The sequence below is a fragment of the Triplophysa dalaica genome, chromosome 10 (genome assembly GCF_015846415.1).
Source record: "Triplophysa dalaica isolate WHDGS20190420 chromosome 10, ASM1584641v1, whole genome shotgun sequence".
Classification (NCBI taxonomy): Eukaryota; Metazoa; Chordata; class Actinopteri; order Cypriniformes; family Nemacheilidae; genus Triplophysa; species Triplophysa dalaica.
Genome location: NC_079551.1, coordinates 16,597,794 through 16,738,350, shown reverse-complemented (window position 1 = coordinate 16,738,350; position 140,557 = coordinate 16,597,794). Strand labels below are relative to the sequence as shown.

At 38.1% G+C, this 140,557-nt stretch overlaps 14 protein-coding genes across 28 annotated transcripts; 12 read left to right on the top strand and 2 right to left on the bottom strand.

The window, feature by feature from the left end:
• The first annotated feature begins 1,424 nt into the window (after positions 1-1,424).
• On the top strand, positions 1,425-4,256 carry LOC130430667 (chloride channel CLIC-like protein 1). The gene is given in 10 exon segments (XM_056759816.1): positions 1,425-1,592; positions 1,685-1,804; positions 2,101-2,211; positions 2,299-2,523; positions 2,641-2,781; positions 2,947-3,010; positions 3,013-3,045; positions 3,292-3,389; positions 3,735-3,881; positions 3,975-4,256. Coding segments are annotated over 10 exon segments (1,389 nt in total).
• A 3,528-nt stretch (positions 4,257-7,784) lies between these two features.
• LOC130430666 (chloride channel CLIC-like protein 1) lies at positions 7,785-12,068 on the top strand. Its single transcript, XM_056759815.1, is given in 10 exon segments — positions 7,785-7,841; positions 9,322-9,402; positions 9,495-9,614; positions 9,912-10,022; positions 10,110-10,334; positions 10,452-10,592; positions 10,758-10,857; positions 11,104-11,201; positions 11,546-11,692; positions 11,787-12,068. Coding segments are annotated over 10 exon segments (1,362 nt in total).
• An 11,394-nt stretch (positions 12,069-23,462) lies between these two features.
• Positions 23,463-33,849, bottom strand: wdr47b (WD repeat domain 47b). The gene is given in 15 exon segments (XM_056759759.1): positions 23,463-24,262; positions 24,545-24,763; positions 24,894-25,025; positions 25,128-25,298; positions 25,896-26,065; positions 26,333-26,500; positions 26,726-26,947; positions 27,376-27,545; positions 29,176-29,287; positions 29,902-30,001; positions 30,004-30,688; positions 31,106-31,190; positions 31,274-31,357; positions 32,135-32,303; positions 33,653-33,849. Coding segments are annotated over 14 exon segments (2,619 nt in total). The 5' UTR covers positions 32,293-32,303; positions 33,653-33,849; the 3' UTR covers positions 23,463-24,119.
• LOC130430611 (embryonic polyadenylate-binding protein-like) lies at positions 32,871-38,626 on the top strand. 4 transcript variants are annotated; one of them, XM_056759761.1, is made up of 13 exons: positions 32,871-33,616; positions 35,609-35,827; positions 36,026-36,219; positions 36,306-36,421; positions 36,497-36,578; positions 36,668-36,763; positions 36,842-37,081; positions 37,171-37,252; positions 37,339-37,538; positions 37,640-37,721; positions 37,859-37,929; positions 38,017-38,396; positions 38,486-38,626. In XM_056759761.1, the coding sequence occupies exons 2-12, from the start codon at positions 35,638-35,640 to the stop codon at positions 38,233-38,235; spliced, it is 1,572 nt and encodes a 523-aa protein (XP_056615739.1). In that variant the 5' UTR covers positions 32,871-33,616; positions 35,609-35,637; the 3' UTR covers positions 38,236-38,396; positions 38,486-38,626. The 4 variants fall into 4 exon arrangements, with proteins under 4 accessions (XP_056615739.1, XP_056615738.1, XP_056615740.1 ...); XM_056759760.1 differs by having other exon boundaries at positions 35,591-35,827; XM_056759762.1 differs by lacking the exon at positions 32,871-33,616 and adding an exon at positions 33,986-34,687.
• Positions 38,627-40,213: 1,587 nt separating this feature from the next.
• Positions 40,214-43,541, top strand: LOC130430225 (embryonic polyadenylate-binding protein-like). 2 transcript variants are annotated; one of them, XM_056759256.1, is made up of 12 exons: positions 40,214-40,726; positions 40,924-41,117; positions 41,204-41,319; positions 41,395-41,476; positions 41,566-41,661; positions 41,740-41,979; positions 42,086-42,167; positions 42,254-42,453; positions 42,556-42,637; positions 42,775-42,845; positions 42,933-43,312; positions 43,402-43,541. In XM_056759256.1, exons 1-11 carry the CDS (start codon positions 40,537-40,539, stop codon positions 43,149-43,151), a joined length of 1,572 nt encoding a protein of 523 aa, XP_056615234.1. In that variant the 5' UTR covers positions 40,214-40,536; the 3' UTR covers positions 43,152-43,312; positions 43,402-43,541. The 2 variants fall into 2 exon arrangements, with proteins under 2 accessions (XP_056615234.1, XP_056615235.1); XM_056759257.1 differs by lacking the exons at positions 42,775-42,845; positions 43,402-43,541 and having other exon boundaries at positions 40,274-40,726; positions 42,933-43,073.
• A 1,151-nt stretch (positions 43,542-44,692) lies between these two features.
• LOC130430665 (uncharacterized) lies at positions 44,693-47,051 on the top strand. Its single transcript, XM_056759814.1, has 7 exons — positions 44,693-44,826; positions 45,391-45,483; positions 45,591-45,689; positions 45,787-45,986; positions 46,358-46,469; positions 46,626-46,808; positions 46,978-47,051. The coding sequence occupies exons 1-7, from the start codon at positions 44,733-44,735 to the stop codon at positions 47,049-47,051; spliced, it is 855 nt and encodes a 284-aa protein (XP_056615792.1). The 5' UTR covers positions 44,693-44,732.
• Positions 47,052-48,962: 1,911 nt separating this feature from the next.
• On the top strand, positions 48,963-52,476 carry LOC130430202 (embryonic polyadenylate-binding protein-like). 2 transcript variants are annotated; one of them, XM_056759221.1, is made up of 13 exons: positions 48,963-49,228; positions 49,427-49,663; positions 49,861-50,054; positions 50,141-50,256; positions 50,332-50,413; positions 50,503-50,598; positions 50,677-50,916; positions 51,023-51,104; positions 51,191-51,390; positions 51,492-51,573; positions 51,711-51,781; positions 51,868-52,247; positions 52,337-52,476. In XM_056759221.1, exons 2-12 carry the CDS (start codon positions 49,474-49,476, stop codon positions 52,084-52,086), a joined length of 1,572 nt encoding a protein of 523 aa, XP_056615199.1. In that variant the 5' UTR covers positions 48,963-49,228; positions 49,427-49,473; the 3' UTR covers positions 52,087-52,247; positions 52,337-52,476. The 2 variants fall into 2 exon arrangements, with proteins under 2 accessions (XP_056615199.1, XP_056615200.1); XM_056759222.1 differs by lacking the exons at positions 48,963-49,228; positions 51,711-51,781; positions 52,337-52,476 and having other exon boundaries at positions 49,263-49,663; positions 51,868-52,071.
• Positions 52,477-59,006: 6,530 nt separating this feature from the next.
• On the top strand, positions 59,007-62,221 carry LOC130429347 (embryonic polyadenylate-binding protein-like). Of its 2 annotated transcripts, XM_056757845.1 has the most exons (12): positions 59,007-59,409; positions 59,607-59,800; positions 59,887-60,002; positions 60,078-60,159; positions 60,249-60,344; positions 60,423-60,662; positions 60,769-60,850; positions 60,937-61,136; positions 61,238-61,319; positions 61,457-61,527; positions 61,614-61,993; positions 62,082-62,221. In XM_056757845.1, exons 1-11 carry the CDS (start codon positions 59,220-59,222, stop codon positions 61,830-61,832), a joined length of 1,572 nt encoding a protein of 523 aa, XP_056613823.1. In that variant the 5' UTR covers positions 59,007-59,219; the 3' UTR covers positions 61,833-61,993; positions 62,082-62,221. The 2 variants fall into 2 exon arrangements, with proteins under 2 accessions (XP_056613823.1, XP_056613824.1); XM_056757846.1 differs by lacking the exons at positions 61,457-61,527; positions 62,082-62,221 and having other exon boundaries at positions 61,614-61,753.
• A 1,696-nt stretch (positions 62,222-63,917) lies between these two features.
• LOC130429346 (embryonic polyadenylate-binding protein-like) lies at positions 63,918-67,132 on the top strand. 2 transcript variants are annotated; one of them, XM_056757843.1, is made up of 12 exons: positions 63,918-64,319; positions 64,517-64,710; positions 64,797-64,912; positions 64,988-65,069; positions 65,159-65,254; positions 65,333-65,572; positions 65,679-65,760; positions 65,847-66,046; positions 66,148-66,229; positions 66,367-66,437; positions 66,524-66,903; positions 66,993-67,132. In XM_056757843.1, the coding sequence occupies exons 1-11, from the start codon at positions 64,130-64,132 to the stop codon at positions 66,740-66,742; spliced, it is 1,572 nt and encodes a 523-aa protein (XP_056613821.1). In that variant the 5' UTR covers positions 63,918-64,129; the 3' UTR covers positions 66,743-66,903; positions 66,993-67,132. The 2 variants fall into 2 exon arrangements, with proteins under 2 accessions (XP_056613821.1, XP_056613822.1); XM_056757844.1 differs by lacking the exons at positions 66,367-66,437; positions 66,993-67,132 and having other exon boundaries at positions 66,524-66,663.
• A 1,083-nt stretch (positions 67,133-68,215) lies between these two features.
• Positions 68,216-72,345, top strand: LOC130430154 (embryonic polyadenylate-binding protein-like). 2 transcript variants are annotated; one of them, XM_056759137.1, is made up of 12 exons: positions 68,216-69,537; positions 69,735-69,928; positions 70,015-70,130; positions 70,206-70,287; positions 70,377-70,472; positions 70,551-70,790; positions 70,897-70,978; positions 71,065-71,264; positions 71,366-71,447; positions 71,585-71,655; positions 71,737-72,116; positions 72,206-72,345. In XM_056759137.1, exons 1-11 carry the CDS (start codon positions 69,348-69,350, stop codon positions 71,953-71,955), a joined length of 1,572 nt encoding a protein of 523 aa, XP_056615115.1. In that variant the 5' UTR covers positions 68,216-69,347; the 3' UTR covers positions 71,956-72,116; positions 72,206-72,345. The 2 variants fall into 2 exon arrangements, with proteins under 2 accessions (XP_056615115.1, XP_056615116.1); XM_056759138.1 differs by lacking the exons at positions 71,585-71,655; positions 72,206-72,345 and having other exon boundaries at positions 68,295-69,537; positions 71,737-71,879.
• A 1,686-nt stretch (positions 72,346-74,031) lies between these two features.
• On the top strand, positions 74,032-77,241 carry LOC130429398 (embryonic polyadenylate-binding protein-like). 2 transcript variants are annotated; one of them, XM_056757935.1, is made up of 12 exons: positions 74,032-74,446; positions 74,643-74,836; positions 74,923-75,038; positions 75,114-75,195; positions 75,285-75,380; positions 75,459-75,698; positions 75,788-75,869; positions 75,956-76,155; positions 76,257-76,338; positions 76,476-76,546; positions 76,633-77,012; positions 77,102-77,241. In XM_056757935.1, the coding sequence occupies exons 1-11, from the start codon at positions 74,257-74,259 to the stop codon at positions 76,852-76,854; spliced, it is 1,575 nt and encodes a 524-aa protein (XP_056613913.1). In that variant the 5' UTR covers positions 74,032-74,256; the 3' UTR covers positions 76,855-77,012; positions 77,102-77,241. The 2 variants fall into 2 exon arrangements, with proteins under 2 accessions (XP_056613913.1, XP_056613914.1); XM_056757936.1 differs by lacking the exons at positions 76,476-76,546; positions 77,102-77,241 and having other exon boundaries at positions 76,633-76,773.
• A 5,887-nt stretch (positions 77,242-83,128) lies between these two features.
• On the bottom strand, positions 83,129-119,178 carry camsap2a (calmodulin regulated spectrin-associated protein family, member 2a). Of its 6 annotated transcripts, none has more exons than XM_056758975.1 (18): positions 118,622-119,178; positions 114,249-114,508; positions 103,579-103,740; positions 100,639-100,722; positions 99,052-99,084; positions 98,327-98,468; positions 96,561-96,700; positions 93,442-93,532; positions 93,118-93,214; positions 92,515-92,552; positions 92,350-92,419; positions 90,266-92,252; positions 89,057-89,193; positions 88,745-88,965; positions 88,004-88,100; positions 86,848-86,966; positions 86,551-86,669; positions 83,129-85,810 (listed from the first exon to the last, which is right to left on the bottom strand). In XM_056758975.1, the coding sequence occupies exons 1-18, from the start codon at positions 118,758-118,760 to the stop codon at positions 85,505-85,507; spliced, it is 4,242 nt and encodes a 1,413-aa protein (XP_056614953.1). In that variant the 5' UTR covers positions 118,761-119,178; the 3' UTR covers positions 83,129-85,504. The 6 variants fall into 6 exon arrangements, with proteins under 6 accessions (XP_056614953.1, XP_056614955.1, XP_056614956.1 ...); XM_056758977.1 differs by having other exon boundaries at positions 86,848-86,963; XM_056758978.1 differs by having other exon boundaries at positions 88,004-88,076.
• A 599-nt stretch (positions 119,179-119,777) lies between these two features.
• Positions 119,778-123,611, top strand: ddx59 (DEAD (Asp-Glu-Ala-Asp) box polypeptide 59). Its single transcript, XM_056759031.1, has 7 exons — positions 119,778-120,717; positions 121,646-121,828; positions 121,937-122,026; positions 122,119-122,370; positions 122,596-122,748; positions 122,904-123,032; positions 123,108-123,611. The coding sequence occupies exons 1-7, from the start codon at positions 119,893-119,895 to the stop codon at positions 123,369-123,371; spliced, it is 1,896 nt and encodes a 631-aa protein (XP_056615009.1). The 5' UTR covers positions 119,778-119,892; the 3' UTR covers positions 123,372-123,611.
• A 575-nt stretch (positions 123,612-124,186) lies between these two features.
• On the top strand, positions 124,187-139,580 carry kif14 (kinesin family member 14). Its single transcript, XM_056758953.1, is given in 30 exon segments — positions 124,187-125,304; positions 125,402-125,656; positions 125,765-125,852; positions 125,952-126,050; positions 126,142-126,194; positions 126,500-126,530; positions 126,629-126,736; positions 127,066-127,182; positions 127,385-127,503; positions 127,781-127,953; positions 128,200-128,347; positions 129,120-129,183; positions 129,300-129,484; positions 130,686-130,788; positions 131,005-131,159; positions 131,253-131,400; positions 131,498-131,650; positions 131,834-131,966; positions 132,060-132,162; positions 133,052-133,193; positions 133,548-133,651; positions 134,864-134,964; positions 135,161-135,199; positions 135,202-135,390; positions 135,512-135,699; positions 135,931-136,083; positions 136,200-136,322; positions 136,579-136,653; positions 138,491-138,632; positions 138,724-139,580. Coding segments are annotated over 30 exon segments (4,671 nt in total). The 5' UTR covers positions 124,187-124,489; the 3' UTR covers positions 139,089-139,580.
• Positions 139,581-140,557: the final 977 nt, after the last annotated feature.

Below are 140,557 nucleotides of genomic sequence, written 5' to 3'. Positions count from 1 at the left end.
ATGACCATTCGTGCTGCTTAAAAAGTATTCTGCAAGTGCAAAATGAGAGACATCAGGTTTCTTTAAATATCATTTAGATGTTCATAGTGCAATGTCCTGTACAGCTGCAACTGTATATTATACTGTAATTATTATTTACGTCAATACCAAAAATGCTTTTATTCACAAGACATTCAACTACAGACAAAAGTACACCAAGGCACAGTTTAAATCACATTTCAGGACTGTTTCGTTTACCTAAAATCGCAAATCACAAATAGACGAATGTGTGGCATTTTGTGTTGTGAAAAGCCCTACCTTTTCTGCATTGTGACATATTTGAATAAGAAGCAATTTTTCAGTAGACATGCAATTCCAAGAATGAGAAGTGAACAGTCCATTTCTTTTTACAGTAATGCGAGTACAATAGAGCAAGTTACAAAAAAATACAAACAAACACACCCCGACATATTCATAATATTTCTGTGCTATTTCTTAAAGCTTCTTTCAGCAGAATGGTGTAGATTATGGCTGATACGCCCATAATGTGACCATCTTATCAGCTGAAGATGAGAGGAAGGAGAGATCTCGACATTGACATTGGATCACTATATCAGCATGTTACAGGAAGGATATTGGTAAGATCCCATAAAGGAAAGCAGACAACGTTTTTTTTTAGGCTCATTGAGGCTCACAACCCATTTCAATTTTAAAGATCTTAAATTTATACATAAGACAGGATTTATTATGAGGACTGATGTATCATTAAAGGTTTTATGTTTGTGAGATGGGGGTGCACTTTCCCAGGACATATTTGAGCTAGAGTCTGGGTTTGAATCTGAGCCGGGTCTTGAACTTTATTTAATAAAATATGTAAAATCAAAATATGACCTCTTCAAAAAAATAGACAAACATTTCTCTGGCACAACATACCTCGATGATCAGTGATCATGACTTTGTTATCATAAGACATATGAACATTGAATCGTGTACACAGAGTTGCAAACATCACTTCAAATTGCGATGACCCTCTATTGCAGTTTTCGTTAGATTCAATGTTAAACGTGAGATCAAAATGATAGGTCTCGAAATTTATCAGACCAAGGATGCCCATTATGAATTGTAACCAAAATTTGAGGTGCATTTGCTACCATCAAGCTGTTCTTGGTGGCGCAAACGGAGAAATCACAAATTAAACAAGGAACTATCTTAATAAATCAACTGCAGATTATCGGTTTTCTATTTAAAAAAACACCACAGTGAAAAAGTAGCTTTAGACGAAGGCCAATAGCGTTAAAGATGATGAGCTTTCGTGTCCAATTGAAAAGACCTTTCGGCACTCCCCCTACTTTCGTTACGCACAGTTTCCTATTGACTTTTTGCTTATTATAATCGAATCGATGAAGACTAGTCTTTGATATGTCTGCTAAGTAAACGTATTAATCATGAAGGCACCTGGATGTTCGTCGATTTGGCTTTGGACTCTATTTGTTATTTGTGGACTTTTTATTATTTCCCATGCAAATATTAATAACGACGGCGATGAATGGATCGATCCATATGACATGCTGAATTATGAGCCAACAACCAAACGCATGAGAAAACCCGCAGAGGTAAAGTTAAGTTTTTTTGGCAAGTTTATTTTGTAAACGAAATCAAACTTCTTACAAGACTCATCGTCAAACCTTGTTTTTATGTTTCACAGTCAGCAAGTTACACAAATTTGCCAACCAAAGGAAGAGAGTTTAGCTCAGACTCCTGTGAACTGCCAAAGTGTCCTGATGTCTCTGAGTGCACGGATACACTCAGTATTTTGCAAAAACAGGTGAAAAGAATTATTAATATTAATATTATACAGTGATATTTCTTGAAGTACTAACCTTTTTTAAACAGGGCTGTGCCCTTGCACTTTTGGTTTATGTAGACCTGTGTGAATAGAGACGGGAAATACTTTAGCCGTGATTTAAATAATGTTTGAACAAAAAAATAAGCATTTTTTGTTTCACAGTTGCAGTCATTATAATTTCGATCCATTTAGCAGTAAGACAGTTAATATAAAGATGGTTTGGTGATTAAGAGGAGCACATGTATGTTATATTAATATTTCTCATTCTTCTGTAGGTTGATGAACACAAAAAGAAGGAGGTCACCAACTTCCCACAGCCAAGATGTGTTCCAGTATTCAGACGTTTCCTTGCAAAGCTTCTTAAAGAAACTGCTAAACTTGGTCTGGTATGTTTATCCATCATCTTTGAGGAATTGATATTATGTTCCTCAGCACAATATTGAAATGTATAACATTTACTGTTTCCTCTTTAGCCTGATGATGCAAACAAACATATGCATTATGACGCTGAGGTGAAACTGTCCAAGCTGACGGTGTCAGAGTTCAGTAAGCTTTTAAGAGAAGACACTGACTGGACCACTGGAGCCATGGATGAGGCTCTCAGTCAAATTCTGGTGAAATTTAAACACCATGACCCTGAAGCCTGGAAGTGGCGATTTGAAGACACTTTTTATGTGGAGTTAGATACTGTCTTGAAGGTCTTTATCAAGTCTTGTGGAAGTTTGAAGATTTTCTTAGATTTTCTCATCTAAAGAGTTGGACCAAAATATTACATTTAACTTGGTAATATATCTTTACTCTTCTTATTTCTACAGGTTTTATTGTGCGTTCTTATAATCACCGCTGTTATCTGCACTGAAGTATGGTGTTTGGTGTCATGGTTCATCCAGTTCAGAAGAATGTTTGCCGTATCCTTTTTTATAAGTGTGATATGGAACTGGTTCCATCTTTATATGGTAAAAATGTATATGTTTTTTACATTAGATGTGAAAAGCGATCCACTACTATAAATGTTGACGTGTTATAATTATGCCATTTTTAATGAACAGATGACCATTAGGTGGAGAAACCTATGTATGTGTGTTTGAGTTGAATCATTTTGTAAATCTTTTTTTTGCTAGCTTGCATTTGCTGAGCACCAGAAGAATGTTGTACAGATGGAAAGCTTCAATGCAAAATGTACTGGGTTAAACAGATGAACTGGATGGATAGTTTGTCAGGTGAGATGCTTTGTTTATGACATTTCTATGAGGCCCTTTAGGGGACAGGTAGCAATATTTTCGCCCTGCTTGACAGCATTCCTTTGTAAACGTTTGCATTCTGTCACAATAACTTTTGCTTATAGTAATACACAAGAGAAACTATTCTGAGGGATGCCCATTTATTATTATGTATGAAGTAATCTGAATTGAACTACTAAAACAGGTCACGATGTTCAATCTTTGAATTGTTTTATTTTGATTCAGAGTGGTATAGACATACATGGACACTTCAAGATGATCCGTGTAAAAAGTACTATGAACTCCTGGTGGTGAACCCAATTTTACTTGTACCTCCAATTAAGGTTTGTATGTCTGTTTTCAAAACTTAATAATAGATAAGACACATGAAAACTGTGATAAAAAATCGAGGTTATCATAAAACTTTAACTTTTCGTTAATACATGTAGAAATATAACTGTTGTGTTGCTTAACAGTGCATATAAAGTGTTTCTTTGCAGTATTTGAGGTCTGCAAAAATACAGACAATTTCTCCAGTTTTCATTTTCTGCAAAGAAATGCAGATAGAAACAATATTTATGTTTGAAATTTGGGAGAAATATTGTCAGTAGTGAAAATGGTCTTTGAGATGGTCTCTTTATTTTTGTCAGCGGGGATGTATGTTATATCCAATTTTTGTTTGTTTTTAGGCTATCACAGTCACAATAACAAACTTTATCACCGATCCACTGAAGCACATCGGGCAGGGTATCAGTGAATTTCTGAGAGCTTTGCTGAAAGACCTGCCAATCACTCTCCAGATACCTGTGCTTCTTGTTATTGCAGGAGCCATCTTTGTAAGAGTGGATGGAAATTAATTTAATATATTTATTTCAGGATATTTTAGAATAAACAGCATACTTAAGCAATCACACCATTGCTTTCTTCAGGTCTTCATGTATGGAGGTGCTCATGCAGTTATACAACATGCAATCCATTGGTCCCGGCTTGGTGGACGACAAGACCCGCCCCCACCTGCTGTAGAGCAACGTCAAGCTCCCAGACTAAGAGAGAATGAATATTGGGCTGGAGGCGATGCCCCACAGCCATTACAAGATCCCCACCACAACAATAACAATCATGTCAGGAACCGGATTAACCATGGCTTTGAGGCAGGAGAGCCTAATGCTAATGCCCCACAGCCTAACCAGGAGGGCATCAGGACCCCTTAGACAAGAGATGGAGAAAGCAGCATGGACCACCTTCCACAAGAATTTGTTGGGGCGGCCTGGAGATGTTCCAACTCATGGCTGCTTAGGGCCCCCGTGGCCACCACGGGGTCCCCAAAATTTTGTATCATGACCCATATCCGTTGAAATATTAAATAAAAAAACGATGTCATTTCATGTACTCTGGGGCCATTTCATGACATCGTTTTTTTATATAATATTTCGATGGATATGGGTAATGATACAAAATGCTTAAAATGTTAACCTGCTGCTGCAGCAGCATACATGCACAGCTAGAGTATTTCTGATTTACATAATTAAATTTGAATGAAGAATTTTAACTCAATAATATCACAAGAGAGGACATATCTTTCTTGTTGTTAAAATCGATTTTTTAATGTTAATTCTTTCCCCACCATTGACGAGTTATAACGCAATCAGTGTTTGTACTGTTATACAGCAGGTGGCGCTGTTACACACCTTTGGAAAAATTCTCTGAACCTAGAAAGTTTATATTTGATCTGTTTTAATGATTGTTTTAAGTGTAATCTGGGTGGAGTATTTGACGAAAATATTTTAATTATCTCAGCTGTTTAATCAAAGTGATGCATTTTTGAAGAAACCAACCCATATCTATGGGGTCATAATAAAAAAGGACAAATAAGATACAATTTAGTTTATTTTGTTTGAAAGCAGAGACTCCGTTCTTTCATTTGATATATTGTTTGTCCATAAATTAATTACAGAAAAAGTACTGTGAGCTATAAAAATTTAGGGAAAATGTAAAAAAAACGCTGGCGCTGGCTGGCAACTGTTTTTTTTAAAGGCCGGCGGGGAAAGACTTAAAATAACATTCTTTCCAGCTTTTCAAAACTCAAACCGATCAAAAACTCTTCCATGGCTCAAGAAAGACAGACTGGACTTGCACTAATTAGTATTAATAACAAAATTGCCTGTCAGATATCTTTTAGTGATATCATAAACAACTTTTCCTGCAGAGAAGCCAGGAAACACAAATTCCAAGGAGTAAATTGGAATATTGAGGTGATATGAAAAGTTGAGTTAGTTTGTCAAAAATTAATGTTTATTTTGTAAACCTATTTTAAATTTTCCATTAAAATTTTATTTATTTTTCAAATAAGAAAATCTTGTTTTTATTTTATTTGTAATTGATTGGTATTCAGCTTTATATTTTATACTTGAACCACCTTGTTAAAGATCTCTCTGATCTGTTCCTTTTGTTATTATTTAGTTTAATATTGTCCATTTAATTTTTTTAGTAAGATACTGTTTCTCTTAAGTCATTTTATTTGTAGTTGATTGTATAGCACTATTTGTACGTTGTGTCAGGTAACATGTCTAGCCAGGATAACATTGATTGTCAGCAGAGGACACAGGAGCACGACCCAGGCATAGAGAGAGGTGAAGAACCTGAAGCAGAGGACATTCAAAAAGAAAAGAAAAAGAGAGGGAGAAGGATGTGTCAACAATGAGTTACATACTTATAATACTAGGCAGAGTCTGATGGATATTACATTAAGTTGTTTTAAAATGTTTAAAATATTCAGGTGCTAAAGAGTTGAATAAGTTGCCTGTTAACATCAAAAGTATTTTAAATGCAGTTGATTTTAGCACAAAAGTTAAAAGCTTGTTAATAGAATGATGTAGTAATGTATGTTGGGTTAAATTGTATTATTGTATTTTACCAAAGTAACCTGTCACCATAGTTAGTGAAGTTGTGCATTACATCAAGGACCACAATGGAAATATGTTTATTTAAACTTTTTGTGTTTATCCTTGACAAATGAGTGTATTTTACTACTTTTTGTCTAATAAATCCAATGCAATCCAGACAAGAAGGAAAAGAAAGATGCTCAGAGAGACGGAGCCTAACGCGCTTTCCCAACAAATAGATGTGACAACACTTGGTGCTGACTAAGGGAGTGATGTAAGTATTGTTTGTGTTTCCTTGGATGTCTTTAAGGGCTAGTTCACTCAGAACTGAAAATGATCTTCATTTATTTACCCTTCTGTCCTTTCAAATCTATATTTTGATCACATATTCACTTTTATTGTATAGAATGGAGCTCCATGAACAATTTCATACAGGTTTGGTATGACATGAAGGTGAGTAAGTGATCACAATTTCATTTTGGTTAAACAGGCCCTTTGGAACATCCGTCTTACCTTAAGATTTCCTAAAGAGAAAAAAATGTTTTCCCTTTGATTCAAACATGGCAGCAGATCATGTTCATAAATAGGAGGTGGAATGCTTGAATAACATCAAACAGTAGGTTTTTACTGTAAGCATTGCACAGAATATCTGTCTTCACTATATTTGTGGTTCTTTTATTTTATGTCATTGTCAATGTGATATTCAATGGTCTGTGACTGTATTTTGATGTCAGTGTAAACGTGACTAAATGGACGTGTTGTATGTAAAAATGTAACAAATATTTCTGCATTTGCAATATTCATTATTGTGACTAGTCCAGTTTGCATGAACACATTATAGAGGACATTATATTGTATTCCATTACTCGCTTAAACATTTATAATGAAATATATAATGTTTATGTTAATTCTGCATTCTTTTTTTATTAAAAATATTATATAAATTTGTATCATATATTTTGCTTTGTGCAGGTGGCATCAGCAGGCCCAACCGTGGTCCTTGAGGACGGAACATGTTTCAGGATTCCAGTTCAAGAAACACTGCAATAAAATGATACCGCCACTGTATTTATACCTTAAAAATTAAAAATAAACTTAAAAAGTGCTTTCAGGTACTTTCCTGTATTTTTTTCATAAACGCCATTTGTTGACTAGCAACTTGAGTCTCACCTGATAAGACGAAAAAAGGAAATTTCCTGTCAGAGAAACTTTGTTCCAGTCAGTAAAGAAGCACCTCAAAAAAACTTTGCTACTCTTTTCAGACGGCGTTCTGTCAGTCTATGAGTAAATATTTTATTTATAATCCGATTTATACAACTCTTTAATACACTGTTGTGAAATTAGAACTAACAAATAAAAAGTATTAAAAAGTGCTGCTCTTAGAGTTATTAAAAGTTATTACATTTAAATTCGTAGAGACTGCAAAATTGTATGGACTGTCGAACACGTTTTTGATGTCAATCCTTATGGGATGTCTTTTAATACATAACCTCACAAATGTGTTGTGTATATACTGTGCCCTCAATAAAAACTCTTAACTTGACTCAATAATCATCATAACTTATAAAATAGAAAAACTGTTTTGCTCTTCACAAAGTTTTATTTAGTTTTCTGTAAAACTTTCATCGGTTATTCCTTAAGTGTGGTGCAACAAAGTTTTAAAGCTGTCTATTTCCATGTTAAAGTAACTAATAACCAGGTGACTGAGTGTCATAGCTTTTCTCTGCATCAATCTAAAAATCAAACCATTCTTAAACAGGTTTGACCTCTATTTAAATGATTTAATTCATGTGTTTGACTTGACAAAACATCTGCTGTTAGTATTTACATCATGGTGGTTTATTTACATTCATATTAATGGAAAAATGACCATTCGTGCTGCTTAAAAAGTATTCTGCAAGTGCAAAATGTGAGACATCAGGTTTCTTTAAATATAATTTAGATGTTCATAGTGCAATGTCATGTACAGCTGTAATTGTATTTTATACTGTAATTATAATTTACGTCAATACAAAAAATGTTTTTTATTCACAACACATTCAACTACAGACAAAAGGACATCAAGGCATAGTTTAAATCACATTTCAGGACTGTTTCGTTTACCTAAAATCGCAAATCACAAATAGACGAATGTGTGGCATTTTGTGTTGTGAAAGCCCTACCTTTTCTGCATTGTGACATATTGAATAAGAAGCAATTTTCCAGTAGACATGCAATTCCAAGAATGAGAAGTGAACAGTCCATTTCTTTTTACAGTAATGCGAGTACAATAGAGCAAGTTACAAAAAAATACAAACAAACACACCCCGACATATTTATAATATTTCTGTGCTATTTCTTAAAGCTTCTTTCAGCAGAATGGTGTAGATTAAGGCTGATACGCCCATAATGTGACCATCTTATCAGCTGAAGATGAGAGGAAGGAGAGATCTCGACATTGACATTGGATCACTTTATCAGCATGTTACAGGAAGGATATTGGTAAGATCCCATAAAGGAAAGCAGACAACGTTTTTTTTTAGGCTCATTGAGGCTCACAACCCATTTCAATTTTAAAGATCTTAAATTTATACATAAGACAGGATTTATTATAAGGACTGATGTATCATTAAAGGTTTTATGCTGGTCAGACGGGGGTGAACTTTCCCAGGACATATTTGAGCTAGAGTCTGGGTTTGAATCTGAGCCGGGTCTTGAACTTTATTCAATAAAATATGTAAAATCAAAATATGACCTCTTCAAAAAAATAAAAAAAAACATTTCTCTGGCACAACATACCTCGATGATCAGTGATCATGACTTTGTTATCATAAGACATATGAACATTGAATCGTGTACACAGAGTTGCAAACATCACTTCAAATTGCGATGACCCTCTATTGCAGTTTTCGTTAAATTCAATATTAAACGTGAGATCAAAATGATAGGTCTCGAAATTTATCAGACCAAGGATGCCCATTATGAATTGTAACCAAAATTTGAGGTGCATTTGCTACCATCAAGCTGTTCTTGGTGGCGCAAACGGAGAAATCACAAATTAAACAAGGAACTATCTTAATAAATCAACTGCAGATTATCGGTTTTCTATTTAAAATCTTCGATTAAAAAAAACACCACAGTGAAAAAGTAGCTTTAGACGAAGGCCAATAGCGTTAAAGATGATGAGCTTTCGTGTCCAATTGAAAAGACCTTTCGGCACTCCCCCTACTTTCGTTACGCACAGTTTCCTATTGACTTTTTGCTTATTATAATCGAAGCGATGAGGACTAGTCTTTGATATGTCTGCTAAGTAAACATATTAATCATGAAGGCACCTGGATGTTCGTCGATTTGGCTTTGGACTCTATTTGTTATTTGTGGACTTTTTGTTATTTCCCATGCAAATATTAATAACGACGACGATGATGAATGGATCGATCCATATGACATGCTGAATTATGAGCCAACAACCAAACGCATGAGAAAACCCGCAGAGGTAAATTTAAGTTTTTTTGGCAAGTTTATTTTGTAAACGAAATCAAGCTTCTTACAAGAGTCATCGTCAAACCTTGTTTTTATGTTTCACAGTCAGCAAGTTACACAAATGTGCCAACCAAGGGAAGAGAGTTTAGCTCAGACTCCTGTGAACTGCCAAAGTGCCCTGATGTCTCTGAGTGCACGGATACACTCAGTATTTTGCAAAAACAGGTGAAAATAATTATTAATATTAATATTATACAGTGATATTTCTTGAAGTACTAACCTTTTTTAAACAGGGCTGTGCCCTTGCACTTTTGGTTTATGTAGACCTGTGTGAATAGAGACGGGAAATAGTTTAGCAGTGATTTAAATAATGTTTGAACAAAAAAATAAGCATTTTTTGTTTCACAGTTGCAGTCATTATAATTTCGATCCATTTAGCAGTAAGACAGTTAATAAGAAAGATGGTTTGGTGATTAAGATGAGCACATGTATGTTATATTAATATTTCTCATTCTTCTGTAGGTTGATGAACACAAAAAGAAGGAGGTCACCAACTTTCCACAGCGAACATGTGTTCCAGTATTCAGACGTTTCCTTGCCAAGCTTCTTAAAGAAACTGCTAAACTGGGTCTGGTATGTTTATCCATCATCTTTGAGGAATTGATATTATGTTCCTCAGCACAATATTGAAATGTATAACATTTACTGTTTCCTCTTTAGCCTGATGATGCAAACAAACATATGCATTATGACGCCGAGGTGAAACTGTCCAAGCTGACGGTGTCAGAGTTCAGTAAGCTTTTAAGAGAAGACACTGACTGGACCACTGGAGCCATGGATGAGGCTCTCAGTCAAATTCTGGTGAAATTTAAACACCATGACCCTGAAGCCTGGAAGTGGCGATTTGAAGACACTTTTTATGTGGAGTTAGATACTGTCTTGAAGGTCTTTATCAAGTCTTGTGGAAGTTTGAAGATTTTCTTAGATTTTCTCATCTAAAGAGTTGGACCAAAATATTACATATAACTTGGTAATATATCTTTACTCTTCTTATTTCTACAGGTTTTATTGTGCGTTCTTATAATCACCGCTGTTATCTGCACTGAAGTATGGTGTTTGGTGTCATGGATCATCCAGTTCAGAAGAATGTTTGCCGTATCCTTTTTTATAAGTGTGATTTGGAACTGGTTCCATCTTTATATGGTAAAAATGTATATGTTTTTTACATTAGAGGTGAAAAGCAATCCACCACTATAAATCTTGACGTGTTATAATTATGCCATTTTTAATGAACAGATGACCATTAGGTGGAGAAACCTATGTATGTGTGTTTGAGTTGAATCATTTTGTAAATCTTTTTTTTGCTAGCTTGCATTTGCTGAGCACCAGAAGAATGTTGTGCAGATGGAAAGCTTCAATGCAAAATGTACTGGGTTGAAACAGATGAACTGGATGGATAGTTTGTCAGGTGAGATGCTTTGTTTATGACATTTCTATGAGGCCCTTTAGGGGACAGGTAGCAATATTTTCGCCCTGCTTGACAGCATTCCTTTGTAAACGTTTGCATTCTGTCACAATAACTTTTGCCTATAGTAATACACAAGAGAAACTATTCTGAGGGATGCCCATTTATTATTATGTATGAAGTAATCTGAATTGAACTACTAAAACAGGTCACGATGTTCAATCTTTGAATTGTTTTATTTTGATTCAGAGTGGTATAGACATACATGGACACTTCAAGATGATCCGTGTAAAAAGTACTATGAAGTCCTGCTGGTGGACCCAATTATACGTGTACCTCTAATTAAGGTTTGTATGTCTGTTTTCAAAACTTAATAATAGATAAGACACATGAAAACTGTGATAAAAAATCGAGGTTATCATAAAACTTCAACTTTTTGTTAATACATGTAGAAACATAACTGTTGTGTTGCTTAACAGTGCATATAAAGTGTTTCTTTGCAGTATTTGAGGTCTGCAAAAATACAGACAATTTCTCCAGTTTTCATTTTCTGCAAAGAAATGCAGATATAAACAATATTTATGTTTGAAATTTGGGAGAAATATTGTCAGTAGTGAAAATGGTCTTTGAGATGGTCTCTTTATTTTTGTCAGCGGCTATGTATGTTATATCCAATTTTTTTTGTTTTTAGGCTATCACAGTCACAATAACAAACTTTTTCACCGATCCACTGAAGCACATCGGGCAGGGTATCAGTGAATTTCTGAGAGCTTTGCTGAAAGACCTGCCAATCACTCTCCAGATACCTGTGCTTCTTGTTATTGCAGGAGGCATCTTTGTAAGAGTGGATGGAATTTAATTATATATATGTATTTCAGGATATTTTAGAATAAACAGATACTTAAGCAAAATCGCACCCTTGCTTTCTTCAGGTCTTCATGTATGGAAGTGCTCATGCAGCTATACAACATGCAATCCATTGGTCCTGGCTTGGTGGACGACAAGACCCGCCCCCACCTGCTGTAGAGCAACGTCAAGCTCCCAGACTAAGAGAGAATGAATATTGGGCTGGAGGCGATGCCCCACAGCCATTACAAGATCCCCACCACAACAATAACAATCATGTCAGGAATCGGGTTAACCATGGCTTTGAGGCAGGAGAGCCTAATGCTAATGCCCCACAGCCTAACCAGGAGGGCATCAGGAACCCTTAGACAAGAGATGGAGAAAGCAGCATGGACCATGGAATTTGTTGGGGCGGCCTGGAGATGTTCAAACTCATGGCTGCTTAGGGCCCCCGTGGCCACAAAGGGGTCCCCAAAATTTTGCATCAAGACCCATATCCGTTGAAATATTAAATAAAAAAACGATGTCATTTCATGTACTCTTGGGCCATTTCATGACATCGTTTTTTTATATAATATTTCGATGGATATGGGTAATGATACAAAATGCTTAAAATGTTAACCTGCTGCTGCAGCAGCATACATGCACAGCTAGAGTATTTCTGATTTACATAATTAAATTTGAATGAAGAATTTTAACTCAATATCACAAGAGAGGACATATCTTTCTTGTTGTTAAAATCGATTTTTTTATGTTAATTCTTTCCCCGCCATTGACGAGTTATAACGCAATCAGTGTTTGTACTGTTATACAGCAGGTGGCGCTGTTACACACCTTTGGAAAAATTAGTGAATCTCTGAACCTAGAAAGTTTATATTTTATCTGTTTTAATGATTGTTTTAAGTGTAATCTGGGTGGAGTATTTGACGAAAATATTTTAATTATCTCAGCTGTTTAATCAAAGTGATGCATTTTTGAAGAAACCAACCCATATCTATGGGGTCATAATAAAAAAGGACAAATAAGATACAATATAGTTTATTTTGTTTGAAAGCAGAGACTCCGTTCTTTCATTTGATATATTGTTTGTCCATAAATTAATTACAGAAAAAGTACTGTGAGCTATAAAAATTTAGGGAAAATGTTAAAAAAAATCGCTGGCGCTGGCTGGCAACTGTTTTTTTTAAAGGCCGGCGGGGAAAGACTTAAAATAACATTCTTTCCAGCTTTTCAAAACTCAAACGGATCAAAAACTCTTCCATGGCTCAAGAAAGACAGACTGGACTTGCACTAATTAGTATTAATAACAAAATTGCCTGTCAGATATCTTCAAGTGATATCATAAACAACTTTTCCTGCAGAGAAGCCAGGAAACACAAATTCCAAGGAGTAAATTGGAATATTGAGGTGATATGAAAAGTTGAGTTAGTTTGTCAAAAATTAATGTTTATTTTGTAAACCTATTTTAAATTTTCCATTAAAATTTTATTTATTTTTCAAATAAAAATAAAATAAAATAAGGACAAAACCAAAAAACCCACGAGGGGGTAACATGACAAAACAGGGGACTATAACATTATAACAGGAGAAACTCAAAAAAAAACCTAAAACGGGAATAAAGTAAAACATGACATAACCAGAATAACTAAACAAGACGAGACGAGACAACAATAAACAGTGACTAGCCAATATGAGACAAACGACGAGTGACGATGAACCAGCACAAGAGGAGAGACAGGAGGTCAATATAAAGGGAACTAAATTAAGAGGGGACAGGTGCAGGGGATAAACTGATTAATTAACACTAACTAGGAAACAGAGAAGGCGAACAATGACCTGGAGAGAGCATAAGGCAAGCCAAAAGGTTCAAAATGTCTCTCCCCACAAAAAACAAGGGATCCTGTCTGATTTTGCCCCGAGACCAAGAAATATCTGACAGTTAAAGTGCAAATTAACACCCGACCACTCCTGTGGGTTTACTACTGTTACAATTAAAATCTGTTGAAGGGAAAAAACATTGGTATGATGTAAGCAAATAATACACCTACAGCAAATTAAATTGATAATGGGGGTTTTAGATTTATAATGTATGAATTATTAAGGATTGACAATAATTGGACATAATGGTGGCACGGAGGGGCCCCCAAATAAAATTCTGCTTAGGGCCCCCTGAAGGGTTGGGCCGGCCCTGTGTCAGGTAACATGTCTAGCCAGGATAACACTGATTGTCAGCAGAGGACACAGGAGCACGACCCTGGCATAGAGAGAGGTGAAGAACCTGAAGCAGAGGACATTCAAAAAGAAATGAAAAAGAGAAGGAGAAGGATGTGTCAACAATGAGTTACATATAATACTAGGCAGAGTCTGATGGATATTACGTTATGTTGTTTTAAAATGTTTAGAATATTCAGGTGATAAAGAGTTGAATAAGTTGCCTGTTAACATCAAAAGTATTTTAAATGCAGTTGATTTTAGCACAAAAGTTAAAAGCTGGTTAATAGAATGATGTAGTAATGTATAGTTGGTTTAAATTGTATTATTGTATTTTACCAAAGTAACCTGTCACCATAGTTAGTGAAGTTGTGCATTACATCAAGGACCACAATGGAAATAAGTTTATTTAAACTTTTTGTGTTTATCCTTGACAAATTAGTGTATTTTACTACTTATTGTCTAATAAATCCAATGCAATCCAGACAAGAAGGAAAAGAAAGATGCTCAGAGAGACGGAGCCTAACGCGCTTTCCCAACAAATAGATGTGACAACACTTGGTGCTGACTAAGGGAGTGATGTAAGTATTGTTTGTGTTTCCTTGGATGTCTTTAAGGGCTAGTTCACTCAGAACTGAAAATGATCTTCATTTATTTACCCTTCTGTCGTTTCAAATCTATATTTTGATCACATATTCACTTTTATTGTATAGAATGGAGCTCCATGAACAATTTCATACAGGTTTGGTATGACATGAAGGTGAATAAGTGATGACAATTTCATTTTGGATAAACAGGCCCTTTGGAACATCAGACCTTAAGATTTCCTAAAGAGAAAAAAATGTTTTCCCTTTGATTCAAACATGGCAGCACATTATGTTCATAAATAGGAGGTGGAATGCTCGAATAACATCAAACAGTAGGTTTTTACTGTAAGCATTGCACAGAATATCTGTCTTCACTATATTTGTGGTTCTTTTATTTTATGTCATTGTCAATGTGATATTCAATGGTCTGTGACTGTATTTTGATGTCAATGTAAACGTGACAAAATGGACGTGTTGTATGTAAAAATGTAACAAATATTTCTGCATTTGCAATATTCATTATTTTGAACAGTCCAGTTTGCATGAACACATTATAGAGGACATTATATTGTATTCCATTACTCGCTTAAACATTTATAATGAAATATATAATGTTTATGTTAATTCTGCATTCTTTTTTTATTAAAAATATTATATAAATTTGTATCATTTTGCTTTGTGCAGGTGGCATCAGCAGGCCCAACCGTGGTCCTTGAGGACGGAACATGTTTCAGGATTCCAGTTCAAGAAACACTGCAATAAAATGATACCGCCACTGTATTTATACCTTAAAAATTAAAAATAAACCTAAACTTTGCTTTCAGGTGCTTTCCTGTATTTTTTTCATAACGCCATTTGTTGAATAGCAACTTGAGTCTCACCTGATAAAATGAAAAAAGGAAATTTCCTGTCAGAGAAACTTTGTTCCAGTCAGTAAAGAAGCACCTCAAAAAAACTTTGTTACTCTTTTCAGACGGCGTTCTGTCAATCTATAAGTAAATATTTTATTTAAAATCCGATTTATACAACTCTTTAATCCACTGTTGTGAAATTAGAACTAAGAAATAAAAAGAATTAAAAAGTGCTTGTCAACTTTGACAAAACGGTATGAAATCATTTAATAAGCACTGTTTTAAAATTTCCTGAAAAACAGCGAATATGGACATAAGAGGATTCAAAAGAACAGCTACGATTTATTTTGTTTCTTTCTTTTCCCAGTATATATGTACAACTTCATTGTTTTCCTAAGTCTTTGGACTCAAGCGTCTACTAAATGCGAATGTAATGTAAATGTTTCTGAGCATCCCTAACACATTATACAAAAGAAGATTTAAAGAGATATTTGCTCCTACAATAAATGTAATATCTTGAAGTACTATTTCATCTTGATGTTTTAAATTTAATGATCTTTTTACTATTTTATTTAATACCAACATATTTTAAAGCAAAGAACAAGATGTCATGGCCACTTCTTGTCAGGTTTTTCCAGTCTTGGGGCAGGATCATGACAGTATCACATGTTTTGTGTGGAGAGAAAAGATGGCCAAAGTCTGCGAACCGGTGATCAGCGCGAGATGCATGCCGGTAAGAAGTGTTTCCGAGTTACATCCGCCTTGCTTTGATGTCATTCTGACGTGTTTCAAAAAACTCTTTTGAAGGCCAGGCGGCTGTATCGGATTCTTCAGTCGGGCGCAGTTGCTCTCCATCGACTGTGCTGATCAAAAGCATTATGCAAAACGAATTGCTGACGACACAGCTTAATGCTCATTCGCTAAGAATGTCTGCTGGTTCTTAAAAAGTTTATTTATACAATATATAATAGTTTATATATTTTTATGTGATAATGATAACACCTAGGTAAAATCGTATACTATAGACTGATGTTTTAAATAATGAGCCTAATTAGGGCATGTGCTTAATTTTTTTTGTTTCGTTTTAATTATTACTTTTTTCAGTCCTATTTGTTGTCATTTTTACTTTATTGTATTTTATGTTGTTGTAAATTTTTATTCAACAACATTATTCCATGAAATATATAAACTAATCCATCAAAACAAATGCTACATGCACACATATAATTATATTACATTAGACATTACAGCCTCTTAACATGATATTTTGCTTGCTTATTACACCATGTGGGCTACATACCTCCACATGCCTTTAGAAAGTCTGAAATGACTTTGAAAGTCGGAAGGACTGTACAAATTGACCACTTTTTTTTACGAATTCTTTGGACGTTCCTAGCAAACATTTGTGATTTAACTGTGTCTTAAAAGCAATTTTAAATCATTTTAATAATAGATAAAAAGATTGTCCTCATCTTCATGTAAAAATCGTTTTTTTATTCCATCTGCTTCGTCCGGAATAAAAACGCGAATGGGATGTGTTCCACTCCTCACGTTTGGGGATTGGGGGAGTGTCCGACTTACAAGCTGTTTTTTGACTCCTACCCTTACTGCAGCCATCTACTCTCATCAATGTATAAGGAGCCATTCTGCATATGTTCCTCTCCATTCCATTTGTATAAACCAATTTTAATCTTCTTCCTCTTCCTGCTGTCAAAAATTAGTTGGTTTGATGCTAGAAATGCCGGCAGAGTTCAATGTCTCCAATGGCACTGATTGGGCATACACAAAAATGATGTTGAGTCATAATTGATCGTTTCATCTAGATCTATACATGCATCATCTTGATTGATGTTTGCATCGCAAAAACATAAAGTTCACAAAAAACAAACAGACTCCAAAATCCAAAAGATGAACAGCTTAGCACCCTCATTATCATCCAATAAATGTACAACAATTTAAAGTGTTGAAAGTTACATGTGGTTTTTCAGATTCAAGTTGAAGTCCACAGGACCAAAAGTGTTTCTTCTGTTTTCATTTCCCTCAAGGAAGAAACACCCATTCTCTATTCTACATAGTAGAGATGAAATAACCTGATGGTTTGGTTCAGGCATCCACGTGTAGCTTTCATAGCAGTCAAGTACACATAACAGCAATCTGCAGAATGGGGCGGGCTATACATGCTGCAAATAACTCATAGTGTTGCTCTTTAGTACACTGCTGCTCTTAGATTTATTAAAAGTTATTACATTTAAATTCGTACAGACGGCAAAATTGCATGGACTGTCAAACACGTTTTTGATGTCAATCCTTATGGGATGTCTTTGAATACATACCTCACAAATGTGTTGTGCATATACAGTGCCCTCAAAAAAAACTCTTAACTTGACTCAATAATCATCATAACTTATAAAATAAAAAATACTGTTTTGCTTTTCACAAAGTTTCATTTGATTTTCCGTTAAAACTTGAATCGGTTATTCCTTAATTTTGGTGCCACAAAGTTTTAAAGCTGTTTATTTCCATGTTAAAGTAACTAATAACCAGGTGACTGAGTGTCATAGCTGTTCTTTGCATCAATCTAAAAATAAAACCATTCTTAAACAGGTTTGACATCTATTTAAATGTACAGCTGTAACTGCAGCTTATACTGTAGTTAAGATTTAAATTAGTACAAAAAAAGCTTTTATTTACAAGACTTTCAAATACAGACAAAAGTACCTCAAGGCACAGTTTAGCTCACATTTCAGGACTGTTTCGTTTACCTAAAATCACAAATAGAAGAATGTGTGGCATTTTGTGTTGTGAAAAGCCCTACCTTTTTCTGCATTGTGACATATTTGAATAGGAAGCAATTTTCCAGTAGACAAGCAATTCCAATGAGAAGTGAACAGTCCATTTCTTTTTACAGTAATGAGAGTACAAAAAAATACAAACACACCCCAACATATTTGCATCATTGAATATTTCTGTGCTATTTCTTAAAGCTTCTTTCAGCAGAATGTTGTAGATTAAAGCTGATACACCCATAATGTGACGGTCTTATCAGCTGAAGAGGAGAGGAAGGAAAGATCTCGACATTGGATTACTTTATCAGCATGTTACAGGAAGCAGACAACGCTTTTTTAATAAATATTAATTAATTTATATTTTAAATGTCCTAAATTAATACATAGGACAGGGCTTATTATAAGGACATGTCTTCACTCTGTGATAAGACTTCTGCAGAATTTTTTTCCTTAAGATAAGTTTCTTTTATCAATGGCTTCTACTTATCTTCCGATCGCTTTTAAAACGACTTCTGCGCCCTGGCAGCTCATATCATTTAACTCCATGCAATCTGTCATCCGAGCGCACTCATCAAATCTAATGTAGTTCTTATATTCTCTTTCATTAAATAAGACTAAATATCTTGGGTTACTTAACTTGTTATGTAGGCCTAAATGTATATTTTATGACATTTTAAATATTTTTTGTGCTCACGCTCAGGAAGAATGTGATTTTTTGCAGTGAAATGACAGTAATGAGACCAGTCTCTTCTTGCTCATTTTGAATATCAAAAGTCAAAGGTTATAATTCTGATTGAAGTAAACTTTAACTCAAATTCAAACCAGTACAAAAACAAAAATATTAAGTAGTAATCAAATCTACAGTAAGTAACTGGCAAACCTGCTGTGAAAATACAGCAAAGTTTTACAGTGTAGTCTATTGTCTGCACTGGAGATGTTACCTGATCTTGGCACACCCGCACAGAAATATATTTAAAGCAGGGGTTATGAAACCTGCCCTGGAGAAGTCCAATACTCCACATGTTGTAGGTCACTCCCATTCGACACACCAAATTTAGGTCTCCTGGGCTGGGCTGCTAGGGGCTGGCCCTGAGCTGGACGTGGCGGGTCCTGATGCCCTCCAAGCATAAGGGGTAATACATATCTAAAAGCTGAATACAGAGTGACCTGTGAAGAGCAAAGGTATTATCACCTGACTAAGCTTTTTCCTGAGACATATTAATATACGGTGAGATTACTTTCATCTGCTCTTACACAAAGGACTACTGAACTCATAACAAGCATCGGTAGCTGGAGAGTGACAGGCATGTTGTTCATCGAAGCTCTAAAGAACTTATTGTAGCCCTGCCCAATTGGCTCCAATGGATCTGTGAAAAGGCTGATTATAGTCACTGTGAGAACCTGCTAACACATGAAACTTAGTTTTTATTACTTTCTTCCTATCTTTTATTTTTTTTATTTAATTTTAGGCACAAACCTTTATTGGAGACACACGGTAAAAGGGGTTCAACAGCATGAGTTCATAGACTTTTTTGCAAGGATCATCTTGAAATGTCCATGTCTGTCTAAACCACTCTAAATCAGAAATGATCATATTTAGGAATCTGTGGTCACTATGAAACATGTGGATAAGATTCAATTCAATTCAAGTTTATTTATATAGCGCTTTTCACAATTTGTATTGTTCCAAAGCAGCTTTATAGGAGCAAATAAGAAAAACAGAATAACACAGAAAGGTAAAACACACCACACTGCATGGTGTTTATAGAAAAAGCAAGATTATTCTAATAAGTAATATCTAATAAATAAATTATTGAATAAATGCAGTCTCCCGGTGAGCAAGCCAAACACTGCCCTGCTGATCTATGATCTATGTGAAGATTCTTCAAAAAATTCCAAAGGAAAAACAAACTGGTTCATAATGGCATAGTGCCGAATAAATCACACACAAATATTATATTTATTCATTATACTGTACTGTAAAACACATCACCTGAAAAACTGTCCATCCAGCTCATTTCTTTTAAGCCAGTACATTTCGCAGTGTAACTCTCCATCTGCACGATGCTCTTCTGGTGCTCAGCAAACTCAATCTGGCAAAAGAGATGAACATTTTTGGATAAACCATCTATATCAATCTTTATATTTATATGAAAACACCTAAATAGGTGTTGCACATTCATTGTCATTTGCTAAACAGTTGTTTAAATATGAATAATGCAATGGCAATGACAAGTCAACAGAATATTATTGTTTTTACCGTTTTTTCACATATAATGTAATTGTAATTTTAAGGAAGGTAAAAAAAATGTTATTGCGAAAAAAACTGCAAATTTTCTGGAAAACAGGGGAAACATGTAATTTAACAGGGAAAAACTGTTGTTACGCTTCATTTCTGACGCAACAGCTGCATTTGACAGGATTTTTTGTAACAGTTTATTTTTTAAATACGGTAAAAACTGTAAAATTAGAGAAATATACTGCAAAATTAGAAGAAAATCAGGGAAAACATGTAAAAATGACAGGTTTTTTTATTACATTGTATAGTATATCTACGTCTGGTTAAGAAAACAATTGTTACCATATAAAGAAAGAACCAGTTCCAGATGAAGCTGGCAAAAAAGCAGATAATAAACATCCTTTTGAACTGCATTAGCCACGACACTGCAGTCCACAGTTCAGTGCAGATAATAACGGAGACAACAAGAACAGATAATAAAACCTGTAAAAAAAAGAGTGGAAATGTGTCATGGAAATGTATTATTTACAATAAAAGAATCAATTTTAAAGGTGTATTTTCTTATTATTGATTATATTGGTCTATATAAATTATTAAAAGTTATAAACAGTATTAGAAAGGGCCAGCATATACCAAAAAAATAGATTTAAGTAAAACATAAACAAACATGTTAAACCTTAATGACAGTATTTAGCTCCACAAGAAATATGTCTATAATTCCCCATTCCCACTTCCAGGATTCTGGGTCATGAAGTTTGAAGCTGAGCAGGATTTGACTGAGAGCTTCATCCATGGCTCCATTGCTCGAGTCACTGTCATGTGAAAAAAGTTTCTGAAACTCTGACACCATCTGCTTAGACAGTTTGATCTCAACATCATAATGGATGTCTGTTTCTGCATCATCAGGCTTAACAGGAAAAACAGGAAACAATGTTATAAATCCTAACGTAGTGCCGAGCAATTTTAGCTCATATCTCAGAAAAAGGCATGAATTTACCAGGCCAAGTTTTGCAGTTTCCCTAGGGGCTTGGAAATGAAACGCTTGATTACTGGAAGATATGTAGGCTGTTGAAAAGAGCTGCACTCCGTCTTTTTGTGTCCCTAATAGAATAGAATCAAACAAATGAATGAATTAGACCTCAAAAAAATATGTTTTTATTTAAGTGTAATTTAAGCTTAAGAAACAAGTGTATGGTACAATTGATGTCAGGTTTAAATGTTGGTTGGAAATGTCTGTTTCATTAAAGGGATACTTTACCTAAAATTGAAAATTCTTTCATCATTACTCACCTTCGAGTTGTTCCAAATCTGTATAAATGTCTCTGATCTGATGAACAAAGAGAAAGATAGAAGATTTTGGAAGAGTGCTTATAACCAGATTGTGCCCCCCATTGTAGGAAAAATTGCTTAATCATTTTGAAGAATGTAGTTCTGTGGCACTTTTGACCATTGTATTTTTTCCTACTATGCTAGTCAATGGGGGGGGGGGGGGTATTGTCTGGTTATAAGCATTCTTCCAAATATCCTTCTCTGTGTTCATGAGAACATATACATTTATACAGATTTGGAACAACTCGAAGGTGAGTAAATAATGACAGAATATTTTTTTATCCATTTAAAGATATCTGTCTTCCATCATTCATGTATGACTTTGTATGACTAAAATATGTCAAAACAGTTGAAAAATACACTGTAAATGTGTCCCTATGGTGTGACAGCAAAAACCTAGAAAACAAACTGTTAATACTGTATTGTAATATTTATAAAATAAAACATCATAAGAGAGATTTATCTTTATTTTTCTAAACTTTTGCTGTCACACCATAGGACACATTTACGGTATATATGTTAATTACTCACATATTATCATAGTGTGAGTAAACTCTTCTTGGATTGTGTTTCTTTTGGGTTGTGAAATCACCTGTCATAATTAAATAAAGTTAAAGATTTGAAAAATAATCCTCTCACCTGTGCTGGATTTCTCATTTGCTTTGTTGTTGGATCATATTCGATCATGTCATTAGGATCAATCCATTCATTATCATGATTGCTGTTTCCATAGGCAAAAGGTTCACAAAAAACAATTAGACTCCAAAATCCAAACAATAAACAGCTCAGCACTTTCATTATTAAACATATATGATAATTAAGTGGTCAAGATACATCTAATTTGCAGATCGACGAATAAGTTCACAAGTGTCTAAAACTGAAAAATCCCTCTTTGAAAGACAATATAAATAACCTGTTAGTTTGGTCTACCCATCCACGTGTCATTACCATTGTAACCCAAATATACCCGAAATACCTGCGGGTGTAACGTGTCTCCTTTATGAATGTCATAGTGATCAGGTTCAACACTTAGTCTATTTTCAAAATCATTTTCGTATAACCTCATCTGAAAATATGTGCCTTTAATAAAGACCTTTTGCTAATCATTGATTTTATAACCGGTTGAATCCATACGGAATTATATATTAAACATCTTGGACTTCAGCAGCTGATACACGTGTCTATGGTGCAGTTTAACAGCAAAAGCACAACATTTTTGTGAAAGTTTACCCAAAATAAAAATCATTAAGTCATAAGTCATCATTTACTCCCCCTCTTGTCATTTCAAACCTGTGTGACTTTCTCCCGTAGAACACAAATTAGACAAATATTTTGAATAAAGTTGGTAACCAGTACCTATTGACATCTAAACAAAACCAATGCAAGTGAATGGGTGCCAGTTACCAACATTCTTCAAAATATATTCTTTTGTGTTCTGTAGAAGGAAAAAAAAGTCACACACGTTTTAAAAGACAAGAAGGTGAGTAAAAGATTACAGCATTTTTAATTTTGGGTGAATCATAACTACCATACTATTCAGTATCTCAGTATACATGAAGTGCATTTGTAATGTTTACTTAAAAAATGTTTTAAAAGATTTTATGCATTTCACAATGTTTTATTAAGTTTAAACACAACTTTTAATAGTTGTATTAAAGCTGTTTATTTCCACATTGAAATAAAGAAATGATAAACAGATGACTGAGTGACTATCATAACTCCATGTCAATCGAAAAAAGTGTTAAATTTGTGTGCAAATGTGATGCATATAATGCATATAAATGTAGGCTTTTTGAAAACGACAATCAGAAATAAAACCATTCATAAAAAAAACTTTTAGCTGTTTAAATTCATGACTTGACAATACCTGTTAGTATTTACATCATGGTGCTTTATTTACATTTACATGTATATTAATGAAAAAGTGACCATTCATGCTGCTTAAAAAGTATTCTGCAAGTGCGAAATTAGAGACATCAGGTTTTTTTTATATAACTTAGATGTTCATAGTGCAATGTGCTATACACCTGTAACTGTAACTTATACTGTAATTATAATTTAGGTAAATACAAAAAATCTCTTATTTACAAGACATTCAACTACAGACAACAATACCTCAAGGCACAGTTTAGCTCACATTTCCGGACTCTTATGTTTACCTAAAATCGCAAACCACAAATAGAAGCATGTGTGGCATTTTGTGTTGTGAAAAGCTTAATGCGACATATTTGACTAAAAAGCAGTTTTTCCAGTAGACATGCAATACTAAGAATGAGAAGTGAACAGTCCATTTCATTTTACAGGAATGTGAGTACACTAGAGGAAGTTACAAAAAAATATAAACATACTCCGACTTATTTATAATCATTCATAATTCAATGTTTCTGTGCTATTTCTTTCAGCAGAAGGTTGTAGATTAAGGTTGATATGCCCATAATGTGACCGTCTTATCAGCTGAAGAGGAGAGGAAGGAGAGATCCCTGGTGTGCCATCGACATTGGATCACTTTATCGGCATGTTCAGCAACAACCGTTACAGGAAGGGTTTTGGTAAGATCCCCTAAAGGAAAGCAGGCAACATTTTTTATTATTATAAAAATTATAGGCTCACAACCCATTTCAATTTAAAAGGTCTTAAATAAATACATAGGACAGGGCTTATTATAGCGACTGATCTATCATGACGGGTTTTGTACAGAAGGGGGCGCACTTTCACAGGACATATTTGAGGTAGAGCCTGTGTTTGAATCTGCCCAGGGTCTTGAGGATAAGGCAATAAATTCTCTAATATCAAAATGTGACTTCTTCAACAACACAGTAAAAATGTATCTGGCAAACATACCTTGAAGATCAGTGATCATGACTTTGTTATCATAAGAACCCGTGAGCAAATAGTGTGCACCGGGACTAAAGCGAACAGAACGGACGTCACTGGTGTGCGGACGGTATGCTTGAACCGTTCGGCCACCTCTGATGTCATAGAGCATGCAACGACAGTCCTCCAATCCGGTGGCCATTAGCCGACCGCTAGGATCCACTGCAACCGAGGCCACTGCACTTCCTGTGATTCAAAGCACACAAGCATGTTAGAATGTTATGAATACTGAACTCTTAAATAATAATAAAAAATCGTAATCTTATTTAAACCTTTTGGTTATTATAAAGCGCTGTAAAGAAGTTTCAAGCCATACCTGTTCCATGCAGAGCCGTCCCCACAACTTTCACACAGCTGGGCACACGCAGATCCCAGAACCTCACTGTCTTATCCTGAGAGCCGGAGGCGATCATCCATCCCCCCCACGTGTACAGGGACAGTATGTGGCCTGTAGACATACACACAAGAACATATTGACAATGTGATGTTGTTAAGCACATAATTCATGTTTATATGAACTCTATGTTCTCGATGTTCATCGTGTATGGACCTGTGTGTCCGCTGAGAGCATGTAGGCCTTGTCCTCTATGGCAGTCAGTGGTGTAGATGTTGCAGTCTCCAGCTCCTGCACTGATGAGGATGGCTCCACCGCTTTCAGGGCCCTCCATAAACGCCAGGTCTCTGATGGTACCATCATGCATGCTAAACTCTAGATCCGGCCCTGAGGTGCAAAGGTTAACCATACACAAATAAATACTTGGAAAAGTATAATAATTTGAATGATAATAATATATATTTTCAATTCATTTTATAATTATTCTGAATACATATATATGTATATTTTTTGTATGCATGTAATCATTATATTTATTTTCTGCTGTTTAGAATTTTTCCGTTATTTTGTTTTCAATGTTTAATGATGCAATGAATTGTTTATATAGCTATTTTTTTATTATTTCTTTCAACCTCCGACATAATTTATATTTATTCAAAATAAACTCATTTTGATCAGATTATTTTATTAAATTAAAAACACCATGTTATAAAATTTGATTTAAAATCTATCCGACTTGAAAAGCCGATGTTTTGACTAAATTGCAATATTGAATTAGTCTGTGATAGCTTTAATAGAGTTAAATTCCTGTACAATTCCATTAAATAAATATCTAAATATTGTAATAAACATAAATAATAATAAATATCTGAACATGAAAATGTACATATATATTCAAAATGAGGTTTTAATGTAATAATTTAGTTACACGCACAAAATATATGTTTAGTCTGACATTATTTTATACACTCTTTTTCACATTACCTGTGGCATTGCAGGTTTCTGGGTTAAAGGGCAGCACTTTGACGTACTTGTCATTGGACCCTGTAGCAAGCAGCTGTCCGCAGGGACTCCAGGCAACGCAGTAGATGGAGCCTTTATGGTGTTTAATACGTTTGAAACAGATGTCCGGTTGATTTGCTGGACCTTGAGCACTGCGGAGTAAGAACAGAGAGTGAAAACTGTACAACTGTAATAAAACACAGCCAAATTGGGTAAAGTATGTTCCTGTATCTCCTATAACTGGTAGAACAAGATTATGGGACTACATGCCGAGACACATATCAAATATACACTGTAGGACCCTACAAACACTGCCACTTGCTTTGAATAAAAATGGACAATACAAAAATGATGAATAAACAATGACAAATACACAGGCTAAAGAATCCAGTTTGGAAAAATGTAGTAGTAAAATGTACCTAGCTTTGAGGGACTGTGGGTAGGTGCAGACACATAGGGTTTTCGAGTTCGAGCCCACAGCATAAAGGGTCCCGGAGGGGTGGAAAGCAACAGCCCGTACAGCTTGTGTGTCCTCCAGCGTCTGCACTGCGACGAATGGGGGTTTGGGTTTCTCATCCTGAAACATGCTGTCATGATATATCACAAACTTATCAAACCTATTCAAGACTTCAAGTTCAACCATTATTTCGTTTCATTTCTTGAAATAAATAGGAAAGTAGTACACCTCCTCATGGAAGATTCAGCATTTAAAACATTGTGTTAACCATATGATCCTTGGATCAGTAAAAACACATAAAGATCTAACAAACATAAAAGCATACTGACTGCATTAGTAGGGAAATATATCTCACCTCTGGTTGACCAGTACAGGAGACTCGTCCAGCGATGGCACCCCCCGACCTCCTCCCTTATGAGGGGTGCTGCTGGCCACCGAAGCTTTGATCCCACCTAAACCAGTTTCAGGGGTCTGTTTCCCACCCGCCGTCTCACCATTACATTCCTGAGCCAAAGCCTGGACGTCTTCTCCCAAATCTTCCATGCCCACATTGAGTTCCTCCAGTTTCTGAATGGACCTACACAAATGACCATCAACACATGGGTATAAACTTACTTAATGGCTGCTGCCAATGGTGAATTTAATGCCGATATCTTTTTATAAACACAATTGTTAAGTACATTTCCTGTGAAATTAAAGTATATACGTACTTCTCAAAAAATTATCAGATTTCGAAACCTAGTGTAGTTATTATTACAACTGGGTTTTATTACAAAATAAAGGTTTTATTCCAACGTAAAAACAGGCAGCACTGGTGCAATGCAGTTGATGTGTCTTGCAAACCAGAGAAATATTTTTCTGTGGCAAGCAATACTACACATGTAGACATTTCAGTCAAGGGGACACCTGCAAGATCAGCATCTTGGCTATTATTAGCAACAAATTATTGCACACATTAGCAACCAGCAACATCATGGTTCCTACACATTTAAATGCTTATGGGACCTGTTTAGGAACTTCTGGGTGAGGTTGTGGCGGGCCGCATCTGTGGGTTGATCTGGAGGATGAACTCCACCCTCCAGCAGCATCTGATGATACAGCTCCCTCTGCTGTTGTTTCTGCTCCAGATGCTGCTGCACACGTAACCGCTGACGCTGGAACTCCTGGAGCTGCTCCTGCGCACAGACGACACACACGACGGTAGACAAGAGGGTTGATGCTTCTAATAGAAAATGTGCTGATTCAAAAGCAGGCCATTCATTTACCGTAGAATAACTGGGATGTTCTTACTGTATGTAGCTTAAGGAGGACTGTACATGTAATAAATGCATGGATTAATAATTTAAGGCTAAAATACACTTTAAGAGTTTTGCTCAGATTTTGCCCAGATTTTCAGTCTGGACTTGTTGCGGAAAGTCTGTACCAGTCTGCAGATTTAATCAGTTAGTGTGTTTCTATCTGAAACTTTCCGATATTCAAAAACTTAGTGTATTCCAGTATTCCAAGTTAGTTTTTTAATGAATTTTGTAAGTGTAAAGTGTATCTCACAGAACATTCAAAGTTTATTTTTGAGCATACATAAAAAAGAAAAGTAAGATTTAAATAATGATTTATAATCCGAGCTGTCAAATCCGGTTTAATAGGAAATTTTGACATAATTTTTATAATCACACATTTTCATTTTAAAATGTCTTATTTTGAAAGATTTAATGTAAATCTATACAAGTGTTGTTGTACATGTGTGCAATGACAATACAAGTATTCTATTCTATTCATGTAAAAAAAAGCAAAGTACGTAAAGTAACCTGCAATTTTATGGCAACAGAGAGGCAAAGGGTAAGATTGCAGCTGTATCCTGAACTGCATTTGTGCAATTCCTTGAAAATGTCAACCTTACCACGAAGAAATTAAGTTTTTACCAGCGGTTTTTACTATCATAAGAGCAAAGATTTTAACATTTGGTCGCTTAAATACACATGTGAGATCATTCTACAAATTTGTAAAGCATTTGTTTTATTTTTAGTGCACGATTTTTCATAGTCAGGTTAGTGCCATTTTCCAGATCGTCACATCCATAACGCTACATATTCCTCATAAATGGACAGATGAAAATGAATACAAAGTAACTATTTAATGTTCTATAAAGAGGCATCCCTTCTTTATTCATTGGGTATTATTGCTTCAGGATTGTGCAGTTCATTTTACAGAAATCCTATAAAGTTTATCGTCTCCCAAAACCGCGTCCTTTTGTTCTCACATCCACATCGCATGTTTATTTCCCTTTTTAAAATATATTTTTTTCATAGACTGTCATGTTTTATGTTTAGATTCTATCAACAAGGGTTCAGTAAAATATAAACAGATGGTTCAATATAATCATAACAAATTCATTCTCTGAGCATTTTTATGTCACATCCATAACGCAAAATGTCACATCCATAATGCTGGAATTGTCTATTTACAAGTCAATTTAATTTAACTCTTTTCACAATTTTATTGTTGCAAAACGGCTTTACAAACATTATAATTAAGAATTAATAATATTAATAGATAATTAAATAATATAAAGAGAGTACATGGTATTACAAACCAGGTATTATTACAATATTTTCTCTATGCATGCAGCATTAATGAAAAACTATGCTGGATTGTTGGAAACTTTACACAATCGAAAGCCGCATCACAAGTACCTCTGATCTTAAATTATATTATGAGTAATACTTATATCATTCATTATACATTGCTTATGGATAAGCACTTATTTCCACGTAGACCCATTTAAACATTTGAAACAAAGTAGCTTACATCAGAATTTTCACCTGACCCGGTGGAGCCACCATCTCTCCCGGGTGTCAGTGGAGGACGCTGCGAGTTAGTTTCTTCTGATCCTTTTATCCTCTCAGCTTGAGCTGGTGCTCTGAAAGAACAACACAACATTAGTCAGCAGGCCATATAACCTCACCGACAACGAATGATTTTATGTGAAATACATGGACCCTTTCACAAATTGATAAAATGCCTCAAATACAAATGTCTTTAAGTATCTGTTTGTATCAATAAGCTTGTTTTGTGCTTCACCAGAATAGCAGTAGGGGTTAAATTAATCAGAGTTTAAGGATTATGAGTGTTATGCTCGACCATATGTTGAATTTCAGTGCTCACAGTAAGACTGTCATTGACTGTTCAAGAACTGAGCTTCCTTTAGAAAATGAATGCAATACTAAATTTCATGTATACTTTTTTCAACAGTAAATATATCCTCCCAGCCCAGTTTACTGTGTAACTGGGACAGCTATAAATAAACAAACGGTAGGATGACGTTCCGAGTTTAAACACAATTTGACGCTATCAAAACTTTGCTTTCTTTGCTTTAGTGCTCTGACATATCAACATCTGGCTCATCCAATTGCGTCACTGAGGCGGGACTAACTGTTTGTCCAAATAATGGAAAATGGGAAGCAGGTCAGTAGATAACCAACCAGAACACCCTTTTGGTGTTTATGAGACATATCAAATAAAAAAACTCATCACCTGTCTGGGGATTCACTAAAGACGCTGGTCTCCAGCGCACTCTTGCTCGCGTTCCCTCCAGATGGATATCCAAAGTTAGCAAAAGACTGCGACATCTGCCCTTTCTTCCGTCACCATCTGTGTTTTTCTTTTCCCTTCCTGCCAGGCCGTGCGACAGGCCGTCCAAAGCAGGAATGAGAGAACGGGACATATACGTATCTGCCGACTGGGGTCGCCGCAGGGGCGAAGCTGGGCAAGGTGAGAGTTTTGTAAGGAGAGGTGTGAGAAGGTCCGGGTGACCCGTCCGGGCTGGTTTGACGAGACGGTCCACGTGGATGTTCAGTGTCTTCTGTTCGAAAGCACAAGCGAAGGCGGACGACGAGAGGTTCTGCAGCCACGAGAGCAAACTGAGGTCTAGTTCTTCACAACCGTTACCGCACAGAACATCGACAGCTAGGAGGACTTCCTCTTCGCTGATCTCTTCTCCGGTCGCTTTGCTTTGACAATACTCAACGCAGCACTCGTACAGTATTCCTTTAATGAGGAGTTGGAAAAGACGATCCCCGCTGGCTTTGAAACCGGCTTCGCTTAGTTTGCGGTCTGCAGGGATAAACTCGGCCACCATGGAGCAGGCTTCCTCGAAGCAGTGGACGCGGGCCGTGCTGGGGTTCCAGTCTTTGAATTCGGCATGGTTGTTGAGGCGAGGGAGGGTGAGCAGCAGGCAAAGTTTGCTGTAGTCTTCTTTGGTTGAGCAGAACTCTTCTAAGGCATGGAGGGACTTTACCGCATCCTGCATGGTAAGCTCCAGCTGAAGGAAAGACAGAGCAAAGAATTATGGGATTTATTCTAAAGAAACAAGCAGAGAGATAGAAGGTTCACGCAAATGGAAAATTCTTTCATCATTTATTCACCCTTATGTTATTCCAAACATGTATGTCTTTCTCTCTTCTGCAGAACACAATAGAAGATATTTTGAAGAATGTTGGTAGCCACATAACATGGACCCCCCATTGATTTCCATTGTATGAACACATTTCTCAAAATATCTTCTTTTGTGTTCCACAGAAGAAAAAAGTCAAATACAGGTTTTAAAGGACATGATGGAGAATAAATAATGACAGAATTTTCATTTTGAGGATTAAATAGTCTAATGCAAGATACCCAAAGTACAATCATCCAAAAACAAAACTATGACATTTTGCATGTATAGTAAAGTACCACTCACATTCTCAGGGTGATCTGATGCCGATATGGCATTGTTTACACAAAGAGCTTCCAGAAACTTCTGTTTTAAGATGATATATCGAAATCTGAAAGAACCAGAACATATCATAGCAAAATATACAGAATCCTGTTTATGCAGCAGATGCAAAAGGAAATCGACATCATTCACCTTTTCCGGTCAAATTTATCCAGGCATTCTAAAGGCTGTATGAACTGCAGAACTTCTTCCCATTGGCCATCTAATATAAGTTGCCTAGGATAGAAAAGAAATTAACCAAAAATGATTTACTCTAAATCACAAACCAAACAATATATTGACGGTGCATGTACATGGAGGCTTAAATGGTAGTCAATGGAGTCCAAGAACTGTTTGGTTACAATCATCCGTCCAAATATCTTTCTCGGTGTTCATCCAAACATAAAATTGATGCAGGTTTGGAACAAGCAGAGATTGAGTAAGTCATGACAGAATTATTATTTTTAGGTGAACTGTCACTTAAAATTTAAAAGTTCCCCTAAATCTGAAATATCACATTCACAGTTTGTGATGTTATGCTCATATTGAACTAAAATGAAAATCGTAATGCCATTGTATGCTTCTGCATAAAACTAAATGAAAAGATGTTATTGTTAAAAAACATGAAATAATAGACAAATGTAAACTAAGCAGAGAGAGATATATGAAGGAAGATAACATTAGAAAGAAATGTCAATTTACCCAAATACTCCCCTGAGGTATGTTAAGATGAAAAAGCTGTTCAGTAAATATAAACAGTATAGTATAAAATTCAAAGTAAAAGACAAAACTATAGATTGAATGAGAATAAGTGACTTATTTCTACAATTTGCAAAAAAAAGCATGTATGAACAAAAGTACCTTAGTGACCAATATATCAGGATTGATAACCTGAGGCCTTGTGCCTACTGTCCAAACCCAGCCGTCCCGATAGAGCACCAAAACAATTCTTTCTCTCTTGTCATATTCTTTTAATATAACAACATGCGTACAAAACATTGCAACATCACCCACCTCAGAAAGAGCATATCATCTGAATAAAGCCCATTGATTATCCCACTCTCCTTTTCTAAAGCCAGCATGCTTATGTGAAGCTTCCTGGAGTTGAGAAAGTCCAAAATCAGCTTTATTATCTCCACTTCTTTGATGTTTATAATCTCCTCCGCAGTCATGGTGTTGATTTCTAAAGACGAGAGAGGGAAGGTTGACTGTGAGCAAGGACAGCAAGTGTGTGCTACAAATCTGCCTGTGACACAATGGGGTGCACTATAGCATCCTGGTTGCAAAGCCAAGCTGTGCTTTATATCAGTACTTGTAAATTGAATCTCTATATCCCTACACACCATCACAAAAAGCACATCCTATGCATATTGCAAAACACCATCAATCACAGCCACCAATCGTAATTTCATCTCAAACGGGCAAATATTAGCACGAAACGTGTGAAAACTAAACCCTTAAGTCTTAATGTGTTATGCATGCACGTAGTTGCATGCAAGTACTGCGACAACTTGTGCCATGCAGTACCGACAGCAAGAGCGCCTTACATGCCAACGTGCATAATGCAAGTATTCTGCTAACGATAGCAATCTGATCATTTAATTCCCTCACCCATTTAAATGCATGCAAAGCCACATCTATATTCTGACTGATATTCACACATGCATGTAAACATGTATGTCGGATGCAACGCTGTGAGGTTTCTCCGCGTGTCTGCAACCGTGCAGCGTTTCCATAATCTTACCTTAAATCAATCTTTGGCGAAACGCGTCTTGTTTATTCCTTAGAGACGTGGATAAATTCTCAGCTCAGCGTTCCGTCACTGTCGCCCGAGCGTGCGTTGCGCTTATCCCGAGTCGACAATACCTTGGATGTCCCCACCCACTTTTCTCGTGTCTCACCAAACATCACCATCAGCATCAGCGGGCGGAGAGACGCGGTCCGCCGGTCACACCCACGAGAAGAGCTGCTTTTTGCATTAAACTGACAGCATCTAAATTATTGTGCGTGCGTGCGTCTATACATATTTGTAATGCATTTAAGTGTAGTAATATACAGCATGGTTAAGTTTAAAATAACACACCACCCTAACTATTTCTGTACAACAGTTTAACTCTATTTATTCGATATTCTAACACCGTACGGATTTTTACATGCATGATAAAATAAGTATAATAATTAGTAACGCCAATAATGTTTTGTACATAACACATAAAACATATTACATAGGGTTTTATTTTGGTTATACTTATAATAAAAGTTTGATTTGCGCATGCGTGTTGCGTGATTATCGGTTGCGTTCGTGGACACAGCACAGATGTCTACAAGATAGAAAAAAAACTACAAGCCTGTAAAAAATGCGTTCGTATTTAAAATACATTTTCAGCTGTTAAAGTTTTAAACGTGATCAACGTATTCCCAATCAAAACTGAGTGAGTTCACCGTAACATAACAAGTCGCATTAAAAAGACGCACCTCGCCTCTCCCGCGGAAATGGTGAGTTATCATTAATTCAAACGAGGCTGCACTCACTGGACCCTTTAATTTTGTATTTCCTTTTGGGGGGCTGCAGCGGTGAGTTGATGGTCGCAGGAATGTCTGGTTTTATCAGAGATGGTGGGCTGAGAGGCACCAGGGATTTTTGAAGTTTGACTCCCACTCTGCGACAAACTGCTAACCTTCTGCATTTGTTTCAGTAAAGATTTGAAACGCTGCCACCTAGCGGTCTTATCTCGCGAGCGCCGACTGACATGCGACTTAAGCGACGGATCGTGCACGAGCACGCTGTTTTCCTCGCGCATTTTAACGAACACGTCTGTAAAAGTAAATAAGACATTTTGAAAACAGATTATAATATACTTGAGTTTATTGTAATTACAGACATATAAATTATTAGTAAATCAAATGTAAAGTTTTTAATTTTGAAAGATGAAAAGTTATAACGTATGGATGAGAGACAGGTACAGCATAGAGAGAAACATATCACGATAGATGGGTCACAATACAATATATTGCTATGTACTTCGATACACATTTGCGATATATTGCGATACTTTAAATAGAAAATGTAAAAAGTAGAGCTAGAAATACAACATGCTGTGCACCACCTGGGGTTTTCTGTAAGGATAAGTCTAAAAACATCCCTTACCTACGCAGAGTGGCCATTATGTGCTATGTATGTGTGACGGATGGGGAAGGACACACTCACAAATGGGGTTCAGCTTCAATTTATCTTTTTTTTGTAAACAACAAGAAGAAAGAGTTTACATATTGGCTGATGAAATACTGCAGATATTGATATGGACTACAGCATCGCCACTTAAGTCTGCTGCGGTACGGCAAGAGAAGAGCGACAAAATAAAATATCTGCAGTACCTTTAAAAGCCACCGGAGGGAAGCCTTCTAACATCAAAAATATAACCAAAATGCCTTATTTTATGAAATTCACAAGATACTCTTTAAATCAAATGTTCTTTTTAACCCCGTTACATATGGACCTTAAAAACATAGGTTTGGGTTCCCAAACTGTGGATTGCGCCCCTCAAGTGGGTAGCACAGGGGAATAAGGTGGGTCTCGTAAATCACATGGCTGCTGTGGTGCATTACAGTTAAAACAATGAACATCGGTAGTTTAAACCCCTGGTTCATCTGTGCTGTTAATGCACAGGTGTCATATCTGTTAAAGCACAACAAATGTCATTGTGATTTTTTCGAACAAACTTGTCGTCTAATGCACTGCAGTAGCCAAGTGACTGATAGCCTTGCTTACAAACATCATTTATTTTATATAACTCATTACTCCATGACTTATTTTTGAGACCAAAGCACACTCACACATTAGCTCTGGAAGCTCGAAGCGTTCTTATGTTTTTCGGCATGCTCACTTCCTCTTACCTAAAATTATCGATAAGTAGAGGTTTCACTATCGATACACTATCGAAAAACATAAAATTGCGATACCTACATGTACCGATATATTTGCAAAGCCCTAATAGAGAGATGGTGTAACTTTTAAGACGTCATATAAAATATGATACAAAATGTATAGTTAAAATCATAAGGCAAGGAACACTATACAACTGGTTGATGTATTACTGATTCATATAAATAATTATGTTTAAATACGTTTAAGTTCTTCATATTTCAGGGGACAACAAAATCCCCCAAATACAAATCGAACAAAATGATGTTAGGTCTTAATACCTTTTTATATTCATTTCGGTACATTATTTTTTGTAGCTAACGATTTCTGATTGGTCACTGGTTGCTAAGGTACCGTCATCTTGTTTACAATACATTCGTAAATAAACCTTTAGATCGATCAGCTGCTCACAGATTTTAATCGTCTGATTTATATTGTGAATCTTGTGATTTATAGTTGTTTTCCAGATTTCTGCTTTTATTGTGTTTTATAGATTCTCTATTTATTGCTAAAACATCGAAAGTCAGGTTTTTTATACAATATTCCAGCTGTTGACATATTTTTAGTCCGGGACATTTCCACCTGTTTTCTGGATATGGCGTCATCAGCATCTGCTCGCGTGGCCTCTCTGTATGTCGGTGATCTTCACCTGGAGGTCTCAGAGGTCATGCTGTACGAAAGGTTCATCCCGTTTGGCCCGATTCAGTCCACCCGAGTGTGTAGAGACAGAAACACCTGCAGGTCTCTGGGCTACGGATATGTGAACTTTGTCAACCATTCGGATGGTGAGTACAGATGAGAAAATAATGAACATTAGACTTAACATGATATGTATAATATAATATGAAAAATATATGATGTTCAATAATACTTTACACTGTTTAATAGCTTTATATTGTTCCTAAGGTTTGTTATTAATAACAATTTTCATTATAATTAAAACATTATGTTGTATTACATTATATTGTATTTTATTCTTCTAGCCGAGCATGCAATGGACATTTTGATGTTTGAACTCCTCATGGGTCGGCCGATGCGCATCATGTGGGCCGACCGAAACCCCGCATTGAGGATCACAGGTGTTGGCAACATCTTCATTCAGGGTCTGGCCAAGAACATCACCAACCTGACTCTACACGACACCTTCTCTCGTTTCGGCACCATCTTATCTTGCAAGGTAACGTCTGTGAATTCTTAATAACCTTCATAGTTCATCATTGTGATGTTAGATGTTTAAACTGACAAGTGTCTCTTATCCTTCAGGTGGTTGCTGATGAGAATGGCTCTAAGGGATATGGTTTCGTCCATTATGAGACCTACGAAGGCGCTGAACGAGCCATTCAGACCCTCAACGGGATGATGCTGAACGATCAGCTGGTGTAAGTTTGAATTTAGATATTGTGACTCTTTCAGTCTCTCAGTAATAGACTAACAGTGTTTGTTTGTGTCAACAGGTCTATTAGTCACTTCAGATCGTTCCAGGAGCGTCAGTCAAACCCTGAGCGTGCAATGAAGAACTACAAGAGTCACTTCCCGGTATCCATCACAAAACTCTTAATTACTGATTCAATCAATTCAATCTTGTGTGTGTAGACTCAAGTTGTGTTTCCATGTTGTCTTGACAGGGGGTGCATCTCTATGTCAATAATCTACCCTACAGCTGGACGGACAACCAGCTGCATAGAGCGTTCTCCCCGTTTGGAACCGTCACCAATGCAAAGGTATGATTGTTATGCTTTTAAAGAGATACGACACATTTAATAGTTGGGAATTGTAAGTGATTTGGTGACTGTTGTCAGGTGGTGATGAACGGTGGCCGCAGCAAAGGGTTTGGATTTGTGTGTTTTGCAAGCCACGAAGCCGCAGCTCAAGCCATTTCAGCAATGAACGGACGGGTCATTGCCAACAGACGGCTGAATGTTGCCTTCTCGCGGGTCATGGACCAGGACACGTCTGTGTCTGTGGCCCACTGTGAAACACCTCCTGTGGTTGCTAAGACGCTGCTTCCTTCTGGACGCTTTGGTGCCATTGTTCCACAGGTCAGATGTGACACAATAACAAATGAAACGATTGTTTAATATGTAATAGCATATAAATAGATAAATGAATGTTATTCTGTGTTTTACAGGCTAAAACTGCTCATCAGCTCACCAGACACCTTCAGCTTGAGTCCTGCTGTCGCCGGGAAGCAGCGTGTCTCCTGTCTAACTGTAAGAACTTCCTTTAAATGATGATCTGTCAGGTTCATATTCTCTGAGGTTTCTCTTAAGTATTGAGCTTGTGTTTACTGTCACAGGTGAGAGTCTTGTCTCGCTGGTCTCTCCACTGCTGTTAGACATGCTGGTGTCCCACACGCCAGTAGATGCACTGCTGCATGTGAACCAGGAGCTGTCAGAGCTGATGTCTGATCCCATCATTGATGCTCCTGGAACATCAGACACTTTCAGCGCTGTAACCTCTCCGCTGTCTGGAGACTTCGGTGCTGTCGTTCCAAAGGTCAGATGAGCAAGTATCTCCATATAAACACTCATGATCATAGTGACTACTGGAAACTTGGAACAAACCGTTAAATATTTTTCATGATGTGTTTTGTTCAGACTCATAGCAGTGGCGGTCATCAGTTCTCCAGATGTCTTGTGTTCAGTCGTCACTGGTTTGCAGATGTTGCTCTGCCTCAGTGTGAGTAGCTCTTCTTTACATTCCTCAATGATGCTTTAACAGTCGCAGGTCTATTTAGCTTGAGCTCTGAAATCAAAACCATTTGATCATATTCTCAGAGGTTTCTGTGACATCTGAGTGTGTGTGTACTGTCACAGGTGAGACTCTCGTCCTCCTGGTCTCTCCACTACTGTCAGACACTTTTGACTCTGAGACGCCCCGCATGCTGGTCAATCCTCATTCAGTCCCCCTGACAGATACTGAGCGCTCACAAAAAGATCATTTATTCATTCATTCGTGATGTTTTTATTGACAGACCGTTAACCAGGAAAAGTCAGAGATGACGCCTGACCGAGCCACCGACGCTCCTGGACCATCAGTCGCCTGCAGTGATGTTGCTGTGGTTCACGACAGGTTTGGCAACGGTTTGGGTGAGATAAGACACATGAGCAGCTTCAAGGTAGGAGAAATCTCTTGGTTGTTTAAGGATTTGCACTCGACACAGTTCTTCACATTAAGGGTAATCTTTCACTAATAAATGCGTGAGTTTGAAACATCTTTAGTAAAACACACAAACTCTGTCCTCTTCTCAGGTGATGGTGGTTATGGATGGTGTGTTTGTGTCAGTCCTCTGCTGCTCTTCTGATGACACTGTGACTGAGATCAGGAGGATTCAAGAGGATCTTCTCCTTTACAGTGAGTCTCATCTTACTTTCTGTCACTTTATCTTCAGTTCTTTACATGTCCGTTCTGATGTTCTCACACATCTCATTCATCTGCTGCAGGTGAGCGTCTCTTCTTTAACTCAGCTGACCAGATTGTGACCTCTGACACATCCAGCCCTCTCCTGGCCATTCAGAGTGTTCACCCTGAGAGTGAGTCTTCCTCCGGCTCAGGTGAACAGATTGTGTCTGATACAGTCCAGTCTTCAGCTCAATACACGATCAAGCCAGTGTTTTGCTCACTGATGGCGACGTGGGCTTCTCTACACAAGGGTGAGTTTGAGTTCATGCAGTTCAACACATTTTACACACAAACACAGTTACCAGAGTTTATGATTGTTGTGTTTATTTGTCATTCAGCTTCTCAAACGCTGCACATCTCACCTGAGCGAGAAAGTGAAGTGAACATCACGACACGGGCTGATATACAGCAGGTAAATTTACACAAACATTGTAGATGATTAGATGATTTAATTAATTTGTCTGTGTCTTATTCTCTGATGTGTGTTTGTGTTCTGTAACAGGTGGGTTCCTCACGCAGAACTCTGTGGGGTCCGTGGCTCAATAAACTGAGCAGCGGTTGGAGACTGAGAGGTGTCAGCTGCCTCACCACCAATCATCTCCTGAGCTTCTGTACTCTGAGGTCAGTGCTCGTGTAGTGTGACATCACATCAACATTGTGCACATTGTGTTGTTATAGTTGAGTAATCTGTGATTGTCTGTTTCCAGGAGATTTCAACATGAGTGACAAAGACACTAGGATTTAACACATTTGTGCAAAAGCAAAAAAAAATTCATCAGAAAGATAAAATTGTGCATGACAAACTAATGTATATATGATATACTGTATATATTTATCCTGTTAAATATTAATTATTTTTTCCATAATGTTTTGTGCAAATAAAAAATGTTTTTTGTGCATCAATATCATGTAACATGTTTCTTTTCATATATACACACTACAATGGTTCATGATTCTCATTGAAATAACATGTTTTTAGCCTAAAATAACTCGATGACAGTCTGTTTACAGATAAACTTACAGATGAAACGTCTTTTCTTAAGAAACGACTGTAAATTCCAGCACATTTGTCTAACACAACACACTGATGCATCCCTTCAGCTGTCATGAAAAATGTGTTTCAGCTCTCATAGTTTTGAATCCGATCAAAGTCTGTTTTGTGATCCAGTTTTAAAACTCGATGACATCATCTGTAACATCTCAAGGCTTGGCAGACTCATCCCTCCCAGTGAAATTGTGAGTTATCCTTTATTCAGAAATCAGAACCAATAATATCCATAAAATAAAAAAAACAATAATTCTTGAATTGTGTTTAAAGAGTTATTTTCTATAATGGTGAGTAGGTGGTGGCAGGACTGTCTGAATTTCAGCTTTGACATCCACTGCGCCACACCATTAAAACCTGCATCAGTAAAGGATGTGAAACACTGACACCTAGCGGTTGTGTCTCGCCAGCGCCTACTGACCGTGCGACGGGTCCTGCACGAGCAGCTCTTTTCTCGCGCATTTTAATGAGCACATCTGTAAATAAGATTTTTGAAAGAAATGATAACATACTTGAATATATTATATTTACATCAGTATTGTGTATAAATACTACTTAAATTAAACTGTAAAGTTTCCACAAAAAAGTGCTAATTATTTTTTAGACATTTTAGAAAGACGGATGTAAATGTTTTTAAAGATGTTTTTTAGATAGTTTTATCCTTTAAATTATTTCAGGGGACAGATGAAATGCTTAAAAAAATCTAACAAAAAGTTTATGTTGAGCCTAAACTATATTTATTTTGACATTGACGTGGGTGCGTGAGAATTACACGATTTCTGATTGGTCACTTGTTGCTAAGGTGACGTCGTTTTATTTACAGTACATTCGTAAATAAACCTTTTGATCGATCAGCTGCTCACAGATTTTAATCGTCTGATTTATATTGTGAATCTTGTGATTTATAGTTGTTTTCTAGATTTCTGCTTTTATTGTGTTTTATAGATTCTCTATTTATTGCTAAAACATCGAAAGTCTGAGTTTTTATACAATATTCCAGCTGTTGACATATTTTTAGTCCGGGACATTTCCACCTGTTTTCTGGATATGGCGTCATCAGCATCTGCTCGCGTGGCCTCTCTGTATGTCGGTGATCTTCACCTGGAGGTCTCGGAGGTCATGCTGTACGAAAGGTTCATCATGTTTGGCCCGATTCAGTCCACCCGAGTGTGTAGAGACAGAAACACCTGCAGGTCTCTGGGCTACGGATATGTGAACTTTGTCAACCATTCGGATGGTGAGTACAGATGAGAAAATAATGAACATTAGACTTAACATGATATGTCTAATATAATATGAAAAATATATGATGTTCAATAATACTTTACACTGTTTAATAGCTTTATATTGTTCCTAAGGTTTGTTATTAATAACAATTGTCATTATAATAAAACATTATGTTGTGTTACATCATATTGTATTTTATTCTTTAAGCCGAGCATGCAATGGACATTTTGATGTTTGACCTCCTCATGGGTCGGCCGATGCGCATCATGTGGGCCGACCGAAACCCCGCATTGAGGATCACAGGTGTTGGCAACATCTTCATTCAGGGTCTGGCCAAGAACATCACCAACCTGACTCTACACGACACCTTCTCTCGTTTCGGCACCATCTTATCTTGCAAGGTAACGTCTGTGAATTCTTAATAACCTTCATAGTTCATCATTGCGATGTTAGATGTTTATACTGACAAGTGTCTCTTATCCTTCAGGTGGTTGCTGATGAGAATGGCTCTAAGGGATATGGTTTCGTCCATTATGAGACCTACGAAGGCGCTGAACGAGCCATTCAGACGCTCAATGGGATGATGCTGAACGATCAGCTGGTGTAAGTTTGAATTTAGATATTCTGACTCTTTCAGTCTCTCAGTAATAGACTAACAGTGTTTGTTTGTGTCAACAGGTCTATTAGTCACTTCAGATCGTTCCAGGAGCGTCAGTCAAACCCTGAGCGTGCAATGAAGAACTACAAGAGTCACTTCCCGGTATCCATCACAAAACTCTTAATTACTGAATCAATCAATTCAATCTTGTGTCTGTAGACTCAAGTTGTGTTTCCATGTTGTCTTGACAGGGGGTGCATCTCTATGTTAATAATCTACCCTACAGCTGGACGGACAACCAGCTGCATAGAGCGTTCTCCCCGTTTGGAACCGTCACCAATGCAAAGGTATGATTGTTATGCTTTTAAAAGGATACGACACATTTATTAGTTGGGAATTGTAAGTGATTTGGTGACTGTTGTCAGGTGGTGATGAACGGTGGCCGCAGCAAAGGGTTTGGATTTGTGTGTTTTGCAAGCCGCGAAGCCGCAGCTCAAGCCATTTCAGCAATGAACGGACGGGTCATTGCCAACAGACGGCTGAATGTTGCCTTCTCGCGGGTCATGGACCAGGACACGTCTGTGTCTGTGGCCCACTGTGAAACACCTCCTGTGGTTGCTAAGATGCTGCTTCCTTCTGGACGCTTTGGTGCCATTGTTCCACAGGTCAGATCTGACACAGTAACATCTAAAACAGAAAAAACTAGGAAACGGTTGTTCAATATGTGATAGAATATAAATAGATAAATGAATGTTATTCTGTGTTTTACAGGCTAATACTGGTCATCAGCTCACCAGACACCTTCAGCTTGAGTCCTGCTGTCGTCAGGAAGCAGCGTGTCTCCTGTCTAACTGTAAGAACTTCCTTTAAATGATGATCTGTCAGGTTCATATTCTCTGAGGTTTCTATGAAGTATTGAGCTTGTGTTTACTGTCACAGGTGAGAGTCTTGTCTCGCTGGTCTCTCCACTGCTGTTAGACACGCTGGTGTCCCACACGCCAGTAGATGCACTGCAGCATGTCAACCAGGAGCTGTCAGAGCTGATGTCTGATCCCATCATTGATGCTCCTGGAACATCAGACACTTTCAGCGCTGTAACCTCTCCGCTGTCTGGAGACTTCGGTGCTGTCTTTCCAAAGGTCAGATGAGCAAGTATCTCCATATAAACACTCATGATCATAGTGACTACTGGAAACTTGGAACAAACCGTTAAATATTTTTTCATGATGTGTTTTGTACAGACTCATAGCAGTGCCGGTCAGCAGATCTCCAGCTGTCTTGTGTTCAGTCGTCGCTGGTTTGCAGATGTTGCTCTGCCTCAGTGTGAGTAGCTCTTCTTTACATTCCTCAATGATGCTTTAACAGTCGCAGGTCTATTTAGCTTGAGCTCTGAAATCAAAACCATTTGATCATATTCTCAGAGGTTTCTGTGACACCTGAGTGTGTGTGTACTGTCACAGGTGAGACTCTCGTCCTCCTGGTCTCTCCACTGCTGTCAGACACTTTTGACTCTGAGACGCCCCGCATGCTGGTCAATCCTCATTCAGTCCCCCTGACAGATACTGAGCGCTCACAAAAAGATCATTTATTCATTCATTCGTGATGTTTTTATTGACAGACCGTTAACCAGGAACAGTCAGAGATGACGCCCGACCGAGCCACCAACGCTCCTGGACCATCAGACGCCTGCAGTGATGTTGCTGTGGTTCACGACAGGTTTGGCAACGGTTTGGGTGAGATAAGACACATGAGCAGATTCAAGGTAGGAGAAATCTCTTGGTTGTTTAAGGATTTGCACTCGACACAGTTCTTCACATTAAGGGTAATCTTTCACTAATAAATGCGTGAGTTTGAAACATCTTTAGTGAAACACACAAACTCTGTCCTCTTATCAGGTGATGGTGGTTATGGATGGTGTGTTTGTGTCAGTCCTCTGCTGCTCTTCTGATGACACTGTGACTGAGATCAGGAGGATTCAAGAGGATCTTCTCCTTTACAGTGAGTCTCATCTTAGTTTCTGTCACTTTATCTTCAGTTCTTTACATGTCCATTATGATGTTCTCACACATGTCATTCATCTGCTGCAGGTGAGCGTCTCTTCTTTAACTCAGCAGACCAGATTGTGACCTCTGACACATCCAGCCCTCTCCTGGCCATTCAGAGTGTTCACCCTGAGAGTGAGTCTTCCTCCGGCTCAGGTGAACAGATTGTGTCTGATACAGTCCAGTCTTCAGCTCAATACACGATCAAGCCAGTGTTTAGCTCACTGATGGCGACGTGGGCTTCTCTACACAAGGGTGAGTTTGAGTTCATGCAGTTCAACACATTTTACACACAAACACAGTTTCCAGAGTTTATGATTGTTGTGTTTATTTGTCATTCAGCTTCTCAAACGCTGCATATCTCACCTGAGCGAGAAAGTGAAGTGAGCATCACGACACGGGCTGATATACAGCAGGTAAATTTACACAAACATTGTAGATGATTAGATGATTTAATTAATTTGTCTGTGTCTTATTCTCTGATGTGTGTTTGTGTTCTGTAACAGGTGGGTTCCTCACGCAGAACTCTGTGGGGTCCGTGGCTCAATAAACTGAGCAGCGGTTGGAGACTGAGAGGTGTCAGCTGCCTCACCACCAATCATCTCCTGAGCTTCTGTACTCTGAGGTCAGTGCTCGTGTAGTGTGACATCACATCAACATTGTGCACATTGTGTTGCTTTAGTCGAGTAATCTGTGATTGTCTGTTTCCAGGAGATTTCAACTTGAGTGATGAAGCCACTAGGATTCAACACATTTGTGCAATAACAAAAAAATTGTGCATCAGAATGATCAAATTGTGCATGACAAACTAATGTATATATGATATACTGTATATATTTATCCTGTTATATATTAGTTATTTTTTCCATAGTTTTTTGTGCAAATAAAAATGTTTTTTGTGCATCAATATCATGTAAAATGTTTCTTTTTATATATACACACTACAATGGTTCATGATTCTCATTGAAATAACATGTTTTTAGCCTAAAATAACTCGATGACAGTCTGTTTACAGATAAACTTACAGATGAAACGTCTTTTCTTAAGAGACTACTGTGAATTCCAGCACATTTGTCTAACACAACCAGGGCCGGCCCGAGGCATAAGCAAACTAAGCGGCTGCTTGGGGGGCCCCCCAATCGGTTTTATACAATTAAATAACTTAAAACAAGTTATATAAATGAATGAATAAACAAATTAATGAATGTGAATGAATACATAAATAAAATGAAATGAATAATTCAAGAAAAGAAAATTCTGATATGCCGACAACTGCTGCTGTGACTGCTAGCGGTTGAGTCATTCGCAATTGTGCTTAGAAACATTTCGCGTGCATTGACAATTCGCGCCGGCGCGCAAGTGCGTGTAATTAATAAATGAGAAGCCATGTCACAAAAAAGGATGTATCCTCTGGTGCCGTAAAGAGAAAGAAGAAAAGGACAGAGGAGGAGAAGAAAGAGCAAGATAAAGGTATGTTTGCACTTTGCATGATTAGTGACAAGTTGTGCTCGTGTCACTTGAGGTAGCGGCTAGTCATGACTCGTGATCTTATATAAGCCATCACCAGAGCTAACGTTAAATCCCCGCCAAAAACAGTGAAATGCTTCGCATTATTAATATACATTTATCTAGGTGTATTTCACGTATTGATTATAGATATCAGTTTAAGTTGGAGAAAACAGCCGAAGGGGAACTTAACCTTCTTAGTTAATGGGATGCCCGCTAGCATTGCTGTGTGTGTTGAAGTGAATGTTAAAATATACCAATACCATGTTGGGTGGGGAGATTTCTGTGATGAAAATAGACTTCAATTTAATGGCGAGTGATGTAGCAGTGCTATCCTCATATTTATAGGCTGCAGTAGATCACCATGTTAAGTTTTCACCATACTGCAATTATGCCTCATTTGCCAATAGAATATTAATTGTTAGGTGTGGTCACTGGTGTGGAATTGCTTGTTGTGTAAGTAATGATTGCAAAATAAACTCATTCTGCTCGATCAACTATGCACTTATGCAATGCTATTTTTTTCAGGAACACTGTTAAAGTACTTTGGAGCACAACCAACTCTACCCGGCCCTGATGTTTCATCAAGTGTAAGTGCCTCCACAGCTGATGATACAGCAGGTGAGGTTTTTCTTGATGGCGAATGGTTACATAGCCTGTTAATATGACATGACACATTTAACATAGCTTTTTATTTATTTATTTGTTTGTTTATTTTATCATTGCAGGTTCATCCACTGCAGAGTTACAAGCACCTGAAAGCGAGAAGCAGTTACAAGCACTTACATTCACTGATACATCGGTTTCAACCTCAGCCGGCATGACAGGTCAGTTAATCTAACAGTTTTTGTTTTGTGTTAGCTTTACTGCAATATATCCTGTGTTATGTTATAATTCTATTTTTTTTATCTAATGTCCCTACAGGTCCTTCTACACCTGCACCCACTGCTATAGATTTCCCAACAGCTCCTCCAATTGACCCTGTTGAATGGTCAGAACTCCTGTCAGACTCAGAAAGGACTGATCTGGTAAGAAGAGGGCCAGTGCCAATAAGTGACACCTTCACCTTCCCCAAGAAATCAGATGGACGAAGCTTTCACTACCACTATACATACAGACAATTAGTTAATGGGGAAAAAATCAAGCGAAGCTGGTTAATTTATTCAAAAAAAAATGATGCGGTTTACTGCTTCTGTTGCAAATTATTCTCGAGAAGTCCACAAAACTTTCAACAGAGGGACAGCGTGATTGGGTAAATGTAGGTGCTTTGCTGAAACAGCATGAGAATAGTCCAGATCATAGCAATAATATGGCGAAGTGGAAATACTTTGCCCTCCATCTTTCTAAGCAGAAGACTATTGATGCAACACAAATGGCCCTTTTGGAGGCAGAAAAAAATCGTTGGAGAGATGTTCTCATCCATTTGATTAGTATCATTCAGTCTTTGGCAGATAGGAATCTTGCACTCAGGGGGTCTGTCGATACTTTGCATCAGGCCAACAATGGGAACTTCCTTAAAGAGGTGGAACTGATAGCAAAATTTGACCCGGTGTTAAAAGACCACATCAGACAAATTGATAGTGGAATACAGCACAACACGTACCTAGGTAAAACTATCCAGAATGAGCTGATAGAGTGTGTCAGTGACAAAATAATTGAGGTAATGGTGGCAGAAATCAAGGACTGCAAGTATTATTCAATTATTTTAGACTGTACCCCTGATGTTAGTCACAATGAACAAATGTCTGTTGTGGTGCGCATAGTCACTCTGGGCAAAGCACCAGAAATAAAAGAGCACTTTTTAGGTTTCCTGATAGCTCCAGAATCCACTGGACTGGGTTTGTCCAGTCTAATTCTTAACAGGCTTCAGGAATTGAACATCCCTTTTCACGATTGTCGGGGGCAGTCCTATGACAATGGGGCTAATATGAAGGGAAAAAACAAAGGTGTGCAGGCTAGGTTATTGGTTAAAAATCCAAGAGCTTTTTATGTGCCTTGCAGTTCTCATACCCTAAATCTGACAGTCTCAGATGCGGCTAAAGCATCAACGGATGCTTCTTGTTTTTTTGGAAATGTGGAGAAGGTGTACAATTTGTCTGCTGGGTCCACTCAAAGGTGGGCCTTCTTACGGAAGTTTGTTGACCTCACCCTCAAGTCCTGGAGTGAGACACGCTGGGAAAGCCGGATAAAAAGCATTGAAGCTTTGCGCTACCAGTCAGAGAAGGTGAGGGATGCCCTGCTAGAAGTTAGAAATAAAGCGACTGACCCTGTAGTGGCTGTTGAAGCCAACTCCCTTGCGGAAGAAATAGGTTCATTTAGATTTCAGATTTGTTGTGTTGTCTGGTGTGACATTTTGTCTAAAATTAACATCACTAGCAAGCTTCTACAGTCAACCAACATGCAGCTTGATGTAGCTGTTAACCTTGTACAAAAGAACAAAGGCGAACTGATCAGTTACCGAAAAACAGGCTTCTGTGATGCACAGACTTCTGCAAAAGAAACTTGTGAGCAGATGAACACAGAAGCAGTGCTGAAAGAAAAGCGATTGCGTTCTACAAAAAGGCACTTTGCCTATGAGGCTGCAGATGAGCCGATAGGGGATGCTATGAAGAGGCTGGAAGTGTCCTTTTTTAATGCTGTAGTGGACTGTAGCATTCAGTCGTTGGAGGATAGATTTAAGTCTCTAAGTGAGGTTAAAGAAAACTTTGGAGTGCTGCTCAGTTTTAGGGAGCTAGATCGGAAGGTCCGGAGGGAACAATGTGAGCTTTTTGGGGAAAAACTTTCTTGTGGAGAGGAGACTGATATTGATGGTAGCGCACTGGCCGTAGAGATTGAGAGTCTTCCTGAACTTCCCCAAACTATGATGACCGCCCTTGAGCTTCTCACATACCTCTCACAAAATGAGATGTGTGAGCTTTACCCAAATCTTTGGGTAGCTCTCAGGATCGCCTGCACTCTGCCTGTGACCGTTGCCTCAGCAGAGAGGAGCTTTTCCAAGCTCAAATTGATTAAAACATACTTGAGATCATCAATGGCACAGGAAAGACTAAGTGGACTTGCAGTTATTAGTATTAATAACAGGGTTGGCCAAGCAATACCATACAATGATGTCATCAGTGACTTTGCCTCCAGAAAAGCCAGGAAGGAACGATTTTGAGATCATTGTTGTACAATTGTCATTGTTGAACCCTTGCTGTTCTTATGTTTGCTTTCATTATTAAAGTATCTATTTTTTTTGTAACATTCTATTTTTAATTGTATGAATGTTTGTCTATTTTGGTTTTATTTAAAAGATTGCACTTTTAATTTACATTTGCACATTTGCAAATTATTTATTTCTTGTTTTGTGAGTGACAGTTTGTATTCAAAAGTTTAAGAGTAAAGTCTTTTATTTAAGTATTGTATTGAGTATTTATTTATTTATTTAGTATTAATACATAACTATACATAACTGTATTCATTTATAATGGAACATTATAGCGTGACATGTGTGTCAATAATCTTCAAGCTCAGGTGACTCCGCGTGCTGGGGAGGGGGGCCCCCAAATCAAATTCTGCTTAGGGCCCCCAAGAGGCTCGGGCCGGCACTGAACACAACACACTGATGCATCCCTTCAGCTGTCATGAAAAATGTGTTTCAGCTCTCATAGTTTTGAATCCGATCAAAGTCTGTTTTGTGATCCAATTTTAAAACTCGATGACATCATCTGTAACATCTCAAGGCTTGGCAGACTCATCCCTCCCAGTGAAATTGTGAGTTATCCTTTATTCAGAAATCAGAAGTAATTGTAACCATAAAATAAAAAAACGAATAATACTTGAATTGTGTTTAAAGAGTTATTTTCTATAATGGTGAGTAGGTGGTGGGAGGAATGTCTGAATTTCAGCTTTGACATCCACTGCGCCACACCATTAAAACCTGCATCAGTAAAGGATGTGAAACACTGACACCTAGCGGTTGTGTCTCGCCAGCGCCTACTGACCGTGCGACGGGTCCTGCACGAGCAGCTCTTTTCTCGCGCATTTTAATGAGCACATCTGTAAATAAGATTTTTAAAAGAAATGATAACATACTTGAATATATTATATTTACATCAGTATTGTGTTTATAAATACTACTTAAATTAAACTGTAAAGTTTCCACAAAAAAGTGCTAATTATGTTTTAGACATTTTAGAAAGACGGATGTGAATGTTTTTAAAGACGTTTTTTAGATAGTTTTATCCTTTAAATTATTTCAGGGGACAGATGAAATGCTTAAAAAAATCTAACAAAAAGTTTATGTTGAGCCTAAACTATATTTATTTTGACATTGACGTGGGTGCGTGAGAATTACACGATTTCTGATTGGTCACTTGTTGCTAAGGTAACGTCATTTTATTTACAGTACATTCGTAAATAAACCTTTAGATCGATCAGCTGCTCACAGATTTTAATCGTCTGATTTATATTGTGAATCTTGTGATTTATAGTTGTTTTCTAGATTTCTGCTTTTATTGTGTTTTATAGATTCTCTATTTATTGCTAAAACATCAAAAGTCTGAGTTTTTATACAATATTCCAGCTGTTGACATATTTTTAGTCCGGGACATTTCCACCTGTTTTCTGGATATGGCGTCATCAGCATCTGCTCGCGTGGCCTCTCTGTATGTCGGTGATCTTCACCTGGAGGTCTCAGAGGTCATGCTGTACGAAAGGTTCATCCCGTTTGGCCCGATTCAGTCCACCCGAGTGTGTAGAGACAGAAACACCTGCAGGTCTCTGGGCTACGGATATGTGAACTTTGTCAACCATTCGGATGGTGAGTACAGATGAGAAAATAATAAACATTACACTTAACATGATATGTATAATATAATATGAAAAATATATGATGTTCAATAATACTTTACACTGTTTAATAGCTTTATATTGTTCCTAAGGTTTGTTATTAATAACAATTGTCTTTATGATAAAACATTATGTTGTGTTACATCATATTGTATTTTATTCTTTTAGCCGAGCATGCAATGGACATTTTGATGTTTGACCTCCTCATGGGTCGGCCGATGCGCATCATGTGGGCCGACCGAAACCCCGCATTGAGGATCACAGGTGTTGGCAACATCTTCATTCAGGGTCTGGCCAAGAACATCACCAACCTGACTCTACACGACACCTTCTCTCGTTTCGGCACCATCTTATCTTGCAAGGTAACGTCTGTGAATTCTTAATAACCTTCATAGTTCATCATTGCGATGTTAGATGTTTATACTGACAAGTGTCTCTTATCCTTCAGGTGGTTGCTGATGAGAATGGCTCTAAGGGATATGGTTTCGTCCATTATGAGACCTACGAAGGCGCTGAACGAGCCATTCAGACGCTCAACGGGATGATGCTGAACGATCAGCTGGTGTAAGTTTAAATTTAGATTTTGTGACTCTTTCAGTCTCTCAGTAATAGACTAACAGTGTTTGTTTGTGTCAACAGGTCTATTAGTCACTTCAGATCGTTCCAGGAGCGTCAGTCAAACCCTGAGCGTGCAATGAAGAACTACAAGAGTCACTTCCCGGTATCCATCACAAAACTCTTAATTACTGATTCAATCAATTCAATCTTGTGTGTGTAGACTCAAGTTGTGTTTCCATGTTGTCTTGACAGGGGGTGCATCTCTATGTTAATAATCTACCCTACAGCTGGACGGACAACCAGCTGCATAGAGCGTTCTCCCCGTTTGGAACCGTCAACAATGCAAAGGTATGATTGTTATGCTTTTAAAGAGATACAACACATTTATTAGTTGGTAATTGTAAGTGATTTGGTGACTGTTGTCAGGTGGTGATGAACGGTGGCCGCAGCAAAGGGTTTGGATTTGTGTGTTTTGCAAGCCGTGAAGCCGCAGCTCAAGCCATTTCAGCAATGAACGGACGGGTCATTGCCAACAGACGGCTGAATGTTGCCTTCTCGCGGGTCATGGACCAGGACACGTCTGTGTCTGTGGCCGACTGTGAAACACCTCCTGTGGTTGCTAAGACGCTGCTTCCTTCTGGACGCTTTGGTGCCATTGTTCCACAGGTCAGATGTGACAGAGTAACATCTAAAACAGAAAAAACTAGGAAGCGGTTGTTCAATATGTGATAGGAAGTAAATAGATAAATTAATGTTATTCTGTGTTTTACAGGCTAATACTGGTCATCAGCTCACCAGACACCTTCAGGTTGAGTCCTGCTGTCGTCGGGAAGCAGCGTGTCTCCTGTCTAACTGTAAGAACTTCCTTTAAATGATGATCTGTCAGGTTCATATTCTCTGAGGTTTCTATGAAGTATTGAGCGTGTGTTTACTGTCACAGGTGAGAGTCTTGTCTCGCTGGTCTCTCCACTGCTGTTAGACATGCTGGTGTCCCACACGCCAGTAGATGCACTGCAGTGTGTGAACCAGGAGCTGTCAGAGCTGATGTCTGATCCCATCATTGATGCTCCTGGAACATCAGACACCTTCAGCGCTGTAACCTCTCCGCTGTCTGGAGACTTCGGTGCTGTCGTTCCAAAGGTCAGATGAGCAAGTATCTCCATATAAACACTCATGATCATAGTGACTACTGGAAACTTGAAACAAACCGTTAAATATATTTCATGATGTGTTTTGTACAGACTCATAGCAGTGCCGGTCATCAGTTCTCCAGATGTCTTGTGTTCAGTCGTCGCTGGTTTGCAGATGTTGCTCTGCCTCAGTGTGAGTAGCTCTTCTTTACATCCCTCAATGATGCTTTAACAGTCGCTGGTCTATTTTGCTTGAGGTCTCATATCAGAAGCATTTGATCATATTCTCAGAGGTTTCTGTGACATCTGAGTGTGTGTGTACTGTCACAGGTGAGAGTCTCGTCCTCCTGGTCTCTCCACTGCTGTCAGACACTTTTGACTCTGAGACGCCCCGCATGCTGGTCAATCCTTATTCAGTCCCCCTGACAGATACTGAGCGCTCACAAAAAGATCATTTATTCATTCATTCGTGATGTTTTTATTTCAGACCATTAACCAGGAACAGTCAGAGATGACGCCTGACCGAGCCACCGACGCTCCTGGACCATCAGACGCCTGCAGTGATGTTGCTGTGGTTCACGACAGGTTTGGCAACGGTTTGGGTGAGATAAGACACATGAGCAGCTTCAAGGTAGGAGAAATCTCTTGTTTTTTTAAGGATTTGTACTCGACACAGTTCTTCACATTAAGGGTAATCTTTCACTAATAAATGCGTGAGTTTGAAACATGTTTAGTGAAACACACAAACTCTGTCCTCTTCTCAGGTGATGGTGGTTATGGATGGTGTGTTTGTGTCAGTCCTCTGCTGCTCTTCTGATGACACTGTGACTGAGATCAGGAGGATTCAAGAGGATCTTCTCCTTTACAGTGAGTCTCATCTTACTTTCTGTCACTTTATCTTCAGTTCTTTACATGTCCATTATGATGTTCTCACACATGTCATTCATCTGCTGCAGGTGAGCGTCTCTTCTTTAACTCAGCAGACCAGATTGTGACCTCTGACACATCCAGCCCTCTCCTGGCCATTCAGAGTGTTCACCCTGAGAGTGAGTCTTCCTCCGGCTCAGGTGAACAGATTGTGTCTGATACAGTCCAGTCTTCAGCTCAATACACGATCAAGCCAGTGTTTAGCTCACTGATGGAGACGTGGGCTTCTATGCACAAGGGTGAGTTTGAGTTCATGCAGTTCAACACATTTTACACACAAACACAGTTTCCAGAGTTCATGATTGTTGTGTTTATTTGTCATTCAGCTTCTCAAACGCTACACATCTCACCTGAGCGAGAAAGTGAAGTGAGCATCACGACACGGGCTGATATACAGCAGGTAAATTTACACAAACATTGTAGATGATTAGATTATTTAAATAAATGTCTGTGTCTTATTCTCTGATGTGTGTTTGTGTTCTGTAACAGGTGGGTTCCTCACGCAGAACTCTGTGGGGTCCGTGGCTCAATAAACTGAGCAGCGGTTGGAGACTGAGAGGTGTCAGCTGCCTCACCACCAATCATCTCCTGAGCTTCTGTACTCTGAGGTCAGTGCTCGTGTAGTGTGACATCACATCAACATTGTGCACATTGTGTTGTTATAGTTGAGTAATCTGTGATTGTCTGTTTTCAGGAGATTTCAACATGAGTGATGAAGCCATGTGAATTAAACACATTTTTGCAAAAGAAAAAAATGTGCAAGAAAAGAACATTTTATATGTTTTTGAAATATTTGTTAATGTTTTCATATTTATATATTGTATATATGTTTACACTTTTATATTTTTCCATAATTTTCTGTGCAAATAAAAAAAATCTGTGCATTACTAAGGACAGTTGTTTTTGTATACGAAACAGATGTTGTCATGCAACACATTTTTCATATTTTAGGAACAAGGAGGTTTCTTATCTGACAAGAAAATGTGACAGTGTAAAGCACACCCCGGCAAAATGGTTATATTATGGAGGTTTAATCTGACTGCTGTTTACAAACAAGAAATAAAAGAAACCAACAATAAAAGTTTTGGGACAAACAGGTCCTATGAGTTTTACAAAAATTACATATATGTCTTATCTGCGGCTGAATGCAGAACCAGCACACAGCAAACACTATTAACTCAATTAGGTTATAAACCTCAGTAAAACAAAAGAAACACAAAAATACGCTACACACGCAAATAAAATGAAACAAAATACGGTAGAGTCACGAGGTTCACTCGCCACGAGCAAACCCGATCCACGTCATCCGGAAGTGCACCCAGTGGCCGTTTTAGGCACGGGCGAACAAATTTTCACGACACGTGGGGGGAGGCAAAAGCACTTAAAAAATAAAAATAATCTGCGCCGCTAAACGGGTTTTTATTATCTATAATATAACTGTCTGTGTGGGGAATTTGCAAATTGCCGCCCCTGCTTGCTGAGAAGCGCAGAAGCTGTGTAGTGGAAAGGGGAGGGGCCACACCCGCGATGGACAGGTCACCCCTCCCAAATGGAGCGGACAAGGAGGGGGGATCCACTTAGTGGGCTGAAGTCAGTCACACCTTGACTTTTTTCCAAATAACGCACATTTCATTCAAAATATTAAAGCATAGACCTGTAATTTGTATGTTTTTTTTTCTGAATTGTGTGTGAAATAGCTAATAAAACAGGTAATCCAAAACGATTATGTGGAGGTGAAGTGGTTTAGTCTTGACTTCTGGTCGTGAGTGACAGTATTGGGGGGATGTGAAACCTCTTGATTGTCACAGTGACAGCGATGGAGACAAAAAGGTTTAAGCCGTCAGGTGCCCAATATAGGAAACAAATGAAAGTAGAAGAGGAAAAAAAAGAGCAAAAGATATATGCAACTATGTTCTCTCTGTATGATTACGGTAACGTTATCCATGTCATCAATGAAGGGCTAATGTTAATTGGTGGTATAACGTTAACTCTTAGTTTTTAGCCTTCTTGTGATGCTTGCTATGCTTATACAACAATAATTCTGTTTTAACTCAACAAACACGAGATCTAATTTCACCATAAGATTGTGCTTTGCAACAAAACTGTTACAAGTAAAGTTATTATTTATTTCCATCATTTGGGTTAATGTTGGGCCATGTAATTAGCCAACGAAATTAACATATGTGTAGGAAGTTTCAAAGACGAACATTTCCTACAACTCTGTTGTGACAAAGAATATAATTCGAGGCAGTAACCAAGGAGCTAATTGTTCCTCCCTTAGAAAAGATTATTATAGCGTCTAATAGCGACAGACATTTGGCATGTAGGGCATGTTTATTTAAATTTGCAATTCATAGGAGTTATACTGTAGCCTACTGTCTTTTGCTGTCAATTTTAATTGCAATTTAAGGGGCACTTCTAAAGTATTTTGGAGAATCCTCTGCCTCTGGTCAGCCATCAAAAACCATCAGCCTCCTTGAACTTATCACTTTTATGCATGATAAGGATCTATCGGAGATCTACCCCAACTTTTGGACTGCTCTCAGGATTGCACTTACTCTGCCAGTCACTGTGGCTCAAGCAGAGAGAAGATTTCAAAAGTTGATCAAGTCGTACCTGAGGTCAACCATGTCTCAATAATTAGATTTGCTTTTGTGTGATTTGTTTGATGAAGAATTTGTGCTATTTAGAATATTTATTCTATATTTTATTTGTATATTATTCTTAATATTTAATATTATAGTTGTTCTCCGCTCATGTTACATCATGATTGTACATATGTTGCCACTTTTATGTACATAGAGTATATTTAAGTTATGATAACTTGTGTAGAATTGTGTTTTTAAAATGTTGTGTTGAAGGATTTGTGCAATTGAGAAATATAAGGATCGTCTTACACATATATAGTTATGGTAAAACATGGCTGTTTTTTTTCTCGGATGGGTGGGAGTATGTGGGGGGGCACCCAGAGGGGATCTCGCCCGGAGAGTGATTCAATGTAGAACCGCCACTGATTACACCTATGCACCTGACATCCGATCTCGATGACACGCATCTCACACAGAGAGTCATTCACGTTTTTCTCGCGGAGCCACGCATGCGCACAAAGAGTCAGCGCACCACATCGCATGAACAGGAGAGAAATCTCTTAAAGGTTTTACGACACAACAGAAAAGTTTAATTTTTACCCCAAGGCCACAAAAGCAATGGAAATCTGTCATGTTATTTTAGTATTATGAGAGCACAGCTCCTGAAATCAAAGAGACAGTGAAGTACAATGCTTTATCATGCTCATGAATAACAATGTTAAACTGAAATGACCAAATAACTCAACAATTATAGTCTGATTACAGTTCATTTCTTAATAGACTACTGTGAATTACAGGGCTGTGTGCATTTGTCTATTACAAAACACTGATACATTTCTTTTTACTAATTAATAAAGCTGTTTTCACGAGCCCATTTAATTTAGGACACTTAGCGGTTGTATCTCGCCAGCGCCGAATGACGGTGTGCGCTATAAGGATGCAGCTACGGCCGGAAGTGATGCAAAATCTCGCAGTAAATTAAAAATAAATTGCATTGGCTAACGCCTAAACCAAACCTTAAACTAACCATACAATAAAAAAGCTAAAGGTAATTTACTGTTGTCATTGTGACAAAAATTATGCGGTACTGAAGTCTGCATGCCCAGTGGAGTTAACTGTATCCCTTCTAGACATAACGCCGACGGACCGCGCGACGTAGAGATGGATCGTGGACGAGCACGCTCTTTCTCGCGCATTTTGAGGCCACTTTTATTGAGTTTTTTATAGAGATGATAAAATAATCAAATATATTGTAATTACAGCAATGTGGCGGAAAATACTCAATAAAAATACACAGTTTTTAGAAAAAGTTAGAAATTACATTTTAGAAATTAGAAAAAAGGAAATTTGAAACGTAGGCTTAACGAATGACGACCAGGCACATAGACGAGAAATTGCGCATATTTCTTGTTTTTATAACATGTGATGTGATATGTATGGTGACATACAAATATCACAATATACGGTTTTAATCCCCAAAATAAAAAAAACTAATTAAGGTTAAGCCTGAACTAAATATTTTTATATTCTTTTTGTTGCGTAAGAATTTATGTTGAACGATTTCTGATTGGCCACTGGCCATCTCATATCAGAAGCATTTGATCATATTCTCTGAGGTTTCTGTGACATCTGAGTGTGTGTGTACTGTCACAGGTGAGAGTCTTGTCCTCCTGGTCTCTCCACTGCTGTCAGACACTTTTGACTCTGAGACGCCCCGCATGCTGGTCAATCCTCATTCAGTCCCTCTGACAGATACTGAGCGCTCACAAAAATATCATTTATTCATTCATTCGCTTTCATTTCAGACCGTTACCCAGGAACAGTCAGAGATGACGCCCGACCGAGCCACCGACGCTCCTGGACCATCAGACGCCTGCAGTGATGTTGCTGTGGTTCACGACAGGTTTGGCAACGGTTTGGGTGAGATAAGACACATGAGCAGATTCAAGGTAGGAGAAATCTCTTGGTTTTTTAAGGATTTGCACTCGACACTGTTCTTCACATTAAGGGTAATCTTTCACTAATAAATGCGTGAGTTTGAAACATCTTTAGTAAAACACACAAACTCTGTCCTCTTCTCAGGTGATGGTGGTTATGGATGGTGTGTTTGTGTCAGTCCTCTGCTGCTCTTCTGATGACACTGTGACTGAGATCAGGAGGATTCAAGAGGATCTTCTCCTTTACAGTGAGTCTCATCTTACTTTCTGTCACTTTATCTTCAGTTCTTTACATGTCCGTTCTGATGTTCTCACACATCTCATTCATCTGCTGCAGGTGAGCGTCTCTTCTTTAACTCAGCTGACCAGATTGTGACCTCTGACACATCCAGCCCTCTCCTGGCCATTCAGAGTGTTCACCCTGAGAGTGAGTCTTCCTCCGGCTCAGGTGAACAGATTGTGTCTGATACAGTCCAGTCTTCAGCTCAATACACGATCAAGCCAGTGTTTAGCTCAATGATGGAGACGTGGGCTTCTCTGCACAAGGGTGAGTTTGAGTTCATGCAGTTCATCACATTTTACACACAAACACAGTTTCCAGAGTTTATGATTGTTGTGTTTATTTGTCATTCAGCTTCTCAAACGCTGCATATCTCACCTGAGCGAGAAAGTGAAGTGAGCATCACGACACGGGCTGATATACAGCAGGTAAATTTACACAAATATTGTAGATGATTAGATGATATATATAAATGTCGTTATCTTATTCTCTGATGTGAGTTTGTGTTGTGTAACAGGTGGGTTCCTCACGCAGAACTCTGTGGGGTCCGTGGCTCAATAAACTGAGCAGCGGTTGGAGACTGAGAGGTGTCAGCTGCCTCACCACCAATCATCTCCTGAGCTTCTGTACTCTGAGGTCAGTGCTCGTGTAGTGTGACATCACATCAACATTGTGCACATTGTGTTGATATAGTTGAGTGATCTGTGATTGTCTGTTTCCAGGAGATTTCAACATCAGTGACGAAGCCACTAGGATTCAACACATTTGTGCAAAAACAAAAAAAATTGCAACAGAAAGATAAAACTGTGCATGACAAACTAATGTATATATGATATACTGTATATATTTATCCTGTTAAATATTAGTTTTTTTTCCATAATGTTTTTTGCAAATAAAAAATGTTTTTTGTGCATCAATATCATGTAACATGTTTCTTTTCATATATACACACTACAATGGTTCATGATTCTCATTGAAGTAACATGTTTTTAGCCTAAAATAACTCGATGACAGTCTGTTTACAGATAAACTTACAGATGAAACGTCTTTTCTTAAGAGACGACTGTGAATTGCAGCACATTTGTCTAACACAACACACTAATGCATCCCTTCAGCTGTCATGAAAAATGTGTTTCAGCTCTCATAGTTTTGAATCCGATCAAAGTCTGTTTTGTGATCCAATTTTAAAACTCGATGACATCATCTGTACCATCTCAAGGCTTGGCAGACTCATCCCTTCCAGTGAAATTGTGAGTTATCCTTTATTCAGAAATCAAAACCAATTATAACCATAAAATAAAAAAAACAATAATTCTTGAATTGTGTTTAAAGAGTTATTTTCTATAATGGTGAGTAGGTGGTGGGAGGACTGTCTGAATTTCAGCTTTGACATCCACTGCGCCACACCATTAAAACCTGCATCAGTAAAGGATGTGAAACACTGACACCTAGCGGTTGTGTCTCGCCAGCGCCTACTGACCGTGCGACGGGTCCTGCACGAGCAGCTCTTTTCTCGCGCATTTTAATGAGCACATCTGTAAATAAGATTTTTGAAAGAAATGATAACATACTTGAATATATTATATTTACATCAGTATTGTGTATAAATACTACTTAAATTAAACTGTAAAGTTTCCACAAAAAAGTGCTAATTATTTTTTAGACATTTTAGAAAGACGGATGTGAATGTTTTTAAAGATGTTTTTTAGATAGTTTTATCCTTTAAATTATTTCAGGGGACAGATGAAATGCTTAAAAAAATCTAACAAAAAGTTAATGTTGAGCCGAAACTATATTTATTTTGACATTGACGTGGGTGCGTGAGAATTACACGATTTCTGATTGGTCACTTGTTGCTAAGGTAACGTCATTTTATTTACAGTACATTCGTAAATAAACCTTTAGATCGATCAGCTGCTCACAGATTTTAATCGTCTGATTTATATTGTGAATCTTGTGATTTATAGTTGTTTTCTAGATTTCTGCTTTTATTGTGTTTTCTAGATTCTCTATTTATTGCTAAAACATCGAAAGTCGGATTTTTTTATACAATATTCCAGCTGTTGACATATTTTTAGTCCGGGACATTTCCACCTGTTTTCTGGATATGGCGTCATCAGCATCTGCTCGCGTGGCCTCTCTGTATGTCGGTGATCTTCACCTGGAGGTCTCAGAGGTCATGCTGTACGAAAGGTTCATCCCGTTTGGCCCGATTCAGTCCACCCGAGTGTGTAGAGACAGAAACACCTGCAGGTCTCTGGGCTACGGATATGTGAACTTTGTCAACCATTCGGATGGTGAGTACAGATGAGAAAATAATGAACATTAGACTTAACATGATATGTATAATATAATATGAAAAATATATGATGTTCAATAAAACTTTACACTGTTTAATAGCTTTATATTGTTCCTAAGGTTTGTTATTAATAACAATTGTCATTATAATTAAACATTATGTTGTATTACATTATATTGTATTTTATTCTTTTAGCCGAGCATGCAATGGACATTTTGATGTTTGACCTCCTCATGGGTCGGCCGATGCGCATCATGTGGGCCGACCGAAACCCCGCATTGAGGATCACAGGTGTTGGCAACATCTTCATTCAGGGTCTGGCCAAGAACATCACCAACCTGACTCTACACGACACCTTCTCTCGTTTCGGCACCATCTTATCTTGCAAGGTAACGTCTGTGAATTCTTAATAACCTTCATAGTTCATCATTGCGATGTTAGATGTTTAAACTGACAAGTGTCTCTTATCCTTCAGGTGGTTGCTGATGAGAATGGCTCTAAGGGATATGGTTTCGTCCATTATGAGACCTACGAAGGCGCTGAACGAGCCATTCAGACCCTCAACGGGATGATGCTGAACGATCAGCTGGTGTAAGTTTGAATTTAGATATTGTGACTCTTTCAGTCTCTCAGTAATAGACTAACAGTGTTTGTTTGTGTCAACAGGTCTATTAGTCACTTCAGATCGTTCCAGGAGCGTCAGTCAAACCCTGAGCGTGCAATGAAGAACTACAAGAGTCACTTCCCGGTATCCATCACAAAACTCTTAATTACTGATTCAATCAATTCAATCTTGTGTCTGTAGACTCAAGTTGTGTTTCCATGTTGTCTTGACAGGGGGTGCATCTCTATGTTAATAATCTACCCTACAGCTGGACGGACAACCAGCTCCATAGAGCGTTCTCCCCGTTTGGAACCGTCACCAATGCAAAGGTATGATTGTTATGCTTTTAAAGAGATACGACACATTTAATAGTTGGGAATTGTAAGTGACTTGGTGACTGTTGTCAGGTGGTGATGAACGGTGGCCGCAGCAAAGGGTTTGGATTTGTGTGTTTTGCAAGCCGCGAAGCCGCAGCTCAAGCCATTTCAGCAATGAACGGACGGGTCATTGCCAACAGACGGCTGAATGTTGCCTTCTCGCGGGTCATGGACCAGGACACGTCTGTGTCTGTGGCCCACTGTGAAACACCTCCTGTGGTTGCTAAGACGCTGCTTCCTTCTGGACGCTTTGGTGCCATTGTTCCACAGGTCAGATCTGACACAGTAACATCTAAAACAGAAAAAACTAGGAAACGGTTGTTCAATATGTGATAGAATATAAATAGATAAATGAATGTTATTCTGTGTTTTACAGGCTAATACTGGTCATCAGCTCACCAGACACCTTCAGCTTGAGTCCTGCTGTCGTGGGGAAGCAGCGTGTCTCCTGTCTAACTGTAAGAACTTCCTTTAAATGATGATCTGTCAGGTTCATATTCTCTGAGGTTTCTCTTAAGTATTGAGCGTGTGTTTACTGTCACAGGTGAGACTCTTGTCTCGCTGGTCTCTCCACTGCTGTTAGACATGCTGGTGTCCCACACGCCAGTAGATGCACTGCAGCATGTGAACCAGGAGCTGTCAGAGCTGATGTCTGATCCCATCATTGATGCTGCTGGAACATCAGACACTTTCAGCGCTGTAACCTCTCCGCTGTCTGGAGACTTCGGTGCTGTCGTTCCAAAGGTCAGATGAGCAAGTATCTCCATATAAACACTCATGATCATAGTGACTACTGGAAACTTGGAACAAACCGTTAAATATTTTTCATGATGTGTTTCGTTCAGACTCATAGCAGTGCCGGTCATCAGTTCTCCAGATGTCTTGTGTTCAGTCGTCGCTGGTTTGCAGATGTTGCTCTGCCTCATTGTGAGTAGCTCTTCTTTACATCCCTCAATGATGCTTTAACAGTCGCAGGTCTATTTAGCTTGAGCTCTGAAATCAAAACCATTTGATCATATTCTCAGAGGTTTCTGTGACATCTGAGTGTGTGTGTACTGTCACAGGTGAGAGTCTCGTCCTCCTGGTCTCTCCACTGCTGTCAGACACTTTTGACTCTGAGACGCCCCGCATGCTGGTCAATCCTCATTCAGTCCCCCTGACAGATACTGAGCGCTCACAAAAAGATCATTTATTCATTCATTCGTGATGCTTTTATTTCAGACCGTTAACCAGGAACAGTCAGAGATGACGCCCGACCGAGCCACCGACACTCCTGGACCATCAGACGCCTGCAGTGATGTTGCTGTGGTTCACGACAGGTTTGGCAACGGTTTGGGTGAGATAAGACACATGAGCAGCTTCAAGGTAGGAGAAATCTCTTGGCTTTTTAAGGATTTGCACTCGACACAGTTCTTCACATTAAGGGTAATCTTTCACTAATAAATCTGATAGTTTGAAACATCTTAAGTGAAACACACAAACTCTGTCCTCTTCTCAGGTGATGGTGGTTATGGATGGTGTGTTTGTGTCAGTCCTCTGCTGCTCTTCTGATGACACTGTGACTGAGATCAGGAGGATTCAAGAGGATCTTCTCCTTTACAGTGAGTCTCATCTTACTTTCTGTCACTTTATCTTCAGTTCTTTACATGTCCGTTCTGATGTTCTCACACATCCTATCATCTGCTGCAGGTGAGCGTCTCTTCTTTAACTCAGCTGACCAGATTGTGACCTCTGACACATCCAGCCCTCTCCTGGCCATTCAGAGTGTTCACCCTGAGAGTGAGTCTTCCTCCGGCTCAGGTGAACAGATTGTGTCTGATACAGTCCAGTCTTCAGCTCAATACACGATCAAGCCAGTGTTTAGCTCAATGATGGAGACGTGGGCTTCTCTGCACAAGGGTGAGTTTGAGTTCATGCAGTTCAACACATTTTACACACAAACACAGTTTCCAGAGTTTATGATTGTTGTGTTTATTTGTCATTCAGCTTCTCAAACGCTGCACATCTCACCTGAGAGAGAAAGTGAAGTGAGCATCACGACAAGGGCTGATATACAGCAGGTAAATTTACACAAACATTGTAGATGATTAGATGATTTAAATAAATGTCGTTATCTTATTCTCTGATGTGTGTTTGTGTTCTGTAACAGGTGGGTTCCTCACGCAGAACTCTGTGGGGTCCGTGGCTAAATAAACTGAGCAGCGGTTGGAGACTGAGAGGTGTCAGCTGCCTCACCACCAATCATCTCCTGAGCTTCTGTACTCTGAGGTCAGTGCTCGTGTAGTGTGACATCACATCAACATTGTGCACATTGTGTTGATATAGTTGAGTGATCTGTGATTGTCTGTTTCCAGGAGATTTCAACATGAGTGGTGAAGCCATGTGGATTAAACACATTTGTGCAATAACAAAAAATTGTGCATCAGAATGATCAAATTGTGCATGACAAACTAATGTATATATGATATACTGTATATATTTATCCTGTTATATATTAGTTATTTTTTCCATAGTTTTTTGTGCAAATAAAAATGTTTTTTGTGCATCAATATCATGTAACATGTTTCTTTTCATATATACACACTACAATGGTACATGATTCTCATTGAAATAACATGTTTTTAGCCTAAAATAACTCAATGACAGTCTGTTTACAGATAAACTTACAGATGAAACGTCTTTTCTTAAGAGACGACTGTGAATTAGAGCACATTTGTCTAAAACAACACACTGATGCATCCCTTCAGCTGTCATGAAAAATGTGTTTCAGCTCTCATAGTTTTGAATCCGATCAAAGTCTGTTTTGTAAACCAATTTTAAAACTCGATGACATCATCTGTACCATCTCAAGGCTTGGCAGACTCATCCCTCCCAGTGAAATTGTGAGTTATCCTTTATTCAGAAATCAAAACCAATTATAACCATAAAATAAAAAAATAATAATTCTTGAATTGTGTTTAAAGAGTTATTTTCTATAATGGTGAGTTGGTGGTGGCAGGACTGTCTGAATTTCAGCTTTGACATCCACTGCGCCACACCATTAAAACCTGCATCAGTAAAGGATGTGAAACACTGACACCTAGCGGTTTTGTCTCGCCAGCGCCTACTGACCGTGCGACGGGTCCTGCACGAGCAGCTCTTTTCTCGCGCATTTTAAATAGCACATCTGTAAATAAGATTTTTGAAAGAAATGATAACATACTTGAATATATTATATTTACATCAGTATTGTGTATAAATACTACTTAAATTAAACTGTAAAGTTTCCACAAAAAAGTGCTAATTATGTTTTAGACATTTTAGAAAGACGGATGTGAATGTTTTTAAAGATGTTTTTTAGATAGTTTTATCCTTTAAATTATTTCAGGGGACAGATGAAATGCTTAAAAAAATCTAACAAAAAGTTTATGTTGAGCCTAAACTATATTTATTTTGACATTGACGTGGGTGCGTGAGAATTACACGATTTCTGATTGGTCACTTGTTGCTAAGGTAACGTCATTTTATTTACAGTACATTCGTAAATAAACATGTAGATCGATCAGCTGCTCACAGATTTTAATCGTCTGATTTATATTGTGAATCTTGTGATTTATAGTTGTTTTCTAGATTTCTGCTTTTATTGTGTTTTATAGATTCTCTATTTATTGCTAAAACATCGAAAGTCTGAGTTTTTATACAATATTCCAGCTGTTGACATATTTTTAGTCCGGGACATTTCCACCTGTTTTCTGGATATGGCGTCATCAGCATCTGCTCGCGTGGCCTCTCTGTATGTCGGTGATCTTCACCTGGAGGTCTCAGAGGTCATGCTGTACGAAAGGTTCATCCCGTTTGGCCCGATTCAGTCCACCCGAGTGTGTAGAGACAGAAACACCTGCAGGTCTCTGGGCTACGGATATGTGAACTTTGTCAACCATTCGGATGGTGAGTACAGATGAGAAAATAATGAACATTAGACTTAACATGATATGTATAATATAATATGAAAAATATATGATGTTCAATAAAACTTTACACTGTTTAATAGCTTTATATTGTTCCTAAGGTTTGTTATTAATAACAATTGTCATTATAATAAAACATTATGTTGTGTTACATCATATTGTATTTTATTCTTTTAGCCGAGCATGCAATGGACATTTTGATGTTTGACCTCCTCATGGGTCGGCCGATGCGCATCATGTGGGCCGACCGAAACCCCGCATTGAGGATCACAGGTGTTGGCAACATCTTCATTCAGGGTCTGGCCAAGAACATCACCAACCTGACTCTACACGACACCTTCTCTCGTTTCGGCACCATCTTATCTTGCAAGGTAACGTCTGTGAATTCTTAATAACCTTCATAGTTCATCATTGTGATGTTAGATGTTTATACTGACAAGTGTCTCTTATCCTTCAGGTGGTTGCTGATGAGAATGGCTCTAAGGGATATGGTTTCGTCCATTATGAGACCTACGAAGGCGCTGAACGAGCCATTCAGACCCTCAACGGGATGATGCTGAACGATCAGCTGGTGTAAGTTTGAATTTAGATATTGTGACTGTTTCAGTCTCTCAGTAATAGACTAACAGTGTTTGTTTGTGTCAACAGGTCTATTAGTCACTTCAGATCGTTCCAGGAGCGTCAGTCAAACCCTGAGCGTGCAATGAAGAACTACAAGAGTCACTTCCCGGTATCCATCACAAAACTCTTAATTACTGATTCAATCAATTCAATCTTGTGTCTGTAGACTCAAGTTGTGTTTCCATGTTGTCTTGACAGGGGGTGCATCTCTATGTTAATAATCTACCCTACAGCTGGACGGACAAACAGCTGCATAGAGCGTTCTCCCCGTTTGGAACCGTCACCAATGCAAAGGTATGATTGTTATGCTTTTAAAGAGATACGACACATTTATTAGTTGGGAATTGTAAGTGACTTGGTGACTGTTGTCAGGTGGTGATGAACGGTGGCCGCAGCAAAGGGTTTGGATTTGTGTGTTTTGCAAGCCGCGAAGCCGCAGCTCAAGCCATTTCAGCAATGAACGGACGGGTCATTGCCAACAGACGGCTGAATGTTGCCTTCTCGCGGGTCATGGACCAGGACACGTCTGTGTCTGTGGCCCACTGTGAAACACCTCCTGTGGTTGCTAAGACGCTGCTTCCTTCTGGACGCTTTGGTGCCATTGTTCCACAGGTCAGATCTGACACAGTAACATCTAAAACAGAAAAAAATAGGAAACGGTTGTTCAATATGTGATAGAATATAAATAGATAAATGAATGTTATTCTGTGTTTTACAGGCTAATACTGGTCATCAGCTCACCAGACACCTTCAGCTTGAGTCCTGCTGTCGTCGGGAAGCAGCGTATCTCCTGTCTAACTGTAAGAACTTCCTTTAAATGATGATCTGTCGGGTTCATATTCTCTGAGGTTTCTCTTAAGTATTGAGCGTGTGTTTACTGTCACAGGTGAGAGTCTTGTCTCGCTGGTCTCTCCACTGCTGTTAGACATGCTGGTGTCCCACACGCCAGTAGATGCACTGCAGCATGTGAACCAGGAGCTGTCAGAGCTGATGTCTGATCCCATCATTGTTCTTCCTGGAACATCAGACACCTTCAGCGCTGTAACCTCTCCGCTGTCTGGAGACTTCGGTGCTGTCGTTCCAAAGGTCAGATGAGCAAGTATCTCCATATAAACACTCATGATCATAGTGACTACTGGAAACTTGGAACAAACCGTTTAATATTTTTCATGATGTGTTTTGTTCAGACTCATAGCAGTGCCGGTCATCAGTTCTCCAGATGTCTTGTGTTCAGTCGTCGCTGGTTTGCAGATGTTGCTCTGCCTCATTGTGAGTAGCTCTTCTTTACATCCCTCAATGATGCTTTAACAGTCGCAGGTCTATTTAGCTTGAGCTCTGAAATCAAAACCATTTGATCATATTCTCAGAGGTTTCTGTGACATCTGAGTGTGTGTGTACTGTCACAGGTGAGAGTCTCGTCCTCCTGGTCTCTCCACTACTGTCAGACACTTTTGACTCTGAGACGCCCCGCATGCTGGTCAATCCTCATTCAGTCCCCCTGACAGATACTGAGCGCTCACAAAAAGATCATTTATTCATTCATTCGTGATGTTTTTATTTCAGACCGTTAACCAGGAACAGTCAGAGATGACGCCCGACCGAGCCACCGACGCTCCTGGACCATCAGACGCCTGCAGTGATGTTGCTGTGGTTCACGACAGGTTTGGCAACGGTTTGGGTAAGATAAGACACATGAGCAGCTTCAAGGCAGGAGAAATCTCTTGGTTTTTTAAGGATTTGCACTCGACACAGTTCTTCACATTAAGGGTAATCTTTCACTAATAAATGCGTGAGTTTGAAACATCTTTAGTGAAACACACAAACTCTGTCCTCTTCTCAGGTGATGGTGGTTATGGATGGTGTGTTTGTGTCAGTCCTCTGCTGCTGTTCTGATGACACTGTGACTGAGATCAGGAGGATTCAAGAGGATCTTCTCCTTTACAGTGAGTCTCATCTTACTTTCTGTCACTTTATCTTCAGTTCTTTACATGTCCGTTGTGATGTTCTCACACATCTCATTCATCTGCTGCAGGTGAGCGTCTCTTCTTTAACACAGCTGACCAGATTGTGACCTCTGACACATCCAGCCCTCTCCTGGCCATTCAGAGTGTTCACCCTGAGAGTGAGTCTTCCTCCGGCTCAGGTGAACAGATTGTGTCTGATACAGTCCAGTCTTCAGCTCAATACACGATCAAGCCAGTGTTTAGCTCAATGATGGAGACGTGGGCTTCTCTGCACAAGGGTGAGTTTGAGTTCATGCAGTTCAACACATTTTACACACAAACAAAGGTTCAAGAGTTCATGATTGTTGTGTTTATTTGTCATTCAGCTTCTCAAACGCTCCACATCTCACCTGAGCGAGAAAGTGAAGTGAGCATCACGACACGGGCTGATATACTGCAGGTAACTACAAAATCTCCACAAACATTGTAGATGATTAGATGATTTAAATAAATGTCATTGTCTTATTCTCTGATGTGTGTTTGTGTTCTGTAACAGGTGGGTTCCTCACGCAGAACTCTGTGGGGTCCGTGGCTCAATAAACTGAGCAGCGGTTGGAGACTGAGAGGTGTCAGCTGCCTCACCACCAATCATCTCCTGAGCTTCTGTACTCTGAGGTCAGTGCTCGTGTAGTGTGACATCACATCAACATTGTGCACATTGTGTTGATATAGTCGAGTAATCTGTGATTGTCTGTTTCCAGGAGATTTCAACATGAGTGATGAAGCCATGTGAATTAAACACATTTGTGCAAAAAAAATTTTTTTTAAGAAAAATACATTTGATATGTTTTTGAAATATTTGTTAATGTTTTCATATTGATATATTGTATATATGTTTATGCTATTATATATTAGTTGTTTTTCCATAATGTTTTGTGCAAATAAAAATATTTCTGTGCATTACTAAGGACAGTTGTTTTTGTACACGAAAAAGATGTTGTCATGCAACAGGTTTTGTCATATTTTAGGAAGAAGGAGGTTTCTTTTATGACAAGAAAATGTGACAGTGTGACAGTATGTTGTTACCACAATATTTTAATGGTCATAAAGAGACATCAATTGTAGTCAGTGGTCTGAGAATGCAGTGTGCAATAAAACTCATGGGACAAAATAAGAGCCATGTTAAACTTTATTGAAAGCAATGGAAATCTGTCATGTTAATTTAGTATTATGAATGCCCAGCTCCTGAAATCAAAGAGACAGTGAAGTACAATGCTTTATCATGCTCATGAAATAACAAATGTTTAAACTGAAATGACCAAATAACTCAACAATGATAGTCTGATTACAGTTGAACTTTTCTAATGACATGAAACTTCATTTCTTAATAGACTACTGTGAATTACAGGGCTGTGTGCATTTGTCTATTACAAAACACTGATACATTTCTTATTACTAATTAATAAAGCTGTTTTCACGAGCCCATTTAATTTAGGACACTTAGCGGTTGTATCTCGCCAGCGCCGAATGACGGTGTGCGCTATAAGGATGCAGCTACGGCCGGAAGTGAAGCAGAATCTCGCAGTAAATTAAAAATAAATTGCATTGGCTAACGCCTAAACCAAACCTTAAACTAACCATACAATAAAAAAGCTAAAGGTAATTTACTGTTGTCATTGTGACAAAAATTATGCGGTATTGAAGTCTGCATGCCCAGTGGAGTTAACTGTATCCCTTCTAGACATAACGCCGACGGACCGCGCGACGTAGAGATGGATCGTGGACGAGCACGCTCTTTCTCGCGCATTTGATGGCCACTGTTATTGAAATTGTTTATAGAAATGATAAAATAATCAAATATATTGTACTTACAGCAATGTGGCGGAAAATACTTAATAAATATACAAAGTTTTTAGAAAAAGTTAGAAATTACATTTGAGAAATTAGAAAAAAGGAAATTTGAAACGTAGGCTATACGAATGACGACCAGGCACATAGACGAGAAATTGCGCATCTTTCTTGTATTCATAACATGTGATGTGATATGTAAACGTGACATAAAAATATCACAATATACGGTTTTAATCCACAAAATAAAAAAATCTAATTAAGGTTAAGCCTGAACTAAATATTTTTATATTCTTTTTGTTGCGTAAGAATTTATGTTGAACGGGTTCTGATTGGCTCCTGGTTGCTAAGGTGACGTCGTTTTATTTACAGTACATTCGTAAATAAACATTTAGATCGATCAGCTGCTCACAGATTTTAATCGTCTGATTTATATTGTGAATCTTGTGATTTATAGTTGTTTTCTAGATTTCTGCTTTTATTGTGTTTTATAGATTCTCTATTTATTGCTAAAACATCGAAAGTCTGAGTTTTTATACAATATTCCAGCTGTTGAGATATTTTTAGTCCGGGACATTTCCACCTGTTTTCTGGATATGGCGTCATCAGCATCTGCTCGCGTGGCCTCTCTGTATGTCGGTGATCTTCACCTGGAGGTCTCAGAGGTCATGCTGTACGAAAGGTTCATCCCGTTTGGCCCGATTCAGTCCACCCGAGTGTGTAGAGACAGAAACACCTGCAGGTCTCTGGGCTACGGATATGTGAACTTTGTCAACCATTCGGATGGTGAGTACAGATGAGAAAATAATGAACATTAGACTTAACATGATATGTATAATATAATATGAAAAATATATGATGCTCAATAAAACTTTACACTGTTTAATAGCTTTATATTGTTCCTAAGGTTTGTTATTAATAACAATTTTCATTATAATTAAAACATTATGTTGTATTACATTATATTGTATTTATACTTTTAGCCGAGCATGCAATGGACATTTTGATGTTTGACCTCCTCATGGGTCGGCCGATGCGCATCATGTGGGGCGACCGAAACCCCGCATTGAGGATCACAGGTGTTGGCAACATCTTCATTCAGGGTCTGGCCAAGAACATCACCAACCTGACTCTACACGACACCTTCTCTCGTTTCGGCACCATCTTATCTTGCAAGGTAACGTCTGTGAATTCTTAATAACCTTCATAGTTCATCATTGTGATGTTAGATGTTTAAACTGACAAGTGTCTCTTATCCTTCAGGTGGTTGCTGATGAGAATGGCTCTAAGGGATATGGTTTCGTCCATTATGAGACCTACGAAGGCGCTGAACGAGCCATTCAGACGCTCAACGGGATGATGCTGAACGATCAGCTGGTGTAAGTTTGAATTTAGATATTGTGACTCTTTCAGTCTCTCAGTAATAGACTAACAGTGTTTGTTTGTGTCAACAGGTCTATTAGTCACTTCAGATCGTTCCAGGAGCGTCAGTCAAACCCTGAGCGTGCAATGAAGAACTACAAGAGTCACTTCCCGGTATCCATCACAAAACTCTTAATAACTGATTCAATCAATTCAATCTTGTGTCTGTAGACTCAAGTTGTGTTTCCATGTTGTCTTGACAGGGGGTGCATCTCTATGTTAATAATCTACCCTACAGCTGGACGGACAACCAGCTGCATAGAGCGTTCTCCCCGTTTGGAACCGTCACCAATGCAAAGGTATGATTGTTATGCTTTTAAAGAGATACGACACATTTATTAGTTGGGAATTGTAAGTGACTTGGTGACTGTTGTCAGGTGGTGATGAACGGTGGCCGCAGCAAAGGGTTTGGATTTGTGTGTTTTGCAAGCCGCGAAGCCGCAGCTCAAGCCATTTCAGCAATGAACGGACGGGTCATTGCCAACAGACGGCTGAATGTTGCCTTCTCGCGGGTCATGGACCAGGACACGTCTGTGTCTGTGGCCCACTGTGAAACACCTCCTGTGGTTGCTAAGACGCTGCTTCCTTCTGGACGCTTTGGTGCCATTGTTCCACAGGTCAGATCTGACACAGTAACATCTAAAACAGAAAAAAATAGGAAACGGTTGTTCAATATGTGATAGAATATAAATAGATAAATGAATGTTATTCTGTGTTTTACAGGCTAATACTGGTCATCAGCTCACCAGACACCTTCAGGTTGAGTCCTGCTGTCGTCGGGAAGCAGCGTGTCTCCTGTCTAACTGTAAGAACTTCCTTTAAATGATGATCTGTCGGGTTCATATTCTCTGAGGTTTCTCTTAAGTATTGAGCGTGTGTTTACTGTCACAGGTGAGAGTCTTGTCTCGCTGGTCTCTCCACTGCTGTTAGACATGCTGGTGTCCCACACGCCAGTAGATGCACTGCAGCATGTGAACCAGGAGCTGTCAGAGCTGATGTCTGATCCCATCATTGTTCTTCCTGGAACATCAGACACCTTCAGCGCTGTAACCTCTCCGCTGTCTGGAGACTTCGGTGCTGTCGTTCCAAAGGTCAGATGAGCAAGTATCTCCATATAAACACTCATGATCATAGTGACTACTGGAAACTTGGAACAAACCGTTTAATATTTTTCATGATGTGTTTTGTTCAGACTCATAGCAGTGCCGGTCATCAGTTCTCCAGATGTCTTGTGTTCAGTCGTCGCTGGTTTGCAGATGTTGCTCTGCCTCATTGTGAGTAGCTCTTCTTTACATCCCTCAATGATGCTTTAACAGTCGCAGGTCTATTTAGCTTGAGCTCTGAAATCAAAACCATTTGATCATATTCTCAGAGGTTTCTGTGACATTTGAGTGTGTGTGTACTGTCACAGGTGAGAGTCTCGTCCTCCTGGTCTCTCCACTACTGTCAGACACTTTTGACTCTGAGACGCCCCGCATGCTGGTCAATCCTCATTCAGTCCCCCTGACAGATACTGAACGCTCACAAAAAGATCATTTATTCATTCATTCGCTTTCATTTCAGACCGTTAACCAGGAACAGTCAGAGATGACGCCCGACCGAGCCACCGACGCTCCTGGACCATCAGACGCCTGCAGTGATGTTGCTGTGGTTCACGACAGGTTTGGCAACGGTTTGGGTGAGATAAGACACATGAGCAGCTTCAAGGTAGGAGAAATCTCTTGGTTTTTTAAGGATTTGCACTCGACACTGTTCTTCACATTAAGGGTAATCTTTCACTAATAAATGCGTGAGTTTGAAACATCTTTAGTAAAACACACAAACTCTGTCCTCTTATCAGGTGATGGTGGTTATGGATGGTGTGTTTGTGTCAGTCCTCTGCTGCTCTTCTGATGACACTGTGACTGAGATCAGGAGGATTCAAGAGGATCTTCTCCTTTACAGTGAGTCTCATCTTACTTTCTGTCACTTTATCTTCAGTTCTTTACATGTCCGTTCTGATGTTCTCACACATCTCATTCATCTGCTGCAGGTGAGTGTCTCTTCTTTAACTCAGCTGACCAGATTGTGACCTCTGACACATCCAGCCCTCTCCTGGCCATTCAGAGTGTTCACCCTGAGAGTGAGTCTTCCTCCGGCTCAGGTGAACAGATTGTGTCTGATACAGTCCAGTCTTCAGCTCAATACACGATCAAGCCAGTGTTTAGCTCAATGATGGAGACGTGGGCTTCTCTGCACAAGGGTGAGTTTGAGTTCATGCAGTTCAACACATTTTACACACAAACACAGTTTCCAGAGTTTATGATTGTTGTGTTTATTTGTCATTCAGCTTCTCAAACGCTGCATATCTCACCTGAGCGAGAAAGTGAAGTGAGCATCACGACACGGGCTGATATACAGCAGGTAAATTTACACAAATATTGTAGATGATTAGATGATATATATAAATGTCGTTATCTTATTCTCTGATGTGAGTTTGTGTTGTGTAACAGGTGGGTTCCTCACGCAGAACTCTGTGGGGTCCGTGGCTCAATAAACTGAGCAGCGGTTGGAGACTGAGAGGTGTCAGCTGCCTCACCACCAATCATCTCCTGAGCTTCTGTACTCTGAGGTCAGTGCTCGTGTAGTGTGACATCACATCAACATTGTGCACATTGTGTTGATATAGTTGAGTGATCTGTGATTGTCTGTTTCCAGGAGATTTCAACATCAGTGACGAAGCCACTAGGATTCAACACATTTGTGCAAAAACAAAAAAAATTGCAACAGAAAGATAAAACTGTGCATGACAAACTAATGTATATATGATATACTGTATATATTTATCCTGTTAAATATTAGTTATTTTTTCCATAATGTTTTGTGCAAATAAAAAATGTTTTTTGTGCATCAATATCATGTAACATGTTTCTTTTCATATATACACACTACAATGGTTCATGATTCTCATTGAAGTAACATGTTTTTAGCCTAAAATAACTCAATGACAGTCTGTTTACAGATAAACTTACAGATGAAACGTCTTTTCTTAAGAGACGACTGTGAATTGCAGCACATTTGTCTAACACAACACACTAATGCATCCCTTCAGCTGTCATGAAAAATGTGTTTCAGCTCTCATAGTTTTGAATCCGATCAAAGTCTGTTTTGTGATCCAATTTTAAAACTCGATGACATCATCTGTACCATCTCAAGGCTTGGCAGACTCATCCCTCCCAGTGAAATTGTGAGTTATCCTTTATTCAGAAATCAAAACCAATTATAACCATAAAATAAAAAAAACAATAACTCTTGAATTGTGTTTAAAGAGTTATTTTCTATAATGGTGAGTAGGTGGTGGGAGGACTGTCTGAATTTCAGCTTTGACATCCACTGCGCCACACCATTAAAACCTGCATCAGTAAAGGATGTGAAACACTGACACCTAGCGGTTGTGTCTCGCCAGCGCCTACTGACCGTGCGACGGGTCCTGCACGAGCAGCTCTTTTCTCGCGCATTTTAATGAGCACATCTGTAAATAAGATTTTTGAAAGAAATGATAACATACTTGAATATATTATATTTACATCAGTATTGTGTATAAATACTACTTAAATTAAACTGTAAAGTTTCCACAAAAAAGTGCTAATTATTTTTTAGACATTTTAGAAAGACGGATGTGAATGTTTTTAAAGATGTTTTTTAGATAGTTTTATCCTTTAAATTATTTCAGGGGACAGATGAAATGCTTAAAAAAATCTAACAAAAAGTTAATGTTGAGCCTAAACTATATTTATTTTGACATTGACGTGGGTGCGTGAGAATTACACGATTTCTGATTGGTCACTTGTTGCTAAGGTAACGTCATTTTATTTACAGTACATTCGTAAATAAACCTTTAGATCGATCAGCTGCTCACAGATTTTAATCGTCTGATTTATATTGTGAATCTTGTGATTTATAGTTGTTTTCTAGATTTCTGCTTTTATTGTGTTTTATAGATTCTCTATTTATTGCTAAAACATCGAAAGTCGGATTTTTTTATACAATATTCCAGCTGTTGACATATTTTTAGTCCGGGACATTTCCACCTGTTTTCTGGATATGGCGTCATCAGCATCTGCTCGCGTGGCCTCTCTGTATGTCGGTGATCTTCACCTGGAGGTCTCAGAGGTCATGCTGTACGAAAGGTTCATCCCGTTTGGTCCGATTCAGTCCACCCGAGTGTGTAGAGACAGAAACACCTGCAGGTCTCTGGGCTACGGATATGTCAACTTTGTCAACCATTCGGATGGTGAGTACAGATGAGAAAATAATGAACATTAGACTTAACATGATATGTATAATATAATATGAAAAATATATGATGTTCAATAAAACTTTACACTGTTTAATAGCTTTATATTGTTCCTAAGGTTTGTTATTAATAACAATTGTCTTTATGATAAAACATTATGTTGTATTACATTATATTGTATTTATTCTTTTAGCCGAGCATGCAATGGACATTTTGATGTTTGACCTCCTCATGGGTCGGCCGATGCGCATCATGTGGGCCGACCGAAACCCCGCATTGAGGATCACAGGTGTTGGCAACATCTTCATTCAGGGTCTGGCCAAGAACATCACCAACCTGACTCTACACGACACCTTCTCTCGTTTCGGCACCATCTTATCTTGCAAGGTAACGTCTGTGAATTCTTAATAACCTTCATAGTTCATCATTGTGATGTTAGATGTTTATACTGACAAGTGTCTCTTATCCTTCAGGTGGTTGCTGATGAGAATGGCTCTAAGGGATATGGTTTCGTCCATTATGAGACCTACGAAGGCGCTGAACGAGCCATTCAGACGCTCAACGGGATGATGCTGAACGATCAGCTGGTGTAAGTTTGAATTTAGATATTGTGACTCTTTCAGTCTCTCAGTAATAGACTAACAGTGTTTGTTTGTGTCAACAGGTCTATTAGTCACTTCAGATCGTTCCAGGAGCGTCAGTCAAACCCTGAGCGTGCAATGAAGAACTACAAGAGTCACTTCCCGGTATCCATCACAAAACTCTTAATTACTGATTCAATCAATTCAATCTTGTGTGTGTAGACTCAAGTTGTGTTTCCATGTTGTCTTGACAGGGGGTGCATCTCTATGTTAATAATCTACCCTACAGCTGGACGGACAACCAGCTGCATAGAGCGTTCTCCCTGTTTGGAACCGTCACCAATGCAAAGGTATGATTGTTATGCTTTTAAAGAGATACGACACATTTATTAGTTGGGAATTGTAAGTGATTTGGTGACTGTTGTCAGGTGGTGATGAACGGTGGCCGCAGCAAAGGGTTTGGATTTGTGTGTTTTGCAAGCCGCGAAGCCGCAGCTCAAGCCATTTCAGCAATGAACGGACTGGTCATTGCCAACAGACGGCTGAATGTTGCCTTCTCGCGGGTCATGGACCAGGACACGTCTGTGTCTGTGGCCCACTGTGAAACACCTCCTGTGGTTGCTAAGACGCTGCTTCCTTCTGGACGCTTTGGTGCCATTGTTCCACAGGTCAGATGTGACACAATAACAAATGAAACGATTGTTTAATATGTAATAGCATATAAATAGATAAATGAATGTTATTCTGTGTTTTACAGGCTAAAACTGCTCATCAGCTCACCAGACACCTTCAGCTTGAGTCCTGCTGTCGCCGGGAAGCAGCGTGTCTCCTGTCTAACTGTAAGAACTTCCTTTAAATGATGATCTGTCAGGTTCATATTCTCTGAGGTTTCTCTTAAGTATTGAGCGTGTGTTTACTGTCACAGGTGAGAGTCTTGTCTCGCTGGTCTCTCCACTGCTGTTAGACATGCTGGTGTCCCACACGCCAGTAGATGCACTGCAGCATGTGAACCAGGAGCTGTCAGAGCTGATGTCTGATCCCATCATTGATGCTCCTGGAACATCAGACACTTTCAGCGCTGTAACCTCTCCGCTGTCTGGAGACTTCGGTGCTGTCGTTCCAAAGGTCAGATGAGCAAGTATCTCCATATAAACCCTCATGATCATAGTGACTACTGGAAACTTGGAACAAACCGTTAAATATTTTTCATGATGTGTTTTGTTCAGACTCATAGCAGTGGCGGTCATCAGTTCTCCAGATGTCTTGTGTTCAGTCGTCGCTGGTTTGCAGATGTTGCTCTGCCTCAGTGTGAGTAGCTCTTCTTTACATTCCTCAATGATGCTTTAACAGTCGCTGGTCTATTTTGCTTGAGGTCTCATATCAGAAGCATTTGATCATATTCTCAGAGGTTTCTGTGACATCTGAGTGTGTGTGTACTGTCACAGGTGAGAGTCTCGTCCTCCTGGTCTCTCCACTGCTGTCAGACACTTTTGACTCTGAGACGCCCCGCATGCTGGTCAATCCTCATTCAGTCCCTCTGACAGATACTGAGCGCTCACAAAAAGATCATTTATTCATTCATTCGTGATGTTTTTATTTCAGACCGTTAACCAGGAACAGTCAGAGATGACGCCCGACCAAGCCACCGACGCTCCTGGACCATCAGACGCCTGCAGTGATGTTGCTGTGGTTCACGACAGGTTTGGCAACGGTTTGGGTAAGATAAGACACATGAGCAGCTTCCAGGTAGGAGAAATCTCTTGGTTTTTTAAGGATTTGCACTCGACACAGTTCTTCACATTAAGGGTAATCTTTCACTTATAAATGCGTGAGTTTGAAACATCTTTAGTAAAACACACAAACTCTGTCCTCTTATCAGGTGATGGTGGTTATGGATGGTGTGTTTGTGTCAGTCCTCTGCTGCTCTTCTGATGACACTGTGACTGAGATCAGGAGGATTCAAGAGGATCTTCTCCTTTACAGTGAGTCTCATCTTACTTTCTGTCACTTTATCTTCAGTTCTTTACATGTCCGTTCTGATGTTCTCACACTTCTCATTCATCTGCTGCAGGTGAGCGTCTCTTCTTTAACTCAGCAGACCAGATTGTGACCTCTGACACATCCAGCCCTCTCCTGGCCATTCAGAGTGTTCACCCTGAGAGTGAGTCTTCCTCCGGCTCAGGTGAACAGATTGTGTCTGATACAGTCCAGTCTTCAGCTCAATACACGATCAAGCCAGTGTTTAGCTCACTGATGGAGACGTGGGCTTCTATGCACAAGGGTGAGTTTGAGTTCATGCAGTTCAACACATTTTACACACAAACACAGTTTCCAGAGTTCATGATTGTTGTGTTTATTTGTCATTCAGCTTCTCAAACGCTACACATCTCACCTGAGCGAGAAAGTGAAGTGAGCATCACGACACGGGCTGATATACAGCAGGTAAATTTACACAAACATTGTAGATGATTAGATTATTTAAATAAATGTCTGTGTCTTATTCTCTGATGTGTGTTTGTGTTCTGCAACAGGTGGGTTTCTCACGCAGAACTCTGTGGGGTCCGTGGCTCAATAAACTGAGCAGCGGTTGGAGACTGAGAGGTGTCAGCTGCCTCACCACCAATCATCTCCTGAGCTTCTGTACTCTGAGGTCAGTGCTCGTGTAGTGTAACATCACATCGACATTGTGCACATTGTGTTGTTATAGTTGAGTAATCTGTGATTGTCTGCTTTCAGGAGATTTCAACATGAGTGATGATGCCATGTGAATTAAACACATTTTTGCAAAAGAAAAAAATGTGCAAGAAAAGAACATTTTATATGTTTTTGAAATATTTGTTAATGTTTTCATATTAATATATTGTATATATGTTTACACTTTTATATTTTTCCATAGTGTTCTGTGCAAATAAAAAAAATCTGTGCATTACTAAGGACAGTTTTTTTTGTATACGAAACAGATGTTGTCATGCAACACATTTTTCATACTTTAGGAACAAGGAGGTTTCTTATATGACAAGAAAATGTGACAGTGTAAAGCACACCCCGGCAAAATGGTTATATTATGGAGGTTTAATCTGACTGCTGTTTACAAACAAGAAATAAAAGAAACCAACAATAAAAGTTTTGGGACAAACAGGTCCTATGAGTTTTACAAAAATTACATATATGTCTTATCTGCGGCTGAATGCAGAACCAGCACACAGCAAACACTATTAACTCAATTAGGTTATAAACCTCAGTAAAACAAAAGAAACACAAAAATACGCTACACACGCAAATAAAATGAAACAAAATACGGTAGAGTCACGAGGTTCACTCGCCACGTGCAAACCCGATCCACGTCATCCGGAAGTGCACCCAGTGGCCGTTTTAGGCACGGGCGAACACATTTTCACGACACGTGGGGGGAGGCAAAAGCACTTAAAAAATAAAAATAATCTGCGCCGCTAAACGGGTTTTTATTATCTATAATATAACTGTCTGTGTGGGGAATTGGCAAATTGCCGCCCCTGCTTGCTGAGAAGCGCAGAAGCTGTGTAGTGGAAAGGGGAGGGGCCACACCCGCGATGGACAGGTCACCTCTCCCAAATGGAGCGGACAAGGAGGGGGGATCCACTTAGTGGGCTGAAGTCAGTCACACCTTGACTTTCTTCCAAATAACGCACATTTCATTCAAAATATTAAAGCATAGACCTATAATTTGTATGTTTTTTTTTCTGAATTGTGTGTGAAATAGCTAATAAAACAGGTAATCCAAAACGATTATGTGGAGGTGAAGTGGTTTAGTCTTGACTTCTGGTCGTGAGTGACAGTATTGGGGGGATGTGAAACCTCTTGATTGTCACAGTGACAGCGATGGAGACAAAAAGGTTTAAGCCGTCAGGTGCCCAATATAGGAAACAAATGAAAGTAGAAGAGGAAAAAAAAGAGCAAAAGATATATGCAACTATGTTCTCTCTGTATGATTACGGTAACGTTATCCATGTCATCAATGAAGGGCTAATGTTAATTGGTGGTATAACGTTAACTCTTAGTTTTTAGCCTTCTTGTGATGCTTGCTATGCTTATACAACAATAATTCTGTTTTAACTCAACAAACACGAGATCTAATTTCACCATAAGATTGTGCTTTGCAACAAAACTGTTACAAGTAAAGTTATTATTTATTTCCATCATTTGGGTTAATGTTGGGCCCTGTAATTAGCCAACGAAATTAACATATGTGTAGGAAGTTTCAAAGACGAACATTTCCTACAACTCTGTTGTGACAAAGAATATAATTCGAGGCAGTAACCAAGGAGCTAATTGTTCCTCCCTTAGAAAAGATTATTATAGCGTCTAATAGCGACAGACATTTGGCATGTAGGGCATGTTTATTTAAATTTGCAATTCATAAGAGTTATACTGTAGCCTACTGTCTTTTGCTGTCAATTTCAATTGCAATTTAAGGGGCACTTCTAAAGTATTTTGGAGAATCCTCTGCCTCTGGTCAGCCATCAAAAACCATCAGCCTCCTTGAACTTACCACTTTTATGCATGATAAGGATCTATCGGAGATCTACCCCAACTTTTGGACTGCTCTCAGGATTGCACTTACTCTGCCAGTCACTGTGGCTCAAGCAGAGAGAAGATTTCAAAAGTTGATCAAGTCATACCTGAGGTCAACCATGTCTCAATAATTAGATTTGCTTTTGTGTGATTTGTTTGATGAAGAATTTGTGCTATTTAGAATATTTATTCTATATTTTATTTGTATATTATTCTTAATATTTAATATTATAGTTGTTCTCCGCTCATGTTACATCATGATTGTACATATGTTGCCACTTTTACGTACATAGAGTATATTTAAATTCTGATAACTTATACTGTTTTGTGCAGAATTGTGTTTTTAAAATGTTGTGTGGAAGGATTTGTGCAATTGAGAACTTTAAAACATGGCTGTTTTTTCTTTCTCGGATGGGTGGGAGTATGTGGGGGGGGCACCCAGAGGGGATCTCGCCCGGAGAGTGATTCAATGTAGAACCGCCACTGATTACACCTATGCACCTGACATCCGATCTCGATGACACGCATCTCACACAGAGAGTGTTTCACGTTTTTCTCGCGGAGCCACGCATGCGCACAAAGAGTCAGCGCACCACATCGCATGAACAGGAGAGAAATCTCTTAAAGGGCCGAGTGGCTGAGCTTCAATATGGCTGAGCTCGATCGGTTTCCGGGTCACGGGATGGGGGATAGAGGAGCGAGGAGACGAGGAGGGATATTGAGAAGCACCCACGGTGTGCGCTATAAGGATGCCGCTACGGCCGGAAGTGAAGCAGAATCTCGCAGTAAATTAACAATAAATTGCATTCGCTAACGCGTAAACCAAACCTTAAACTAATCATACAATAAAAAAGCTAAAGGTAATTTACTGTTGTCATTGTGACAAAAATTATGCGGTATTGAAGTCTGCATGCCCAGTGGAGTAAACTGTATCCCTTCTAGCCATAACCCCGACGGACCGCGCGACGTAGAGATATATCGTGAACGAGCACGCTCTTTCTCGCGTATTTGATGGCCACTGTTATTGAGATTTTTGAAAGAAATTATAAAATAATTAAATTGATTGAAATTACAGCAATGTGGGGGAAAAAAACGAAATAAAAATACAAAGTTTTTAGAAAAAGTGACAAATTACATTTTAGAAATTAGAAAAAAGGAAACGTAGGCTAAACGAATGACGACCAGGCACATAGACGAGAAATTGCGCATCTTTCTCGTAAATAAACTGTAAGAACTTCCTTTAAATGATGATCTGTCAGGTTCATATTCTCTGAGGTTTCTCTGAAGTATTGAGCGTGTGTTTACTGTCACAGGTGAGACTCTTGTCTCGCTGGTCTCTCCACTGCTGTTAGACATGCTGGTGTCCCACACGCCAGTAGATGCACTGCAGCATGTGAACCAGGAGCTGTCAGAGCTGATGTCTGATCCCATCATTGATGCTCCTGGAACATCAGACACCTTCAGCGCTGTAACCTCTCCGCTGTCTGGCGATTTCGGTGCTGTCGTTCCAAAGGTCAGATCAGCAAGTATCTCAAAATATACACTCATGATCATAGTGACTACTGGAAACTTGGAACAAACCGTTAAATATATTTCATGATGTGTTTTGTTCAGACTCATAGCAGTGCCGGTCATCAGTTCTCCAGATGTCTTGTGTTCAGTCGTCGCTGGTTTGCAGATGTTGCTCTGCCTCAGTGTGAGTAGCTCTTCTTTACATCCCTCAATGATGCTTTAACAGTCGCTGCTCCATTAAGCTTGAGGTCTCATATCAGAAGCATTTGATCATATTCTCAGAGGTTTCTGTGACATCTGAGTGTGTGTGTACTGTCACAGGTGAGAGTCTCGTCCTCCTGGTCTCTCCACTGCTGTCAGACACTTTTGACTCTGAGACGTCCCGCATGCTGGTCAATCCTCATTCAGTCCCCCTGACAGATACTGAACGCTCACAAAAAGATCATTTATATTTTTCATTCGTGATGTTTTTATTGACAGACCGTTAACCAGGAACAGTCAGAGATGACGCCCGACCGAGCCACCGACGCTCCTGGACCATCAGACGCCTGCAGTGATGTTGCTGTGGTTCACGACACGTTTGGCAACGGTTTGGGTGAGATAAGACACATGAGCAGCTTCAAGGTAGGAGAAATCTCTTGGTTTTTTAAGGATTTGCACTCGACACTGTTCTTCACATTAAGGGTAATCTTTCACTAATAAATGCGTGAGTTTGAAACATCTTTAGTGAAACACACAAACTCTGTCCTCTTCTCAGGTGATGGTGGTTATGGATGGTGTGTTTGTGTCAGTCCTCTGCTGCTCTTCTGATGACACTGTGACTGAGATCAGGAGGATTCAAGAGGATCTTCTCCTTTACAGTGAGTCTCATCTTACTTTCTGTCACTTTATCTTCAGTTCTTTAAATGTCCGTTCTGATGTTCTCACACATGTCATTCATCTGCTGCAGGTGAGCGTCTCTTCTTTAACTCAGCTGACCAGATTGTGACCTCTGACACATCCAGCCCTCTCCTGGCCATTCAGAGTGTTCACCCTGAGAGTGAGTCTTCCTCCGGCTCAGGTGAACAGATTGTGTCTGATACAGTCCAGTCTTCAGCTCAATACACGATCAAGCCAGTGTTTAGCTCAATGATGGAGACGTGGGCTTCTCTGCACAAGGGTGAGTTTGAGTTCATGCAGTTCAACACATTTTACACACAAACACAGTTTCCAGAGTTTATGATTGTTGTGTTTATTTGTCATTCAGCTTCTCAAACGCTGCACATCTCACCTGAGCGAGAAAGTGAAGTGAACATCACGACACGGGCTGATATACAGCAGGTAAATTTACACAAACATTGTAGATGATTAGTTGATATAAATAAATGTCTGTGTCTTATTCTCTGATGTGTGTTTGTGATCCGTAACAGGTGGGTTCCTCACGCAGAACTCTGTGGGGTCCGTGGCTCAATAAACTGAGCAGCGGTTGGAGACTGAGAGGTGTCAGCTGCCTCACCACCAATCATCTCCTGAGCTTCTGTTGTATGAGGTCAGTGCTCTTGTAGTGTGACATCACATCAACATTGTGCACATTGTGTTGATATAGTCGAGTAATCTGTGATTGTCTGTTTCCAGGAGATTTCAACATGAGTGGTGAAGCCATGTGGATTAAACACATTTGTACAAAAAAACAATTGTGCAACAGCACAAAAAACTTTTTTTTTAGGATAAATATTTTTATATTTTTTGTTCACATTTTGTAAATATTTATATTTATCTGATAATGATATATTGTATATATGTTTATCCTATTGCATATTATAATTTTTTATAATGTTTTGTACAAATACAAATATTAATGTGCATTAATAAAAAAAGTGGCTTTGTACTCACAAAATATTTTGTTTCTTTTCGTATTTTAACACTTAAGGTTTCTTTTATAACAACAAAGTGACAATGTGTTGTTTTCACTTATTTAAATTCCTATAGAGACATTAATAGCAGTCAGTGGTCTGAAAATACAGTGTACAATAAAACTCATGGGACAAAATAAGAGGCCATGCGAAACTTTATTGAATGCAATGGAAATCTGTCATGTTATTTTAGCATAATGACAGCACAGCTCCTGAAATCAAAGAGACAGTGAAGAGAGATCACAGAACACACACTGTACAATGGTTTATCATGCTCATTGAAATAACATGTTTTTCTGACCTGAAATGACCAAATAACTCAAGTCTGTTTACAGTTGAACTTTTCTAATAGGATGAAAATTATTTTGTTAATAGACTTCTGTGAATTTCATTCAACTAATCGATAGTTATTTATTAGTAAACGGGTGTGAGTTAATGTTTTCAATGGCAATAACCATTTTTTTTACAACTGCAAGGGGAAACGACTAAACTAAATGGCTTTCAAGGAGCAGGATAGGAAGGCAGTCATTTTCGTCAGGCATCAAACTCTACCCGTATACAGTCACATTCTGCTCTAAAACCAGTAAGAGGGGTGCTAACATCAATTCCAGCAAAATGTGACTTTCCTGAAGATCAACACATTTTTTCATCATGTAAAATTTTACCAATCAAAGGTTTAGCCCTCAGTTGCAAAATAGGAAATCCCTCCAACAATCAGCTAAGACAATTTTGGCAAACGGCTTTTTAACACTTTTGCGTGACCCAGGACAACACTGGAAAATACTTTAGACCAGTCGTAGTGAGCGTTCAACGTACAAAAGTTTCTGGAAAATGATTCCAACTCTCTCGTCACACTTTGACCTCTGTACAGTACTAAAAAAAATATGATTTTGAGGTTTAAACAGGAATGTGTAAACAGTAAAAATAAGACAGCAAACGAAATACCGTGATATACTAAGTATTGTGTCGTACGCTTGACATGTGTACTTTATATACAAATAATCAGTCTCTCAGAATCAGATTATCTATGTGACCCCAGACAACAAAACCAGTCTTAAGGGTCAATTTTTTTAGGATAGGATGATATTTGGTCAAGATACAACTATTTGAAAGTCTGGAATCTGACTTTTTTTTGCAAAAAATCTAAATATTGAGAAAAAAGTTTGTCCTTAGCATTATATATTAGTCACAACAATGAAGTTTTGATATATTTACAGTAGGAAATGTACAAAATATCTTCATGGAACATGAATCATAATTTTGACTCCTACAATGTATTTTTGGATTTTTTTCCTGTGCTACTTAAGACTGGTTTTTAGGTCCAAAGTCACATATGGGCAATGGTGCTGTAGAAAAACTACGAATTCAGATAGTTTCCAAAGCAAATGCAATAATGTAACATCCGATATTTTACCATTAAAACCAAAACAAAATTTCCTTGTAGTGTGTATGGTGTTCTATCTGTTCCCACCAGCCACATAACATCCCACCAACAGACCCAAATAGTTTCCATTAAGACCAATACAATTCCTATTGAAATCAATTCAAATGTTTTTGTCAGCAGGAAAATGTCCAAAAATCATTGGCTGTGATTGAAAAAGCCATGCTTTACGCTTAGTCTTTGACATCAGCAACGTGTGAAAAGACCTTTATTTTAATCTCATCCATCATCCATGAAGTTGAAACCTAATGGTCGCACCAACAATCGTAAACCAATACAACAGAACGGTTTGGTTTTATAATCCCTGGCCCTAAAGCCTGTAATAGATAAATACGATTTTAAAAGATAATAACGCTGAATTTAAAACAATACCTTCGGTCCGTTTAAAGACCCCAAAACACATACAAAAACAAATACACCTAGAGCAATGAAATTTTATGAATTCACAATCCTGCTGTGAATCCATGCCGGTGTACTTTAGTTCAAGAATGTTAAAACCCATCAGAAGTGGGTCCTGTCTGCAAACAATATAACTCACCGCACATTACCACACCGATTAATGTATATTAAATATGACAAAGCTCGCCAAGAAAACTTGCTTACAATTATATTAAACCAGTACAATCACAAGCTATGCCATGAGAGCTTCTCGATAAGCAGCCGTACAATCATATACAGTCGTAAAAAATGAACAAACACAAAAAAATAAAAACAAACATAGAAATAAAAAATCAACTTAAGGCCACATCAACAAATGTGCGAGGACTGTACAAACTTATAACATTCAGTGCTTTTAGTGTATCAAATTAAAATAACAGGACATCCATGACAATGGTTTTTTGGCACATAAAGTTTTAAACATGATTCGGTCTTGGGTGCCGGACATTTACATGAGATCCATTTGCCACCCTGCAGAGATTTACATTCCAGTTGTGCATAAAACATGTTCTCAGTGAACAGAAAGGAACGAGAGAGAGTTTAGATGGAAGTGTGTAAAAAGTTTCTGTCATGCGACGAGTCCAGTATGTACAAAGAAGTGCATTGAGAATGTGTGGTGGTAAACAAACTAGTTTTAGGACTAGGATTTCACGGCCGCTACTTTTTTGGGAGTCCCTGGTTTTTTGGTCTGCCATAAGTGGCTGTGGATAGTGATGGCATCGACGCTTGCCGACATGGTCTTGGCTGGGATTTGGCTGAACTGCTTCCGGTCCGAGTTGTACTTGTAAAGGCCGTCGATCATCTTGCGTGAGATGGTTTTCGGGCCGATGCCTGCCAGCTTGTTGATCTCCTCCGAGTCGGGATAGTATGTGTAAACGGAGCGAAACTGGCAGCCGGTATCTCGGAAGAGGACCAGGAAATTGTTGGCCTCTGATTTCTCCATTTGCTTTTAGAAGACATAATCAAATAGTTGAACACATACGGGCTAGACTTGTGGTGGTATTTGATTATACGGTTTATTGTGATAAGGATTCAAAATACAGTGAATATAAATATAAGCATAATTGTTTACATGTGTCTTAAATGTACTAGTTGAATTTGTATAAAGCAGTGTTGTATGGCTGTTAAACGATTAATTAAAAAATTTAATGCAAAATAAATAAAAAAATAAGTGCAAAATGAATATGTACAGTGCACAGAAATATATTATGTAAATACAAACTTTTATTCTGGATACAATTAATCGCTTTACAGCCTTAAGTATAATGACTATAATTATAAATATAATTTAGATATTCAATTTAATTATGATGCTTGATTTAAGATAATTGTAAATAATTCTGAAGTTGTTATTCCCCTATTTATAATGTTCATAACAATCAGAAAATGTTCTGTCAAAATGTGTAAAACTACTTTATATAGTCCACTATCTATAAAGCATTATTTAACTAAATAATATTTTAACTGAAATGTTCATTTAGTTTCCCACATTCGTAAAATACTTTTCTTCTTCATTGAATTTATACATTATTCTATCAGTTGGTGTTAGAAATGTAACCAAAACATCATTAATGATAATACTATTTATTCTGGTAAAATTCCTAGGCATTTTCTTGATATGAAAAACATCTCAACATAAATCTCAAACTCAAAAACTAAATGAATGAATCCAAAAGCAAGTCTTACCTCTAAGATCTTGTTCTTCTGTCCCTCGTTGACTTTTCCAGCTAGACAGCAGTGAGCAAGAGCATTCTGTATTATATGTTTATTGGACTTTGCACTAGGCTCCTTGTATAATTTAGGACCTGCAGTGAAAAAAATTGGGAAAATGTAACGCAACATAAATATTCATACCAGAATTCGCAGAAAAAGCCATTATGATGGAATCGGAATAAAGCGCTTTGAATTAAAAAAATGCAACAAGGACCCCTAGTGGTCGGAAGCTGAAGCCTCAAACACCATAAAACGGTGTAGTGATCTAACCTGTGTATTCAGTGTTGGATGTCAGTGAGGATGTGGTAGATCCATTATCCCAGTCCTTATCTCCGTTACGGCTACCGGAGCGAGCAGGAGACAAGCAACCGTCTGCAGAATCAGGCCTGCTGGGATAACATTACACACCTTAGTCCCACTATACATTAAATACATTAAATTTGACAACATACTTGTGACATACATTTCCTAACAACTGCTGTTTATAATGCAAAACCAGGCAGTGAGGTCTTTGTGAATAAACCAAAGTTCTTGTCCTATGCATTATTATACATATTATACATACACAGAAAAACAATTTCTGTATGAAAATAAGGATATTGATATGATATAAAATGTATTTATACGTAGACCATTTTGCAAGACGTAAACAACACTGCTTCCGAAGCCCTTTCTGTTTCAGTTTTTTTTTTTTTACTTATGGTTGTATAGATGTTTGTTTTACATTTTGATTTAGTTGTAAATGTTCGGTTAGGTATGTTTTGCTTTAACATTGTCTATTTTGTGTAGCATCAAAAACTGAAACAGGAAGTGCTTCTGGACCAGTGTTGTTTAAGTCTTCCAAAATGGTCTTTTTTAATGTAACACGTTTATTACTTAACATTTTAATTTCTTGTATTCTCGGATTTCTGTGTTTTTTAGATTTTAGTGAGGTTGACATTGTGAAGTCAAAGCAAGACATTGTAAGGTTAGTGATATGATAGCGTTTCTCTTTTGCTTGTTTTGGTTAAAGAATGACAAATTAACAAAATAAGCTGTGACGGGTCAAAGGGAGTGATCAGGAGTTCATCTTTTTTATTCAAAGATGCGGTACTTTATATTGCTGCCAAACACAAAACAAAAAGTTGCGGCATAGGAGATGCAAAGCGCAATGTGTCTTATCCAACGACAACTGACCTTCTCTTTCGCACACGAGGAGAGCTCATAAAGAAGGAAAGACTGCCTGATGCTAAGCTATTGCTTCTAAGAAGCAAGAACATTCAAGAATACACAATAATTGTAATGGGTTAGTATTGTGCATAAGTTACATACGTTACATTAATACATTTACAATATATACATGTGTGTTCCATGGGTATTCGAACCCATGACGTTTGTGAAGGTCAATGCTCTTTCAATTGAGCTACAGAAACCAAGTGATGCTTACCTGGGTGTTTTTCTCTCTGAACCGACACTGTCATTATCGCCAATGTTTAGGGAGGCCAGAGACAAGCTTGACGCTGAAAAAACACGAGGTCGTGAACCTGGGTGCAGAATACAAAAACGCCACAAGATTTACAGTCACGAAATCACAGCAAGCCCACTGAACTTTGTGTTACCCTCATAATACTGTAGTACAGTTCACTGAGCTTATATTAGTAACCCTCAAACTGCATTTCTAGTGTCTTCAAGATTATTAAATTTTTTAATTTTATATGTTTACAGTACAAGGTCTGCCATGTGGATCTTATATGCAAATAACTGACAGTAAGATTTACTTTGAATGTTGGTTAGTATTTTTAATATCAAAATAAAAATGCCTAAAATGTTAAGAACTGATACTTGGTGTGGCAATACCAATACATTATTGTTAAGCAAATTTTAATGCAACCTAAACTTTAAACTAAATGTTTGAAGCACTCAAACAGAGACTGAATATTTAAACAACTAAATTTTATTCATTTTACATTTATGTTAGACAGGATAGAAAATATGTTATTTATAAGCTTAAGATAAAGGACAGAGCTTGGAAAGCATTGCTTACGAAGAGATTTAGCAAACTTTTAGTAGTATTAAAAGGCTTAGGATGAAAAAATAGAGGGATGCAGTGAGCAGCACAGTATAAGACGGAGAGTGGCACAAAGCATGCAGTTCTGGGCTTTGCCAGTGGGGGGCGTTCGCCCGTTACCTGCCGGGCCCCTGACAGGAGTCCTGGGCGACTCCAGCACATCTCTGTGGATGGACTTGGGTCTCATTTTTCTCTGCTTGACCCCAGCAGGCTTCGGTTTCACAAGTGTGTCCATGTCTTTCATTAGTTTCAGCTGTTTTCTCCTCATGTACTCCAGCTTGATAAATTCTCGCCGGGCTTTTTCCTCTTCCTTCTTCATGCGGTCCTCCTCTGTTTTCAACCTGCGGAAACAGATTTTGAGATCATCTTTGTTGACGAATAGGAACAAAGTGGCTTGTAAACAGAGTGATCGAAAGTTAGGCAGGGTGTTACCTGGCTTCCTCTTTCTTTTGCTCAAGCTCCGCCTCCAGCTGCTGTTTTCTCTGCTGGCTTTCTCGCTCTCTTCTCAGCCTTTTCTCCAGAAGTGCGGCGCGCTTCATGGCCATGCTGTCCTCTCCCTTCATATCGTCCTGACAAACATGAAGGCAACATTTAAAATAACATCAAACATCTTATTTTTTTAGGGGTGTGCTGATACGTAGGAATACATGTTTTTCTGGTGAAAGTTTGATTCATGAATTCACTTTCCAACAACACGTTAACAGTTTTGTTGCATTTTTGTGGTGCTAAAGGTTTGCTACATGAGATCACACGTAATATGAACAAAACAATAGTAGTTTAGTTTCATAGTAGCATTGTAAACATTGGAGTTGTACTAATGTTGTTATAATGTTAGTACAACATCTTGAAATGTTTCCAAATTGTCATGTATATATGAGTGAAACAACTACTGGAATAAAAAAAATTAGGGGGATGGGCTTGAAGGTTTTCTCTTAGCCATTGTTGATGTTCAAATCACCAAAACAAACACACCCCTACCCCCATCTTTTGATTTTGTCAGCGCTTGGCTCGGCTAATGTCCGTCCTGTGCACCTTACTGCTGATTGGCAACGAGATCGTTTTGGTACTCGGCCCGACTCAGTTGTCTAAAGCGTAATTCGGAAATCGGTTACCGCCCCTTTAATCTTGTCCTTCGGGGAGTTGAAAGCCTGGTCACTAGACAGTATAGAGTGGACCATTTTGAAAAATGCAAACAACACTCTAGGAAGACAGTTGCGAGTCAGTTTAAGTCTTGCAGAAAGTCTATAGTCTCGCCCCTTATATTGACCATCGGTCATGCAAAGTAGGCGGTCAGAGAGCTGTCATCTGAAGGCGGTCAGGGAACTCCAAGTTTTTAATGACATACTAAACTATGGACTGTTTAAACTGCAACATTTCTTAAAAAAGAGGAGCAGTCATTTTAGATTTCATAGTGACTTTAGGTGAACCAGATATGAAGATACGACCAACACAATGCTCAGACTATTTGCCGAACACTGACTTTAAAAACAAAAATATTTATCTGGCCCAGTTTTCTGACCTAGATTAAACAGCTGCAAATGTAGACATCCAGCAAGATCTGTCCTAACTAACCTCTTTCAGCAACTTCCAAAATGATACACCTTGGAATCTTGTTTTAATCCATCCGACATTCATATCTACCTTAAAGAAGAATCCACAGCACAGTTTTTGATCATCCTCCTTATTTTCCCCTGATTGCTCCATCTCGCCTTCCTCCTCCGGCATTTGTCCATCCAAAGGCTTAAGGACAGACAGCGGGACCTCGATCAAATTTTTGTTAGTCTGATGGGTGATGTCTACTGGCTTCTCGGTGGGAGTGACAATAACCGTTTCCATTACAAAGTGCGATAACACTTCTGATACATTCGACTCCACTGCAGGCCTAATCTCATCTGTTGGCTTTAGTTTTTCTTTTCCGTTGATTTGTTTCTTTTCCTCCTCCGTCGGCTCCTTGGCGCTTAAATCAACCTCTCCTGTTTCGAACAGTTGGGTTTCTTTGGTTGGGGACGTAATATTTCCAGACTCCAGACCAAAGTCTTGTTCAGTCTCCTTGTCTGTGGTTTCAGTTCCTGCAGGTTGTTGCTTCTTCTGTCCCAAATAAGAAAAGGAGCACGATACAGACTGAGACGGGGAGAACCTTCTGAGACGTGGTATGCTGTCCACTGACTGAGGAACGGTCAGGACGCGGCTGAAGGGGGCGATCTTAAGCTCACTCGGCCTGGGTGTCCTTGGAGTCTTGGAATGGAAGGAAGCAGACTTTCTCTTGAGGTTTGTAGGGGATTGATGCGTATCTCTTGGAAAATCAGCAGGTGACGGGGAATCGGAAGAGTGTGCGCCGCTCCCCCTGAACTCCCGTACTTGTTTTTGCGGTGAAGGTTGAGGCACAACCCAAGCCTGTTGCTCACGCATCTGCATGATGACTTCCTGTTGCTGGGCCAGTCGTTGCATCTCAGCCTGCAAGAAGCTCAAGGAATCATTGAGCTTCTCAATGGAGTGTGTGTACTCCATTAGTTCTGCTTCGGAGGTGCCGTCCTCGCCCGGCGACTTTTGCGGAGACTTAACAGGCTGAGGCGTCTCCGCTGGAGTCTTGCTTTCTGAGTCAGGAGCGTCCTCCTGTGATGGCGATGTGCTGTCGCCTTTCCTCTTGAGCACGGTGAGGAAAGCGCTGCGTCCCATTTTTTGACGGTGACGAGTAAATGCAGCTTCCACTTTCTTCTTCTGGGCCTCGATGGCACGACGTTTCTCCTCGAGCCTCATGCGCAGTTGTACCATTTCAGAAGCCATGGCTTGGGCAGGGTCCTTGGGCGCCTGGCGTACAGGGCTGATCTCGGGAGAAGGCGCCCAGGAGACAGAGTGAGGAATGTTGAGATCTGAAGCGTCCGGTGTAGTACCTTTGGAGGTGGCACCTTTGGGCTCAAACTTTGGATTGATTTTACGAAACTTCTGCTCGGCAAAGCTGGTCATCTTGATCACAGGTGTGAAAGAAGGGGTTGGGGTACTTCCAGCAGGGGACTTGGCACCGATGCTGCTGGGACACGGGCTTGTCGAGCCCTGACTATGGCATGCTCTGGCCTCAAAGTCTTGATCTGTGTCCAGATCCATGCTTACAGTACAATCCCTAAGCGATGAGTCCTCATCTAACGTCTCTTGAATGTCCTCCGTTCGCACATGGATGCCAGTGTCAACTTCCGTGGTTGACATGCTATCAACACCTTTGGACGACTCCGAAACTGAGTCTAGATTGCCTTCTTTTGCTTTGGGGTTCAATTCTCCTTTGCTATGGAGATGAAGAAAGAAACCCTCACTGGCGCTCTGTGACTCTTTCTCTGAGTTATGGATGATCTCCAGAGCCTCTTCGATGCTTGGTGGCCCAGAACCATTTAGACGACTGTTATGATTTCCAGACAGGCCCTCAGGGCAGCTTTCCTCCTCTTCAATTCCCATGTTCTTACCATTGACAGGCTGAAAAGACAGATTTCTCTTAATGCCACTGGTGCCATGGGCCATCTTAAAACCAAACCCTTCAGTGCTGACAGACCGGGTCATCCCCCGGCCGGTTGATGTAGAAGTTTGAGTGATGTTTTCTTTATCAAATGGGATTTCAAAAGACACTCCCTGAGCAGGAGACCTAGAGAGGCACAAAGAAGATAGAAGGGGAGGATCAAACGAGATGTAGTTTGTAATTTTATGTTGGCTTTGAGTCTAAAAAATAACTTAGCATTTACCTCTTCTCTTTGGGCCAAGTACCCATGAAGCTCTCCACGAATGACATTGAGGTTGATCGCTTGATCTCACCTGGGAAGCACATAAAAAATATTATAGATTAGATAGCACTGAACGTATTTCAATAAAGTGGTTTTAAGTTTGGTCGTCCTGACAAATCGGTTTACCCGAGCCTGAAGTCTGTGGTTGAGGTCGGAGGGGGAGACTGAAACATAAAAACAGAGTCAAAGTCAATTATTGTTATTAGTAAAACAACTGACAATGTAAAAACTTATTTAAATGCTTTTCTGTAGCCTCCATTGTGGTCAGGAAGACGTGAAGAGAGCCGTGAGGCGAGGCCGGTGGCGTGATTGATAGTTTGAATCAGCTGTGCGCACACCGGTCCCGCATCTCACGGAGGAGATTTGGAGCATAAGAGGACGAGCGACGGGAAAGTTGATGAGAGAGGACCGGGCCCGAACATGTTTATGTCTTTTACGTTTGTGTGTATGTTCTTTTGGCCGGCAGTCGGCCGTGAGGGGCTGCCGGCTGTCTTTTTACTTTTGATTTAATTTGATTAAAACTTCATTTAAATGTCTGCAGGTTCCCGCCTCCTTCCTTTTAATTGAACCTTTACTACATCCATGTTAATACACAAATACAATCGACAGGACTGAAAATTACACAAAATATACAATTTTGTAAAAATGGGATATATAATTTCTATTCATAATGCACCAATTCAGCAGCTACAAACATTAAAAATAAATAAAGGGGAACATTTTCAATACCTTGGTCTGTCTGGACTGGGAGGTCTTTCTGTGAAACTCCTCTTTGTGACTTTTGAGATGGGTACAGACGGCAAATCTTTCAGTGAGGGTACTGGAGCTAATAATCACAAGGCAAAATGCAATTCAAATGATATATGCCTACTTAATGTAACATCGCCGCTGTCCTTCCGAAACCTTGGTTGTCCAAATTCACTGCTTTTCAGGAAATGGTAAAAACAAAATCACATAATACGGAGAAAAAAGGTTTCAGAAGGACAGCAGCGATACACAAATGTGATTGGGTCATTTTTCAGACAAAAATGTTCAGTTGTTAGGGTAGCTTACCTTCAGCATCTAACACCTGTGGCTGAACGAATGGTGGTTTTACAACCTCGAACCACCAGAAGAGCTCAGCCATAAACACAAGGTAGTTATTCTGCAGGAAGAATATTTCAGATATTAGTATTTTTTTTTTTAAATCATTTTGGTAGTTGTCAAATACAATTAGTCTGTGCAACATTCCTCTCTTCCCAAGAGGTGTCTCCACAACCTTTAAAAGTTACAGAAAGGAAGACAAATGAGATGTGAGACCACCTCATAGTTATAGGAGAGATCAAAGAAATGTCTCAAACTGGCCTTAGACCTGTCCGATTCTACGATCAAAAGAATCAAAAGATTATTGACACAATGCTTTTTTTATTCTTCAGTGTATTTATACTCTTTAGTGTATATTATATTGTCAGTGTAGTTGTTAAATGTTCAATGTTTTCATTTTAATTTATTATTATTTTGTTGTGTTAACTATATCTTGCCGTACACTTTTTTTAAATGTGATTTAGATATACATTTAGGTTATAAATATATGTTTTATAAGCTTTGTGTTAGGGCTGTCCCATTTATGTCTATTTTCTTGAGCAAACTCTCATTTTTTTCTTTGGAATGATAACAAAAGGTGTTTACCTATAAACACAAAGATACTTTTTGTTGTTGTTTTTGTTGTTGTTGTTGCTGCTTGGCCATATCTAATAAAGAACACAAAACAATCTGTACCATTTTGTCATGGCAAGACTACAGGACTCATGACCTTGAATTCAATTCATCGAGAGACTACCTGACATGATAAATGCCTCCAGTACACTATTCCCAGTCAGCACATTTTCCACACATCACAGGGCAACACCAGCAATTACCCGAGGACACTCCCGGAAGACATTACATCTACATTTTAATAGAATTTCAAGAGAGACTTGTGCCTTTTAATAGCTCTCCCAATGTCACCTCTACCATATAACAAAATGGTGTTTATTGATAATATGAACCATTCAATTAACTGGTCCTTATATTTCTATAATAACACTGTCAACTGTAGCAAATTGTCAGATTATGAAAATATGAATAATAATTGGTTCAAACGCCAGTTTATCGAAACAGAATGCAATTTAAATAGAACAAATATTAGTAGGTTCACTACTGGTTAACAGTTCTAAAGCAGGTGCATGTTTACGGCCAGATGGTGTTTGGCACATGCATCCTCTCTTGCATCTTTCTATCTGCATACTTATTTACACTCAATGCATGAACATATAGAAAGAAGCCTATGAAATAGTTTTATGGCTCATCAGAGATGCACGCTGTTGGCTTTTGATAGAAACACAGCCCATGTACTGACAGTTGCAGATGGATAAATACATGCAGAAAAGAGCAGACCAATTGCAATTAAACATGCATTGCCAATAAATGCAAGAACACCGATCACAATTCAGTCTGCAAATATCCCGATTGCGTCATTGGCCTACTTACATTCCCACAATGCAAGCAAAGGGAGAATCAAATTTCGACAAAAAAATCTTAAATATGAAGTTTATTAAACCAAAAATAGATGAATGGATGAATGTCATGTAACGTCAGGAACTCCATTTTTTATGTTCTGACTTTTCTGTGATGATACTCTCTTCAGAGAGCTACTGCAAAGCCCTACAGTCGGGAGGACACTAACTTATCACGTTACCACGGCAACCCCTACGCAAAAGATGCTTGTACAGGGATTTGGCCACATGCTTGTAATGTCAGACATAAAGAAAACTGAAGTATCTATGGCATTTACGCAGTAATACCTTGTCTTACCCGTGTGAGATTGAAACTCTGTTAACACCATCTGGTCAATTTATTTTTGCATGTTATATTAACATTTTAGCTTTTATAAAGATTTTAATGTTCCAATCCTGTCAAGGTGAAAATGAATAGTACATTATTCGTAATGTATGTGTGGTGCCAATAGGTATTATTTTTTATAAATAATGAATAAATAGAAAGTATTAAAATGTTCACCCCTAAAACAACACTCTTATAAATGCTGAATGTTAAACCAATGAGTGAACCTGATCTACATTAGAGATGAAGGAAACTGGGTCAAGGTTACATCTCTGCAACCTGCTCTCAATTCAACTCACAGTACTGAGATTTAGACACTGAATTCATCAAAAACAGCAGCTTTTAAACAAACCATTTATGGTATTCCTTGGATATTTTGAATGCAATTTTTTTTAAAACACAACATGTATGATAAAGTTGCATTTGAAGTCAATGTTATCCAGTTTGTCTCTATGAAGAATTGCTTTTAAGCACACCTCATGATTTTGGCGAACAGGGATGAAGCCAACACCCGCGGGCGGCACTCACACTCCAGTGTGGAAAATAACTTTAAATAGCATCATTTGACTCAGTAATGTACTGCGGGCCTTTTTGCGACACTTCTGCATTTCCTTTACGAATAAAAATTATGAAATTGCCTTCACAATGAATGTCTTTGTTTTTCACAATGTCTTTACAAAGAATTGAGAGGTCTGTATTGTGCTTTGTTGCTCCTTGGAATGCATGATTCTGATTGGCCAGTCGCGACATTTCCAGGATGGTTATGTAAGGGATAATGTGCAGGCAGCCGGTTGTTATCGCAGAAATAAGCTTATTTCGTGGTTACTGTCGGCTGCTTGTACATTATCCCGCTTATTAAACGGCTACTTGAACTGGACATAAAATGGGAATTTTAAATATTTTATTAGCTCATTTTTAAAATGCAGACCTTCTGCGAGGAAAAATTGTTTACTTTCTGATTTAAGGTAAGAAACGATTAATCAATATCTGAAATTTATATGACTTTGGTGTCACAACCTTATTTATTATGGTTATAAAAACAAAGAAAATAAGGCAGAAAATGCTGGGTAAAAAAGGGACAAACCCAACTGGATTGTTTTAACCCAAAAAGCGGGGTTGTTTTAACCCATTGGCCCTGACATCTTGACAGATTTACTACAGTATCATTCATTAACATACAGTACAAACAGATTAAGATTTTACTATGTACATGGTTTTCTAAAAAAAACATTATTTTTTTTACAACTCTGTTTGATCTTTCCTAATTGAAAGTCTAGAGCAAATGTAGGCATGCATAGGTTCGGAAAGCTTACTTTGATGGAGGAATGGGCATATAGCATGTCCTCCAGACTGAAGTGACAGCACTGGTTGAAGTTCTCCCTGCAGAAGTCCTGAATGAGCTTGAGGTTGTACAAACTGTCTGCCAGTGACATGGTCTCCTTCAGGCAAATGTCTGTAAGTCAGAGGCGATTCAAAGTGCTTCAGTAATAAGACAAACTACTCAAAGACGCATCTTATTCACTCTTTAAGAAAGCTACCTTAAGGGCTCAACCAATAAGAGACGACCATTAATCATTGAGTCTAAATGACACATTATCCTTTAGAGATAAATCTAACAGCATTCATCACTCATGATGTCTTCATCACTGTGATTAGATTAAAGACATGAGTCAGGTAGAATGTTTGTAAACAAGACGTTTTAAACAGTGCATAGTAGTGCTCGACTGATATGGTTTTTAAAAACAATGCAAAATGTCCAGGGGTGCGTTTCCCGAACAACAGCACAACTCACAGGTTAACCACCATAGTAAGATGCATCGTTGGGGAAATTGACCATGTAGTTAAGAACGTTTCCAAAAACCGTAAAAACTCTGTTTTTAACCTAGTTGGTTCAGCAATCTAGATGATGATGCCACACAGTAGGAGGAGTGATGACCTATACTAATATATACTAATAAATACGTTCAGATGTCAAATTCTTGTTGTAAATAACATACATTGCATTTAAGGATTACTTTTGTTATCATAGTTTTGTTATCTGTTGTTTTATTTCATGATATTTTATTAATTTATAAGTGTCCTTGTAAATCATTCCGACCAGGGATTCCCCAGGGTCCTAACACACGCAGATCATTCTATTTCCTTGACAAACTAAAAGATGTCCAATTAAATCTATTTATAGTTTGAGGGATGGATATGGAATGCATTGCATGTTGCTTGCTTACTTTGATCAAAAATGTAATGCATGTTATTCTACATGTCATAATAATAAGAAACGATCCTTCTAACTTGAAGTTCCAACCACGCAACTTTGTGATGCTGCTTGCAATTGATCTATGCTGGAACGATGGAACTTGGGACCATAGTTGGCTTATGATGCTTTTGGGAAACGCACCCCAGGTTGATGCTAGACTAAAGGTCTTACTTGCCTTTGAAAAATGGCAAAATATCGGGTGAAATAGCTTTAATGCCAATATTAAAAATGGAAGAAAAAGACATTATTTTGATTAAAAAATATATTACAATTACAACTAAATAGGTTTAGTAATATTTTTATGTTGGCTATTTGATAGATTCCATAAATTTAGGTCATTTCTTCTCTCAATTAAATTAACAGTAATTTTAAGAAAACTAAATAATTTAATATTACAAAATAATTTAATATAACAAAATAATTGTATGTTAAATGCCACCATGACATATTTCGCTTAAATGAGCACCAAATAAATATATTTTTCTCCTGCAAATGTATCATTTCGCTTCACATATTTTATTGATGGATGTGTTCTTTGGAGCTTCAACATTTTTAGTCCTAAATAAAGAAGATAAACACACCTGGGAAACCAATCAAGGGGAATCAAGGGGAACAAAAGAACTACAAAGGACTACATAGGAAACAGGAAGGAACTAAATACAAATACAAAATCCACCTAACAAGACCATGGAACATGTCACATGTAGCAATTCCTTTATTTTCTCTCATTTCCGGTCTCATTTCATTCTCCTTCGTACCTTATTTCAGCTAATTTTCTTCTCTCTGACCCACACACACAGGAAGGGTTTTGGCAGGTGTACGTACCCTCCAGGTTGACGATAGGGGGGCAGTAAAAGTGCAGCACGGCTGCGAGGGCACAGCCATCTGTGCTGTCTTTCAGCAGGTTGTCCACCGGGGGGATCCAGGGAACAGATTTGGGCAGAACCTGCTCCTTTCTATAACGGGCCTGGGGCAGGACAAACAAACATACGTAAAACACATGTCTTGTAACCCGAAAGCGTTTAACAATTTACCATAGCAAATGTTGAGTATGTGGAAAAATACAACAAAAAAATAATGAACTGTGTCCGAAAGCAAAGGCTTGTCTTTTCCTCGAGTACATAAAATATGACATATATCCAAACAAATATTTTGTAACCACGATATTATGTTTCTTTGTAGAGACATAATTTTATGTATAAATAAACAAATTAAACAAATAAAATAAGTAAATAATGTAAATAATGATAAACAATGATAATTGAATAGCATATTTTGTTTCATCTAACAATCTCAGTATTTCTCAGGTTTCGGACACAGCCTAACCGTTCATGAAAAAAATGAATATGACTTCTTTATGGAATGAATACACGAATGATTTCACAACATCATTTTTACACCAAACTTATGTAAATGCTTCAGATGACAAGTAAACTTGACTTGCTGTTAATGAGGCACATGTATGAAAATGAAAAAGACGTTGTCATGGCGACAAAGAGACGAGTGAACCATGAATAGGAATGCAAGTCATTGCACATAATCACACTTACAGGAACCAGCTTCATATACCACTTGGTTGGCGACTTCAGGGAGACAAAGAAAGAACGAGAGAGAGAAGAGAGAGGGTTATGAAGACAGACCTGATTTAATACTATTACCTGTCTTAGTAATATATCACCATCACATAACGGTTGACAACATTCACTGATTTTGTTAAACCCTGGGAAGATTGGCATTGATATGACACAAAGACTTCAATAACAGTAAAGCACAACATTATGAGCTGTGTTGGTGTGACATTGTGGGCGCTGCATGCCATGCTGACGGTTTCAGGATGTTTATAAAGCCGTGTACCAGCCTGACATTCCTCTATCTGCACATATTCTGTACGCAATGCCTCTCTAACACACACACTTGCTCATACACACAAACAGAGAGAGAGAGACAATTGTACAATGTTCCTCTAAAAACTGCTCTCTCTCATCATTAGCTATCCACACAATAATGTAGACATTAAAGGGATAGTTTACCCGAAAATGAACATTTTTGGTCATCCTTTCATGTCATTTCAAACTAACTACCTTCTGTTTTGTAGGACATAAAAGAAGACATTTTGTAGCATGTTGGTAACCAAACAACATTGAATCCCATCGACTTCATTGTATGGACACAAAAACTAAACATTTCTCAAAATATCTTCTTTTCTGTTCTACAGAAGAAAGAGTCATACAGGGGTTGTATCAACTATAGGGTGAATAAATAATGGCAGAATTTTTATTTTGAGTGAAGTATCCCTTTAACAAATGAACGGAATTGTTCACCCAAATGGTCCCCATTGACTTGACCGTAGTCATTTTTATCCTATGGAAAGTCAATGGGGACCATTTTTGGGTGAACTATTCCTTTAAGTCTTAAAGGTGCAGTAGCACAAACAGTCAAAGAGTAAGAGAGAGAGAGAGAGAGAGGGTAAAACTTTATGTAAAAGTAGATTAGGACTGCAACACAGACCCAGCAGTAAGCAGAAGCATCAGCCGGTTCAAACAAGGACGCTGTGTACAGACGTGTATGAGAGCGTCGGTGCTGCTGTGTCTCTGACGTACAGTAACGGGCGAAACAAGGTAAATTTGACATCATCTGTCTGTGTTGGCCAGATTCGCCGTGTCACACCAGGACAGGCAGTTCTGATGGACTGTGCTGCTTTAAAGCATGAATCAGCAAACATATCGCACAAATCATCAGCCCGGAAGATCCAGACCGTGTCAGAGTTTGTGCTTGCAGTCTGTGATTCAGCAAGGTCAGAAAACACTGACACAGCAACGAGTTACAAAGCACGTCAACGCGGATTATGATGCAGTTCATGTGAACAAGGATCAATGCAACTTTTAATTCTGAATAAAATATGTTTATTTTAACTAAGAAAGTTGCAGACTGACGCTTTAGATAGTGAATTTTAACTCTGAATTGTAAATTCATAGTTCATTTGGACTATTTCCTGTTTTGAAGCGCAGAATGCTTTGAGCAGATTTGGGACAAGTATGCTCTCATTACAACACAAATCCATCGTTATCTCCGGCACATATCGTGCTGCAGATGAAAGTTGCATTGAGTCGGAACAGGAACAGGAAGTACACACTTACCTTTGGATTCTCTACAGGCTCGGCGCTTTGTGCTTCTCTCCTCCGCTGCTCCTGCATTATGATCTCCTTCAAGTATTCGTTCACCTTGAATGACATAATGAAAGGCACAAAACAGATCAGAACGAGCATGTGGAAAAGTTGCTATGAACAACATATTCAATTAACCTTTTCTATTTAATTTCTCCATAGGCGCTTTAAAAGTCACGAATCAATCAGCGGTTACATGCTAAAATTGCAAACTGTGGCATGAAAAAAAAACAATACTCAGAAAAACATATTTTCTTTTAAAAAATGTATTATTATTTATTTATTGTAGTTCTTTCCATTGTTAAACAAATACATCGTTTTGGTAACACTTTACAATAATGTGCTTTTTTTATTATTTATTGCATTAACTAACATAAACTAAGAATGAACAATACCTACACAGTATTTATTAATGCTAAACTAATTCTTGTTATTTTCAGCATTTACTGATACATTATCAAAACGTTGTAACTGTTAACATTAGTTAATGCAGCATGAACTGACATGAATAACTGTATTGACATCAACTAACATTGACAAGGATTAATAAATGCAGAAAAACTATTAGCTAATGGACTTACTAATGTTAACTAATAGGACCTTATAAGTGTTACCATTGTTATTAAATAAACTGACTTTTACAGCGCTGTGTGTTTAATACATAAATAAATATTATAATACAGTCTTTTCATTTTGTGGTTCATCCATTTGCTTTATTTCTCCCACACAGAAGTTTCATATTGATTTTCTTAAAAGCCTGGATGGTAAATACAGTCCCAGTGCTATATGTATTTATGATATCAATGCTTTCAAAAGCTAATTTCATTTAGTTAAAGTGCAGATGAAACATAAGAGATGGTGAATTCCCCCTGAAGGCTTTAATGGTTTGTTCACTGTCTGTTTAGCATGTGTTAGTGTGTGTACATCTGTGGTTGGGTCTTGATTTAGGCTGGTTGTACAGCTGACCTACAAGGGAATGTAAACATTCTCAATCACAGTCTTGCAGGGATGTTCCCCCTGTAAAGATGCCCGGGGAGATTGTACATGCCAGTGAGGGAATGTTCTGGAGTCTTCTACATGTTATAAGTGCAATGCATCTCTTAAAGGACCCAGACTTAAGCTGTTTTAAAGGATTTTATTATATTTTTTGGGTGTTTAAGAATGGATGTTCATGTTTCTAATTAAAAAAATGCTTTATAGTTCACATATTTCAAGTCAATTGTACACTGCTGTCCCTCTTCCCACAAAACAACAAGATTTCTTCAGGTCTATTTAAAGTCCCTCCTTACGAAACGCTCTGGTTGGTAAAGCTGACCAGGTCTGTCGTGATTGGTTCCACTTCTAGAGTGTGTTTGAAGATGTCCCACCCATACCATATCAGCGAGCTTCCGCTTCTCAGACTGTTGTGATTGGTCGGTGCCCCTCTCAGTGCACGTGTTTTCGTAAACTTGAGCTTTTAGCAATAAACAGTAACAATGGCGTCAACTTCACTTTATCAGTTAAAAATATGTGGATCGATTGAAGTGTACCGGAGGACAGCTTGTGCATGTGCAAACGTCAGTCTTTGTTAGAGATTGCACATTTCTTTCCTACTATGTCGAGGGAAATGACATCAGACCGGTTCCATTCATTAACACTAATAACAGCAGCGTTAGTTTTGTCTTTTTTTATTAGACCCGAGTTGGTTAATAAAACAAGCAGATTGACCAGGAGACATTTGCAAGGAGACTTCAAGAGACATTTAAAATAAGTGTTTTAGAGGTAGGCTATGCGCACACACACAATAGCAGTGTATTACACAGAACAGCTTTCACAGTCAATGTTATCGTCATGGAAGCTGTTATTTGACCGTTGGCTATCTAAGAATGTGTGAAGCTGAATTCTTCCTACCAGCTGTAGGACTGTGATGAAAGTGAAAGTACTTTAGGGCATAGCTCAGGCAATCTCTGATAACCAAACACTACTCCAACGTTTTTTCTACTTCTCTAAGAAGACCTCGCACATTTTTTGGGTATTCCTTTTGGCAGAGGTTATTAAAAGCACTCGGAATAGTGACATCATTTACCCGGGATGTAGAGGGCTGAAGTCCGCTTCCAGACGTTATCTGTTGTCCTTGAAAAGTTTATTCTGTTAAAGACTATATCTCACTTGGCACTGAACTTTGAGCTTTATTATTTTGCAGGTTTTATTTATGCTCTAACAGCAACATTACACACTAACTAAAGGTTGAAAAATGGGATAGCGGGAATGTGGCCTTTAAGTAAGTGAGATGTATTTGTTTAATGTTTTCATTTATTTATTAATAACGATTGATAGAAATACAGTCATTATTGTTCTAAAACTAGTATGCTGGTATTTTTTCAGTGTAATAAGGTTTGGGACGGCATGAGAGTTAGTTATGACAAATGAACTGTGCCTTTAGCCTTTTCATATCTAAGTTGGTTCAATGTTTGCACAAATTAAAATGAATATAAAATGTGGCAAATGTGCATATTTCAATATGCATAAATGGAAATTGAATGTAGTAAAATTTCAATCACTTTAAAAGGTTGCTAAAAGAATGTGAAAATGTGCCTATAATAAAATAAAATGAAAAATAAAAATTTCATTCTTTATAATACTGAATAATATTTCATTTCATTTTTAATTAGATTTTACAAGTTAAATGTATAATTATGTTGCATATTGAATTATTTAGCAAGGTATCACATCACGTTTGTCTTAAATATGCTGCAGCTCTAAATTGGGACATTACATTTGTATGGCATTATGGGTAAGTTTGGAAGTTGGACGGCAGCTCTTCTGCAGGGTTGTTTAGGGAATAATTTAGGGAGTAAATTAATCTGAACCAAGAAAGATTCTGGAAAATTAATATAAAATGTACATTGTATATAAACAGTAGTTGATGGATACCTTATTCATCCAGCTGGTCACAGCATCCTCTGTGTCGTATGGTACATCTCCATCCTGGTCATCGGTGGAATATTGCTGCATGCATGCCATCACCTTCTCAATGCTCACCGTTTCCACCGTGTACGCCATCATCAGAGTGTCAATCATGGCCAGGTGGGCGGTCTGTAAATGAAACAAATGAATAGACCCACGAGACAATTTATTTAGGTTATTAAAACTGCTGATGCAAGCTCTGTTTGTTCTCATGAATACATAGTGACGACTGTCAATCTCCCAATTGGTATCGAGTCACTCCTCTCTTGGGGTTGTTGCCTTGGAAACGGCAGCATCCGTCCCCTGTTATACGACCCAATTAGAGACAATCTTTCCTGAGATGGGACGCATGATCCTGCTGTTGCTCGGGGGCCTTTTTTATCTCAACATTATCAGAGTGTTGCTTCATCCACGACACCTTTACTTAGTATACTTGATTACACAAATACACAGCACGTGTGAGATTAAATGTGTGACATGATGTGTGAAAAAACACAGTAAATATCAACCTTAATTAACTTCTTTCTTTTTTTGTGACAAGAATGAAACGATAAAATATTTCTGAGCTCATTTCTACGTGATCTGACACGCGATTAAAGTCAATTTAGCATTTTAAATTATACAACTGATTTAACTGAAACCAGACAAGGTTGGACAAAACATTGAAAAACAATTCCCTTAAAACCATATAGCAATTTTGTAAAAGTCATCTTAGCAACTGAACAGCAACCCCCTGGCAACCAATTACAGCCCCCTACATAATGATGGCAATTTTCACATGTGTAACTGGAAATTTTATAAAATTAAATTAAATTAAATTTAAACTTTATAATATTTTATTTTCCATTTTACCATGTTTATATTAATTATTTTTTTTAATGTTTATTTTTTTACCGTTTTAAACATATTTTTTTTAATCTATTATTATTATTATTTATTTTTTGTTTCATTCTATTTAACAAAAGCTATGGCTTTATTTTTTCCATATCATTCATACCAAGAGTGATAGCTATAACAATGACAATAACTATGAAGATAAAGTTTGAAAAATCTTTTGAAATTTAAAACAATAGCAGCGACCACCCTATAACAATACAAAGGAAAGATACTGTTGGAATCACTTTCAATTGAAGCATTTTTTCCAGGTGTAGTTAAGCCAAAAGTCTCATGGAAAATGACTAAAATAAATTTAACACATGAAAGTGAGGTCAAGTGGGTTTCTTGAGCACAGCTGGTTAATTAAATCAGGGATTTAACCTGGCAACCTTTTCATCCCAGCCCTCCCACAGGAGGTATATCTAATACCATCCTCCTTATGCGTCATGACATCACCCTCAATTTATCAATTTACAATAAACAAGCGGCCCAGTGTGTCAACTCCAGCGCAGTTGACATTACCTCTGGGTATAAGCAAATGAAAACTGAACACCCATCCTTACGTAGAAATTAAAAATTGCCCGTCTGATTAACAGCCTTGTTTTCTCAAAGACTTAAGAGAGTTTTAAGAGGATATGGATTTTGTTTTGCTGAGAAACCTGAGGGGAAATGTGCACAGTGGGTAGAGTTTGCTCTTTCGACAAAGCACTCCGGGAAACAATACAATAAGAGATAAGTGCATCTCATAAGCATTGTTCAAGAGACTAATGATTGTATTCCAGGGCTATCCTAGCAGATGCCTGCTGTTAAATGTTCTTCAAGCAATGGAGCACCGGGGGTAAGTCATCAATGAATTATAATAAAAAAGACCAACAAATACTTCGAAAGATCAGGTTAACATAAACGTTGGTCCTCCATTGTTCAGCCAAACAGAGACGCTGCGTCCAAAATAGCATACTACGACAGTACGTACTTATTTATACCTACCTATCGACTGTTAAAACAATAAGTTCTATACAAATGTGTGTGGTTAGTATGGATAGATTTCCGACGTACTGGATCTGCCATGTTTTATTGTCATGTGACCCGTACACTCTTTGACCTATGACGTATTAACATCAACCAGAGAAATTCATTAATCTGTACTTTAGTAATCTGCACAAAGACGAAGACGAATTTGACCGTTGCTCAGCTCCCGTTGCATCATTGGATAGAGATGTGTCCATCTGATGCACACTCACAAATCACGGCGGAAGCAGTAGACCAACCGGGTATTTCTCAGCTTCTGTTTTGTGCATACTGAGGTTTCGGACATACTACTTATGACTCATACTAATTTTCTCCTAATATAGTATGGAAGCAGGCTACTTCGGACGCACGGATAGTCACACCCCAAACTCATGCCATTGGTTGTTCCTGGATGCTTAAACAAACAAAGCCAAGTTTCTAATTTTCTCATGAATTATGGATGGTCTCTGCATTAAATTAATTTACACTTTTTTTAATTACACGCCAAAAACTTTCACCAAGTGGAACCACGAATGCTTTTCAGCTGAACGGACCTTGTTTCAGCTGAACTGGTAGTTCAGAACGCCACAGCACAGCCTTTCAGTCACATCACACATGTGATATCACATCCGCTCTGACAGACCCCAGTGATAACGCTGCATTTGTTGGACTGCTCACCCAGCGATTTCTCTGCTTGAGCGAGTCTGTTTTCTCCTCCACATGAGATGTGACAAACCCTCTTCAATCAAACCAAAAACTGAAGACGCTCTGTTACATAAGTGCCTAAGCAGATTACACATAAATCCTTTTATTGATTAAACATTCTGCAGTCTGAATAAGAGTGAATGACCACAGTCTGCCCGATAATATGATCGGCTTTATGAGAAAATTCTGTCTTCCATAATAATTTTTGATACAGAGAACACCACCTCATCTTTAGACATGACTCAAGTTTAATTCAAACCTTGAACGTGTGTTTCAGACCTTTCTCAAATAAATGCAGCGCACGCACGCACGAAAAAATAAGGCTATTATATAACAAACAAAGCATCCAGACGACAGTAGTTTCATTTCGATCCCTGTGCAAAGGACAAACTGTTATGTAATAAGTTTCACATAAATCAGCCACATAAATCATGTTTCCACTCTTACAAATGAACAAATACTTGGCTTGCACTTCTAATACTCCATTTCAAATGTAAAATCTGTTGTCAAATTGTATCAAATCCAACTACTGACATGGGATTCAATCAACACAATCTCATTGCAATTTATAACTATACGTTTTTGTGATTTGGTGGCTATTTTTTATGAATTTGTAAGTTTCCTACCAACTGATTTTGCTTCAATTGAAGGGAAAGTTCACCCGAAAATGAAAATTCTGTCATCATTTACTCAAAAAATAGATTTCATCGTTCTGCTGAACACACAAAAATATATTTGGAAGAATGTTAGCATTCACACAGTTCTGGGGCACTATTGACTACTATAGTAGGAAAAAAATCTACTATGATAGTCAATGGTGTGTGTAGTTTTGCACATTCTTTAAAATATCTTCTTTTGAGATTAACAGAACAAAGAAAGTCATACAGGGGTAAACAACTTGAGGGTGAGTATATACAGACATCATTTTTATTTTTGGGTGAACCACCCCTTTAAGGTTGTGTTTGGAGTGGACCCTTATGTCCGTTTTTGTTTTTAACGATTCGCATTGTACGATTTTATACGAAATTGTCACCTCACGTTTTCACACAAGTTCAGTTGTGAGACTGATCTCTGTGATATCTCAGGTGTTTCTCTTAAGACTGTGGTGTGATGTATTAAATGAAAGTAAATAGAGAGCTTTGCCTAAAAAAAATTCTTGATTAAAGACATTAGTAGTATGTTTTTAGTTTGGTCGAAGAGATGAACTGTGTGTTGACCTAACGCTACAGTATGTCCCACCCTCTCAAAGGCACGGATGAGACTTACCAGTCAAGGCAACTAAAGAACTTCACTGATGTTGTAAAGAGCTCTTTGTAAACAGGCTTTTGTTGGTGCAGAGCTGAAGAGATTCTCGAATAGGGCTCCCTTCTTTACTTCAGGACAGCCAAAAACTAAATCAACTCCAAACAATTACATTCCTCATTTCCTTTGGTTTGGGTGAGACACCTCAGGGCCAGAAAAAAATGAGTTGGGCATGTGCGTGCTCAACACAATGAAAGCGCAGTCGAGTCTTTCTTACAGTATATGATCAAAACACAAGACAAATATTGAATATCTAACAGAAACGTTTGGGGCATTTTTAATAAAGAAAAGGAAGGAGTCTTTTTAATTTCCTGTTATGTTGACATGTATGTCCTCTGAAAACAAAACATCATCAACAGCCAGCCAAGAAACACAAACTCGATGCTCTGTTTATTCTGACACAGCTTTGTCTATTGTATCCTCCATTTTGGAGATTTCACCTTGACCAAAGCTCTTGTGGATTGAAATTACACTAAAAGATCTACCTTTTCCAGCACAGTGCCCCTGCATCACCATCTCCCAACTGTAAAGAGGTCGTCATGGCAACGGTGCGTGTGTGAACAGTAGAGAGAGGAGAGAGTTGGGATGTTCGCACGACAAGAGTTTAAGACTGGTCAGCTAAGATTTCACAGACAGGTTTGGATGCTGAATAAAATCTCTTCAATAATAAAATCTCTTTTAAACTGTAGTTTCTTTTTTGGGCAACGTTATATATTTATAATCTGCACAAAAATGCATTTCCTGTAAATACGTACTGTTCTCAAAGAGCGAGATAATTTTTTATAGTAGCAAATAGTTGTACAGAATTTACAAGAAATTTAAATGTGTACAATATCATAATAACATAACGATAAGCGATAAGCACTGATGTCAAGATATAGGAAGTAGGTCAAGTGTGCAAACTGCATAGTATGCTGGTTTGTGAATTATGCAGAAGTCTGTGTCTAAGTCTGTGTCTGTTCACCCTGAATCAAATCAAATGTAAATTTTATATGCCACATATACAACCATACATTTTTCACGACTGTCCTGAAAGAATGAAAATAATTGAATTAACAGAAGAAAAAATATATATATATTTTTAATAAAAATAATAGAATAACATGCATGACAAAAAGAAAATTTATAAAATATTTATAAAATATGTGGGAATATGGTGGAGGCTACAGCGCGATACTGGGATTTGTAGTGGAATCTGATCCTATTATGTGAATAAAATACTACCACTAAGAAGTAAACAGAAGCCAAAAGAAATTCTCTCTATAATGTTTAATATTTTCAATGTTTGTTGTTTTTTGGATCTGTGCTGTTCTGTGATTTTATGCGATCAATATTAATAATAATACAAATTTAGAAAATTTAAGAGAGCTGTCACCATGGTGATAATAACAGGTCAAGGAAGACATTAAACAAGTAACTAAGACTGCACTAAAAACACAGAAGCTCGCCTAAAAATAAAAAATCTTTATAAGTAAAACTGATCTTTAAGATAGTATCAATAATATGTACACCATATGTATAATATATAGTCAAGGAGTCTAACAAATTTGAGCACTTTCTTCTGGAACCCACTGAAAGACATTTGTATTCATGGCACACATACACATATGGTGAAAAAACGATGGTTGCAGTAGTCGACTCAAGGACTGTGGAAACTAGAAACGCCTCGGCAATGACCTAAACTGATGAAACCCTCAAATCGAATGTTCAGCTACAAGTATGGCAACACAAAGAATCAGTTTATTACCTAATAAAAAATGACATTTGCGAGTCAATTGGTACGAAATAAATCCTATAAAAATAACATGGAAAGGTTTAGCAACCCTGAAGCATCCACATAGCAACGGCCACTCAGAACACATTAGCATCTTGGTATTAAAGTCTGCTTGGAAAAGGCACCACTTATAGTTTCTTATTATTTTACATTCAACTTTCCACTGTGAAAATTATTGTAAATACATTTTTCAGATTAATTTAGGTTGCTCAATGGATGCCAAATATTTTTTTCCAGTGATGTAACTTACTGTCTGTCTTCAAAATCAATCTCTAGAAAGGCCAAGTACAAACTATAACTCAATCTCTCATTGTCTGGGTCTGCCATGATTTAGCATTGTGCTGGTAAGAGGCAGCATCGTTGCATCTCTACTGTTATAATCTACTTTAATGTATATACACGATTCAAGGTTAAAAAACGCTGTATTTTCCACAGAACGTGCATGTTTGTGACTCCTTTTGCCCCACCTGTAACGGACGGATTCTTAACAAAGCTCATGGCTCTGAAAAGCGAGGTGTGCTGTGATTGGCCAGTTAACCTGTATGTAGTGATTGGTCAAAAACTGCAAGCGTGTGACAGAAATGTAACGCCTCTTACCATATTTGGAACATCAGGTTCCAAAGAAATGATACTGACAGGTACACCCATCTTACTTACGTATATATTTGGGAAGTCTTTGTCAAATCATACCACAAACTGACGAAGATTTTTTGGTTACACAAGCCGTTTCAGGCAGGTCTGGGTGAGCATTCGCTTTTAGATAGAATGCATCTGTTTGTTCCCACACTTTAATTTTAGCAATTTTACATGTCAAATACATGCATGACCAACTTATAACACACCAAAAACACAGAAAGACATGTGTTCGCGCCATATGACCCCTTTAACGCAGAGCCAGTGAGAGATAGCTTGAGGTGTTGTTGTTTAGCACACACGAATGATTTCAAATCCTTGAGAAAATCTCGTCTAATAGACCATGAATTTATCTGTGACACAAACGATATCTGATTCCGACCCAAGATCAAAATAATTTATGTAGAAATTATGCGATAACAACTAAGCATTTTCAAAGATATACACGTTATACGAAGTCATTGAAAATACTTTTCATTCAATTTTAGATTTAAAAAAATATATAAAATGTTTCCAATTTATGCCAATTATTGTTATTTTTATGTTAGCATGGTATGTGTGAAAAGGCCTTTAGAGTTGGGAATCTTAGGACAGCGTTAGGATTAATATTTTCAAAATCATAAATTACTTTTGGGAATTTGCTTTTAAAATCCACTTGGCACAAACATTTACAGAAATGATTACAATGGAAACACTTATCATTTATTTCACACGCATGTAATGATAGCTTAAACAGCATTTCCACAGCCTTAACAGAGAGAGCTTCAGTCCTGGCTTATTGTGGAGTTAGCCAAGTAATTCCTATCTTTGGCCGATGACCAATTGTCAACACCTCCATAAACAGATCTACTCAACTCACTGCGTGTTTTACATTCCACATAATGCACACATGAGAGACTCAGAAAAAGACTATTTTGGATTTCACGTATTCCAATCTCCACAGTTTTATAGCTCATGCACACATCTTAACAACCAATAAGCACCTTTAGAAAATAATGAAAAATAATCGTGAGGAGATGATGAATTATTTCTATCTGTGGCGTGATTGTGTGGGTGAGTGTGTGTGTGTATTTTTTAAGAGAGTCTATGATGCAGAGCGAGTGCGGGGTTGTGTGTGGGTGGGCGGCAGCTGCGGGGGCATATATGATCCTACGGAAAAGATAGAGAACAATGAAGATAACAAGGCAATTTCAAGGCAGAGCTTTCTCTTCTCTACCTACGGATATGATCAGACTCCAGATTGAAAACGCTCGCTTTTCCTCAAAGAGAAACTCTCTTATTACTATTAAACAAAAATCTGACAGCCTCTGCCTTTCACCAAAATAGAAGCTGTGCTGAATTATTGATGGCAAACCTGCTTCAAGTCATTCGGATGCAGTCGATTTCTTTAACGTGGCAGAAAATGTCTGCAGAGCAGCAGGTCTCTGTCATGACAAGCTAAAGGTGTTTAGTCACATTCAGAGATGACTCAGATACAGAGGCGCATATGAAACGCTAATTGTGGCATTTTTGGAGACAGAAAGTTCCTGTTATAGAAATCTTGGCAAATACCGATGATATTTTTTGTTTTACTATAATATGTTCAAACGAAGGTCTGAAAAATATAGTACCACACAAGGGGTAAATAATATTAACAATATATTGTGGCGCAAAAAAGAATGCTTTAAAAAAAAATGTTTACAAAGTAACCGCTTTAAGATGTTCCTTCTGTGGGTTCAGTTTACTTCTTGTCTTTGTTAATTTAATGTAAGATTCAGTTTTATTGTTCAGTGACAAATCTTTTCAATTTCTATTAGTTTGTAGACATATTGTTCAATTTACCTTGAATCTGTCAATTCAATAACAAGTTATATGTACAACAAAAATGTTATTCATAATTGTTTTGGAAATATTTGAATTTCGTTTCCAGCTTTTCACAATTTCAGTTCTTTTTTGTTCAAAATATTTCAGCACTATTGTTTTGTGACCCCATCACTGTATATTGTATCAAATCAATCAGTGTCACCCATAGTAAACAAGTGTGTAAACCAACAATTCTGTTTATGAAACATGGCATGAAAAATAATTTTGAAATGATTACTGATATTAACAGGTCCCTACGGGCCACAACATAATAATAAACGATAAAAATAATCTAAAATCACAATGAACACCAAGATATAATAAACCAATATATGCAGTAAAAGGGATATTTTACTCAAAAATTAACATTCAGTTTTTATTTTGAAGAAAGTTGGTAACCGAACATCGCCGGCAACCATTCACTTCTATTGTATGGACACAAAACCAATGCCAAGTCAATGGGTGCAAATTAACAACATTCTTCAAAATTGCTTTTTTATTTTGGTGTGAACAATAATAATAATTCTTTATATTTATAAAGCGCTTTTCTGAACACTCAAAGAGCTTTTACATGGAAGGGTGAATCATCTCAACCACCACCAATGCACAGCATCCACCTGGATGATCAAAACTATCAGTTTAATGTACATGTTAATGCATCAGCCACGTCTGCTTTGTATTCTAGTGACTGTGATCTCATTGACTGACACAAATCAACACGTAAGGATGCCAATGAAGTTTTTGTGCCGAACATTTCTGTGTCTCTGAAGAAAGTCATACTAATATAAAGTAGAGCTAAAAAAAACCTATGTCTACAACTGACAGATCTTGCAGTCAGCCGGCTTACTGTAGCAGATCTCGTGTAGGCCGCTTGACATTAATGAGGATTTGTAAAATCAGACTTCAAGGTGTCGAAATGTTCAGTTGTTCCTGGAGATGGAGCGGTTTAGGCCGGGATCAACAACAGAAGGTCTTTCTGACAGCTACACCTGGATTTGAGCGGTGGGGTTAGCTACTTATAACTTAGGACTTGCTGTTTACATCAAGAAAGATACCTGGACAAATTTTTAGCCAATCACCGTTGTCATAAAAGCCATGTGACGTTTCTTTGTGGAGCTGATTTGGAATAATGTAAAATTGCTTAAAAAATAAATCATCAGAACTTTGTTTTTAACCAGACACACCCTTAGTCCCTTGCACAGTCTCCACACAGAAACTATAAGGGATCATCTTTACTCTTAATCGCCCAGAAAAAACTTCCCGCAGTGAAACATGATCATTCATTGCAATGAAAATATTCAATTAGTCATGGGGAGCAGACAACAGAGCAATAATCATTATTGGCACTAGAAAAAATGGTTGTTCTCACAGTGAAGAGATTATTTACGATGGGATGTGCTCAGTTGAGGCTGAGGAAGCTAGAGGCACAGAAAACAGCACTGCTGTAATTAAGAATCAACAGGAAATCATTCATACAACAATAACAATCTTTAGATCTTTACAGCAGATGTGATGAGACTGCGCTAGCTCTTCAACTCAACACATGGAAAAGAAGATAAAAAACAATATAGAGTAGGACTTATTGCTTAGAGAACATTTCAAGTAGATCTGTCTACCCCATCACATCTTCCAAATCTCTTTTTTCGTATAGGGCCTTTGAATCAACGTTTCTGACTTAAAAACAATCAAGTGTTCATTTCCAAGTAGGGCTGCTGCTGATCATTTTGTATTTATAAACACATACATTTATATATTTCAGAAAAATTTAAAATGAATAAATAATTATATATAATTTAAATTACATATATATATATAAATGCAAATGCATGTACACATATTTTATGTACATGTATGTGTTTACAAATACAAGATAAATAACTTAAATAAATATAGATTTTATCCCTATTTATCGTAGAACAGCCCTATTTCCAAGTATGAACTGAATATTCACATTTAGGCATTTAGCAGACAATGGTCTCTCATTCACTAATATATGTTTATTACTAAAATTATATAACTACTAACCTAAGAGGATGTTTGTTACATTTTGTCATCTTGAGAGAGAGAGAGAGAGAGAGAGAGAGAGAGAGAGAGAGAGGGAGGGAGAGAGACTTGTGATTTTTGCGTACGTGTGAATCAGTTGTTCATATCTTTTTTCTTATATTTAGAATAGATTTTAGTACGAAAGTTTAAGTGAATCATGGTTTGTTCCAGAGAACATTTGTACGCAGGTTTCACGGACACATTTTTAGTGAATGAGACCCATTATTCCGGGGTAATTAACGTAGAATGGGACTATCAGTGCAGAAATGGTAAATAGTAAACACTACAAAATCAATCCAATCCAAATAAAATTCCATGTTGATATGATGTCAAACATGTCAAATATTCCATTTCTCCGCCCACTCTGCCTTCATGATGTCATCAAAACAATCAAAGTAATTTTAGAATCTTTACGCAATAGCAATTTTAGAGGTTATTATCATCATCCTCTCACCATCTGTATGGGTTTCTTCTGCAGGTCCCTCTCTGTCACCAGTCTTTCCTGGTCAGTGACGTACAGGCCCTTCTGAGCCAGAGCCTGTATGACGGCATCATGACCCAGCAAAGGTTTGGCGGCGTCGCTCTTTAGGATCAGGCTTCCTGCTTTGCGGTACAGCTCGGCTGACAGCAGCAGGCTCACCACCGGAGGTTTGAGGTGCTCCTGCTCATACTGGTCCTTGTAGAAGGGCTCGCTGAGCTCTTCTGGAACACTGTCTGCAAGACCATAAACAAAACTAGATCAGATAACATGTACATTAATACAGAGTCATGCACTGTGTCATTCTTGGCTGTATGTGTCACTTACTTATAAAAATATCTATTAGACTGTATATTATCTAGAGATGCACAATACTAAATGTCTCGACCGATACCAGATTATTTAGAGTGATATCTGTCAATTCTGATTCTGAAGATTAAATAAACATTTGAATGTTATTAATTCATATAATGACCATTAATATTAAACATCTAACTGGTGATGATTCTTAAAATTTCTTTAAACAGAGCACAAATTCATTGCATTTTCCTGATTGCCATGATATATCGGCCTTGATCAACGGCTGTTGTTAAACTATCGGCCGATAGAGTGCAAAATTGCTTTTATTGACCGATATAGATTATTGCCATTTCTAATATTGTCTAATAAAGGACTTTTTTATAATAAAAGGTTTATTTTGAATACCCTAACCCTAAATTCATAATTATTATATGTTATTTAATTTTACTTGTTTTCTGGAAAAAAACTAAAAATGTATTAAACAAAAGACAAGCTGCATTTATCAGCTTTTAAACTCTTTGAAATGACTCAAAGAAATGCATTTCGACAAGTTATTTTTGTTTATTAATTAAAAGTGGGGACAATGCTGCTCATAAAACGTACATTTTTGCTTTCTGCGCATTTTTGGAGACCTCGACTCCGTTATATCACAGCAAATAGCTGAGCAGCCAAGATTTTTTTCTGAATTTTGAAGATCAAAGCTTTTTCTAATCCGTTGAACAGCTAAATAGAAAACTCTTTGTTTCTCCAAGCAGGCTCTCTCTCGCTGGAGAAGATGAAGGCCAGAGAAAAGCCCTTAAAGGAAGTGGCTCTGGGTCTACCACATATCTAGAATATCAAAACCATCATCAATATGAGGGATTCCCCTGTGAAAGTTTCACCAAAATAAATGTGTTCATGGATCGGCTGAATGAGGTCACAGTATCCACTGTGAACGAATATGTTTAGCTATTTATTGAGATGGCAAGAACTATTAAGGTAAATATTTTGTAAGTCAGACTGTGCTAATGGCAAAGTAGATGTTGACGTTGAATTTTAACTTCAGCGATGAACGTGCAAATGAACTATATTTAATGTGGCAGCTCAACAATAAAACTTTTTATACCGATGCTATCAGAGCCACTAGGCGTTGACAATCTAAGTAAAAAATATGACTGTGTAGAGATGACTGTGGTTGCCGTAGCAACAATAGGGAGGTTGATCGATTCCCCTGCTGTATGTATCTACCCAGGAGCTCCTCACAAGCCTCATCAAACAGACGAAAGACACAGGAGAGAGAAAGAGAGAGTGGAATTACACACACATGTTATATTTTAGCGTCTTTATACTACAATTGAATCACATTTCAAAGGGCGAGTAGCTAAAATAGTTAAAGGGCATAGACTTAGCAAATAAACAATGTTAGACCTCTTATGAGATTTAATATTGATTATTTCTAAGCCTTTATTGACAATTACTTTCAACCAACTCACACGGTCATGGGTGTATGAAGTCTCGCCCTCAATTTTAATGCTACATAGTTGTTAATGCTACAGTTGTTTTAGAATATAAAACCTAACTTTTTTGCTTGTCCTAATTGTGTTTAAAATAAATGTCAGGTGCGTTTGATATAGTACAACTTATTTTATTTACACATGTAAAAAACGATTGCAGAACAAACGACTGCTGAACACAAAGGAAGATATTTGGAAGAATGTCAGTAACCAAACAGATCCTTTCAGATCAGATCTGAACTCATACCCAATTTACTACAATTTAGGGAAAATAAATACAATGGGAGTCTGTCAATGGGGTATATGGTCTACTAATATCTTCCTTTGTAAATCTGTTTAGCACAGTCCACAGCCAGAGAAAAAACATTTTCAAATCAGCAATACTTGATGTATTGTGGCCATTCCAGTCCAGTTGAATTTCAACAAAATGAAACCTCAGGAATGTCATCCAACAGCAATGTGAAAGACTGACAGTATGATAAAAACCTCTGATATAAATCAAGATATTATATAAAAGTTTTATTTGAACTTTTAAATACATGTAGAAATATTTAAGTTGTGTTGATTAAAAGGAAATATGAACTTGTTTTCTTTGCAGTTCTGAGGTCTGAAAAAAATAAAGAGAGTCTTTTCTGTTATTTTGACCTGTTTCTATGATTTTATTTTCTGCAAATATATCCAAATAGAAAACATCTTTTTTATTTGAAAATTGTTAAAAAAAATGTTAGTAGTTCACCTAAACCTAAACAAAAACCTTTATATTGTGAATTTTAAAATCTGAAAAACAGTCTGTGAAATGATCTTATAATTTTTCCAAGGCTGTGTGTATCTATCTGTTTATATATACAGTATATATATATAAATATGCATACTTATACGTGTGATTGTGTGTGGCACACACACATACTGTATATATGTAAATACTGCATATTTTATTGTACAGGCTTGGATTAGGTTTTGATAAACCAATGACCTATGAAAGAAGAATGCTTTCAAAAGATGGTCTGAGTGAGAACACATACAGCGTAAGCCTTTAAATGCACTCTGTGTCTGTCCAATTCATTATCTCTTGCCCAAGTGACTAAAATGGACTAAAAAGGGAAGCTTTCATGTACTTAACTGACCACTCAATTAATTCGCTAATTGTTTATTTAGCCATACTGGTCTGATGACAACAATCCATACAAATATGCACTTAACGTCATAGAAAATATTTAAAATAAATTACAAAATAATAACAAATGAAAAGAATGCTTACTATGTTGCTTTGCAATCTTACTTAAACCAATACTCATATAAAGCCTTTAATCTCTTCTTGTATTGTTATCTGTCCTAGGGTAACCCCACACAACACTACAACAATGGGCCAATATCACCCTGAAGGCTGTCAAACACCCTACTGACTATTAGCATATTCTTACCCTTAAGTTCAGTTACCGAAGGTCACTTTAAATTAAAGATTGTACACACTAACCACGCAGACAGCCAGACCGAGCGTTTTCATATGTGTTGCATCTGGGCCTGAAGACGAGTCTGTGCATTTTAATGAGAGGGCCTGAAGGCGACCAGATGGCCTGTGGTCAGATCAGTTAACCAATCACAATGGCCCTGCACTGCTACACCGAACCTCAAAAGAGACAAAAGCCAAAACATCCAAACACTGAAGTCCATCTGTTTTATCATCAGTGTGAAGTAAAGTCAAACCATTTCTGATGCCATTGTGTGTTTATTTAAAGGGATTTTCAGGTTCCTATCCATTCATCACCAATGATCACTGATCTTAAAGGGTTTATCTGTGTTAAACATACATTCCAGCATTTGATCTGATGAGTGTGGTTGCAATTTATTTTTGATATTACACATGCTACAGGCAACTAGAGATATGATGATCACAAACTAGATTGTAATTGATCTCCTTTATGGAGTGTCAAAACAACCAGGAACATACTGATAAATGTATACAAATAATGCACGGTAAAGAGTTGTGTATATTTACACTACTTAGGTTTCAATATGTACAGTATTGGCATTACACGATCAAATGCAACAAAGTGACTGTAAGTATAACATCCCATGAGGTGATGCCCTGTCTAAATTAAGACATGATTCATTGTAACGTTCCGCACCAATGTATAAATAAAACCTTTCAAACTCTATGGCCCGGTTTCACAGACAGGGCTTAAACTAAGCTTAAGCCAGGACGAACCCTTAGTTAAATTAGGATATTTAAGTTATTCTTATAAAAATGCCCAAGTAAAAACATTACTTTCTAGTGTGTATCTTGACACGAAACAACGGCACTGACATATTTTAACATGTTATTTTAATTCAAGACATTCATTTTAGTCTGGGACTAGCTTTAAGGCATAAAACTAATACAGTTCTAGATTTTTTTTTATATCAAAAAATATATATATTTTACTATTGCATAGTCATAGCAAGAATGCTTTTTTATTGCATTTAAAATGGTATATTTATGTGTGCAATGCAATACATTTGCAATTCAATTATAAAATCAAGAGACAAAGATGATGGCAAGAGAAAGACGCCACCTACCTGTACCAAAGGCTTTTGCCACGAGCCATGTGAGACTGGCTCTCGTTTTAGCTTTGTTAAAATCATAATGATCAAACGACTTGATGGCAGGAACAATAAAAGTATCTTTTGGATCACTGGAGTCGGTCAGATCTCCCATATTCACAGCTGAAGAATCACATCCAGTCCTTACGGCTAAACGATGACATCTCTCCGAAGGAATTCAATGCATTTAATCTGGAGTTTTCGCTTTTTTAAATCAGTGTTTGTCTGAAATTTCAACATACATATGCCAGATAACTCTTCAAAGGCTCGGTTGCGTCAAACAACGTCTTATTTTGACATCGATTTCGACCCGATCCGATCATTCAGTGGGGTTCTGCCCACATTCATCCTGGTACCCCATTTGATTGGTATCGTTTTCTGCTTAATAGCCCCACAAATCGGGATTCAGAAGAGGCGGATGATGTTTTCTTATTTAAAAAGGCTTTGTCTTCCTTACGATCCAGCCATGTTCTTCCCACATATTCCCATCTGGATATTTACGGCTATTCTCCCTTCTCTGTTCATCCAGCGCTCTGCGGTCTCCCTGCAGTAGTGTAAAAGTAAATGATCTGCGCATGCGCGCTACACCCAACGAACGCAACAATCCAAACTGGGCAAAAATAGGAATACGGTGGGAATCAGACATGGGAAAATTTCATTAGCTTTGTAAATCTAATTTTCTTTCTGACTTTGAGATTTTCTCATGTTTGTTTGATCCTATTGAGAACATATAACAAAACCAGAGCACTCACTTTACAAAAAACATGGCTTTATTTATAATTAATATAAAATATTATTGACGAAGATAATACGTGCAACACTATTGCATAGGCATCAACATATTAAAAAGCTATGTGTAAAATATAAAAATGTATATTTAAACCATATATTAAAAAATACGTTAAAAACACTATAATACCATCATCTTTAGACGAAATCTAAGTACTTGTTTTATGATCTATTAGTAATCGGTTTTGTCTAAATAATAAAAGGCTCTCTAACTGACAGTTTTAGACACACAATTAACTACAACAATGAACATAACGCTATTTCACGGTTGTTTGCATTAACAAAAACTACAACACCCAGCATCAAAGCGTGCATGACGTCACACCCGTGCGACTGTTTGGAAGCGACAGATGGCAGCATCCCCATTACTTAAAGCTGTATAAAGCATATGTCGTCCACCTTTGTAGTCGAGTTGTGTATCTATCGAATAACAGTTGTGTGATGAGGGCGGGCAGAAGATGTTTATGCCAAGATCTCTGAAGCTCAAAAGAGCCGGCGAGTCCCCTCAGCACGACCCCAAGAGGAGCAAAGCAACATCTGAAGACGGTGTTTCCACATCTCAATCAGATACCACAACTCTGATATCTGATGTGCAATGTCTTCCAGATGCGACTGTAATTAAACAGGAGGATTTGAACTTGGAGACTTCATCACAAACAGGCGAGAGTGAAACTGAGAAGGAACCGAAGCGGGACGAGACCGAAGAATCTGATGAAGAAGAGGAACCTGTAAAGTCTTTCAAAAAGAACCAGAGATGGCCCGAGCCCGGAGAACCTGTCTGCGTGATGTGCGGTCGATATGGAGAATACATCTGCGATAAAACAGACAACGATGTCTGTAGTCTGGAATGCAAAGCCAGTCATTTGGCCAAAACCTGCATGGACTTTGGAGAGAATGTTTTTTATAAATATCCAAAGGGGGGTTCTGACATCTCCCATACATCAGAAACCCACAGTACCAGTGCCCAAGATCTGGGTTACTCAAACAAGGAGGACTCTTTCATATCTGAACTGACAGAGAAACAAGTGGAGAGAGTCAAAACAGAGTTGGCGATTGTGACTCAAGGTCGTGATGTCTGTAGACCCATTATAGAGTTTGAGCATTGTAACTTTCCCACAGTACTCCGGGACAATCTAAAGAAAGCTGGATATGAAGCGCCCACTCCCATCCAGATGCAGATGATTCCTGTTGGTTTAAACGGGAGAGATGTTATTGCCACTGCTGATACGGGGTCTGGAAAGACAATTGCCTTCCTCCTTCCAGTGGTGGTCCGTGCCCTCGAGGTAAATATTACATCTGATTAGTATTTCAGGTAAATCAACAATTTGTCTCTAGATAGTACAAACTGCAATAATGCGCAGTATTTGTGTTGTTTTTACTGTTGTCTGAGATGAGAGCATCATTCAGGAAAATTACACACAACTCAAAAAATGCATTCAGTTCGTGGGACTTCCTTGTGGTTGATCACATCAGTGCTGCAAATAAGGAAAATGTCAGTCATCCGGGCTTTGCTTCTTTTTTGTCTTGTTGACTTGTCATCCTGTTTACATTTACAAACTCTTGGTAACAGATGTTACTCTGGATAAGGAGTCCTCTCTTGTGCACTTGCACTAGTAGTAATTCATAAGCGGATCTATGTTTGGCTCTTCTGTAATCTCAGAGCACTTCCTCTGAAAAATTCACAACTAGAATGGTTAGTTTAGATAAGTGTAGTAGAGTTGATAGCTAACAGATCAAGTTATATTTTAATATATTTAAAACGAATTACAAACAAACAATGTCAAGGGTATTCTTTTACTATTTTACAGAAAGAAAAAACTAATCGGTTGAGTCAATTTGTTTTTGTTTTTAAATTGTATTAAAATAGTATTTTATAAACATTTTAATTGAAACAGTTAACATAGAAGTAATAACAAACATAAAATAATGCAAAAAAGTAATTATATTTACATACTAACAGTATAACAATATAATTTCTTTACATAATTATGTCAAATAAAACAAATAATTGAATTCATATTTTCAGTAATTAATTCAAATAAACAATTGAAAAATTATTGAGAATTATTAAATGGACATTTTTTTAAAATAATTAATTCAAATAAATCAGGGCAAAATCTAAAATTGAAAATCCAAATTTCATCTTGTTTGGTCCATCAAGCTTACTGAAAATGTCACGCCTCATTTGTCTGAATTTTGATTTCTATCCAGAGTCAAACTACTTCTCCATCTAGCCCCACGTGTGTTATCCTCACCCCGACCAGAGAGCTGGCTATCCAGATAGAAAAACAGACAAAAGAGCTGATAATGAGTCTGCCAAACATGAGAACTGCTCTTCTAGTGGGTGGGATGCCATTACCCCCTCAACTCCATCGACTCAAGCAGAAGATCAAGGTACCTTTTGCTTAGGGTAAATTTGTTATAATTTTATTTTAACCTACCAAAACACCTTGTTTAAAATCTCAGGTCTGTGGTTACAAATGCTTCTTATGTCGACTTTAGATTGTAATAGCCACTCCAGGACGGCTTCTCGAAATCTTGAAACAGAAAGCTGTACGGCTGGAAGATACCAGAGCTGTTGTCGTCGATGAGGTAACGTCATATTTTGTGTCTAACTGTTCTCTAGTTTGTTTCTGATGATACCAGAATTTTTTGTATTAATGTACTTCTTAAAAACCTACCAGGCAGATACCATGCTGAAGATGGGCTTCCAGCAACAGGTTCTTGAGATTTTGGAGCACATCCCTGAAGAGCATCAGACTCTATTGACGTCAGCCACCATTCCCACAGGAACTGAAGAGCTAGCAGCTCGTCTCACACGTGACCCTGTGAGCATCACCATCGGCCAGAAGAACCAGCCCTGCTCCAACGTCCGACAGATAGTTCTCTGGGTGGAGGAACCATCAAAGAAAAAGAAACTTTTTGAGATTTTAAATGTGAGTGAAGCTTCGGGTACATTAAACATATATTTAAGTACAGTTTGCTTCATGACTGATGCAAGTTTTCAATTCAGCTAATGTTACCAACTAATATCTGAAGTATTTTATGAATCAACATCTGTACAAATGAAAATAACATCCCTTATCTTGTTCTAATTTATATGAAGTTATACAAATTGACAGCAGAGTAATATTGAAGTGATGTTTTTTGCGTGCTCACAGGACAGTAAGCTCTACCAGCCACCGGTTGTCGTGTTTGTGGACTGTAAATTGGGGGCGGATCTGCTGTGTGAAGCTGTTCAGAAGGTTATGGGATTAAACACAATCGCTATCCATTCTGACAAGACACAGTGGGAACGCAATAAAATCGTTAAGGTAATGCAACAAATTCATTGTGCTATACACTCAAAAGTCTATAGCAATGATTGTTCAGTTCCTGTCATGTTCATAAGTTCTGACTTATTTGTATCGATATAATCTTTTTTTATTATTTGCAAATATATTTAGTAATGTATTGTTATCATGCTTAGGGTCTCCTGGACGGCCAGTTTGAAGTAGTGGTAAGCACCGGAATTCTCGGAAGAGGGCTTGACCTGGTCAACGTTAAACTGGTAGTTAACTTTGACATGCCGGCAAACATGGATGAGTACGTTCATCAGGTATGACGAGTTTTGCAAATTATAAATATGCATCAATTATGTGATGACAATAATAACAGAATGCGTTCATTTCAGATCGGTCGAGCAGGTAGGCTAGGCCACAGAGGCACAGCCATCACCTTCATGAACAACAATAACAAGCGTCTATTTCTGGATATTGTAGACAGAGTTAAACCCACTGGCTCCCAACTCCCCCCTCAACTCCTCAACTCTCCCCATCTGCATGAACAAATGAGGAGAGCCAAACAGAAGAGGAACCTCAGAGATGATGTCCTCGTGACCAAGAGCAACCTCATTGACATCATCAGGAGACATGACAAAAGTTCAGCGAAGAAATAAAATATTTTTTATTGTGACTTTTTTGTGTTCTCATTTGTATTTTCAATAAATCTTACTTATGAATACAATATTTGTCATGTTTTGAGCAAAATCATAAGATGAATATGAGAAACTATATACAGTAAATATAAAATTACATTCAAAGCTTTGATTATGAAAGCTTTGAAATCTCATCATTCCGATGTCTAAGAATCGTTTGCTTTTAATAGCAGTATTTTTGAGATATTGGATTCTCATTAATGTAATGATGGTATTTGTAAAACCACAGAAACAAAAATATTTGCAATAATGTTACAATAACCACAGTTGAACCAAATTCATATGTATTAAAATAGTAGTGATAAAAATGTTTGTTTCCCATTTACTATAATAAAAAAATGTTCATTATTATTTTCCTAAGGTCATTTTATTCTCATCGTAATAAAAAGACATCAATAACAAGAATAACATTATTCTGCATTATAGTAAGGAATATTCAACATCACAATATGTGTTTTGTCATTTTTATTGTACATTTATTTAGCAAAAAATAATGTATTATGCAGCGGTTCAGGCAGGTCGGAAATCGTATATTTCACAACATTAATGCTAAATATTTAGTAACAATTAAATATAACAAGTATTTAACATAAAAAAAGCGATATTCCAGAATTGATTTCCGGGTTGATATGGGAAATATACGAGTTGACAAACTCCCTTTTAAGAACATGCGAGTTGGACTTCTGCGTCGGACCAACGCCGTGTCTCTACGAGCTAACGTCATGCGTAGCTGACCAATCACAACGCGCCGACTGTTTTTGAATTGAAGCGGCAGTATGGCGGTGCACGTACAGTGAGTTTTTTGTTTATGTTGACAGTTCATCTTATTTGAACTACAAGTCCGCGTACAGTCTGTACTTTCTCAGCCTTGATACGGAATTACGGGACAGAATAGACGTTTTATACGACACGAGTATTTATAAAAATATCTTAATATATGCAGGTTGGCTTTTAAATGTTTTTAAATCAGCAGGTTTTCTTCTGTGATCAAATTTTAATACAGTCGTTAGCGTTGGGGATTAAACTTTCTATGGATTTACTTAAACACTTGTAAAGTGTCGTTTTGGACGATTGCGATCATGGATGGCTCAAAAGACGGAGAGACCACGTCATCTTTCAATAAAACCAAAGAAACAAACAGGACGTATGTGATCTCAGCGATCACCAGATGCGGTGACAACACTCACAAACCAGTTTCATATAGTGGCAGACTCACTCTTCAACGAAAACCCAGTAAAACTACTACAAACCAGGATGTAACCACACAGGAGAACCAAACACCAGAAAAACGACTGACACTAAAACGACGGACCAGAACAGGATCCATAACCAGAACGAAAGTCCTATCTGAACCCAATCCAACACACATGTCAGCAAAGGACATCCATAAAACCACCAACACACCGGGAAAAACACCATCTGCTCCAAAAACAAGCACTAAGAAGCTAGAGCCTACCCATGTTGAGGCTAAAACAGTTTCAACACCCACAAGAAGGACTCAGTTTGAGAAACTAAGTGTCAAGAGAGATGTTTTTGAGAGGTTGGCTGGTAAAGATGCATCTAAACCCACATCTATAAAGCTTACAAGTGTAGGAGCCCATAAACCTCCACATGTGAGCACAGAACCTGGAAGATCGAGATGGGGAGCCAACACTGAGAAGATTCAGATTGGTGGTTTAAATAGGCACATGACACCGGCATCACAGGTGAGGAGACCTACGACCCTAATGAGCTCCACACCTCATGGAGGACAGAGTGCTTCTAGACCCGCTTCAGGAGGACCGAATGTTCCCGTTGAATCTCGAAGCAGAACAAGTGCTCCACCACCTGAAGAGCTGAAGATGGAGAACAGCGCTGTCACCGTTGCGGTTCGAGTAAGACCTTTTTGTTCAAGGTGAGATAGTTTAGCTCTGTTTTGGTTGTGAAGTTAGTTGATTTAATGATGGAGTTTTAATTGTGAATTATCTTGACTTTATTCTTGGCGGCTGTAGAGAGAAGAATGAGAAAGCCTGTCAGGTGATCTTCATGAACAACCAGGAAACACTAGTGCAGCATCCAGACACCAAACAAACCCACACGTTTATGTTTGACTATTCTTTTTGCTCCGTTGATGAATCGGATGCAGATTTTGCCAATCAGAAGATGGTTTATGAAAAATTGGCTCGGCCCTTGCTTGAAAGAGCGTTTGAAGGATTTAACACGTGTCTTTTTGCCTACGGGCAAACTGGTTCTGGGAAGTCTTACACGTAAGTGATGTGAAACTAGTTTGAAATAAAACTTTGTGTTTAGACTTACAAATAAAAGTTTGTCAACTAGATAGTTGAATACAACCTGTCATTGTATGTTTGTTTTAGGATGATGGGTTTCGGGGAAGAAGTTGGCGTTATTCCCAGGTTCTGCAGGGAAATTTTCTCAAGATTGTCCAAGGGTGAAACCAAAGAGGTTACTAACCTATTATATTCATTTGGAGTTTGTTTTTTAGGTCCACTGATTTATAAATGAATTAAAACAAGCTTTCTAAACACATTATGTATGTAAAAGGTTTCCTGCCATCTGGAGATGAGCTACTTTGAGGTGTACAATGAGAAGATCCATGATTTGCTGGTGCCAAAGGATGAACAAAATCAGAAGAAAATGCCTGTAACTATAACATCAGACACAATAAATCCTGTAGGTGTCAATAAGTGAATTACATTTTCTTAGTTTCTACATATTTGTAATGTTTTTCCAGCTTCGTGTCAGAGAGCATCCAGTATATGGACCTTATGTTGCAGAGCTGTCCACGTAAGCAAACATTTGATCAAACACCTGCGATCCTCAAAAAAGCTGAGGACATTTGTAATTGTGTTTTTAAGGTCTTGCAAATTCATGGAAAGAAAAGTCTTACATATTTCTCTTATAATCTGTCTTAATTTCTGTATGTAACTGAAATATAGGCAGTGCTTAAAATAAATCCAACTAGTGCAATCAAAGACACTAATAGAAATCTCTAAACTTTAAAATGTGTGAATTTAAAAACACATTCACAACTTCAGTTATCTGTGTAAATATTTACTATTTGAACCGCCTATGATTATGGTCTCTTGCAGGAATGTGGTCACTTCATATGCTGATATTCAGGTAATGATACCTCATGCCCATTCATTTCAGCTCTTTGCCTGTTATGATTTCTGGTTTACGTAAATGTTTATTTGCTTCTCCCTTACTTGATTTCACAGACTTTGCTTGAGCTTGGAAACAGACAGAGAGCCACGGCTGCCACCGGCATGAACGATAAAAGCTCGAGATCTCACTCTGTTTTCACATTGGTCATGACGCAAACTAAAGTAAGTCTGAATTTCATTCATTCACACTTAACCTTAAAGGGAGAGTTCACCCAAAAATGAAATTTCTGTAATTTACTCACCCTCAGGTTGTTCCAAACCTGTATGAAGTTCTTTGTTCTGCTAAACACAAAGGAAGATATTTGGACGTAACCTTAACAGAGCTCAATACTTTTGATTTTAATTTTTGTGTGAACCGTCTCTTTACGATAGAATTCTTGTCCCTCAGCCGGTGGAGCATGTTGCCTTATTCAAGAAGTAATAAATGATGGTATATCTGATGCATTTGATGAAATATTACAATCTGATGGTGTTTTTAAACATGTTCACAGACAGAGTTTGTAGAGGAGGAGGAACATGAACACTGCATCACCAGCAGAATAAACCTGGTGGATTTGGCTGGAAGTGAGCGTTGCACTTCAGCCCAGACAAGTGGAGATCGACTCCGAGTAATCCAACATCTACTTTTTTATTTATATATGATAACACAAGAACACACAGCTGTTACTCTTTCCTTTTGATTTGGTTTGGTACAATTTAGACAAATTATATAATATATTTGACAAGTAAACAAAAATGTGTTGAGTTGTTTTTTTTATTGCTATGCATAAATAAACTGTATTTAGCAAAACATTTGTATCTTTTTTTCAGGAGGGAGCAAGCATCAACAAGTCACTGCTGACATTAGGAAAAGTGATCTCTTCACTCTCAGAACAGGCACAGAGCAGAAAAAAGGTCTTCATCCCGTATAGAGAGTCATTGCTCACATGGTGAGAAGCGTTACAAATTTCATTAAAGTCTTAAAGACTTTAAACATGGCATAACATCTTTCATACTTATTAAATGAATTAAGCTGAATCTATAGCAGGAAATGATGTAGGATGGGAATAATTTTATACATCAGGATTTTACTGAATTATGAGACCTAGAACATTATAACATACAAAATTTTGGTCAATTTTGATATCACGTTGTCTTTAAGTAAAAAAAAGGCATGAATTTTCATAGATGATAAACGTCTATTGATTTATATCATCTTGTGTTTAGGTTACTAAAGGAAAGTCTCGGTGGGAACTCTAAGACTGCCATGATCGCTACACTGAGTCCTGCGGCCAGTAATATGGAAGAAAGCCTGAGCACACTTCGATACGCCCAGCAGGCCCGTATGATCATTAACATAGCCAAAGTCAACGAAGACACCAACGCCAAACTGATCCGAGGTCAGGCCTGACATTTCATCTTCTTTAAAACATTCTGTGTCTTTAGCCATGTTACAGTCTACATTTGCTGTTTGTGTTTTTGTCTGTGTTTGAGGAATAGTATTATATGCTGTCCTCTAGATGGCACTGCATTTACAGAAATAAAGCCTCGCTTTAGTGATTTGTGCACTGCAAACCCACTTATGGGGAATTCAAATATTAAAATAATAGTTGAAAGCTTGTTTTTGACGTATGCTTCATATACAGAGCTGAAGGCAGAGGTTGAGAAACTCCGTTCGGCTCAGATGAGCTCTCAGGGTGTCGAACCGGAGAAAATGAGACTGTTTCAGCAAGAGATCGCAGCGCTTAAGAACAAACTATCTCAACAGGAGCAAGACATGGCTGAGGCTCACAGGTGAGATGCCAAGGTTATGTCTCACATTATATGTAATATTAAAAAAAGCTTGTTATATATTTGTTAAAAGTTACATGTATTAGAAATTTTGAGTTTTTTTTTTATATACAGGGCAAAAGACTACAGTTAGTTGTATTGAATAAAGTATATTTATTACTGAATATAATTGATTTTCATAGGGGTATTTGAATACAAAACCGTAGCTGTGTTCTGTGGGGTTACCGAAAAAATTTAGAAACAAATAATTATTTTACATCTCTTCAATCAGCACCTGACAGATCAGTTCTGACTTGTATCCCTTTTCTACTCTTTAAATATAAAAAGAAAGAATTTCTCTGTAAATGTGGTAAGCTTTTCGAGACCAATTTATTGCACTTGTGCTTTTTGTTGTCCTTTTGTTGTTCCAATTGCTCCCGTTGTTTACCTCATTTGTAAGTCGCTTTGGATAAAAGAGTCTGCAAATGTACATGTTAAAATTTAACATAAATTGGCATAATTGAGATAAATCTTCATTGTTAGTTGTTTTTTAAGTTTTGTTTTGTCACACCATAGGACACATGTCTGGTTTATTCTGTCAACTACACATATTATATTTTCTTATACATTTAAATATTTAGTTTTTTACATATAGGTAATTTATTTGGAAACAAGTTTTGGTTTGTGTCTCTTGTATTGTGGAAATCATTTATCACAAAGATGTGTCTTTTGTTCTACATCCACAGCCATTTTACAAGAGCGGTATGTTTTATTTTTTATCTTTTATTGTTTATAGAACTTGGAAGGAAAAATTGGAAGAGGCAGAAAAGAGGAAACGTGAGGAAACCAAAGAGTTGCAGGTGAATTCATTGTTCAAATAACAATCAGACCTTAAATTTGATGGATTGATGTGCTTCATGGTCATCCTCTTTCTACTTGTTTAGTTTCTTACTTTGTTTCTCTTTACCTTGCCAAGCGGGCTGGCGTCACCTTTAAGGTGGATAACCGGCTGCCTAACCTTGTGAACCTGAATGAGGATCCGCAGCTGTCAGAGATGCTCTTGTACATGATTAAAGAGGGTGATACCAAGGTCGGCAAGCTCAAGTCTGTTTCGGCCCATGACATCCAGCTGTCTGGGGCTCTTATAGCTGATGAGCACTGGTGAGATGGATTGTCCTTTTACTCACATTCGATTGGTTAAAAGGGAGGAAAATTTGGTATTTGGCTTGCTTTAAAAGGATTATTCACCCATTGTTTATTAATCCTCATGTCATTCAAAACCTTTATATGACTTTTTTTTTGGATCACAAAGGAAGATATGTCTCAATTGTTTTGTGTCCATACAATGGAAGTCAATGGGGGCCGTTGTTGTGTGGTTAACACGTTCTTCAAGATATCTTCTTTTATGTTCTAAAAAAAACTGTCTAAAAGGTTAAGAATGATATAAGAGTGAGCAAATGGTTAAAGGGACAGTTCCCCCTAATTACAAATTCTGTCATCATTTACTCACCCTCAAGTTGTTCCAAACCTGTATACATTTCTTTGTTTTGTTGAACACAAAGAAAGATATTTGGAAGAATGTTAGTCATTTTTCAGTTCTGGGACCTCTTTCAATATCATAGTAGAACGAACTGTTTGATACATTTCTTTGTTCTGTTGAACACAAAATAAGATATTTTGAAGAATGTAGGAAAGCAAACAGGTGTGGGGGACCTTGACTACCAATTAAATTTTTCCTACTATGGTAGTCAACGGTGCCCCAAAACTTAATAGAAAAAATGTTGATTTTACCCATTGACTTCTATTGTATGGACACAACACCAATGCAAGTGAATGGCTGCCATCGCTGTTCGGTCAACAAAACTTTTAGGAATATTGTGTTCTGCGAAAGAAAGTCATACAGGTTTGAAATGACAAGAGGGTGAGTAAATGATGACAGAATTTTCATTTTTGGGTAAACTATCACCTTAAATAATTTACATTTAAAAAAACTATCTCTTTAAGATCCAAAGAAGGACTTAAAAATTCATGAAAACTGAAACTTGATCAGATTCATAATCTAAGCATTTCTTTTGTGTAGTTATGACATGATTACAGTTGTCATGTACGTACAGAAGTTTTAAAGGTACAGTAGCAAAGATGGTCACAGGGGGCGGAAAATGCTAATGGCACAACTAACATTTTGCTCACATATAGGCAATTTTATGGACATTTAAAGCCGAATAATAACTGCATTCATTCGTAGCAGCCTGGAAGTCGGATGTTATTTTAAAACGGAATAAAATCACAAGCTTATTTTGACTGTCCTGACCTTTGTGTCAGTTATTAAACCTACGACTTCTGTGTTTATATTAATTTTCAGTGTCATCTCCAATGTGGAAGGCACCGTCAGCATCAAACCAATGCTGAATGCCAAGACCTACTTGAATGGAAATATCGTGTCCGAGTGCACCGTGCTTCACCATGTAAGTGACAGAATGAACCGGATGAATCACCCACGATTCCACTGACAGAGCGTTGGCGGCAAATCTGAAGCCAGCAAAAATAGGATTAAGATTGACAAACATTAATCTCAGATTCCCTGACTGACCATTACGGCCGGGGGAAAACATCTCTAAAACCTCCACATGAATTATTCAGGGTTAGTGTTTTAATTTACTCATTTTATTTCTCTGTTAAAGGGAGACCGTGTGATTCTCGGAGGCGATCACTACTTTCGTTTCAACCACCCCTCTGAGGTTCAAAGCGGCAAGCGTGTGTCCTGTTGGAACCCTGGAGACGGTCAGAGAGACTTTGAGTTTGCCAAAAACGAACTACTGTCGGCTCAGAGGGCGCAGTGAGTTACTAGCCCACTGCTTACTAATTACTTTCACAAAATTGAGCTAGAATACAATGTTAAAACAGAAAGGATGTTTTGTTTTTTACATAGACTTGAAGCAGAAATCGAGGCGGCCCGATTGAAGGCCAAAGAGGAGATGATGCAGGGGATCCAGATGGCTGAAGAGATGGCACAGCAGGAGTTGAGCGAGCAGAAGATCCAGTACGAGAATCGGATCAAAGCTTTGGAGAGAGAGCTGGTCAGAATACATGCTAATATACTGCACCTGTTGCTTAATTTTACATCTTCCGTGAGAGATCAAGACATTTATTAAATGATTATCTATTTATTTTCAGGAGAATGAAGGTGCAAAGAAAAGAGAGCAGGAACAGGACAAACAGCGAGCCGTCACTCAAATCGAACAGTTGCAGACTGCTAAAACGCTGCTGGAACGGGAGGTAAACACCCATCAGAAACGTCTGCAGGTGGAGGCCCAGGCTACAAGACAGGTGACGTTAGAATTCGTTTCAAACCCTGTTTACCATTCTGACAAATGTCGTGGGATTCAACTTTTGGAAGTCAACATTTTGGCATCCCAGTTTGATTTGTAGTCTTTGTATTTTTTCAACATAAGTCATGTGAGCTTTTCCTACAGACATCTCTATTTACAATTTGGATTTCTGCTTCTTTAGGCCTTGGCTGACCATGATATCCGGCATGCTAAAATCGTTGAGGCCCTTGAGGCGGAGAAGAAGAAGATAGCTGAAGATCTGGCTCAGATAGAGAAAAAACGTGCTCAGAAAGTCAACCAAACCCCTAAATCAGGTAAATAACACTGTGAGGTTAAGCAGGGTCAATCAAAATTCATCATGGTGATTTTTTTAAAAAGTGTACTATTGACTATATTTTGCTTTATAGTGTTTGCAGGCTATCCACAGTGGGATTCTATGAAGCTGTCTTTAATGATTGAAGAAGCAAACAAAATCAGTGCCAAACTCAGGAAGCACACAGTCTTCAGCAGGTACAGTTTTGTTGGTGGAAGTATTTACTCAAGTAGAGTGTTGTGAAATGATTGTTTTTGTTGTTCGTTTTTAGGGTGCTAGAGCTGAGCTTCACCTATCACATGGAAAAGATATTATATATTTTTTAACAAGTCTTATTAATATTTTGAATAATGAATGGTTTTCCACCAATTCAGTTCCTCGCAGTAGATTACTTTTGAGATTACTTGTTTTATGTATAAAAACCTCACACGACAGAGAGTGTCTTCACCAATCTTGATGTGCCAAACCAGACATGTCATTTATGCGAATTTCCAGCTCTATTTGACATTTTTCAACTTGGACGAATGACGCGATTTAGGCTAATAGATTATATTTGCAGCAAACCAGTTGCATTTTTGCATTTACTTTGTACATAGTGTGCTAGCGCAAATAATTGAATTCGCTTTAGTGTGTATTACTAAGGCAACATTTGTAATTTTGTATAGTTTGTATTTCAAATAATATTTAGGCGGATTTTGTATTTGAATTGAACAGAAATTCTTAGGTTTTCCTTTTAATAAACAGTGTTACACAGGGTCTCTTAGGTTTCCTGCAAGAATTTTCAAGTAGAGATTTTTAGGCTGGATAACATTTATATTCATGTACAGTATTGGTCAAATGGTGTGAGGTCGTTTTTGGGGGATTTTAGGAGCTGATCATGGTTAATTCAAGGGTTAGGAATAGGTGTGGCTTAAAATAGTTAGAAAGGAATGCTATTCCAGGTCCAGAAACCTAGACTACCTAGGTGAATTCACTTTTTTACATCAAAGTGCTTACAGTTTAACTTTCAAGAATGTACAGATTGACTTGCAAGAATGTAGGATATTAAATTGATTCGATGAAATCAGATATTCGTTTTTCTCTCAGACACGAGGGAAATGATAAAGAAAATGGTGGTGGAGGCGCTCTGCTGCAGGTCCAAGTTCAGAACATCAAACTGGGGATTTCCACTTTCTGGAGTCTGGAGAAGTTTCAGGGTAACTTGGCCGGCATGAGAGAACTCGAGCAGGTGGGCTTATATAAGAAATCTATAAGCATGTTCCTTGTTTTAACTTCTATGTGATGCTGTACAGTCCCAACAAGCTTTAATCATATTTTGTTAGTCACTTTTTAATTAGTATTGGTCTGGTAAGCCCCGCCCACCATAAAATCTCATTGAACAAGATAACTGTACAATAAACATGCAATGATTTTCATAACATTGAAAACATGTAGGACACATCCAGGGTTAAATATTTCATGCAACATGAGGCCTTTTTATTTTCTTGTAATCAGCCAATGAAAGCAGGAAGCATGTAGCGCTGGCGCTCCTGCTTATTACCGTAAAAGAAGCTAAATCAAGTTTGATGTTTATTGCCTTTAGGGGGAGAGCAGTCCCAAAGATGACGACGTGTTTTACAACCCTAACGATGAATGGGAAGCAGACTTATCTGCCTCTTCTTCAACCTCCTCCTTCTCTCGTAGAAGGTATTTCAATTTATTGATCTATGTTTTCCCTTCTAGTCCATAAATGAGTTTCTGATCGTACAAAAGGTTCAGAGATGTTCTTTGTCTATAACACAGTTTCTTCTTCCATCATGATGTTTTTTCCTCTTGTAAACCAACCAGGATGGAAAGTGCTGAAAAGCAGCACATTCCTCCTTTTATTCTCCACCAATTTTCCCCTTTGCGTTTCCATTTTTCTGCTTTGCCATTTTTATTGCTTACATTTGGCTTACATGGCCAAATTCAATATTGGTGAATCGTCAGATCAACTAAAGCCATACCAGCCCTGAAAACCCCCTTTCACAGCTCTGAGAAGACTCTGTACTCACAGCTGGTTTAGTTTTGCATCCAATCACTTACTTTTCCCCTCTTGGCTTCCTCTGTTTAACACTGTTTACACCTGGTGATTTAACCGCATTTTGCATGATTCAATCACTCTAACATCAAGACCAAAACGTGCCTGCAAAGACCTAGCAGCGTGAGCGCTAATTCGTCCTAATGCATCGCAGAATGCAGTAGTCTACAGATAAACCTGTTTACTTGTTGATTATCTTTTTTTTACGACAGACGGATAAAATAACTTCGAAACAATAAGAAAGTTTGTCTGACATCAAAATGCAGCAATGAAAACTAGGGCTGCTGTATTTGAGAAAAATGTAACGTGCGATAACTTGATAAAGCAATATGAAAATGAAATTGCGTCGTTTGTCAATTCTATTTCAATTCTATTAAAGGAATACTAAACCCAAAAATGTCATTTCAAACCTGTATGGCTTTTCTTCTCTGTAGAACACAAAAGAAAATATTTTGAAGGATGTTGGTAACCGAACAACGGTGGTACCCCTTCACTTCTATTGTATAGACACCGAACCAATGGAAGTCAACGTTGTTTGGGTACTATTTTCCGAAATATCTTGTTATGTGTTCTGCAGAAGAAAAAAGTCTTTAAATGTCATGTTTAAACAGGGCCTTTGTAGTTATGGACATCAACAACTGGAACATTTTCTTGGTCGAATAGGTGTATAGGAACATTGTTCAACTGTTCGAATGCCATACTTCACACTCCGCTGTAAAGTGCTTATGACGCACGTGGCCCAACCGACTGTTGCAGGAGCAAAATAAAATGGTGACGAAAGCTGTTGTTTGTGTAATGTTCTGGATTTCAGACTGTTTCTCTGCTTTTATCTGTCTCAGGAGTAGAAGTTTATTAAAGGGCAGGAGGATTTCTGGCCGTCTCTATGAGATCAGAGTGCATCCCATTCAGAGCTTACATTGTGGTCCCTCACAGTCTACCGGTAAAGTACCACTTGTACCCTCTCTGTTTATACACAGTCGGCAAACACATTAAGCTTTTCTCTAAAAGTACATAGTACTTGGTAGAACTGAAGATAGTTTCAATTCACTTTGATGTTAGCATGTCGCTAAGCTACCAAACTGTTTAATTTTTTCATTTATTTCACAAATAAAATTCTATATTATTTGTGTCATCAGGGCTCATGGGTATGAGCAAACCCCCGAGCCTTCACTCCAGCACTCTGACTCCGCCCTCCCAGCCATCTGCAAAGATCTAATAGGTGCATCCATCGCCCGTCTACGCTCCTGTCAATCAGCCGACGAGAGCTTGGCCGACAAACTGACCCTAGACCTGCTTGCTTCACACGCTGCTGTGAGGTCCATCGCTGACCTCTACGATCACCTTGACGACGACAGTCAGGAAAACTGTAAGCGTATTTAACCGAACTAGACCAACAGGCATTCATCAGTGTCAATATTCAATTCCGTATGAATGGTAAGGTCATTACAAAGAGACTCATTTTGTTCTGTTTATGTACTTGGGAACAGTGTTCGCTTGCAATACCGAAGCCCAGACTCATCTAGTGAAGGCCACTTCTGCTGTGGAGAGGGCTGTGTTTGTTACTATGCACTGGGTCTCCAACATAAAGCCCAGCTCGAACGCGGTGTCACAGACAGCCGAAGAGCTCAAGGCGGAGGTCAAAAAAATCGGAGGCTACCTTCAGTTACTTATTCAGGTGCTTACAGAAACAGTGATGGATTTGTTTAATACATCAATCAATCCTTTCATAATAAAATATGTGAAGCACAATCTTGATTTTGGTTTTAGAATGCCCTAGAAAGGGACAATATACAGGCCCTCCACTTATATTGGCTAAATATTTTAATGCATTTCTTAATATGAATGAAAGCCTGAAGACTTTGTGTCTATCCACAAAGTAAGAGTTTGCTAAATAATCTTTACTCAGGGCTGTGACTCTGAGATCTCCTCCATGGTAACAGAGGCCCAGAGGAAGGTCACCAAGTGTCTGAACACAGCTCTCAGCACCATCGGTTTGCTGGCGGCAGTGAGCGGGACTGAACTTCATTTGACTGAACTCGGTTCAGAGGTCATAGGCAGTGTGGGTATCTTTCAACATCTTCTGTGAAGCCTGAAGGACTTAAACATTGTAAAAGAGAGCATTATGTTGTACTATATTAATTGTTGTATCTCTGTCTTGTCTCTGTTTTTCTCTAGAGGTCGATTTTGGATTTTTTGCTCGACGGGATGCATCGAGGTGTGACCGCTCTTCTTGACGCTGGCCTGTCCATCACTAAACTGATGCTTCAAGATGCTCAGATAGTTCAGCCTAGAACACAGGTAAATTCTTTTAATCTCTGTTAACTTTGATATTTTAGCTGATATTTTTAATTAATTTCAAACATCAGTCTAAAATGTTATCAAAATAAAAGTGTTTATTATGTAAATAAATGACCCTTTTCGTTGCTTCAGTGACTCATTTACATATTATTCATGTATTCTTATTTACTTGGCTTTTGTATTCTGTTTTAATTGTTGAAATGTTAAGGTATCACTTTGAAATCTTTTTTGCATTCGTTGTCAATTTTTCTTTTAGACTTTACAGAGTCTGAAGAACAGAATGGTGGAGGTCGCCCTCGCTCTACAAAGCTACATCCACTGCAGTTTGTCGGTAGGCCTTTACAAACAGGCGTTATTTAAGATCAAATGTTCCGCATTGATGACCACCCCCGCAATGGTCGAGGCAGACTAGCTTTCACAACACCTGTTGAACAAAGCACCTAAACGGTCTTATCGCGCTTCTTGGGACATAGTGCTGTTTAGAAAATAAATGGATTGAGTGGTGTGTTATCTGTCACTTTAATGTGGCTGTAACTGTTATCTTTAATACACAAACTACAGGCTCATCGGTATTGTTCAACAAGAGAATGGGATACTAGGGTAAACAATGCATTACCCCCTCACCATCACGACCACCCTGCCTGAACTCGGTGGCCTGAAATGAACAAGAGACGTATTGGTCTTGCATTTTAAATTACATAAATGTTTAAAAGTGTGAATGTGGAAAATGCTTTTGAAAACTAGAAACAAAGACATATTACAAATTAACTAGTAGTTTACCGCAAAGTCTCAATGCCACTTTCTCCCTTCTTTTTTTTTCCAGGGCTTTAAAAATCTGTCTTTCTTGATACAGTCAAATCAGCCTTTGTTTTTCCAGAAATAATGCGTTTCCTAAATCTCTGCTCTGCAAGTCGACAATTCAGTGTATTCATGTAAATCATGTCATAGAGTTTTTTTATATTGTTCCTTGTCTGACCTCAGTCAAAGAAATTATATTGTGTTCTAGACCACTAGGATTTAGGATATTTCCCACCTGGAACTAATTTCTGGAACCGTGCTCTTTTTTTTAACAGTATGTATGATGTAATGTTTTAATGTTACTAAATCCAACATCACTTCCGGGCTTGTGGTAGGAATTATCCCAAATCTGAGGTGTCTTGAATATGTCAATGACACCTCAAAGGTGTTTATCGGGCACAGCAAACTTTTCTGGAAAGTTCACGTTGGTTCACTATGATAAGTTTTGTTATTGTTTTGACCAGATTTTGTTCAATATGACATCACACCTTTTTTTTGTAGGCTGGAAACACTATATGACTTTTAAAGTCCAAGTGAAATTTAAAATGACAATTCTTATTTTATCAAGAAATATTGCAGCGTTTACAGCAAAAAGCTTATCAATGTGGGTTATTTTCTTTTTTTTAATACATCTAACCTCATAATCTTCTGTTAAAATGTGAAAATGCACTTCTGGCCTGAAATGACTAGACATCTCAAATGATGTAAATTAGAGCATCTGTTAACTCCTCCCCTTTAACTGTCGGTCTGCTGCCAGCTTCATTTCAAAATCAATGCAACCGCTGTTTTAACACAACCAATCAATCCGCAGTGAAAAACGCAAGCCACCCCCACTAATTTTCTCTTTTCAAATTCCTTTTTACTCGGAAATGTGGCAGAATACGGAAGTAAAATGATCGCAACTTCTGGTTCACGGGGACTTTAAAATCTGAACAGATTTTTTTTTAAACTAGACATTACACACTTGCACACATTTGGAAAAAGAAAATACGCAGGCTAGTTAGTAAAATCTGCAGGCTAGCGCAGGCTTTCTGCAACAAGTCCAGAATGAAAATCTGAGCAAAAGTTTTGTAGTGTATTACAGCCTTTAAGTATATCGAGCTATTTAAAGCAGTGAAGTCATGTTGAAGCAGTAGGTTAGAAGTTCGGTTCTTCAAACACAAAGGACTTTCTTCTTCTGTGAAACACAGTACTGGATGTCAGGCAAAATTTGTGTGCTGTTTATTTCAGTACAATATAAGTGAATGGGAACTGACATTGTTAAGATCTAAAAATATCACTAAGCACCATAATAGTCGACGACAAGACTTTTCATGCTCATTGTCCTAGGCATGATGGCTCAAAAACCATTCATATTTGTTTTTTCACAGGAGAGGTCGGACTCCACCGAGACTTCCACAAAGAACAATGAAGACTCAGACACGTATGGTCTTCAGAACACTGCTTCTAAACTTCTTAAGCTGAACCAGGCCCTCGCAGACCTCCACTCCTCACTCTCAAGCTCCCTTAAGGGTATCTCATTCTTTCCACAATAAAATCACTTCTAGTTTCATTTTGACAAATGTGACTTGACTTTATTCTATTATGTTTCATTCCAATGCAGGGAGAGGCAGCGACGCTGGCCTCAGTTCTTTCAGGCAAACGATACAGACTTCATCCAAGACTATTGATGATGTCATCAACGGTCTCCCACGCCAAATGGGCGGCGGGCGCGCAGACAGTCTTGGGCTTCCGTGCGTGAGGCGTGCCATGGCCGCCCGCAATGACGTGCAATCGGCTCTGCATGCTTTGACGGGGGCGTGGGATAGAAGCACGGATGAAATGCACTCGCTGGATGAAGACGACCGCTTTACTATAGCGGAGGTGCAAGATCCTGGATATGAAGACAGAATCCGAACCGTCCCTAAAGTTGTGTATTCTCTTTCCTCAGGCATTAGCACATGTTCCAGAGATGCCCGTTGGGTGTGATGAGGGCAACCACCAACTAAATGTGCTTATAAGGGTACTAGTCATGTGTATATAACCTTTTTGTGTGTGTTATTGCATTTTGATATATTTACAATATACACTCCTACAGGTGTACAGTATTGAACAATTGTCGTACAACCTGTATAATTAATAGTATTCTGTTATGTTTCCATGAAGGGCTTATTTGTATATGCATTAAGATGGTGTATGAATACTTTGCAAGCAACCAAGCACTCATTTATTATGGTTGGTAGTGTAATTCTATTAACTGGATCATTTATTTCCAGACCGCATATAATACATTTAGAAAACACTTTGCTGTTGACTATATATTTGCACTTGAAAACTTTGCACAAGCTTGGTGGCACAGGCATTTCACATTTTTATTGGCATAGAAATGTGTTACTTGGCAGTTGTAGCTGCATTTTCTCTGGATCATGTAACTGTTCAACAATAATTTATACTTCGGTAATAAACGCCCACTGGGACTCAGTCTTGTGTCCTCTTTAATGACTTTGAAACTTTCCAGAGGTTTTGCATTCACTTTTCAAGTCCATTTAATTGACAGTAAGTGTGGTATTCCTGGTGATGCTGCCTGCCATTCTACCCCCCAAAAAGCCAGGCAGCATCACCAGGATTAACACACATTTTAAGTTAATTGATTTTCATTTGATAAGGTGCAAATGTATGGCTTTTGAAAATAATAGTTTTTTTCTAACATGGTCATTATAAAAAGGAAAACCAATTCTTCACTTATTACAAAAAATACAATACTGAGCCTATAGATTTTGACAAAATGTAGTCACTATCGGATCACTGTTGTAAATCCATTTGTGGCAACTTTGAGAAAAATGTACAATTGTGACCCTAGCCGACAAAACCAGTCTTAAGTGTACATTTTTCTAAATTGAGATTTTAACATTGTCTAAAGGCTGAATAAAACAGCTTTATATTGATATATGGTTTGCCAGGACAGGACAATATATAGCGGAACAACAAATGTTTACCAAGCTTGAATCTGAGGGTGCAAAAAAGCAAAATATTGAGAAAATCGACTTTGAAGTTCTTAACCGTAAACACTGTAGCAGGTCATCCACTCACACAAATAAAGTTTTTATACATTTACGGTAGGAAATTTATAAAATATCTCCATGGAACACGATCTTTACTTAATATCCTAATGATTTTGGGTATAAAAGAAAAACCTGTAATTTTTACCCATACCCTGTATTTTTGGCGATTACTAAAATTGTTCCCGTGCTACTTAAGACTGGTTTTGTTGTCCAGGGTCAACACGCCTGTGTTAGTATTTTACGTTTTGTGACATTAAATGTAGCTACACAAAGATGTTACATTAAATGAAACAAAATGCATGTATCAACAGAACGATGTTCCTGTAGCTCAGTGGTAAGACCAGGTTGTGGGTTCGATCCCAGGGGACTGCAAATACCTATGTAAAATGTATAGGA

Bases quoted from the DNA above. Each gene is read 5' to 3' on its own strand.
- LOC130430611 (XM_056759761.1), top strand. From the start codon at position 35,638: ATGGCGTCATCAGCATCTGCTCGCGTGGCCTCTCTGTATGTCGGTGAT. The intron at 36,422-36,496 runs GTAAGTTTGAAT...TTGTGTCAACAG, and splicing joins ATGCTGAACGATCAGCTGGT to GTCTATTAGTCACTTCAGAT. The intron at 37,539-37,639 runs GTCAGATGAGCA...TGTTTTGTTCAG, and splicing joins TCGGTGCTGTCGTTCCAAAG to ACTCATAGCAGTGGCGGTCA.
- LOC130430225 (XM_056759256.1), top strand. From the start codon at position 40,537: ATGGCGTCATCAGCATCTGCTCGCGTGGCCTCTCTGTATGTCGGTGAT. The intron at 40,727-40,923 runs GTGAGTACAGAT...TTATTCTTTAAG, and splicing joins CTTTGTCAACCATTCGGATG to CCGAGCATGCAATGGACATT. The intron at 42,168-42,253 runs GTAAGAACTTCC...TTACTGTCACAG, and splicing joins AGCGTGTCTCCTGTCTAACT to GTGAGAGTCTTGTCTCGCTG.
- LOC130430665 (XM_056759814.1), top strand. From the start codon at position 44,733: ATGAGAAGCCATGTCACAAAAAAGGATGTATCCTCTGGTGCCGTAAAG. The intron at 44,827-45,390 runs GTATGTTTGCAC...TATTTTTTTCAG, and splicing joins GAAGAAAGAGCAAGATAAAG to GAACACTGTTAAAGTACTTT. The intron at 45,484-45,590 runs GTGAGGTTTTTC...TTATCATTGCAG, and splicing joins CACAGCTGATGATACAGCAG to GTTCATCCACTGCAGAGTTA.
- LOC130430202 (XM_056759221.1), top strand. From the start codon at position 49,474: ATGGCGTCATCAGCATCTGCTCGCGTGGCCTCTCTGTATGTCGGTGAT. The intron at 50,414-50,502 runs GTATCCATCACA...TTGTCTTGACAG, and splicing joins ACTACAAGAGTCACTTCCCG to GGGGTGCATCTCTATGTTAA. The intron at 51,782-51,867 runs GTCAATCCTTAT...TTTTTATTTCAG, and splicing joins CTGAGACGCCCCGCATGCTG to ACCATTAACCAGGAACAGTC.
- LOC130429347 (XM_056757845.1), top strand. From the start codon at position 59,220: ATGGCGTCATCAGCATCTGCTCGCGTGGCCTCTCTGTATGTCGGTGAT. The intron at 59,801-59,886 runs GTAACGTCTGTG...CTTATCCTTCAG, and splicing joins GCACCATCTTATCTTGCAAG to GTGGTTGCTGATGAGAATGG. The intron at 60,851-60,936 runs GTAAGAACTTCC...TTACTGTCACAG, and splicing joins AGCGTGTCTCCTGTCTAACT to GTGAGACTCTTGTCTCGCTG.
- LOC130429346 (XM_056757843.1), top strand. From the start codon at position 64,130: ATGGCGTCATCAGCATCTGCTCGCGTGGCCTCTCTGTATGTCGGTGAT. The intron at 64,711-64,796 runs GTAACGTCTGTG...CTTATCCTTCAG, and splicing joins GCACCATCTTATCTTGCAAG to GTGGTTGCTGATGAGAATGG. The intron at 65,255-65,332 runs GTATGATTGTTA...GACTGTTGTCAG, and splicing joins GAACCGTCACCAATGCAAAG to GTGGTGATGAACGGTGGCCG.
- LOC130430154 (XM_056759137.1), top strand. From the start codon at position 69,348: ATGGCGTCATCAGCATCTGCTCGCGTGGCCTCTCTGTATGTCGGTGAT. The intron at 69,929-70,014 runs GTAACGTCTGTG...CTTATCCTTCAG, and splicing joins GCACCATCTTATCTTGCAAG to GTGGTTGCTGATGAGAATGG. The intron at 70,791-70,896 runs GTCAGATCTGAC...TGTGTTTTACAG, and splicing joins TTGGTGCCATTGTTCCACAG to GCTAATACTGGTCATCAGCT.
- LOC130429398 (XM_056757935.1), top strand. From the start codon at position 74,257: ATGGCGTCATCAGCATCTGCTCGCGTGGCCTCTCTGTATGTCGGTGAT. The intron at 75,381-75,458 runs GTATGATTGTTA...GACTGTTGTCAG, and splicing joins GAACCGTCACCAATGCAAAG to GTGGTGATGAACGGTGGCCG. The intron at 75,870-75,955 runs GTAAGAACTTCC...TTACTGTCACAG, and splicing joins AGCGTGTCTCCTGTCTAACT to GTGAGAGTCTTGTCTCGCTG.
- camsap2a (XM_056758975.1), bottom strand. From the start codon at position 118,760: ATGGGAGATCTGACCGACTCCAGTGATCCAAAAGATACTTTTATTGTT. The intron at 99,085-100,638 runs GTAAGTGTGTAC...GTCTCCCTGAAG, and splicing joins AGCCTGTAGAGAATCCAAAG to TCGCCAACCAAGTGGTATAT. The intron at 98,469-99,051 runs GTAAGTGTGATT...GTCCTGCCCCAG, and splicing joins GGTATATGAAGCTGGTTCCT to GCCCGTTATAGAAAGGAGCA.
- ddx59 (XM_056759031.1), top strand. From the start codon at position 119,893: ATGTTTATGCCAAGATCTCTGAAGCTCAAAAGAGCCGGCGAGTCCCCT. The intron at 122,027-122,118 runs GTAACGTCATAT...AAAACCTACCAG, and splicing joins GAGCTGTTGTCGTCGATGAG to GCAGATACCATGCTGAAGAT. The intron at 123,033-123,107 runs GTATGACGAGTT...CGTTCATTTCAG, and splicing joins TGGATGAGTACGTTCATCAG to ATCGGTCGAGCAGGTAGGCT.